The sequence below is a fragment of the Stegodyphus dumicola genome, chromosome 4 (assembly GCF_044657685.1).
Source record: "Stegodyphus dumicola isolate Sdum_Otavi_A_Nest chromosome 4, ASM4465768v1".
Lineage (NCBI taxonomy): Eukaryota > Metazoa > Arthropoda > Arachnida > Araneae > Eresidae > Stegodyphus > Stegodyphus dumicola.
The window spans coordinates 7,640,472-7,784,650 of NC_140771.1; the positions used below are offsets into that span (position 1 = coordinate 7,640,472).

Consider the following 144,179-nt stretch of genomic DNA (forward strand, 5'->3'; position numbering starts at 1 on the left):
TTCAATACATATTACGCTCATTCGGGGACCGGAACAAAATGTCGCCCAATATTGGCCACATTTGGTGGTAAAATATTCTCGCCTCACTTGGCGACAAAATAAGTCGCCAAAAATCGTTATCAGCTTGGCGATATCTAGCAAAATTACCGAGTTACTCGTTTACTTAATGCTAAATGCACTTGCCCCTTTACTTTTACTTTTTTCGCTTAGCTTCTCTAGATTTTTCGTGTTGGAAAAGAAATACAACAATTTTACTTATAATTCTATTAAAATTACCTAGATAAGTACAAATTCGGAACATTCTAATCTTAGTGCGTCTGATTGAATGTGCTCAACCAAAAGCATGATAAAGCTGGTTTCCAATAACTACTGCTAGCTGAAATGATAACTAAATTATTTTCAAATTTAAGCAACATTTTATTTGTTCAGCGAGACATTTAGCACCACTGCTCATTTGACATAAACATAAAAATATGCACATTTGTTCAGCAAAGCATATAAATGTAAGGATATGCTACAATTTAGCTGTATGAGCCTGCTACACAGTTTGACCGTGGTGTAGTAATAACATGTATGCGTATGTGTAATCATTCTTGTTTACATATACATACATAGTTACATACATAATGCTATCGTAGATTACCGTATACATAGTCTATAGGTTCATGCAGAGTCCATACGTTTATGCAGAGTCTTCATTATTTTACTTCTTTAAATGTAATACAGGACGATAATATTTGGTCGCAACAATGTGAAAAGTGACTTCCTTGAATAAAACGGACATCTTAGAGAACCGACGCACAATGCCATTTCTTAGAGAACCGACGCACAATTGCCATTCCAAAATAGCTCTTCTGCTCTAACGTACTGGGCTGATCAGCGATACACAAATCATTTCGAGACAAAATAGCCCTTCTGTGCTTATAAGCAACCCACAAATCAATTTTGTGCAGTTATACAAGCAAGCAAAAAAAGTATTTTTCAAATCATGTGACTTATTTACTAATGTTTCTGATATTGGATAAGAAAGAAATAATTTTATAAAGAAAATGCCTAATTAGGATTCATACTGTGTCTCCAAGTAAATCATATTTCATACTCTGAATCGAGAATATACATTAGAAAAATAATATTTAATTTCTTCCAGAGCAATAATTTCTTAAATTTTGTATAACGAAAAATACAGAGAAATTACGTGTAGTTAACAATTAATTTTTCACTGGAAATTAATTAAATAATTACAAATTCAAAAAATAATTTTTACTTACTTACACATCAATAAAATCAAGAGAAAATGAGTTTGTTTAAGAAATATTTAATTCCCATTAAAATGCTATTCATTTAAGTAAAAACAACTTACACCGTGGAGCGGTAGACACCAAACGAAAATTCATCCTCCAGGACACCATCACAATCTGGCAACGTTCTAAAAAAATTACCCTAAATAGGAAATCACGGAGTTTATACTCCGTGTAGGATATATACGATTGCGTAGATATCGAAAACCTGTTTCTGCGCAACTAATCGGATATCTAGTACTACCGAAGTGGATATTAGCCAACCCAAAGCCCATACAGCTTTGAACCAATCTTCCAGTATCGGACGGGTAGACACTCCGGAGAAATTTCGAAAGAGAGTAGTGTTTATTTTTCTAATGTTTGTGCTGTGAAAGTGATGAATATTGTTTTGACGTAAAAGGTACTTTATTTTCGTAAACCGTTGTAAGCTGTTACATTTAAAAAAACCTTTATTTTTTATAACTCTATTGAATTTAGCACTGCGAAAAGGTGTGTTTCGTTTTCTGAACTTAAATTTCCCTAAAACAAAAATGCTGCCGACTTCTGGCATATTGCACATTTTTTGCAACGTAAATGTGTTAATCCTTCGGATTTTGAACAATGGATAAATTATTGCAATTGATGAGCGTATTATAATGAATTACGACTTAGTTATGTCGTGAAAATTGATTTTTAAACAAATCTGGAAACCGTAAACAAAAATTCTAAACTTTCTCGGTCCTTTATTTACATTATCACGAGCATTGTATTCAATGAAATATCTTCTGCGTTCTACCGATGTATTTGCGAAAAGTGAAATATTGCTTAACAGTACGATTTTAATTCATTCTGTAAGGCCGTTCGTAAACCGAATCAACCCAGTTTTTTCCACAGAAAATAATGTAAAATGGATTGATTTGTTCCTCGACCTTACTTAATTACTTATTTAAACATTGCGGTAGTATTTTGAAGCTGTTGTAAAATAAACTGACCCTTATTATTATCTCTGCGTGGAAGAAACGTGAACGCAATAGTAAACAGATAAAATAGATGAAAATTTGGTTTAATTTTACTGTACCTGTATAAAGGAGAATGCATAGCATAAGTTTAAAATGAGTAAGATGTTATTGTATAGTTGGAAAATGCCGTTCCATAAAAATATTGTGTAACTGTCTTTAGAAGGCATCTTCTTTTAATCATATATTTGTTGCGAAGTGACAATACACTCTGCTTAAGACACACTGTGCCTTTCTTTCACCTGAAATTGGTTGTATGTGATTTATTGTTGCCCACTTTTTAAAATGTTTCTAAAATTAGACATGGCATTGTCATTGAAATGCATATACTTTACCTTGGTATTGCTTTATCGGAGTAACAACGTTGCTTGAAAATTGCATCTGATCCAGTTTAACAGAGACTTTCTAGATTAGAGATCTAGCATTTTCTTTTTTATAATTTCCCACCTACAATCACGTTTTGTTATTGCTTTCTATTATATTAGCTCGTTTTTGCGAACTTTTACTAATTTCTCCACGATTACCTCATTGGATTTGCCTAGAGACACAGTATCATAAGTCTTAAATATCGAAATTTTTAAACTGTCTATTTGCAACCCAATATGGACATAATTTCCCCCATGCTAGATTCAAGGCTATGTTAGTCATTTGCTGCCAGGCTTTCTTAGGGAATGGAAAATATTAAAATGTTCCCAAAAATGCATGAATATCAATTATAATAGTCAGGCTACCTAAAAAAAAGGCATTTGAAAACCATTTGTCATCCAGACATTTGTTTGTTTCCAAATAAATAATTTGTGAAGTAGGTTGTTCGTGATTTGAAGTTCCACTGTACATGGATCTAGATCGCTTTTCGGCCTTTTGGCTAAGATCAAAGTATACATGGATCTAGAACTTTTGTACAATTCCGTATTATAAACAATGTACACCAAAAAGATACCATAAAATTTGTTATTTTTTCAGCTAAATAAGTTAATATTGAAATTATCATTTTTCTAAAACAATTCTCTACAGTTGTTATGTAGAATATATCCTGATGCAAATAACATTAGCTTGAATAGATATTTATAAAATCACTGAAAATGAAAGTGATACGTCCAGATCATTATTGTTGGATTACCACTGTACTAGGTTAAACTATAATTTTATAATACTGGAAGAGGCAGTAATTCATGTAATAAAATAAATCACTAGTCATCTTCACAGCAGCTTTTATCTTTTACAAAAACAAATTACAAGAATGTGAGCATCTGCACACTGTGAGTCTATACCACTGAGATCCATGTATGGTTACCATTAGATACATAAAGTTTCTTTAACAAAGATACAGAAGTTAAAGTTGGAGTTAGAAAGTAAATAGAGTTCATGAATCCTGTTGCAGTTAAACTGCCACAAATCTTTCATTTAAATTGAATTAGATATATTTGATCAAACGCCATTGGATTACAGTGCTTTGTAGAGTTTGTGAATTCTGAAATATTTGCTCATTGTGTTTATGCAGGATTTCTTCGTTTGAATCATAAATTACTTTGCTAAAGGTAAGAAGACAAAATATCTGAAGGTTAAAATATTTTGTTCATTATTTTGGGGTGTCCTGTAAAATATTTAGATGACTGATGTTAAAACCTAGCTAAGTCAAAATGAAATGAAATAATCCTGTCAAGTATCATAAACACTGGGAGTAGATTGGTATTTGGAACTAAAATGAACCAAATGTGCTGAATAATTTTCTCTGGGAAAGCCAAGTGAAATTGTATGGTTTCATAAAAAATTGGCTTATACTTGTTTTGCATATTAAAGCAGACTTTGGTTAAACTATATGATGAAATGAAACAGAACTATGACTGGCCTCAGCCTAAGCAGACTGTATTCATAATTGAAAAATTTATTACTAAATGTTGCATTAATACATGTCTTTCTGAGTTTGTTAATTTATACCAGGTTGTTCAATAAGTTCGCGGAACAGAAATGAAGAAACCAATTTTTATTTGTAAAAATGACTTTATCTTTCAACGTAGTTTTCCTCAACTTCAATACACTTATTCCAACGGCCTTCTAATTTATGGATCCCTTGACTGTAGTGGTTTTTCGGCGGCTCTGCAAAATATCCCTCCACGGCAGCTATTACCTCTTCGTTTGAAGAAAATCGTTTTCCACGGAGATATTGTTTGAGATGTGGAAAGAGCCAGAAGTCGGAGAGAGCTAAATCTGGCGAAAAGGCTGGATGTTGCAACAATTCGTACTTCAATTCAGTTATTTTAGCAATGTTTTTTTTGAGCTGTGTGCGCAGGTGTGTTATCTTGGTGGAAAATGATTTTCTTCTTCTGTAATCCGGGTCTTTTTTCACGAATTTTTTCATCTAATTGATTCAAAAGGTTACAATAATAATCCGAATTAATTGTTTTGCAAGTTTGAAGGTAATCTATAAACAAAATTCCTTTCGCATCCCAAAAAACTGATGCTAACACCTTCTTGGCTGATTTTTGCACACGAACTTGCTTCGGCGCCGAAGAGCCGGGTTCACACCACTCCTTAGCCTCCTGTTTTGATTCAGGATCATGATGGTAGACCCAAGCCTCATCCATTGTGATAAATAGATGGATAAAGCCACTTTTATTCTTCTTAAAACGCTCCAAATGTTGCAAAAGTCTCATCCGAATGTGTTTTTGCTCCATCGTTAGAGAATGCGGCACCCATTTTACACAGAGTTTTTTGAAACCCAAATTAACATTCAAAATATTGCTCACTGTGCCCAATGAAATGCTTAAAGCCTCTGTTAAATCTCTTTCAGTCAATCGCCGGTCTTCCAATACCATATCTTGTATTTTTTCGATTATTTCCGGTGTTGATGCAATTTTTGGACGTCCCTCTCGCGTATCGTCTTCAAGGCTAGTACAACCACTTTTGAATAAACTAGCCCACTTGCAAGCCATTGTTTTCGAAGTAGCAGATTCACCCAACACATTCACCATTTCGGTATGAATTTCCATTGCTTTTAAACCTTTCTTTACAAAGAATTTGATAACTGCATGTTGCTCAATTTTATCCATACCTGAAAAAAGGCACAACACGTTAGATATAAAGGGCGGTTAAACAATGAATAAATTAACAGATCGAAATGAAACTTTTGACATGTTCCTAAGAAGAAACAAATAGGAAAATGGCGTTGAAGTTTTAGGTCTAATATTGATGAATAGATGGCGCTCCGTGAACTTATTGAACAACCTTGTATGCATAAGTTTCTGGATTCTGAAAAGTGCTATTTTCAGTATGCTCTAAGTATCATATCTAGCAAAATGCGAGTATATCGTATTTTTTATTAGGAATATTAGATTTCCTAACAAGAAAATCACCTAGTGATAAAAAATACATAAATCTGCTTAATAATTTATGAATTAGTCTAGTTTAGTAATAGTCTCTTAATTCCTCGGGTATTTCGTCTCTGTATTCTAAAAATAACAACAACATTCAACATACCTAGACTGCACTATTTCTAGATAAATCTATGCCACAGAGCTTGCATAACGCTGTTATGTAGTTAATTTGGTAACTTAAGCTCTTGAGAACTGAAACCTTTCTCATAGCAGACTGCCAATTGGGTAAATGTGCACCTTCCTTCTGCCTTCTGTGGTGCGGTGCTTGGACAGTCTTTCGCTATACTTTTCTTCCTATTGCAATAGTATCAAAAATGTAAATGTTTTAGAAATAGGCATGATTGGAGTGCCAAAGGAATTGTGGGGCCACAAATGTCAATATCAATAAATTGGAATTTTTCCATCTCAACTTCTTCCTCCTCGGTATTGATCTAGGTTTTAAGCTATATGCGTACTTCATCATCAGAATTTCTGTGTTTCTATGTCTCAGTGTTCCTACATCAGTACTTCTAAAACTTGTTTTTATTATATATATAAAATCTTCCCAGAATAAAAATATCAGTCAGTTCATGTTCAGTTCTCTTTTTTTTTTTTTTTTTTTTCTTTTTGTTATATATTACATTATTGTATTTTGAGTAAGGAAAGGTACCAAATTGTGAAATATAATGTCATCATATGCATAATATAATAAGTAAATAAATCCTAGATTGTATTGAAATAATTAAATTTTGCAACAAATTTACTATAAAGGGTTTTGAGTACTTTGCTATTAATGTATTCCTGTAAGTGCTAGATTGCTAGTCTTGTAACTATTGTTTTTATACCAAATAACACCGATGCTTGTGCACACTTTATGTAAAAGGAAAGACTTCTTATGCCAAATAATACTGATACTTGTTCACACTTTATAAATATGTAAAAGGAAAGAGAATGAGATGTATTTATTTTCAGTATATTTTACATATATTTAGCCACACATTCTTTAAATATCAATATGTATTACAGCACTTAATATAATTTGGTAGCTATCTTGTTTAAATCTATGTATGTTGTAAATCATATATTAAACCTTCCAAAATGTACATATCCATCAGTTCAAGATGCGTTCCTTGAATTTTTTAATATGTGTATAATTTTGAAGGCTTGTAACTTTTTATCCGTTTAAACTGATTACATTATTTGTTGACAAGTGAAATCTTTCAGAAAGAATAGTGTTTAAAGTACTACTTAGTGACTTTTGGAATTTTGCTGCCCAAACCTATTTATGATGATATTGCTAATGAGTATATACTCAAAAAATCTGGGTTTAATCGTAGTATCCGATGCACAAGAGATTTGGCTACTTTTGGCGACTTCACGATGAGCAGTAAACGGGACATATACGGTCAAAAGTCGTTAATCCGAACTCATCGGGACTTTGGCGATTCCGGATTATAGATCATCAGTTTAAATCTGGTAACATGGCATGCAGAAATTATAAAATTAAAAATATGAAACCGTAGTGTATGAAATAAAGAACAATTATGATCTAAAGGGTATCAAAATTTACAAAAAAAAAAAAGCTTAATATTTATTTGTTTACTTTAGTAAACATTTCTTTCAATGTAAGTTGTTTACATTGCTTCGTTTTAAGTGATAATACTTTCTCTTTAATTCTATAAACAGACATAATTTCTTGTTCAGTTACAAAGTTTCGCTGTTCAAGTCCTGTAATTGCTGTATCGAGAATACCGACTAATTTGTCAATCAAAATTTTTTCGTTTTCAATAACTTGTGTCAATTTCTTCACTATCGGAAGCAAATTATAATGGCGAGGAATTTGATTTAAATCATATCAAAGACGGAGTACATCAAGATGAAATACTACATTTAGTAAGGAATTATAAGCCAAATAAAATAAAAACATCTGCCCTGAAGATAAGGATAGTGCTGACAAATCAAATTCCAATTCATTGCGTGCCACGGCATCACCCCCCGGCTGCAGAGCAGCATGAAATTGATAAACAGATTTGGAATGGTTGAAAAAAAAAAGGATATCCATTTTTTGCAGCAATTCCACTTTTTGTTTAATGGTCTTCGAAACATACTTTCGCTTTGTAGATCTTTTACATATTAGTAAATATATATCGGAAATTCTATTTGACATAATCGAAAGTTCAAGCTTACTTTTAAAAAATTGCTCTAACAGTCTGCAAAAAATAAGCTGGATCCAATTCGAAGATTAAGGAACAACGCAATCTGCAACATTAACTGAATTAGATAATTTTAGCTTAGCTTATACGGTCCGTTATATATTAAATGCACATGCATAAACGTATTATGCGCATACGCACACACATATTCGCAGCCGTAAAGGTCTTACGCGCATGCGTCAAGGCGACGCATGAGCAGAAAGTTTGTAGCTTTGAGGTCCGGATTATAGATCATTCCGCATTATGGGGGTCCAAATTAACGCCTTTTGACTGTACAATGAGTAGTTAAACGGGTCATTTTGGTGTTGGCGATAATTTTCAAAATCGCGCCAAGGCTGGACTGTACACTAGGATTTTACCAAAATCTATACTTAAATATTAGCCCAACTACCTTAGTAGAAATCACCAAATTTTCAGAAATTGCCAAGCTCTAGCTCTCGTGCACATAGCAATTCTTAAGTTCTCCTGAGCATCACAAATGTGAATACGATCCATACTCGAAACATCTGGGTGGTTTCCACTCCTTAGATTCTTTCAACTTGTCCTGATCATTTAGTTTATGTAGGTTGATAAATAATTTCTTAGGAGATTATTGATTTTCCCCTTTCTTCTCCCACGTTCTGGGTTTGTTGTGTCTCACAACCTGAAAATATCTCATAGTATTGAAATTTTTTTTTTTTTTCTTTGAAATCCTGCCTAAGAGTTTTGAAGTTATGTAACTTTTCTGCTTTTTGAATCGATCAATTAATGTAATGTCTTTATAGTCTGATCTCATTAATGTCAATTAATGTAATTTCTATAAAAGTCTTAAGAATGGAGTTTCTTTCAATTCAACTATCGAATGGAATTTTCGCGACTCCAGAATTTCAGGGTTCGCAACCCCAAATAGTTTAAGAAACACTGATTAACACTTAACCCTTTAACTGTCAAGTTATTTTGATGATTTGGGTACACAAATTGTCAAATTTTTTTATTGGAAAAACCAAATGTAGCCGAAATAAACATCTCCCGATATATATTCGGGTATGACAATACGATGCACTCAAAAAAAAAAAAAAATTACCCCGAGAAATACTCGGGCGTGACATTTTCCAACACCAGTATCTCGGGCATGACAGTTAAAAGGTTAATTAAAGAAACAGCTTTAACACTACCATCAAATTGCATCTCATTGGGAACTCATTTCCACAAGACAATGGTTCTCCAGAAGCGAAAGCCTTTTTTGTTTAGTGTGCGCTTCTTTTTATACTGGTACATAATGAAATGTTTGGCTTTGGCTGGAAGATACATTCCTGAATATTTTTATAAAGTATTTTATTCAGTGTCTAAGTGAATTTTGTTTGATGAGAAGAAAGCATTCCATTCAGAATGTGAAAGGTGAAAAATGCTCTTAAAACTGTGAATCCCCTTTTTTTTTAATTGAAAATTTATTATTTTTCCATATCTTTATTTTCAGACAATTTATTCATCCTCAAATTTCTAGACTTGAGGGTTTGTAATGCTGTTTTGAATGAACGCAAAGTGTTTCTGCTCAAGATTTGCAAAGTTTCTACACAAGATTCATGTAAACTTCTTATCAGAGCTTATGTTTAATACATAGTATGGAATTCTTATTCCCAATAATCATGTTTCTGAGCTACGTAGCTGCTGGTAAGTAGTTATTATTTAATTAAAATGCTATAATAGTTAATGTTATATGTAAAATTAATTTGTAAAATTCAAAATTATCAAAATTCAAAGCCTTTTGGTCTCTAAAGTAGATATCAGAGCATGGCGGCCATGGCTTTCTAAGGGCTAATGCATTTCTAAAAATTTGTATTTAAAGTCCAATTCCCAAGATAATAGTTGATTGCATGAATATTTCATTTCTTTCCAAAGTAATTGCTTTTCCATTGCTAGTTACATAAAATATTTTCAGATTTACTGCAAATTGTTTGAATAGTAAATTTTGATTATTTCTTAAAATAATTCTTTTAAAATATTTTTAGACAAAGTGAGAGTATGGTTTATTATAAATATGTGCATCTGCTCATTTTAGGCTATGTATTTTAAAGTATGAAAAACTTCAGACTAGTTTCACAACAAATAAATTATTTAAGAATATTGGTGCAAAATAAGAATGTGATGTCTAATGAGTTTGTAGCCTTGGCTACTAATGTTCAAAATTAATTTATGATTAGGAACAGCATGAATTGTAAACAAATAGCTAAGTTTATTGCATTTTATTTTCCAGCTATCGAAATACGACACTATTTGAAACCAAAACCTAGCAATCACGAATCAGAACTAGAACTAGTTGCCATTCAGCATAAAAGAAATATAAATATGAATATTAACAAAATATTAAAGTTAATTTTATAAAATAATTAAACACATGAACAAATATATGAAATAAAAAATAATTATTTCTCATGCAATAACTAGGCCACTATAAGTTTAAAAGTTAGTTTTGGTATTGAAAAACACAAAAAGGTTTTCAGATTTATAAACTAGAAAATAATATTTCTGCAAAAATGTGTGTGGACTAACATTCAATTATTGAAAGGCAATGTCTCTATTTTTCTTTTACAGTCAATTATTTAGGTGTAGATTCAAGCATTATATCAGTGACTGTACTTGAAAACTATAAATAATGACATAAAAATTGAAGTATATGAGAAGCTGTGAAGTTTGCATCAGTGTTGCCTCAAAAAAGTTAAGAATTATCCAGAATCTCCAAAATTTTTAGCCCCCCCCTTTTTTATTTAAACTACCATTGATTTTTATTCCACCACTCAATGGAACTTAGTAATTTTTGTTCCGCCACTTAATGGAGCTCATTAATTTTTATTCCACTGCTTAGTAGCGTGGCAGAGTTTTTTCAACATTTCTTATATGAGCTGTTGTTGTTGGATCAACAAAATTAAATTTATGGTTTACTGTCAAGCGTCTCTAACCCCCTTTCCCATTTTCTTATCTTTTATAGCTTGTCAATAGTTTCAATAAATCAACTTTTGTATATGGTCGACGATTTTTTTCCCATGAGTATGGTTATCTCTCTGTTTGGAACCTGAGCAAAAAAGAATTTGCCAGTTTCTTGGCATAAGCTACCAGATATCCAGTATTAGTTTTGGAAGAACCTGCCAGCTTTGTTTCCCTTTCCCGTGCAAAGAGATTTTCTTTTATTAAAGCTACTATTATTTCAGGGCCGCCTATTTGCTTATTTGGTTGTCAGATTAGATGTAGAAAACCTGCCTCTTTTATAAAATTGTTTCTGCAGTCGACAGATTTATTTTCTTTAAAGACTGAGTTGCCTCTTTAGTCACTTAATCCTTTTTAGATCCTCTGTCCAACAGTAAATAAATCACTGCACTGTTATAAACAGTACCCACAAACCATTGAACCAGATGTCAAAATGTGCACTTTACCTTCATTTATTAACTTTTCACATTGCACCTCCAAATCCTTTCATTGATGTGTAGTCTTATTTAATGGCCATTTTCACATATTCAAATGTGAAGTGAATTGCATCTTTCATGGAAGAATGATATTATCAATAAATCAAATATTTGTATCATTTCTTGATAAATCAAATATTTTTAATACTTTTTTTTTAAAAAAAAGAAGCTCTGTTAATATACAGAAAACTTTGAGCTCTTCTTATTCTGAGAGTATTATGAGTGATCATTATCAAATACAACTTTTAGAATTTAGAAATGATGTGAAAGCATAGTGGCTTCACACATGGGGAAGTTTTTAAATTCTAAGCAGGGGCCCTTAACCTTATTCCATTCTTAATATTTCTTTATTTTATTGCAATCATAAGCATCATAAACAATACCCTACATTAAAAAGATAACAAAAATTTCAAAATAGCTGCATTTAATGCGATTTTTGGGCCGCGGGTTCACCACGGTTGATACTAATATAGTATATAGTGGACAGTTGTGGGCGCACAAAAATAGCTTTGCGAGCACGGAGTTAAGAACCCCTGTTCTAAGCCAATCAGAGGACAGACAAAACTATAATAATGAATTTAAAGATTGAAAATGAAGTTGATATCTATAAGCTCGTGTACAATTATGCTGCATTAGTATGAAAAAAAAAATTGCATTTCTTATTAATAACTCTTAGTAATTATAACAATAGCAAAAATGACAATGTAAAATATAGAGGCAATATTCAGATGACAGTTTAGATAATGTATACTTTGGTAAATACAGAACATTCATGCGCAATGAACGTAAATAAATTCTGATTACCTTAAAGGTAATGAACACTTCCAAAATAGCTGTACTTTCCATTCCATAAAAGATCATACCTTTTTCAAGAAATTGTGATGTAATTTTTGTGTGTGTTGCTCTCCTGATGTACATAAGGATTTGTTTTTGCTTAAAAATAAATCTGAAAATTGCACCTATTTGACACTATGCCTACTGTTTTTTTTTTTTTTTTTTTTTTTTTTTCTTGGACTCAATATGTGCTTAACACCAGAGAATTGCTCAAATTCGGCACTGCATTCTGACACTTTGCTTATAATTTTTCACTTCCATTAATACTTTGTTTGCGTTTTTTGCATTTCCATAAAATTTGATTGCTTAAAAGTATGAAGATTTTTTCCATTTTGTACTGTTGGACAAAGTGTTCTGAAGAAATGCTTCTCCCCCCCCCCCATCAGACAAAAAACTTCACAGTCTCTTGATAGTTCATCAGAGGGGGAAAAATTGTAATCAGTGTAAAAAACATTAAACAGAAAAATTACCATCAAATTTGGAGGGCTGCGCATCCTTGCATACTTGGGTTGCCACATAGCTATTTTTTGGATATAATGCATTGTCTTGCAAATACTTTTTGGGCATGCAGATAGTCGGAAAGAACCTACATTTTCTTTATGCATGTTATCTTTGATACTGGCTTAGAACTTTTAAGTGTTTTCTTTGACTACAAATAATCAAGCAATAATAATTTAATACTGTATCAAGAATCTATTCTACTGAGCAGTAAATATATTTCTCAGAGTTTTGATTTACAAAAGCAGAAGATATGAAAAATATCAGGCTGTAAGTATAGTTTATGTAGGCAGCTGACTACCTGAAGGTGTTCTAAAAACTACGATTAAAATACAGATAAATTTGTCTATCCCTTGCATTAAAAAAAATTATCAAATTGTTCTAAAAACTTAGTTATTACTAAGCATTTAAAACTTATAGATGCCAGAACATTAAGTGCATTATTATTTTATTCAACTCAGTATCAGGCATTTTAAATATTTTTATTTTTCCATCTTAGATCCCCATTCCATATATATTTCACCATATGGCACACGCATAGTTTTGGAAGAAGGTGCTGATCTAAACTTAACCTGCAAAGTTAAAACAAAGTTGTGGCAAGATAAAGAGTAAAGTATTATCTATATTATTATTATTTAGTTTTAAATATTATATAGTGTTTTTTAATATATAATATTTTATGCATTATTTGTAATGGTATAAAATTAGAATTTTGCTATATTGTGCATGTTTTTTCAAAAAGAATAAATATATATTGGTACATGAATTCCAGAAATCCACAAAGCTTAGGAACAGAGGTTGTGCAGATTTCAGGACAGAAAAAACAAATCATAATATTCAGACTCAAAGTGCAAAATAAAAATTGTGTATCAGATACATTTAATTAAATTATTATATACATTATTGCAATAATTTATTATATGCGTTAAATTATTATTACGTATATAAATTGATTATATTATTCATTGTATAATATGTACACAGCATCGAGGTTTGCTGATTTTGCCTCATGCAAAGATATCCGGTGTTAGAATCACTGTTGCTGTAAAATTTCAACAGCTTTTCTTTATTTTTCTGTATATCATACACAGTCGTATCGCAATACCATACGATTATGCTATAAACCGAGGAGTAGCACCTGTCTCCATCTTTTGCAGAATTTTCACTTTTTGCATTACTGTCAATGCAACGTGTGTACGTTTTCCAACGTTGCAAGCAGTAAAATCATGAGTGCGTTTCTAATCTGTAATTGTATTAAAAAGGGCTGAAATTAAAAATATTCTTAATTTATCCACAATATATCCAAATTTTTTTTTAAAAAAAGGCAGTACTAAATAATCTTGTGAAATAACAAAGCTCAGAAAATACAACGTGAATCGTGAACTTGAAAGAAGAGTTGAGTGAATCGTCTGCTTTCTCACCTCGATGCAGATTAGAGAAGAAAACACTTTTATCATGATGTCAATAGGGCCCACCAGCGGCCAAGCGGTAAAGTCGCTGAACACTGGTAGTTTGGTCCGAGGTTCGAATCCCGCGAACGGGCTGGCTGCATGGGTGTTTTCGTGGTTTTCCCCATGTGTAACGTGTATATGAGCCAGTTTCCCTTAGAAAGACCTCCACGAAGGCATCCCTCCCCTTAGGCAGATAGCCCTCGAGGCTTTGCCATAATCACACACACACACACACACATGATGTCAATAATCTGCTATTTCCGTTATGACTCATTATTATTCTGTAATTATGACGTCATTATTCGGTAAGTATTTTTTCTTCGATATTCCGTACTCAATGTTGCAGTTTCCTGAACCTATAAACTGAATGTTTATATTTTGAGAGGCAACGCGGATTTCAGGAGTTGGTGGATTTTCGGTATTTGACTGTACTGTATATGTTATGTACCCATGCGAAAATGCTCTATATATTTATTCTTAATCTCTAAAATGCCCACATTCAAAAGTGCTATATATGTTTATTCCTAATCCAAAATCAATCAGACCCCAACAGTTTTCTTTCTTTCCTTCTTCTTCGTCTTTTTTTTTTTTTTTTTTTTTTAAATTTATAAGTTTTTATATTTTATAAAATGTAGGAGAAAATAAGTACTCATACCTGAAACACTTATGATAAAACTCATTTGTAAATTAAAACGAAGTGTAATTCCTTTTTGCTTCTGTTAAACAAACATGAATTATAATTTCTTAGTAATAGTAAAATATATCATGAAAATTTTGCATATGTATGGATATAATAAACTTCGATAAAATAAGAAAATTAAGTTTAAAAACCTAAAGCCAAAATCACCTGCTGTAAACTGCTTTAATTCACTAGTAATAATTAAATTAAGATCAAAACAAAGTGAAAGCAAATTCAAATATCATATTTAGTTCAGTTAAGTAGAAAAATGAAATGGTATATTTTTTGGGGGGGAGTAGAAGTGTAAATAATCATTGTGTCAGGTGACAGCAGTAAAAGCATTTAAAAAATAAAATCCCATAAAAATCCAAACCATATTAAAAAAAAAAAAAAAAAAAAAAAAAAAAAAAAGGCAATTCCGAAATTATTGGATAAACCTAAATAGTGTAGAAATGAAATTCGAACAAAGTAATCTCTTCAGACGCGAAAACTGGAAAAGAATAATTTAAAATATTATATTAATAGATAAATAAAATGTATTTTACATTTCCCAGAACATCGTCGTTGAGGAGGGGGTTGGTGAATCAAGAAATGGAAAAGGGAAAAAAAGCCTCATTTTAAGCTAATAGATGCAGTTTTAAAAATTAAGTGAATGTTAATCAGGAAAAAATTAATTAAACTGTGCATTTAACAGTCCAACCACGATAGGCTTCTAAGTTATTTAAAATGGCAAGCTGCCTAACAGTTGTACACACCGCTATCTGTGTTATTAAAAAAAGAGCATAATTATTTTAGCCTCTGTTTTATGTCCAATAAGCAAAAACTTTGTGGTGTTATTTCCTTTTTTAACTTTAGTTAAAATTTTGAATTTCGCAATTGCCAAAATTTGTTTAATTCCATTTAAAAATTATTATTCTATAATTCTTATTTCGCATTTTTCTTTTTGCTACGGAAATAGCACAGCTACCACTAAACTTTTGCCTTATTCTTTGCAACTTCTCATTTGAGCTGAATTCGTTAAATTACACGCATGAAGAATTAAGTTATATACAGTATTTTCCTATTCCATATAGGATCAGTCTCGTTCTTTTTCAACTGTTTGTTTTGGTTTTTATTTTATGAGGGTTTTTTGTGTGTGTGTGTGTGTGTGTATCTTTTGTGAGGGAGGTTGCTAATCAATGTTCTGATGTTTAAGATATATTTTCAATTTATATTTATCTCTTAAAAAAAAAAAAAAAAAAAAAAAAAAAAAAAAAAAACACTTTTGTTCAAATTTTGGTATTTATCCACATTTTCTGTATTTTTTGTTTAATTAATAAAACACGTTAAAAATTAAGTCTAAATAAATGTATGTGTATTTTTCAAGTCTGTGAAAGGAGGGGGATGCATTTCTAGGTCCTTTCATATTCCTGTTTTCCAAACATTTAATGACTGGCTTATTGCTTAGTTATATTTTAAGCATTTTGCTTTTTGCATTCATTTACAAGAGCAGCGAGGGCTAATAAAGAAGAAACATTTGTAAGAAAATATTGTTTCTTCTTTATTAATCTTTACTGCTTAATTTCAATGACTTACTACAGTCAAAAGTCGTAATTCGGACACCCATAATCCGGATCTCAAAGCTAAAATCTTTCTGCGCATGCGCCGCTTTGACGCACACACATAGGCGTTTTATGCGTGCGCATATGCGTTTGCGCAAGCGCAGAATACATTTTCGCGTGCGCGTTTAATGTATAACGGACGGTATAAGCTCTAATTATCTATTTCAGTTAATGTTGATGATTGCGTTGTTCCTTAATCTTCGAATTGGATCCGGCTTATTATTTTTTGTAGACTGTAAGAGCAATTTTATAAAAGTAAGCTTGAACTTTCGATTATGTCAAATAGAATTTCCGATGCTGGAGCTCCCAAAGGATCTAGAAAACGAAAGTATGTTTCGATGTCCATCAAACAAAAAAAAACGAATTGCTACAAAAAATGGATAAAGCCATAGCCTTTGTTTATCTAACCGTTCCAAAATCTGTTTATCAATTTCACGCTGCTCTGCTGGGGGGGGGGAGACGTTGCGGCGCACAATGAACTGGAAGTTGATCTGTCAGCACTGTCGTTATCTTCAGGGCAGATGTTTTTATTTTATTCGGCTTATAATGCCTTACTAAATGTAGTATTTCATCTCGATGTACTCCGTCTTTGATATGATTTAAATCCAATTCCTCATCATTATAAATATCACGAATACAAATCAAATAGTTTTCTGGTTGCAATTTTCTAATTTCGGCTATGCGTAAGGTATGCTTTACGCATGCGTGTGTTGAAAGAAATGTTTAATATTTAATAAAGTAAACAAATAAATATTAAGCGTCTTTTTTTTTTGTAAATTTTGATACCCTTTAGATCATAATTGCTCATTATTTTATAAATTACAGTTTCATATTTTTAATTTTATAATTTCTGCATGCCATCTTACCAGATTTAAATTGATGATCTATAATCCGGAATCGACGAAGTCCCGACGAGTCCGGATTAAAGACTTTTGACTGTATATGCAACATTTTTTTTTTTTTTTTTTTACTTTAGTCTTTAGTTTATCATAGTTGCTCTATAGTGCATTCTTAAGAGTGTGTGTAATTTATTTATTGTATAAAGATATTTTTTCATATCCTGACAGTTTAAAATGTTTTTAGAGCAAATTAAGCAGTTTTTTTTTTTTTTATGTCATAAATTTTAGTAGCCTTATGTTTTAATTTGCAGTGTGAGGGATCTGGCTTTCTGATGCTATTCTGTCTCTTTTAAAATAGTTTTTATTTTCATAATTTTCATTTGCCTAAATATTTGTTTAAGATTTGACTTGAGTTGGAAACTGCCTACACAATCCAGTGTGAAAGATCGTATTCTTATCAATAAAACAAAGGACCAGTTAGCTATCACCATTCAAAATCTACAGAAGAATGATACTGGTCCATATATTTGTGAGTTGCAAAATGACGGTATCATATCAAGTCGCAAAATTTCTGTGTCTGTCAGATCAAGTAAGTGTCTTATTTTAGCTATTAATACGTCTCAGAAAAAATAATTTTACTTACCATCAAAGCTCCTGATTAACTGGCTTGTATGTTAACTAGGCATTGTACGAATAAAATTTTAAGTTTATTGCTGATTGATAGAAAAATTACTGTCACAAACTGTAAGTTTAAAACATGAAAGGTAAGGGGGGAAGTGAGGTAAATACGTGGGAGACAGTGATAGCAGATAATGTCATAGTTTTTAGGAATAGTTTTGATCCACAGTAGTATGTAATTTAAATATATACATATTCTGGAATATATGTACACTGCGCCCCCCCCCCCCAAAAAAAGAGTTTTATATCTCCCGTTCTACTTGGTCAATTGACAAAATTCAAATTGCGTTTTACATGTCTCGAAAGCACGACTTAGGATATATACTAGATTTATATGTAGCATTATTCTAATATAGGTATTTTAACACAAAATCCAACTTTTTCTGAAATAACATATCAATTTTTTCCTGTATTTGAATTCTAATATTCAGTTTATGCCTAGATATTAAATTTTGTAAAATTTGGTGCAAAATTTATGGAGAAATTCAAAAATTTATCTTGGCACATTTTTTTTTTCAATTTGCTCCCAGAATGCCCTCACTTGGCGAACCTCTTACTATGTGGCAACCAATTTTACTTTCCCTTCCATTGGAGCAGGAAAAAAGGCACCTCGTTCCTACCTTTTTACATTGTGCATTATGCAGAAAAAAAGTCGCATCTTTACTACTTCCAAATAATTTTAGCAAAGTGACACATTTGACCACATTTGATGTTTTATCGCTTACAACAAATATGCCAAATTTCAAAATGCACCAATATATAAATTCACATATATCTTCGGAAATTTTGAATAAAAAAATTGTAATTTTTTGCAGGTATGCTTAGAAATACGTTACTTTAAGATGATAATAAAAATTCTGTAGATTATAACTCCAATTTTTTTTGAAAAATTTCTAAAAATTATTTTTAAATACAAATTTTAAAAATAAATTGTAAAAAATGGGTGAATTTTATTTGGAATGAACTGAAGTTTCGAAATGTGAAAGGAAGAATCAAATAAGTTTAATTAAAAAAAAAGAGAGATTAATAAATATATACCAGACTCAATTAACATTGAGGAGCTAATTTTTAAAAAAACTACTCTTGCGATTTTTACAAAACTTGGTAGTTTGACGTAATTTGAGTCATAAAATGGAAATATGGAAAAAAAAAATTGATATGTTATTTCAGAAAAAGTCAGATTTTGTGTCAAAATACCTATAGTAGAACAATGCTATATATAAATCGGATACATATCCTAAGTCGCGCTTTCGAGACATAAAAACGTAAGTTGAATTTTGTCAATCGGTCCAGTAGAACGGGAGATATGCCCCCCCCTTTTTTTTCACTGTGTACTTAAAATTATCCATTAGAATAAACTGGTAAATCATTAATGCCCACGAGTGAACATGTGATAAATTCAGTGAACACTGGTATTTCGGCCTGAGCTTCAGAAATCCTGGCAAATGACCTGGCTGCATAGGTGTTTTCATGGTTTTTCCCATGTGTAACGTGTATATGAGCTAGTTTCCCTTAGAAAGTACTCCATAAAGACATCCCTTCCCTTATGCAAATAGCCCTTGAGTGCTTTGCCATAACCATCATAACTACACCATAAAAAGTTAATTAAGTGTACTGCCATTAATCTCCTGTTTCCTATTGACTCCAATCAAAATACAAGAATAATGTAAACAGAAACATTGTTCTTTCTGTTTTGGAGTCTGATTTAATTTATGTAATCAATTGAACTTATTGTAATAAAACCATTTAAAAATGGAGTTTAATTCTTAACATTAATTTTCTGTTAAATATAATCCTGTCGCCAATTTTTTTTAAATCTAATTTAAAAAATTTTTTAATGTGATTTTGGGTTAACGTCAGATGTTGCCTGCTGTATTTCCCTAGTTAATCGAGAGTATACTGTATTTCTTTGAGATGTATTGCTTAATTTTAGTACGCATTGTAACCTTTTTAATTCGGTGTTCTGGAAAACTCCATGATCTTTCATATTTTTTATTTGATACCTTTATTTTCTGGTTCATTCAGGGCAATGTTGTTTTTAGCATTCAGTATTCAAAATCTGCTTATGATGCAACATAGAATTTACTTTTAAATTCCTTGCTTTTCATACTGATTTATGTTAATCCTCAAAGGTCAAGAATCTCAGTTAACACATTTGTTGCTGTCTATGAGAATACTCCTAGTTGGCAAACGAGTTTACTTGCCTGGCTGTGGTAACTTGTGATTAATCACCTTATCTAAATGACCAAGTACATGTATTGCCATAATAAATGCATACAATGTTTATATAATAAATACATACAACTGACTAAATATATATAATACATTAGCCACACATGAAAAATCAAAAATTCATTTGGTAGCTATGTTAAAATGTTCAGAGCTTCAAAAAAGACTTTCTGCTGAGCAAAAAATAGATAATGTTCAACAGAAGTTGTTGAACCAAGAAAAAGTTTGTTTGTATAAGATATTTGAAAGATTATTTTCTATAGTTCAGTTTTTAGCTGAACAAAATATCGCGCTTAGAGGATCCATTGAAAACCCAGGCAATGCACGAGATGGAAATTTTCTAGGAATACTTGATTTGGAAAATTTGACCTAGTAATGCAGAATCATATAGAAAGAATCGCCACAAAACAAATACACCAAAGTTACTTAAGCAAAACAATACAAAATGAAATAATAAACTTAATAGCAACAAATTAAAAATAAAATTATTGATAGAATAAAATATGGAAACTATTTTGCTGTGATTCTCACTTGTACTCCAGATGTCAGTCTTCAAGAACAAATGTCTCCTAGCATCAGATATGATTTAGATGGAACATGACCAGGCTCAAATATCGCTATATATGAACAATTTATCAAATTTATACATGTAGAAAGCAGCACAAGAGAAAATCTATTTTTTGTGTTAAGAATTGCAAAGTTTAGGGCTTGACATCAATAAGATAAGAGGGCAAGGATATAACAATGGTTTAAGTATTAAATGATGAAGCTTCTGGTGTTCAAGCTAGATTCTTAAAAGAAAATCCAAGGGCATTTACTCCTTGCGCTTCTTGCATTTATAATCTAGTATTGGGACATGTAGCAAAAATTTGCCCTGAAGCTGTAGCCTTCTTTGCTATTCTCCAATGCCTATATGTTTTGTTTTCGGCATCTTCAAAAAGATGGTTAGTACTTCTCAAATATGTAAAAGAACTTAAGGGAGGAAGCCTCTTTGTTGGATTCAAAGTATAAAAGAAGTAAAATACCAAATAGGTGAATTTTATAATGCTCTTTTCAAAATATCAGAATTTTTTGAAATGTTCAAATTTTTATCGGAAAATGACAGAACAACGGCATTTCCAAGCTTGTTTATTGCTCTCCAAATATATTTAACAATTCTAGTAAGCGTTGCTTCTGGAGAGAGATCATTTTCCTGACTAAAACTAATAAAAAACTATCTGAGATCAGCAATGACTCAGGACAGATTTTAGCAATTATGTCGACTGAAAATAATGAAATAATGAAAGTGAAGAAGCAAGGAAATTGGATTTTCTAACTATTTGAGAAGAATTTACAGAACAAATACTTAGAAATATGTAAATTCATATATTCATATTCAGTGATGTAAATTTATATTCAATAAAATGTAATTGTTTTTGTATTTTGTGCATTTGTGTTTTTTAATGTATGTAGAAGTTTACCTATCTTATGATCTATGACATTTGATTTATATATATATATATATTGAATTTGCATTTTATTTGAATATTTAATATATAGAGGATCCCCGCAAAAAAAAGAATCCAATTGAGCCCCGCACTTATTCGATCCAGGCCTGCATAGGACTAAAATATAAATCTGAAATAAGTTCAAAAATTAGTTTTTTTTCCTCCTTCATCCACCTAATTTTTCATGCTCACCAGTGGCCGAGCAATAAAGTCGCTGAACACTGGTAGTTCGATCTGAGGTTCGAATCCCGGGAATGGGCAGGCTGCATGGGAGTTTTTGTGGGTTTCTCCACCTGTAACATATATACGAGCCAGTTTCCGTTAGAAAGTCCTTCACGAAGGCAAATAGCTCTTGAGTGTTTACCATAATCACACAAACCAAACCACTAATTTTTCCGTGTTGTTTTCCACTGTGGAACAAAGTTGCCAACCCTGCTGGTGAGATGTATGTTTTCTGCAATCTTTATAGAAGATGAAGTAAAAATTTTATTTTTCACAATGTTGATATTTATCAGACTCTATCAATACTAAATGCCTCGGTAAAATGTAACATAGATCTACTGCATTCTTATAGTAAAAATATTCAGTATTGGTTGTATTCAAGTCCTTTTAAGATTATTGGACATCCAGACTTTTTTTATGTATTATTATTAATTAACTGACTATTAGTTACAGCTGTATCAGTTTTACAGATTAAGAACCATGTAAAATCTTTCAAAATTTTTCATTTTCTTGTCATGCAAGTTCCTTTCATTGCAATATACACCAGTACTTTGTTTATTTCATTGAAATTTAAATGTTTGTTACTTTCAAAAGATGAATGGCTTTTAAAATGATTTTTTTTTTTTTTTCTTACATAGCTTCAAAAAAACTTAAGCTTACCCATTATGCCTTTCTAAATTATGAAGTTCGCCATCTTCCTTCAGGAATAAATTTGTTGTGAATTAACTGATTGTGACATTTCCAGTCTTGTAAATAAATAACCAATACAGTCTTTACTCAAAATATTTGAAGCTGCCTTTGAGATCAAATTCTGACATACCAAATTTGATCTTTATGTACTGTGATAAAAGTGTGAAGGGCAAAATGAGAACAAATTTTTCATTGTCCAAGATCTCACAAGAATTTTGTGAGGAGTGGCTTTACTGATGTTAAGATCATCCATCAGCTGTCTTTGTAAGAGTTAGATAAGCAACAGTTATAAAAAAATTTTATTTTCTCATTTGTTTGAGACTGCAAAGGGCAATCATCATTTTTGCATCCATTGTGAAATTGTCTGTACCATCATATTGGATGGTACAGACAATTTCACAATGTATGCAAAATATTGGAATGGTGTTAATGCTAGTTCTTATGTTTGACACCACATTTAAAAATATCCCCACTGCTGATTTTCCCGCTTTACATGAAGACATTTCTATTCTTTGCTCAGTTTTTGAATCTGTGATAGCAAATGTTCTGTCTCAGACTATATAGAATTTTCTCTAAGAAACAAGTTGAGATGTCATAGGAATAAATGCTGTCAGTTAACATTTGTCAGGTTCAATGGAATTTCTTTTTAAAAAAAGTCCTAAAACTTAGTAGATGCATTATGTATTATTCATTTTAAAAAAAAGTTCTGATTTTGATTTTATATCTGGTATAAAATAATTTTATTGCATTAACAGAAAAATGTGTAAAACGATTTTTTGATTGTGGAGGAGGCATATGCATTTCAAAACGTTATGTTTGTGATGGCTATGTGGATTGTTCAAGTGGTTATGATGAATCCGTCAAATTATGTGGTAAGTTCTTTAAAATTATTTTTAATTTAGGAATTGGGTATGTCCTATATTTAACTCATCCACCAAAAAATCTGTAGATGCAATTTAAATTTAATAACTTCATAACTTCTCTAAATAATGATATATAAAAAATAGTATGCATTTTCCTAAATGGGACAAAAAAGAGCTTTTTGAGAAGAGTGAAATTTAAAATTATTACTGCCTTAATATAAAAACTCTTCGTAATTGTGATCACTGAGTGATTACAATTATGGAAAGATTGAATATCTATGAATTTTGCAGTTGAAGCAAATTAGTATACCTACAGTATTAAGGTTCATTACCATTAGAATTTTTAGTTTAAGTTATAAAAGCAGTCCTAGACATGCTTTCTTTGTGCAGTTTCACGGTTAATATAACATATTTGGGCAGGTATTCATTTTCTATCTTGCTAACCAAGATTCATAGTTAAACCGTCTGTGAAGTGAATATTGACTGCTGAAGTGAGATTTGTTAGTTTAGATAAATCACTTGTCAACATTTCAGTTAGGCAAGAAGTAGTGATAGGTTATAGAAGTTTTATGTTGATATCTAACTACTTACTCATGGGAATTATATGCTTTGTATCTGTCAGTAATTATTATGCTGACTTGTTGTAATTAGTATAAAATTTACTCAACGGATCTGCTAATTTACTTTACAGCACTTCATGGATAGATACTATATGGTGTTATGTGGTCTGATGCCTGCTAGGCATTCAAATTGACCCTCTTTCTGATAGAAGTATATGGTGTTATGAATAGCGCTAGTGATTTAGTCCTGCCATGGTAATGATATAAATTGCAAAACTCTTTAAGCAGGAAATATCTAGAAATGCTTTAAGTTGGCAATATTTTTTGTGTAAACCATGCACTAAAGCTCGTTTTGGTGTAATTTTATTTTCTGTCTCCAGTAATTTGTTTCATACACAAGTTATTCCATCTACACAAAGTCAAAAAAATTAGAAGAGTGTCTTGTGAAATTATGAAATTTTATTAAAGCTGTTGATTGAAATTTTTTGTTAAAAAATTCCACTGTGCAATGAAAAGACAGCTGTAAAAATAAATTCAAAATGCAAATTAACACTATTAAAAAAATCGTAAAAAGGGGATATTCTTTTGGAACTGTATTCCTCTTTTCAAGGAAGAAGCAGTTTTTTATGTCTGTCTTGTTTTAGTATGCTGACTTAACACAATTTTTTATGAAGTACCATGTGACAAGCCATAGGAACTGCATGCTTGTGGATTTGTTTCCAAAAGACAAAAAGTATTTATAGAGGTCCTTGTTGAAATTACTGAGTTGAAGAAGTTCTGGTTGCTACCTCTGAATGATGATTATTATTTGTCAATAGCAGTCCTTTGGAACTGGAGTCAATCTACCATCCAGCTGCAGAAACAACTTTGACAGCAATTGGAAAAAGGCATGAGCATAAACAATTCACAGATGCATGTATATGGTAGGCCTATTGTTTGTGTCCCAATGGTTTCCCAATACCATGAGTCTTCAGGAAAATGTACTGAAAAATACTGTAACTGAGAACCTGCTAAGTGCAACCAAGCTGCCTTCTTTGACAAGTCTATGTTCGACAACCAATACAGTGTAGCACAGGTCAAAGGAAGATCAAGTTTTGCTGGAGACAGAATGCTTATTTGGGCAAGGATAAGTTTAGGTGAGTATATTGATTTGCAGATCATTGCAAATGGATCCCTGACTGCTAAAATATATAGGGATGAAATTCTTATATCCTTGGAGCATGTCTAATATTGTGGTTGTAGGGTGATTCAGCTCTTTTTATTATGCATAGTAATCGTAGACTTAATCCAACACACCTTGTAAAATGGATGTTTGAAGGAGAAACAGTGGAGCATATGTAATGTTTGGCATGCTTCTCAGATTTGAATTCCTTAGAATATGCTTGAGACACTGTGGGAAGACATGTTGCTGCTAGACACGGTCTCCATTGATTAGCCTTCAGTTTCCAAAATGGCCATCTTGAAGAGTGAGGGAAAATCACTCAGAACCTCATTAATCCAATGTTAGCTTTGTTGCACATTTGAAGTGGTCACGTACCTTTCTAGACTGTTGATAAATTTCATGACTTTTTTCTCCCCTCCTCCAAGAGTTACAGGTAGAAGTAAATTTTTTATGGCAACATGTGTGTTTCCTGTTAAATTTACTTTTCTTTACATTAAGATATGATTTTACACCTTTTGGATACTTTGTTTTCTTTTCCCATTCAAAAATATTTTTTTTATACTGTGCTGTGTATTTTTCAGCACTTGTCGATTTTTATTAAATCACTTGCTGCTGTAATTTTGTTAAGCAGTGTATTAGTGAAAATTTATATTTTTATATTTAAATTGAGAATATCACATACTATGATACTTTGTCCATCAATTTGCATGCTTGTATGAATTAGAATGTGCTATTATTTTACAGGACCAAATCCTTGTCATGGAAAGATTTTATGTGATGGACGTTGCATCCCTCAGGAATTTTGTTGTGATCCCACTGTGAGCAGTAATTGTTCCATAAGCTATTTGATGCCCTGTTGTCGTGAGGTGCTTGACGAAGGTTATATTATTTATGCTGCTTGTTTAAAATGTATAAAAAGGCATTTATTTTGTTATACATATCTTTTGAAAGGCAGTGATTTCTTATAAACAAAAAGCTATGATTTTGTTTTAAAGTGCCGTAAAAAATTTTCATGTAAATTTACATTTTGGGAAATAATGTTATTTCATAATCAAAACATTGATTTTCAAGCAATAACAACCTAACATCATCCTATTTGTTTTTTAGATTGACATTAATGGAAAACTTTATTTTTTTACTTTCTTTCTTTTTTGATTCCTTGATGAAAATTTTTGTAATTCTATTTATAGGCCAAATTCTGCTTCACTTTTCATCTGCACAAAATATGCTGTTAGAATAAGGGTTGGGCAAACTTTTTTTGGAAATGGTCAGGTCTAAAACATTAGACTCAGCCAGGGAAAAAGGCCGGGAAAAGGTTCAGAAAAGTTTTTATACGAAATGATAGTCTTATGTAATATTTATATACATTTTTCTGACACTTGAGAACAAGGAAATATTTCCCTTTCTTAATAAACATATTCTAGAGCAAGTTAAATTTTGTACAAATACAGTGTTGTAACTGCTTTTTTCCCCTGAGATAATATTTCGTCATACATGAGTTTGAAGTTAGTACTTCCTATTAATGTTGTTTGCAAATAGTCATCTCTTAATAGTGAACTGTACTACGACTCTGCACACTTCATTTTTGAAAACATTCTTTCATGTTGATAACTACATCCAAATACAAATCCCCATATGTATAATTGTAATTGATTGTATTTATGTGCAAAAAGTATAGAATTGGGTGTGATCCATTTCTTTATACATCATTTTATAGATCTGATCACTTCCAGCTGAAGGGCTGTTCATAGGTACATATATATACACACTATTATATTAATGAATAATAGTGTGTATATATATGTACCTATGAACTGATAATCAAGTATTTTTATCACATAATATCTGCATCGTATTTTTTAAAATTTCTGGGATGATGATTAAAAGTTCCATATATATATATGTATATCAAAACAGTTGTTTCAAAAATATATTAAGATAGTATTTTCTTTTGCAAAAATGGTTTATTTGTCAAGGTATCATATTTAAGCATTTTTCTCCCTTTAATTACTCTGACAGGTCTCTATCATTTTGAGGAATACACTGGTAAGCTTAAAATCTAGTTTTTATAGTACAACGTAAACTTTGGAATCTTTTGCATTGTTTTCATTTTTAGTTACTTATTCTTATTTCTGATATGCTTTAATTATTATTTTATGTATCTGTTTTTCTGTTATAACTTAATACCTATATTACAGAACAAAAAGAAAGTCAAGTTAAATTATCTGTTTAATTCTTATAAAAGTGTGATTATCCTTTCAAGAAGTGATGAGATATTCAAAATCTTTAATATGTTAATTCTGATGTTTTATATTCTGGACATCATAAGGTAAAGTACATAATTGTTGGATCATTAGGAAAGTACGTAATTTAGTGAAAGACAAGTTTCGATTTCATGTAAATTTGCCAAGCAATGTAAGCACAGAATAGCTGATATGAAAATAATTATTCATGCATATAGTGAAATCACTTTCAGTATGAATCGGGGGGGGGGAATCTAATATTAAATCAGTACTTGAAATTGAAATCTCATTTATTGTTATGTAAAATTAGAGAATGAAAAAGTTTGTATTGTTACAAGTAAATTTAATCATATTACTGTTAGTGATTGAAAGGTTTTATTGAAAAGAATATGTTAATTACTCTTATCGAGTCATTAAAATTATTTATTAATCCTTTGAAATAAAAGATGATTGAACATGGCTTGTGATTATAAATGGGCTGTTCGGAAAGGTGCTGGAAATCCCAAATCTGTCAATTGTGTTCCTGGGAATTTACCTACTTGTCTGAAAATTCCTTGGTGTACATACTCATTGAATTTCCAGGAGATGCATTCCTTCCTTGTGTAATAACTAGAGATAGAAATCCTCAGATATTACAACCAGCCTTCAGTTATCCAAATTAAAATATCAGTTTTAACTTTTTGAGATGAGGAGCTTACAAGTGCTAGCATATTTTGATGGGTTTCTTATTTTGTCTTAAATTTAAGCTAAATATTCGTGTTTAGTTCTGATTGCTGAATATTGTAATTCAACATGGGTTCAGCCCAGGTAAACAGGCTAACTACAAAGGTGTTTTTCATGGTTTTCTGCCATTGATAACTGAAATACAAGCCAGTTTCTTTCAGAAAGTCTTCCACGATGGTGTCCCTCTCCTTAGGCATTTTGTCCATGTTCATATAACCTAACCTAGCATAATCATGTTAGTTCTGATTATCAAAATTCGTATTACAGACATTCTGTAAATTAAATATATATATATAAATAATGCCAGTAAACTTCATGTGCTTATAGTAAGAAAAAAAATGTTAAAATATTCATTATATAATCAACATTTTAACAATTTATAAAACATAAAAGTTAAGTTCAAAATAAATTTTGGAATTTTAATCCTTTGTTATATCTAGTACCTGGTGCTGAAACAGTTTAGTAGTCAGAAATTGTATCAACCCAATATAATGTCATATTAATAGCTGTTGATTCATCTAAAATTTTTAATTTAAAAAAAAAAATGAAGTAGAATTTCTTTTTCAGTGCTGTTCAATAATTTTTCCTTGAAATATTCTGTAATTTCTTAATACAAAAGTATTCTATTTCTTCACCTGATTTAACTTTTTCTCCTTTTTTAATTAACAGATTCAGTAGCATTGCCATGCCCTCCATCAGTTGATTGTCATATAGTCCCTAATTTTGGAATAGGCTGTTCCATATTGCATGTTGTAGCAATCTGTGCTGCTGTTGTGATTGTGATTTCAACTGCAGCTTTATTTCTGGCATATCGTATTTGTTCAGAACGTACCGAGCAGCTTCATAGGTGGTCTAGGGTTTCTGAAAATGAATTCCGTGCAGCTATCACTTCAAGACATGGGGTAAGATTATTTTGCAGCTATTTTATGTTACATTAAAGATTGCTAAAACCACTGTGTTATTTTACAAAGTATTAAAAACTTTCAAAAATAGCACGTATGACCTTTTACCAGTGTAATGACAAAATGCTCTAACTTAACTTTAAAAAAAAAAGCATTTTAAATTATTAAACTTAAAATTAATAGAATATTTATCAGTTATATTTAAGAAAGTAAAATGCGGCATATTCTAATGTAATATGTGGCATATTGGTTAAGAAATATACATGAAATAAAACCATAACTCAAAAATAAATTGTCACCATATCCATCCTTTTGCTTTACAGTCCCTTTATATGGACATATGATATCAACTTCTTTGAATCCTGATGTTATTAACGATATTTTCAACAAATTCATGCACTTCCTACCCATTTTACAACATCTTCATAAGATGCTCAATGAGTTTTGCTGCTTTTGGTATAAGTGTGTAATCCGTCACTCATCCAATATTCCCACTGCTTTCAAACTTCAGCTTTGAAGAATTTATTAACTGACAAATCTAATGGTTGTAGGCAATTTTTTATATATGTTTTTCACTGAATCAAATAAATGAGAATACATGGAATCCATTATCAACAATCATTTTGGTTGGGAAAAAGATCCTGTGTGACACTACTGAACTTTTTATTGCCATTCATGCTTGTTTTGCACATTCATTTGTTCTCACTTCTGCAAATAATTGTTTTTAGGAAAATCTCCTTTTATAGAATAGTTTTCCATTTAAAAATTTAGAATAGTTTTAGCTTGTCACCATTTGTGACACAAATAACTTCACACATGAAGTTAATTCTCCATCATAAGCATGGATACAGTTTTGCACAAATTTCATCATCAGTTCTGTTTGCAGAAGAATCAAATATTAACGCGTTTACTACTGTGGAAGTCGCCGGTGGCTGGCACTCGGCTACAGCGCCGTCAGGACCACCGGTGACCGGCAAAGTGACCAACAGTAAAATTATATAATTAAGAGCAAGTATCGATACAGATAAATTTTGAAATAATAACCATTGTTACTATAATGTTTTGAAGAGTAATAGATAGCAAAAATTTAAATAATAAATCGCAAAAATGGTCTGCAACCCCTCGGGGGGTGAGCGGTGACTCTCACCAGGAAAAATGCATTAAACACAATTACATAACTCACCTTACCTTCTGTAGATAATATTTCAACATAGAATGCATCGAATAATAAAAAATTGAATTCATGTTGGCGCCATGGGCAAACCACGTAAAATGCGCATGGCATTCAACATGTTAATATTGTTTCATCCATATTTATTATCTGTGATAAAAAAATTTTTTTGCTTGTTGATATTATCTGTCATATACTGGAAAAAAGTTTTTATTATTATTATTGTTATTATTATTAAATTCTACCAGTCCCTTGGTAATTGTTGCCTTATTGTTCTTCTGGTATGCGCAGAATTTTGTTGTTTTTGTTGTAAATCTTCTGCACCAGCAAGGCCTTCCTTTGAAGTTATTTGTACTCATTTTTAGTACCATAAGTTTTGCTTATAAGTGAATTTTTACAGTCGAAATTGTCATTCCCTTTCCTTGTTGTTTCTTTATCTATTTTGTCATATTTGAAAAATTGCTTTCAATAATAAATTAGGAATAAAATAATATTTCACATAAATTGACCATTTAGCGATCTAATTATATTGATTATTTGTGTCAAGCTTCTTCAAGACAAAATTGACTGCTTTATGTAATTTTAATTTGTTAGGCTGGATTGTTGTTAAACAATGGGAACTTTCTGCATCTTCTAGATTTGGCTGAAGTACCACTTCTTTTGGCTCATTTATGTTGTGGCATATTTCCAGTTCTCCAATATCAAGTGCATCGCTTGAGCACTTCATATTCTTGCTCAGTATTGCTCTATTCATATTCAGTTTCAATATCCCTTTATTCATATTCAATTTCAATATTGTTCTATTTGTACTCATATTCAATACTGCTCTATTTCCAGTCTGTCCACCATGGAAAATTACACTAAACATAAAATTAGCAATATAGCTTCTATGTCATTTAGGTGCCATTTTCAAAAAATTTCTGCTTCCTTTTCACTTAAAAACTATTTAACAAGTACTTGTACCTAAGTTGATGAGATCTGTAGCTGGCAGAATGCCAAGAAGAATGAATATGTGCTAAAGGGGGTAGAAAGAATGTGTCAAGTTCATTATTACAATTCAGGTGGGAGTTGCACCCGTGTTTGGAAAGAACCGCAGTAGATTTGCGGTGGAAAGGGAAGGGGAGGAGAGATGATAAGTTTTGGAAGATTCATCAAGAAACAGAGAATATAGGCTAATCAAACCAATGTGAAGACTGATTTGAGTGAGGTCAGAATGTATTTGTTCCGAGATCTTGTTTAGGAGGAATAAGGCACAAAGGACCTTGGGGAAAAAATATAAACACAGTAAAGTTCACACAAAGCAACTGGGTGATCCAAGTGATTTACATCTTATGAAATATTTTTTAGATGCATGTAAGCAGTAGAAATGCTGCACCTCCTGCAAGTTTTAAACACATAAATGCAGCAATGTTTCTTCTGGAAATTATGATAGTCCTGACTTTTTCTAAAAGTAGACAAAATTATATATATATATATATATATATATATTTTTTTTTTAATCTGGGGTCTGAAGAATGTTTAATTATAAGAAAAATTGCTTTCAATAATAAATTAGGAATAAAATAATATTTCACATAAATTGACCATTTAGCGATCTAATTATATTGATTATTTGTGTCAAGCTTCTTCAAGACAAAATTGACTGCTTTATGTAATTTTAATTTGTTAGGCTGGATTGTTGTTAAACAATGGGAACTTTCTGCATCTTCTAGATTTGGCTGAAGTACCACTTCTTTTGGCTCATTTATGTTGTGGCATATTTCCAGTTCTCCAATATCAAGTGCATCGCTTGAGCACTTCATATTCTTGCTCAGTATTGCTCTATTCATATTCAGTTTCAATATCCCTTTATTCATATTCAATTTCAATATTGTTCTATTTGTACTCATATTCAATACTGCTCTATTTCCAGTCTGTCCACCATGGAAAATTACACTAAACATAAAATTAGCAATATAGCTTCTATGTCATTTAGGTGCCATTTTCAAAAAATTTCTGCTTCCTTTTCACTTAAAAACTATTTAACAAGTACTTGTACCTAAGTTGATGAGATCTGTAGCTGGCAGAATGCCAAGAAGAATGAATATGTGCTAAAGGGGGTAGAAAGAATGTGTCAGGTTCATTATTACAATTCAGGTGGGAGTTGCACCCGTGTTTGGAAAGAACCGCAGTAGATTTGCGGTGGAAAGGGAAGGGGAGGAGAGATGATAAGTTTTGGAAGATTCATCAAGAAACAGAGAATATAGGCTAATCAAACCAATGTGAAGACTGATTTGAGTGAGGTCAGAATGTATTTGTTCCGAGATCTTGTTTAGGAGGAATAAGGCACAAAGGACCTTGGGGAAAAAATATAAACACAGTAAAGTTCACACAAAGCAACTGGGTGATCCAAGTGATTTACATCTTATGAAATATTTTTTAGATGCATGTAAGCAGTAGAAATGCTGCACCTCCTGCAAGTTTTAAACACATAAATGCAGCAATGTTTCTTCTGGAAATTATGATAGTCCTGACTTTTTCTAAAAGTAGACAAAATTTTATATATATATATATATATATATATATATATATATTTTTTTTTTTAATCTGGGGTCTGAAGAATGTTTAATTATAAGAAAAATTGCTTTCAATAATAAATTAGGAATAAAATAATATTTCACATAAATTGACCATTTAGCGATCTAATTATATTGATTATTTGTGTCAAGCTTCTTCAAGACAAAATTGACTGCTTTATGTAATTTTAATTTGTTAGGCTGGATTGTTGTTAAACAATGGGAACTTTCTGCATCTTCTAGATTTGGCTGAAGTACCACTTCTTTTGGCTCATTTATGTTGTGGCATATTTCCAGTTCTCCAATATCAAGTGCATCGCTTGAGCACTTCATATTCTTGCTCAGTATTGCTCTATTCATATTCAGTTTCAATATCCCTTTATTCATATTCAATTTCAATATTGTTCTATTTGTACTCATATTCAATACTGCTCTATTTCCAGTCTGTCCACCATGGAAAATTACACTAAACATAAAATTAGCAATATAGCTTCTATGTCATTTAGGTGCCATTTTCAAAAAATTTCTGCTTCCTTTTCACTTAAAAACTATTTAACAAGTACTTGTACCTAAGTTGATGAGATCTGTAGCTGGCAGAATGCCAAGAAGAATGAATATGTGCTAAAGGGGGTAGAAAGAATGTGTCAAGTTCATTATTACAATTCAGGTGGGAGTTGCACCCGTGTTTGGAAAGAACCGCAGTAGATTTGCGGTGGAAAGGGAAGGGGAGGAGAGATGATAAGTTTTGGAAGATTCATCAAGAAACAGAGAATATAGGCTAATCAAACCAATGTGAAGACTGATTTGAGTGAGGTCAGAATGTATTTGTTCCGAGATCTTGTTTAGGAGGAATAAGGCACAAAGGACCTTGGGGAAAAAATATAAACACAGTAAAGTTCACAGAAAGCAACTGGGTGATCCAAGTGATTTACATCTTATGAAATATTTTTTAGATGCATGTAAGCAGTAGAAATGCTGCACCTCCTGCAAGTTTTAAACACATAAATGCAGCAATGTTTCTTCTGGAAATTATGATAGTCCTGACTTTTTCTAAAAGTAGACAAAATTTTATATATATATATATATATATATATATATTTTTTTTTAATCTGGGGTCTGAAGAATGTTTAATTATAAGAAAAATTGCTTTCAATAATAAATTAGGAATAAAATAATATTTCACATAAATTGACCATTTAGCGATCTAATTATATTGATTATTTGTGTCAAGCTTCTTCAAGACAAAATTGACTGCTTTATGTAATTTTAATTTGTTAGGCTGGATTGTTGTTAAACAATGGGAACTTTCTGCATCTTCTAGATTTGGCTGAAGTACCACTTCTTTTGGCTCATTTATGTTGTGGCATATTTCCAGTTCTCCAATATCAAGTGCATCGCTTGAGCACTTCATATTCTTGCTCAGTATTGCTCTATTCATATTCAGTTTCAATATCCCTTTATTCATATTCAATTTCAATATTGTTCTATTTGTACTCATATTCAATACTGCTCTATTTCCAGTCTGTCCACCATGGAAAATTACACTAAACATAAAATTAGCAATATAGCTTCTATGTCATTTAGGTGCCATTTTCAAAAAATTTCTGCTTCCTTTTCACTTAAAAACTATTTAACAAGTACTTGTACCTAAGTTGATGAGATCTGTAGCTGGCAGAATGCCAAGAAGAATGAATATGTGCTAAAGGGGGTAGAAAGAATGTGTCAAGTTCATTATTACAATTCAGGTGGGAGTTGCACCCGTGTTTGGAAAGAACCGCAGTAGATTTGCGGTGGAAAGGGAAGGGGAGGAGAGATGATAAGTTTTGGAAGATTCATCAAGGAACAGAGAATATAGGCTAATCAAACCAATGTGAAGACTGATTTGAGTGAGGTCAGAATGTATTTGTTCCGAGATCTTGTTTAGGAGGAATAAGGCACAAAGGACCTTGGGGAAAAAATATAAACACAGTAAAGTTCACACAAAGCAACTGGGTGATCCAAGTGATTTACATCTTATGAAATATTTTTTAGATGCATGTAAGCAGTAGAAATGCTGCACCTCCTGCAAGTTTTAAACACATAAATGCAGCAATGTTTCTTCTGGAAATTATGATAGTCCTGACTTTTTCTAAAAGTAGACAAAATTTTATATATATATATATATATATATATATATTTTTTTTTTTTTTTAATCTGGGGTCTGAAGAATGTTTAATTATAAGAAAAATTGCTTTCAATAATAAATTAGGAATAAAATAATATTTCACATAAATTGACCATTTAGCGATCTAATTATATTGATTATTTGTGTCAAGCTTCTTCAAGACAAAATTGACTGCTTTATGTAATTTTAATTTGTTAGGCTGGATTGTTGTTAAACAATGGGAACTTTCTGCATCTTCTAGATTTGGCTGAAGTACCACTTCTTTTGGCTCATTTATGTTGTGGCATATTTCCAGTTCTCCAATATCAAGTGCATCGCTTGAGCACTTCATATTCTTGCTCAGTATTGCTCTATTCATATTCAGTTTCAATATCCCTTTATTCATATTCAATTTCAATATTGTTCTATTTGTACTCATATTCAATACTGCTCTATTTCCAGTCTGTCCACCATGGAAAATTACACTAAACATAAAATTAGCAATATAGCTTCTATGTCATTTAGGTGCCATTTTCAAAAAATTTCTGCTTCCTTTTCACTTAAAAACTATTTAACAAGTACTTGTACCTAAGTTGATGAGATCTGTAGCTGGCAGAATGCCAAGAAGAATGAATATGTGCTAAAGGGGGTAGAAAGAATGTGTCAAGTTCATTATTACAATTCAGGTGGGAGTTGCACCCGTGTTTGGAAAGAACCGCAGTAGATTTGCGGTGGAAAGGGAAGGGGAGGAGAGATGATAAGTTTTGGAAGATTCATCAAGAAACAGAGAATATAGGCTAATCAAACCAATGTGAAGACTGATTTGAGTGAGGTCAGAATGTATTTGTTCCGAGATCTTGTTTAGGAGGAATAAGGCACAAAGGACCTTGGGGAAAAAATATAAACACAGTAAAGTTCACAGAAAGCAACTGGGTGATCCAAGTGATTTACATCTTATGAAATATTTTTTAGATGCATGTAAGCAGTAGAAATGCTGCACCTCCTGCAAGTTTTAAACACATAAATGCAGCAATGTTTCTTCTGGAAATTATGATAGTCCTGACTTTTTCTAAAAGTAGACAAAATTTTATATATATATATATATATATATATATATATTTTTTTAATCTGGGGTCTGAAGAATGTTTAATTATAAGAAAAATTGCTTTCAATAATAAATTAGGAATAAAATAATATTTCACATAAATTGACCATTTAGCGATCTAATTATATTGATTATTTGTGTCAAGCTTCTTCAAGACAAAATTGACTGCTTTATGTAATTTTAATTTGTTAGGCTGGATTGTTGTTAAACAATGGGAACTTTCTGCATCTTCTAGATTTGGCTGAAGTACCACTTCTTTTGGCTCATTTATGTTGTGGCATATTTCCAGTTCTCCAATATCAAGTGCATCGCTTGAGCACTTCATATTCTTGCTCAGTATTGCTCTATTCATATTCAGTTTCAATATCCCTTTATTCATATTCAATTTCAATATTGTTCTATTTGTACTCATATTCAATACTGCTCTATTTCCAGTCTGTCCACCATGGAAAATTACACTAAACATAAAATTAGCAATATAGCTTCTATGTCATTTAGGTGCCATTTTCAAAAAATTTCTGCTTCCTTTTCACTTAAAAACTATTTAACAAGTACTTGTACCTAAGTTGATGAGATCTGTAGCTGGCAGAATGCCAAGAAGAATGAATATGTGCTAAAGGGGGTAGAAAGAATGTGTCAAGTTCATTATTACAATTCAGGTGGGAGTTGCACCCGTGTTTGGAAAGAACCGCAGTAGATTTGCGGTGGAAAGGGAAGGGGAGGAGAGATGATAAGTTTTGGAAGATTCATCAAGAAACAGAGAATATAGGCTAATCAAACCAATGTGAAGACTGATTTGAGTGAGGTCAGAATGTATTTGTTCCGAGATCTTGTTTAGGAGGAATAAGGCACAAAGGACCTTGGGGAAAAAATATAAACACAGTAAAGTTCACAGAAAGCAACTGGGTGATCCAAGTGATTTACATCTTATGAAATATTTTTTAGATGCATGTAAGCAGTAGAAATGCTGCACCTCCTGCAAGTTTTAAACACATAAATGCAGCAATGTTTCTTCTGGAAATTATGATAGTCCTGACTTTTTCTAAAAGTAGACAAAATTTTATATATATATATATATATATATATATTTTTTTTTTTAATCTGGGGTCTGAAGAATGTTTAATTATAAGAAAAATTGCTTTCAATAATAAATTAGGAATAAAATAATATTTCACATAAATTGACCATTTAGCGATCTAATTATATTGATTATTTGTGTCAAGCTTCTTCAAGACAAAATTGACTGCTTTATGTAATTTTAATTTGTTAGGCTGGATTGTTGTTAAACAATGGGAACTTTCTGCATCTTCTAGATTTGGCTGAAGTACCACTTCTTTTGGCTCATTTATGTTGTGGCATATTTCCAGTTCTCCAATATCAAGTGCATCGCTTGAGCACTTCATATTCTTGCTCAGTATTGCTCTATTCATATTCAGTTTCAATATCCCTTTATTCATATTCAATTTCAATATTGTTCTATTTGTACTCATATTCAATACTGCTCTATTTCCAGTCTGTCCACCATGGAAAATTACACTAAACATAAAATTAGCAATATAGCTTCTATGTCATTTAGGTGCCATTTTCAAAAAATTTCTGCTTCCTTTTCACTTAAAAACTATTTAACAAGTACTTGTACCTAAGTTGATGAGATCTGTAGCTGGCAGAATGCCAAGAAGAATGAATATGTGCTAAAGGGGGTAGAAAGAATGTGTCAAGTTCATTATTACAATTCAGGTGGGAGTTGCACCCGTGTTTGGAAAGAACCGCAGTAGATTTGCGGTGGAAAGGGAAGGGGAGGAGAGATGATAAGTTTTGGAAGATTCATCAAGAAACAGAGAATATAGGCTAATCAAACCAATGTGAAGACTGATTTGAGTGAGGTCAGAATGTATTTGTTCCGAGATCTTGTTTAGGAGGAATAAGGCACAAAGGACCTTGGGGAAAAAATATAAACACAGTAAAGTTCACACAAAGCAACTGGGTGATCCAAGTGATTTACATCTTATGAAATATTTTTTAGATGCATGTAAGCAGTAGAAATGCTGCACCTCCTGCAAGTTTTAAACACATAAATGCAGCAATGTTTCTTCTGGAAATTATGATAGTCCTGACTTTTTCTAAAAGTAGACAAAATTATATATATATATATATATATATATATATATTTTTTAATCTGGGGTCTGAAGAATGTTTAATTATAAGAAAAATTGCTTTCAATAATAAATTAGGAATAAAATAATATTTCACATAAATTGACCATTTAGCGATCTAATTATATTGATTATTTGTGTCAAGCTTCTTCAAGACAAAATTGACTGCTTTATGTAATTTTAATTTGTTAGGCTGGATTGTTGTTAAACAATGGGAACTTTCTGCATCTTCTAGATTTGGCTGAAGTACCACTTCTTTTGGCTCATTTATGTTGTGGCATATTTCCAGTTCTCCAATATCAAGTGCATCGCTTGAGCACTTCATATTCTTGCTCAGTATTGCTCTATTCATATTCAGTTTCAATATCCCTTTATTCATATTCAATTTCAATATTGTTCTATTTGTACTCATATTCAATACTGCTCTATTTCCAGTCTGTCCACCATGGAAAATTACACTAAACATAAAATTAGCAATATAGCTTCTATGTCATTTAGGTGCCATTTTCAAAAAATTTCTGCTTCCTTTTCACTTAAAAACTATTTAACAAGTACTTGTACCTAAGTTGATGAGATCTGTAGCTGGCAGAATGCCAAGAAGAATGAATATGTGCTAAAGGGGGTAGAAAGAATGTGTCAGGTTCATTATTACAATTCAGGTGGGAGTTGCACCCGTGTTTGGAAAGAACCGCAGTAGATTTGCGGTGGAAAGGGAAGGGGAGGAGAGATGATAAGTTTTGGAAGATTCATCAAGAAACAGAGAATATAGGCTAATCAAACCAATGTGAAGACTGATTTGAGTGAGGTCAGAATGTATTTGTTCCGAGATCTTGTTTAGGAGGAATAAGGCACAAAGGACCTTGGGGAAAAAATATAAACACAGTAAAGTTCACACAAAGCAACTGGGTGATCCAAGTGATTTACATCTTATGAAATATTTTTTAGATGCATGTAAGCAGTAGAAATGCTGCACCTCCTGCAAGTTTTAAACACATAAATGCAGCAATGTTTCTTCTGGAAATTATGATAGTCCTGACTTTTTCTAAAAGTAGACAAAATTTTATATATATATATATATATATATATATATATTTTTTTTTTTAATCTGGGGTCTGAAGAATGTTTAATTATAAGAAAAATTGCTTTCAATAATAAATTAGGAATAAAATAATATTTCACATAAATTGACCATTTAGCGATCTAATTATATTGATTATTTGTGTCAAGCTTCTTCAAGACAAAATTGACTGCTTTATGTAATTTTAATTTGTTAGGCTGGATTGTTGTTAAACAATGGGAACTTTCTGCATCTTCTAGATTTGGCTGAAGTACCACTTCTTTTGGCTCATTTATGTTGTGGCATATTTCCAGTTCTCCAATATCAAGTGCATCGCTTGAGCACTTCATATTCTTGCTCAGTATTGCTCTATTCATATTCAGTTTCAATATCCCTTTATTCATATTCAATTTCAATATTGTTCTATTTGTACTCATATTCAATACTGCTCTATTTCCAGTCTGTCCACCATGGAAAATTACACTAAACATAAAATTAGCAATATAGCTTCTATGTCATTTAGGTGCCATTTTCAAAAAATTTCTGCTTCCTTTTCACTTAAAAACTATTTAACAAGTACTTGTACCTAAGTTGATGAGATCTGTAGCTGGCAGAATGCCAAGAAGAATGAATATGTGCTAAAGGGGGTAGAAAGAATGTGTCAAGTTCATTATTACAATTCAGGTGGGAGTTGCACCCGTGTTTGGAAAGAACCGCAGTAGATTTGCGGTGGAAAGGGAAGGGGAGGAGAGATGATAAGTTTTGGAAGATTCATCAAGAAACAGAGAATATAGGCTAATCAAACCAATGTGAAGACTGATTTGAGTGAGGTCAGAATGTATTTGTTCCGAGATCTTGTTTAGGAGGAATAAGGCACAAAGGACCTTGGGGAAAAAATATAAACACAGTAAAGTTCACAGAAAGCAACTGGGTGATCCAAGTGATTTACATCTTATGAAATATTTTTTAGATGCATGTAAGCAGTAGAAATGCTGCACCTCCTGCAAGTTTTAAACACATAAATGCAGCAATGTTTCTTCTGGAAATTATGATAGTCCTGACTTTTTCTAAAAGTAGACAAAATTTTATATATATATATATATATATATATATTTTTTTTTTTTAATCTGGGGTCTGAAGAATGTTTAATTATAAGAAAAATTGCTTTCAATAATAAATTAGGAATAAAATAATATTTCACATAAATTGACCATTTAGCGATCTAATTATATTGATTATTTGTGTCAAGCTTCTTCAAGACAAAATTGACTGCTTTATGTAATTTTAATTTGTTAGGCTGGATTGTTGTTAAACAATGGGAACTTTCTGCATCTTCTAGATTTGGCTGAAGTACCACTTCTTTTGGCTCATTTATGTTGTGGCATATTTCCAGTTCTCCAATATCAAGTGCATCGCTTGAGCACTTCATATTCTTGCTCAGTATTGCTCTATTCATATTCAGTTTCAATATCCCTTTATTCATATTCAATTTCAATATTGTTCTATTTGTACTCATATTCAATACTGCTCTATTTCCAGTCTGTCCACCATGGAAAATTACACTAAACATAAAATTAGCAATATAGCTTCTATGTCATTTAGGTGCCATTTTCAAAAAATTTCTGCTTCCTTTTCACTTAAAAACTATTTAACAAGTACTTGTACCTAAGTTGATGAGATCTGTAGCTGGCAGAATGCCAAGAAGAATGAATATGTGCTAAAGGGGGTAGAAAGAATGTGTCAAGTTCATTATTACAATTCAGGTGGGAGTTGCACCCGTGTTTGGAAAGAACCGCAGTAGATTTGCGGTGGAAAGGGAAGGGGAGGAGAGATGATAAGTTTTGGAAGATTCATCAAGGAACAGAGAATATAGGCTAATCAAACCAATGTGAAGACTGATTTGAGTGAGGTCAGAATGTATTTGTTCCGAGATCTTGTTTAGGAGGAATAAGGCACAAAGGACCTTGGGGAAAAAATATAAACACAGTAAAGTTCACACAAAGCAACTGGGTGATCCAAGTGATTTACATCTTATGAAATATTTTTTAGATGCATGTAAGCAGTAGAAATGCTGCACCTCCTGCAAGTTTTAAACACATAAATGCAGCAATGTTTCTTCTGGAAATTATGATAGTCCTGACTTTTTCTAAAAGTAGACAAAATTTTATATATATATATATATATATATATATTTTTTTTTTTAATCTGGGGTCTGAAGAATGTTTAATTATAAGAAAAATTGCTTTCAATAATAAATTAGGAATAAAATAATATTTCACATAAATTGACCATTTAGCGATCTAATTATATTGATTATTTGTGTCAAGCTTCTTCAAGACAAAATTGACTGCTTTATGTAATTTTAATTTGTTAGGCTGGATTGTTGTTAAACAATGGGAACTTTCTGCATCTTCTAGATTTGGCTGAAGTACCACTTCTTTTGGCTCATTTATGTTGTGGCATATTTCCAGTTCTCCAATATCAAGTGCATCGCTTGAGCACTTCATATTCTTGCTCAGTATTGCTCTATTCATATTCAGTTTCAATATCCCTTTATTCATATTCAATTTCAATATTGTTCTATTTGTACTCATATTCAATACTGCTCTATTTCCAGTCTGTCCACCATGGAAAATTACACTAAACATAAAATTAGCAATATAGCTTCTATGTCATTTAGGTGCCATTTTCAAAAAATTTCTGCTTCCTTTTCACTTAAAAACTATTTAACAAGTACTTGTACCTAAGTTGATGAGATCTGTAGCTGGCAGAATGCCAAGAAGAATGAATATGTGCTAAAGGGGGTAGAAAGAATGTGTCAAGTTCATTATTACAATTCAGGTGGGAGTTGCACCCGTGTTTGGAAAGAACCGCAGTAGATTTGCGGTGGAAAGGGAAGGGGAGGAGAGATGATAAGTTTTGGAAGATTCATCAAGAAACAGAGAATATAGGCTAATCAAACCAATGTGAAGACTGATTTGAGTGAGGTCAGAATGTATTTGTTCCGAGATCTTGTTTAGGAGGAATAAGGCACAAAGGACCTTGGGGAAAAAATATAAACACAGTAAAGTTCACACAAAGCAACTGGGTGATCCAAGTGATTTACATCTTATGAAATATTTTTTAGATGCATGTAAGCAGTAGAAATGCTGCACCTCCTGCAAGTTTTAAACACATAAATGCAGCAATGTTTCTTCTGGAAATTATGATAGTCCTGACTTTTTCTAAAAGTAGACAAAATTATATATATATATATATATATATATATATATTTTTTAATCTGGGGTCTGAAGAATGTTTAATTATAAGAAAAATTGCTTTCAATAATAAATTAGGAATAAAATAATATTTCACATAAATTGACCATTTAGCGATCTAATTATATTGATTATTTGTGTCAAGCTTCTTCAAGACAAAATTGACTGCTTTATGTAATTTTAATTTGTTAGGCTGGATTGTTGTTAAACAATGGGAACTTTCTGCATCTTCTAGATTTGGCTGAAGTACCACTTCTTTTGGCTCATTTATGTTGTGGCATATTTCCAGTTCTCCAATATCAAGTGCATCGCTTGAGCACTTCATATTCTTGCTCAGTATTGCTCTATTCATATTCAGTTTCAATATCCCTTTATTCATATTCAATTTCAATATTGTTCTATTTGTACTCATATTCAATACTGCTCTATTTCCAGTCTGTCCACCATGGAAAATTACACTAAACATAAAATTAGCAATATAGCTTCTATGTCATTTAGGTGCCATTTTCAAAAAATTTCTGCTTCCTTTTCACTTAAAAACTATTTAACAAGTACTTGTACCTAAGTTGATGAGATCTGTAGCTGGCAGAATGCCAAGAAGAATGAATATGTGCTAAAGGGGGTAGAAAGAATGTGTCAGGTTCATTATTACAATTCAGGTGGGAGTTGCACCCGTGTTTGGAAAGAACCGCAGTAGATTTGCGGTGGAAAGGGAAGGGGAGGAGAGATGATAAGTTTTGGAAGATTCATCAAGAAACAGAGAATATAGGCTAATCAAACCAATGTGAAGACTGATTTGAGTGAGGTCAGAATGTATTTGTTCCGAGATCTTGTTTAGGAGGAATAAGGCACAAAGGACCTTGGGGAAAAAATATAAACACAGTAAAGTTCACACAAAGCAACTGGGTGATCCAAGTGATTTACATCTTATGAAATATTTTTTAGATGCATGTAAGCAGTAGAAATGCTGCACCTCCTGCAAGTTTTAAACACATAAATGCAGCAATGTTTCTTCTGGAAATTATGATAGTCCTGACTTTTTCTAAAAGTAGACAAAATTTTATATATATATATATATATATATATATATATATTTTTTTTTTTTTAATCTGGGGTCTGAAGAATGTTTAATTATAAGAAAAATTGCTTTCAATAATAAATTAGGAATAAAATAATATTTCACATAAATTGACCATTTAGCGATCTAATTATATTGATTATTTGTGTCAAGCTTCTTCAAGACAAAATTGACTGCTTTATGTAATTTTAATTTGTTAGGCTGGATTGTTGTTAAACAATGGGAACTTTCTGCATCTTCTAGATTTGGCTGAAGTACCACTTCTTTTGGCTCATTTATGTTGTGGCATATTTCCAGTTCTCCAATATCAAGTGCATCGCTTGAGCACTTCATATTCTTGCTCAGTATTGCTCTATTCATATTCAGTTTCAATATCCCTTTATTCATATTCAATTTCAATATTGTTCTATTTGTACTCATATTCAATACTGCTCTATTTCCAGTCTGTCCACCATGGAAAATTACACTAAACATAAAATTAGCAATATAGCTTCTATGTCATTTAGGTGCCATTTTCAAAAAATTTCTGCTTCCTTTTCACTTAAAAACTATTTAACAAGTACTTGTACCTAAGTTGATGAGATCTGTAGCTGGCAGAATGCCAAGAAGAATGAATATGTGCTAAAGGGGGTAGAAAGAATGTGTCAAGTTCATTATTACAATTCAGGTGGGAGTTGCACCCGTGTTTGGAAAGAACCGCAGTAGATTTGCGGTGGAAAGGGAAGGGGAGGAGAGATGATAAGTTTTGGAAGATTCATCAAGGAACAGAGAATATAGGCTAATCAAACCAATGTGAAGACTGATTTGAGTGAGGTCAGAATGTATTTGTTCCGAGATCTTGTTTAGGAGGAATAAGGCACAAAGGACCTTGGGGAAAAAATATAAACACAGTAAAGTTCACAGAAAGCAACTGGGTGATCCAAGTGATTTACATCTTATGAAATATTTTTTAGATGCATGTAAGCAGTAGAAATGCTGCACCTCCTGCAAGTTTTAAACACATAAATGCAGCAATGTTTCTTCTGGAAATTATGATAGTCCTGACTTTTTCTAAAAGTAGACAAAATTTTATATATATATATATATATATATATATATATTTTTAATCTGGGGTCTGAAGAATGTTTAATTATAAGAAAAATTGCTTTCAATAATAAATTAGGAATAAAATAATATTTCACATAAATTGACCATTTAGCGATCTAATTATATTGATTATTTGTGTCAAGCTTCTTCAAGACAAAATTGACTGCTTTATGTAATTTTAATTTGTTAGGCTGGATTGTTGTTAAACAATGGGAACTTTCTGCATGAAAGAGAAAATTTCAACTCTGATCAGTATGAGAGAGATTCACAACTACCTGACTATTTGGTACGTGTGAATTATGTCCCTGGCTCTGGATATCAAGTTGCTGATAGTAGACCAAAACCACCTCCTTATACAGAAAATTCCATTGGCATTCCACCACCTCCTTATGAAAGTAACAGTAACATTGCAGATGTAAATAAAGAGGACTGCCAGCTGCAGCGTGCCACTTCAAACAATGAAACAAGTGGATAGTATTGTGAATCATGATTTAGCTTCTTTCACTGAGGGTATTTAGATTTTATTTGAAGACTATAAAAAGCTGTCTTTTTTTTAAAGAGAAAGAATTTTATAATCGCAATACTAGGTAATTCATGTGTAAGAAATTGCGAAGCTTTTTAAAGTTCTGCTTGCTTAAATTTTTCTGTAAGATAATGTTTAAAATCTTAATGCGTATGTACTAATTTACACTTACTTTTTTTTCATAAAAGAAAACTGTGAGCATATGTGAATAAAACTCAATATAACATGGGATAACAGAAGCTTGTTTTAGTAGTATATCATGGAATTATTATTCTTACATGAAGTAAGAATTATAAAGATATGTATCATATGAAGTGTTATAATGTTTAAACATGCTTTATTAGATTATTATTGATTAAAACATTGATTTGGTAGATGCTTTAAATTGATAGTCTTAAAATTTATAAAAAAAAAAAAAAAGAGAAAAAAAAAAAAAAGAGAGAAAAAAGCAGTTTTATGTCAGCCCTAAAGTAGAAGAGGATTTTCATAATCTTAATAACATTGTATTTAATATACTATGTACATCTTTATGGTAGATGATCTGATAATATGTATGTTTATGTATGAGGTACAGGTAATATGCTGAAATTATCTTTATTTTGCATTTATTAGAATATTAATGAGCTGCATTTAAAACTAATATTTTGCTGTTAAAAGCCATATTGAGATGATGATTCAGTAAACATATTCATTTTAGAAGTAGCCTCACACATAAACATGCTTTTTTTTTTTTTAATTTATTTATTTATCTTCCTTTAAAATTTCATTTTACAATCATATTATTACTATACATGCAAAAGACTTTCACCTTTTTCTAACTGAGTAACGTATGCTGCAGTTTTCCTTTATACATGTAAATATTTTATTCTTTCTATTACTATGTGACATGTTTAAATAATTATTATTTTAGTTGTGTAAATTTCATGTTCAAATCTCAGCCACTTGTGAATTCACACAAGAGAATGAGGAATTTGAAACTGACTTAATATTTTTTTTTTTAATAGAAAAAAATAATCTGACATAAAATAGCGTATCTTCCTCTTTAAAGTACTGGTGCATGTTCAAGTAACTTCGCAGCATTTATTAAATGCCGTTCTAAAAGTACTGTCATAATAACTATTTAAATGCTTTTCAAATTTCTTTACCCAGTATTTATTGAAGGTATAGTAAGAAACAACTGAAATGGCAGCTGTTCTTTGATCTGCATTGTATTTGTACCTAAATATAAATTATATTCCACAATATTTAGATATATTTCTGTTTCTATACTTAAAGCAGTCTTTTTATCGAGTGATTTTTATAGGTATCTGCTTAGGAATAAAAGAAAAATATTCATTTAAATTGACTGTTAAAAGTATCAAGTAACATGTTTATTATTCATTAATCTTTAATTTTCTCTAAAATTAATAATAAGATTGTTAAATTTCTTTGTGAATTATGAAAGAAAATTTTTATTTTAATGATCAACTAAATACTATTATTGTCTTAAAAACGTTTCAAAATGTGGCTTTGAAATAAGATGTCAATTTTGAGTTATTTTTTTAAAAGGATATAGTTTGATTTGATACTCTATTTAGTTTTATCAAAGTAAAGAAATTAAAATTAAAGAAATTATTATTGTATGCTAAAATACTTCATAATTTTAAAACAAAATTGCAAGTATATAATGCTTTTAATCTGAATTTTTTATAAATTTTAAGATATCCCAAACCACGAATGCCATAAATAAACTTGGGATTATTATTTTTATAGCATATAGATTTCTAATTCTGTGCTAATATGATATTACATATTTATGTATTTCATTCACTGCATAACATTGTTAACAATAGCAAATACTGTTAGCAATAGCTTATTTTTTCAGCTAAGTGTGCTATTTTTATAAATCAATCATTTCACTTCAAATATATGAAAAAAATTGATAAATGAGTAAATGAAATTATTTTTATCAGTGAAATTTTTTAAAATCTAAATTTGATTACTATTTTGCTTGGATGAATGTTGCTATAAAGCCATGTGCCTAATTTATAGTAAAAATAAACAACACATTGCAATATATGTTTTTTCTCTAAAATCTCATTTCTGCTGATTTTAATGTATGGAAGAGAATATTCTCATCCTTCATAAAACAAAGTGTCTAAGCAGAAAAACTGTCACAGAAGTCTTACTTCTGCTTTCTGCCGATTTTATGTATAGAGGAGAAGTGTTAGACATTTTGTGCTTTATTATATAAAACAGAATACTGACTTTTTACATGCATATGTAAAAAGTGAATAAATATGCATGTAAGGTATAATGCGTATATCTGCATATGTAAAATATATTGTATGTTTGTCATTATGCATGTATTATATTTTGTCTCATTATATTCAAACTTTGACTTTTTAATCTGGTGCTTCTCATTACACTCATTAAAAATGTAAATATGGTTTATCACTTTTATTGTATGAAACTGCAGTATATTTATAAAGTGCCAAATATCTTTTGTTAAAATTAATAAATTTTAGAATAAAAATATTTTAACTGATACTGTATAAATATATTTGATGGTATTACATTTTCCAATTAATTAGCATCATAACTAAATGGGTTATTAAGCAGCAACTTATATGCAACATAACCGCTTTTATTGTTGTTTCCCTTCTTTCCATCAATTAGCTATAAAGTTGCATGTATTTTGCAGAAATTTAACTTTCGGGTCGTTTATTCTCCCATTAATGAAATTCCGAGTTCCAAACTCAAGGACCCCATTCCGGATATGAATTCCTGGGGTATTTACAAGAATCCTTGCCAGTGTGGTTTAATTTACATTGGCCAAACTAAGAGAGCCTTAAAATTTCACATTAAGGAACATGAGGCATATGTTTGAAAAAAGGAAACACAGAAATCTTCCGTTGCCCAACATTGTTGGTCTGAAAATCACACTTTCAATTTTTCTGCTGCCAAAATTATTAAAAAAACATCTTCCATTGATGTACTGGATTTTCTAGAGGTATTTCACATTCAAAAAAATCTTTCTGTTCTAGTTAACGACCCTAATTCCAATCCATCTTTGCCACGTAATGCTTTTCTAGTTCTCATTAGCACCATTGTTATGTAGGTTAATACCTGCACATTAGCATCATTCTTTTATAAGGTATAACTGCAATTCTTAAGTTTAAGCACATTTTGAGAAGGTTAGTAGATAACCCATTCTAAGGAGAAGTTTGAGTGGTTCAGCCATGTAATCTGCTAGAGTCATTAGCCCTGCTGTATACACAGTGTTAGCATAAGGACAAAAAATCAGCTTACCAAGTCAAGTACATCAAGCTTTTTTTTAAAAAAAAAGCTCAGCGTAGGCCAACTACACTGGTTATCATAAATTAAGGAAAAATCACAAAAATGGTGATAACTCCCTCAAAAATAAGCCAAACCGTGTAAAATTTGAATATGTTGCCAAGTAAGAGTAGCTGAGTAAAACTCCAATATGCAAATTAGTGGCGCTGCACTCGGAATACATTAATCTGCGAGGAGCATAAAAGTCCATGTTTGAGAGCAAGCCCACATATTTCACTGTTCATAGTGACATCAGAAATCTGAGATAGCCAATTCGTAACAATGATCTCCAGGTATCATTTACCTGCAGAACTACGATAGAAAGCCATTAGGAGACTAGAGGCAGGACAAAGTCAAACAGAAGTGGCCAGATGGCTAAATGCGAGTCCTTCTGTGGTTCATAGACTTTGGAGGCAATTTCAAATCGCAGATTCAGCACCTAGGAGATTCAGCCAAGGACGGCCAACTGCTACGACGAGCACCGATGACCGATATTTGACATTATGTGCACTCAGGAATAGAACCGCTACTCCGACTCTTAGATCCTCCCTTGCTGTAGCCACCAGAAAGTTGGTATCAACATCAACTCTGTGTAAAAGGCTTAACGAAGGTGGTGTACCATAGTCGTATCGCCATCAATAAACAAGACCTGTTCTAGGCTGAATATTTATCTTTATATACAACTATGTACAGATTACAATTTAGAAATATTTTAAAATACATTTTCACTTCAGTAGAGCGCACAAACAAGCGTCCGCTCTTTTCTCTTTCTCTTTTAGGGTGGGTGACCAAGTGTTCTTTTAGAGAAGGGGAACATTACACTGGTCTGCATGCGAGGCGAACAACCATTTGCGTGCCTCTCAAGTCACGCCATAGGAGAGACCGTTTGCAGTGGGCACAACATATCCACTGGACGCCTGATCAGTGGAGGGCTATTCTCTTTACAAATGAGTCCAGGTTTAGTCTAGAATGCGATAGTAGGCATTATTTGATATGGAGAAAACCTGGAACCCGTTATCATCCGTCAAACATCCGTGAAAGAGATGCATACGGAAGAGTGTCTGTGTTTGGGGTGGCATCTCTTTGGGTAAACGCACAGACCTCCGTGTTTTTCCAAGTGAAACCGTCAATGCTCATGTTTATAGAGATAACATCCTTGATGCTTATGTGCATCAATATGCCGGGGCAATAGGTGATGCTTTCCTGTTACAGGACGACAATGCAAGACCACACAGGGCTCGCATCGTATATGATTATCTTCAACAGGAAACAATTATGCGCATGGAGTGGCCAGCTCGATCCCCAGACTTGAATCCTATCGAGCAGGTTTGGGATGCTTTAGGGAGACATCTAGCTTCTCTCAATTCACTCCCTTAGACCCTTGCCACGCTTGCAACGGCTCTCGCTTCCTATGGAACTGATAGACCACATAATTAAAAGCATCACACATCGCTGAATGTGCTGTATTGCTTTTAGAGGCAATTATATTTCATATTGAAGGTACGTTTACTATAGCACAGTCAAAAGTCTTTAATCTGGACTTCGGCGATTTCGGATTATCGGTTTTTCCAGATTATAGATCATCAATTTAAATCTGATAAGGTGGCATGCAGAAATTATAAAATTAAAAATATGACACTGTAATTTATGAAGTAAAGAGTAATTATGATCTAAAGGGTATCAAAATTTACAAAAAAAAAAGCTTAAAACTATTTGATATGTATTACTGATATTTAAAATGATGAGGAATTTGATTTAAATCATATCAAAGATGGAGTACATCGAGATGAAATACTACATTTAGTAAAGAGTTATAAGCCGAATAAAATAAAAACATCTGCCCTGAAGATAACAACAACAATTTGGGCTGCGCGGCCTCGTGAACTCAATCACATTTCGGGTCCACTCCCCCTTTGGCCACTTTGTCGAGATTCAACCTCCACTATTACCCTTCTGAGGGAGCAGCGTACCACCTGGATAAGACACCAGGCACCACCGGTCGTCAAGTTGCTCCTGCCAGTCGCAGAGGGCCGTTACCCAGCAAACCGAGGGGAACTAGCCCTCCAGCTACGGTTCCACACCGCTCAGGACATGGCAGTCCCCGAGATAAGGATACTGAGAGCCCTGAAGATAAGGATAGTGCTGACAGATCAACTTCCAGTTCATTGCATGCCGCAACGTTAACTGACTAACCATCACACCACCTTTACAATGACTGGCTTATACACCAGATGGAACTGACAATGAACTTTGATCAGTATTGTGCTTTGTTCATTCAAAAAATTACAAGCCAAGCCGCAAGTTGGTGGAGGGTGAAATAAGGGTTGACATCTTCAGCTGTTGCAGTCATGCTACTGTGAGCAATTGGGAAAGCCAACTGGTGCACAGGATGTTACTTTGTTTTCCCTTGTTCTTCATAAACGCAGAATTCAAACAAAGTAAGGGATCACCTGGTGATATCCTGTTTTATCATATCAAAGCTTTTGTGAGCAATCAAACTTTAGAGACCAAATTTGCAAAACAAATTACTCAATCTATTAATGAAAAAAAACAACAAAATTCGTCAGCGAGTTTGAAAAAAGGTTTGGCATTTTTCATAACCATTAGTCTTCAGCTTTACTTTGTAAGCCATTTATTGTCAATGTTGCTGACATATCAGGCTCAGTACAAATGGACTTGTTTGAAATTCAAAATAACTCTTCTATGAGAAAAATTTTTCATAAAAATTACATTTATGGGAACTCATTCTCTAATCTTTAACAGCATGCTTTAAAAAAGAACAGTTTATACAGAAGCGCAAATTTATGTCAGCAATTCTTAGAAAGCATTACCAAGTTTCCCACATAATGTAAAAAAGAAATGTTTTTCTTTATTAAGTTTTTGAAAGCATTCTTTTTATTTATAAACATATAATGCAAAAAAAAAAAAAATTATTTAATCCAATGTTTATACTTAATTTCTGAAAGAGTATGGGTTATGTGTTGAAGACTCTTGTGCTTAATCCATCTATTTCCCAGTCATACAAAATGCAATTTAAATTTTGTCAGTTGATGAGTTAAAAAAGAACATATAGAAAATTCACTTTTTCCCCAGCACTGAACATACTTACCAATAATAGAAAATGACATTTGAATTGCTATGAATTTCTCCCCCCCCCAAAATGATGATCAAAATATTAAACATTTAAAAGGCTGTAACTATATGCCCTTTTTTTTTAATGGATGTGGGGAATGCAGAAAATTCTTGAAAATCACAGCAGTCTGTTAAGAAAAATTCAAATTATATACTGTGCACTATCCAGAGTAAAAAGGAAAGTTCAATTTGGTTTGTTAACCCTTTGATGGGCGGCCCACCTTTTCTATCTCCCAGATAAAAGTTGCAAATTCCATTTAAAATACATACAATTATGCCTTTTAGTTATCTAAATGTATAACAGATGGCAGCACTACTAGTATTCATTCATGGGAATAAGGTAAAATAAAAATTCTCTTAATTTCTAATGCAATTTAAATCATCTGAACAACAACTTTTGGTGTTAGAACGAATATTTTTATGTGAAAGTTTAATACAATTACGCCTTTTACAAAATACATACATTTATGCCTTTTAGTTCTCTAAATGTATAACAGATGGCAGCACTAGTATTCATTCATGGGAATAAGGTAAACTAAAAATTCTCTTTTCTTAATTTCTAATGCAATTTAAATCATCTGAACAACAACTTTTGGTGTTAGAAGGAATATTTTTATGTGAAAGTTTCCTTTTCTAATAAAAATTATTATTTGAATTCATATATTATATTAAGAATGGTTGAAATTATAAGGTAGAACAAATACTTCTCACTGCGCATGTAGGAATTGCTGCTACTAGATGGCAGCACCGTTCAAATACTTTTTAAATTCAAGTATCATGTTCATTTTATATGTTGATAACACAAATTTATATTTCTAAAAAATTGCAATAATGTTAAAACTTGAAAAATATTTAGAATTTTCTCCAAAAGAAATGAAAATATAACTGTAACATGAAATGTCATTGAATACTGAACAGATATGTGAGTGTGATTCACCAAAGAAAAATATCCCAAGCAGAGGCAAGAGAGGTGAAATGTAAATAAACATTATGGCCTTCTAAATATCTTCATTTTCAAACCTATAGTGAAAAATCTTCTCTGTTTGAAATCTATTACGAAATCATTAAAAAATATCTAAAAAGTCGTACAGAGAGCGATTTTTTTTAATGTAATTTTTTTGAAAAAAATATTTTTTATTTTGCGAATATGATCAATATTTTCTAGATAATTATTCAAAAACGTTTTTTAAATATCTTGCATTTTCATTTGGTTGCTAAAACTAGCACTTTAGATAAGCATGTTAGGAGAATTTAAGCTCAGGCAAAGATGCCATTTTACTGCTCTAGATGCGAGGTGGGACAAGCGTATCCCACCATATCATGAATTACCTTAAGGGTTTACCTGTTTTTTTGCATGAAATAACATTTTATTAGAGTCTAATTATCTGTGTGTAAAGTTTTTTCCAAAAAAAATTTTTTTTTTTATCCACCGAACCTCAAAGGGTAAAACTATTTCATTAAATCATATACTGGTAATTTATTTTAAAATGTGGCCTTTATAACAGGGTTGCCACGCTACCTGGAAAACCGGAAAAAGTCAGGGAATTCGAAAATTGACCAAAAAAGTCAGGGAATTTATATATTTTAGTCAAAATCTGGAAAAGTCAGGGAATGTCATATGGCGACCCAAAAAGAGCAAGTTTTGCGCCAAAGTTGAAAGCGATCACTTTGTTGGCAAATTATGTTTCGGATGAGCGTCATTCGGGCAGCTGGCGTAGAGCCAATTTTCGCAGCTCCAATCAGATTGTCTTTTTTAGAAAGGCAAAGCAAGTTTCCGTCAAGTATGATTTCTAGTAATCTTGAGAATCCTAAGACTCGCATGTGCAGTGCATGTTGAACTAAAGAAAATACCTTCCTATTCTCGTATACAACAAAATCGGTTTAATCCTAATATGCAGTACAAAGGAAGTGCCCTCCATGTACTTTGTTATAATGTAAGAACGTCTATGTAAAGAAAGAAAGGTTTCATAGACGTAATGTAAATCAATTTGCTATAGTGCTGCTAAAAAGCAGAGGGAAAAACTCACCAAGGGATCTGAAGAGGGAACCTGACGGTGAGAATTTCCCCCTCTGCAATATGTACAGGAAATTGTGGAGCATGTGTTAAGAAGAAATGTTCTTTGACTTTCACAATAATTTTATACTTGGATTTTCGTACTTTTTTGCTCAAAATGACTAATCTATTAATTAATTTACTCGCGCAAAAAACATTTTCTTTTCCTTTAAAGTTTAAATAAATTTAAAACGATACTCGTTTTATGTATTTTTGATAAACTTGACCTTCGAACTTCGCTAGCTTCGGTGACAGATATTTCGTGCATACGCAGCTGTTTGTTTCCCTCTATGTTGGGACGGAGCCATTCCTGTTACAGACAAGTTTTTTATCTTAACAATACATATTTTTTTATTCTAACCTCCATGTATGGTACACAGGGATTTGGAGACATTATGATGAGGAATAACAACAGTTAAATCCCTCTGTCTCTTAGTTTCTGTTTAAGAAGGTATTGGGCAGTATACCAGTCATTTTGGTATTGGCGGCAGTTTTCAAAATTTTACCAAGGCCGTAGCAAAGACTAGGATTTTACCGCAAAATCTTTTAATCTTTTTTTTCCTTTTAATAAATGCCTTATTTTTCATTTTATGACTATATTTGCCAAAATAGCACTGATTATTATAATTCAATTTTTAAGTAATTAACTTCATTTTAATATTATTTATATCATTTAATGTTCTTCTTTCCTCTAAATTTATTTATTATATTATTTATTAGTTAATAATACTTTCAAATTTCAGGCAATACTCTGGCATAATTCTGAAACTAAATCTAGCAGTATGATGACATACTATCACAAAATATCATGCACATATTTTTGCTTATGTATGCTGCTAAATATATAAAATACCAGAATTTATTTTAAATTATCATTAAATAGATTTCTTTCTTTCGTTTAGCTGCAAAATGTCTGCAAAAAAATTCATTTTTAAATCCAAATTGGGCACATTCTAATCTCAATCTTCAGGGGAGAAAACTCCTATTATAGCTATAATAGTAATGCTTTCGGGATTATATATATATAATAAGTCATATACAATTGGAAAATTTTTGTGTTTTCAAGTGGTATCATAATTAATTTACTTCTCAGCGCAGCCAACACGCACTATGCAGATAGACTGGAATTTTCTCAGAACACACCTGGAAAAGTCGGGGAATTTCATTCTCCTCTTTGAGTGGCAACCCTGTTATAAGAAACTTTAAGAAGATATTTAATAAGAATTATTTTTTACCATATTTCATTGATTGATATTAGAAACAATATCAAAAATCTACAGTCTCTTTTAGAATCGTTTTTTCAATTAATAATAAAATTATACAACAGAGAAAAACGCAATATTATTTCCCTTTTTCAATTTTTTCTGTTAACTAAAATGGAAAAAAAATATGTTAACATTAAAACAGATGCAAAGGAAAATTCTGTTATAAAAATTACAATTAAAGAATTAAGAGAAAAAAAAGAAGACATGTGTGACATACCTTTTATTTCATATATATACATACATAAAACACTTTTGAACATTCATATTACTGCATACAATAAAATGCTGAATTTCACACTACACACAGCATTTTTTTAATAAAATTCTAAAATGTGTCTGCATCATTTTCATGGCACACAGATGCAATTTAGCAAACAAACCCTACAATTGCATAGTATTTTAATTCTGAATACAAAAAAGCTTTTTTATTCATAGAAAAATGTTATGTAATATACATACAAATGTTCTTTTCTAAAATTTTTAATTACTTAAAGAATGAAAATATCCCAATTTGATTTTAAAATGAATTTTTACATAATCATATATATGTACATAAACAATATATTCACAGTTGCTAATATTATTTATTCAGTATTTATAAAATTATGTTTCAAATGTGATGTTTGAAAGTGAGAATTTTACTGTTCATGATAATATTGCTTTATAGCTTCCATAATCTCCGCTTTCTTGGCACCAGAAGGACAGCGAATACCATTTCTTTTACAAAATTCTTTTAATATATTAGCTTTATAGCGAGCCAACTGAAGGAAGAGAAAATCATATTGTCAAAAATAATTCAAACATTAAAGAATATATAATTAAGTTAATTCTGAATTAAACATATCAGTGATAAATGAGTAATTTATATTCACTACATAAAATACTTAGCTTAAATAACAATAATAAAAATATAATAAATTTTCTTGACATGAATGAAAGTGGTGGCTTTAGAAAGATAAAACACTGCTAACAACTTGGTATCATTAACATATATTTTAAATTTTAATAATAATAATAGTACAACACAACAAGCCAATATTCCTTAATAGATTTTTTTATCATCACAAATGGCAGCCAGGTTGTTAATATTATAGCTACAGTTTGAGCAGTATCAGCAGTTCCATTAATATATGCACTGCAATAATTATAGCTCTACAAATGTCTTCATATAAAAATGAATGAAGGCCATGAAATCAGAGGTTGGGAAAAATAAAAACTGCCACAGACTACCAAAGGATACATACATCAAAATAATACCTGTGGCTCTTGTGCTAACAAACTGCTTTATCACAGAATTGAGTAAAACAGTTTTCTACAAAAGCTATTTTGAAAATTGCTGTGAAAATCAAAATTTGATTATTATCAAGCATATTTCTGTGAAGGTTGCAGCTAATATCAAACTTATGAAAACATTATTTAGGTCATTTGTGTGTGAAAACTATTTATGCCTTATTGAGGTTGGTAAACAAATATTTAATAAAACAAATAACAAAAAAGATATTTTATGCTGAATGATTCATTTCATGTTTTGGGGAAGGAAGTGCTAAGCATATTTCTTTTTAACATAAAATTCTAAATGTACTATATTCAATAATCTTACTACTACTGAATAATTTTAAAGATAGTAAAAAAATATTCTATTTAAATATAAAGATGAAATTGTTATAAGTATTTGGAGTTTGTAAAAGGAGGAAAGCACATTAAAAGAGGCAACTGTAAATTATGGTTTGGGAGATATCTGCCTAAGGGAAGGGATGGCTTCGTGGAGGACTGTCTAAAGGAAACTGGCTCGTATACACATTACACATGGGAAAAACCACGAAAATGCCCATGCAGCCAGCTCATTTGCCAGGATTCAAACCCCAGACCGAAGTACCAATGTTCAATAGTTTTACCATTTGGCTACTAGCGGGCCATTTGTATGTTATGAACAATGGTCCTGATATATTCTGAAAACAATTTGCATTCAGGTATTAAACAAAAGAGCTAACCATGGCAGCAAAGGTCACCAAACATCCAATATACATTTTCTCTGCTTTCTAGAAACACACCATTCCATGAAATCTTTCATAAGTTGAAATAAAAGAAAGCAATAATTAATCCTCTGAGTGGCAGAGTTTTTTGGATCTGCTCATAAAGACTGTATTTAAGCACATTATGCATTTGGATGATTTCCTTTTTGAACTGGAAATCATCGTGAGATTGCTAAAATCACTTGAAAGCTAACTAGACTTACACTTGATATATTTTAAAAATAACATTATATATTAACACTAGGTATAATTGATTGATCTATGCTAAAATCACTCATTTGAAGAAAAAAATAATAATAAATAAAACAATTTCAGCACACATTAAAACAGTTCAAAGTTCTCACACCTAAATAAATGAACAATATAAAAAAAAATCATTACAGAAAGAACAACAAAAAAGAACATAAGAAACAATTTCATTTTTGCTTTTACCTGGAGCATCGAGTAGACACAAATTAGCATTTACAACAACCATTTCTCTTTAATTTCATTCATGCCCAAAAGTTGTAGTGTTACTCAAAGAACATTAAAAAGTCGCTATTACACCCTTATGAAAAAGTTGCTATTACACAGAGAATTATGCAGAAATGATATTTACATTTCAATAAGGGACACTTCGACCTCACATACTCTCCAATCCACCTGGCTTATCACAGTTAATGAACATTATGAGAATTTGTATCAATTCAAAAGATAACTAACTGATCAAGGAAAATGGATGCTATCATGACTCTGATTCCTCTTACCTTCATTTGATTGTTAAAATCCTAAAGCCTGGCAGATAGCAGCCATACATGCCATGAACAAACAGATTCTCCCAGTGCTCCACTATTATCATCAATTTACTCATCCAAAACTAAGCCACTTGTAGATAGGATATTTGTTTTCTTAGCACTGTTATTGGAAATAAAAACTGGTGTCTTTACATTAATATGAAGCAGAGGAAAGAATATTTGAGATTTAAGCAAGCAAGATATTGACCAATCACAAAGCTGTATCTATAAGAGAATAAATGTGTTTGGTGGAATGAGGTTGACATAACCCATTAACACGATGCTTAAAACTTCATACTCAGTTCAGAATTTACATTTAGCAAACGCACTGGATCAATAAGGCAATCCAGCAAAAACAGCCTGAACTAGTGACATGATGTGATGATACTACAATGATCAGTTCCTTGTCACTAATCTGATTAAAATTATTATTCAAGAACTCGGTGGGAAAGTTTTATCATATTCACTATGGTTTTCTGATTTAATACCTAAATTATCATCTTTCCTGGTTGCTATTGAAGTGCTTCCTTCAGTAATAATATGGAGTTGAAAATGTGGCTCAATGTATTCTACAAAACATAGTATTTTTTAACACTGAAATTTTGATATTCTAATAAAATGTTGGCAAGCCTTGAAATATGAAGAAAAATTCATTATTGATGAACTTAGTCAAGTGTAGATGATTACAGTAGCTGAGATTTGGGAGGGAGCAGATATGCTTAACTGACAACCCAATGCACATTTTGAGATCTGAAACTGAAATTATATAATATCTAATTCTGTTTTTACAGAATAGATAGATTTTTGAAGGATACATGTAAAAAAGACATAGTATTAGTTGAAGAAAAGAAAGTTGGTTTTGGATCTAAAAAGTCAGCAACAATAATTTAAGAAAAATATGAAAATATTAATTTCAGTTTATTATGTTACAGAGTGTCCATTATTTACAGACCAGATAAAGAACTGCTTTAAATAATACAGAATAAGAGATTAGGGAGAGGGGAAACTAATTGAATATTTAGCACTTCAAGGGATTTTATATTAATATCCTGTAACATGAGAATATCAAGTCTGTTTTCAATTTACCTCCAAATTGTATTAAGAACATTTATGCAGTCTCATTATAGCTGTTTCTGTGGTCATTAAATTTTTTAATTCTTTGATGCTGCAAATCTCTGCAGCATAAACTCAGTTCTTCAGGTATCCCCAGAAAAAGAATTTGAGTGATGTAATGTCCTAAAAATGGGATGGCCATAAAATCAAGCCATCTCTACTAATCCAACGATTCAGAATGTTCCATCAAGGAAATTATGTACATGTATAGCTCAATGACAAGAATCCTATCCTATTGGAGAAAAGGTTTGGCTGCACCTCTAATTGCAGCAGGAAACAACCTCAGCATATCAAAATAAATGCTTGAATTAATTGATGACTACTAGAACAAAAAAAGGATCAATCTGTTATAAGTTAGTTCATACCAAACATTAACTTTAGGGTTACCTTGCTTAATTTCCCTTATGCAATGTAGGTTTTATTCCCCCCCCCCCAATCTTGAAGTGATGTCGATTAACCTCTCCTGAAACAAGAAATGTTACTTCATTGCTAAACAAAATTTTATAAAGAAATCTATCATAATTACTGATACGGTCAAGAATGTCCATACAGAAAATTCCTTACAAATGGCTCGATTATTAGGTTTCATTTGTTGACAAATCTGTCATTTAAACACAGCCAGTTTCAACTCTTCATGAACAACTTTCTGAACAGTTGACATTGCAAATTGATTTACTGGGACTGTACACAAACACATCTTGAATGGTGGAAACAGTTCATCATCAAGGCTTGGCCTTTCCACCCTCCTTTATGCAAAATATGTTCACATCTTTTATTTGATTGTTTCATTGGTAAGGGTTCATTAAATTTATCAGAATTGCATCTGAACAGTTTTCAGAGATTTCATTTCCCATAGCCAGAGAACACACATTGCCTTTTTCACTGCATGACACAATTTTGTACATCAACAAACATCCTTGCTGCCATTCCCAAAATTTAGAACAAATGAAATTCCTAGCTTTGTCAACTAATACCTTTAAACAATAGATCATTGAAACCTTCTCTACCAATTGCATGTATCATTGTAATGATGCTGGGAATCTTAGAACTTCAGCTACCTTAAAACAATTAGCAGTTTTATGTGACATTAGCTACATATGTTCTGCCTGGCATTGACATCTGCATTCCATGTTTCATAAGGTTCCATGTTCATCTGCATTCCATGTTTCATTCCATGTTCATGTATTCTCCATCTTCAATAACTTTAGCAAGTCCTTGCTGGAATACTTGAGCAACTGATTCATCTGCACATGCAGTTTCAATTTTTGTTTCATCTGTACATGCAGAATTTCTATATTATGAAAAGCATGCATTATAGGAAGTCCACACACTTCAGTGTAAATGCTTTCACTTTGAACTTTAAATGCATTCCAAAGCTACAGAATATGGGTTTCAATTCCAAATTTTAAACAGATAGAGTTTAAAAACTGGTGCTTCATTCTCTTCCACTAGTTATTATGCAATCTATTCATGTACACATGTACTACTATGTCACCAAAAAATACAACCAAATTTTTTTTTTAGAATTTGGGGCGGGGTGGGGTGGTTCTTAGAAACTGGCCTGGCCTGCTCATGTTAAATCAAAATGACACGCATAAAAAATGGCATGAATATTTTCAATTTGTGTAAAAACATAATTACATCAACTTTATGATTACCAGACCTTTATAAATCAAATTTACTGTTAACAGATCTTCTATATATGAAGATCATATATTCAGATGTAGCATATCCGGTTTTCTGAATATTCAAAGCATAAGCATTAAAAAGAAGGCTGCATATTTTACCAATCCATTAGTAGCTTCATGCTCTAAACTTAATGGAACAGCATCTTCATCTAGCCTCGGTCTCTTCACAGATGGTGAATATGTAGATGTCTAACAAAGAAAATTAAGTGTAATAATTATTTTCTTGTATAATAAAAGATTTTTTTCCTTTTAATTTGTCATATAAGAAAGTTAAAGCTGTTTCAATTCCAAATTATAAATTACATTCTGCTTTAGAAATTAAAGATGTTAATATAATGGTACATTTAACAAGATTAATACAGAATAATACTGAAAAAAAGTAATAATAACTCAGCTAGTTATCTTGTAAAATAGTTTTCAATATTTATTTTGGAAGCTTTTAGTACTTTTTCTATTAGATATTTATACAAAGCAACAAATGGAATAAACTTTTATCACATGAAATTCAGATTAATTATAAACAACATATCTTGATATATTTGATAGACATATCAACAATACTTATAACACTTTCTGTTAATATATATATATAGCTTCATAAAATCGCACTACGAATTTTTAACAAAACAGAAATTGCAATACGTATATATATATTTATATATATATATATATATATACATATATTTTTCTAATTTCAGTGTCTTTTGGTGCAACAGAAATGTCAACAAATTTTTATCACTTTCAGATGCTAAACAGATGAAATCAGCAGTACGTGCTGAGCAAGGGGGGTTACATGATTAATACACATCAGCAGTACGTGCTGAGCAAGGGGGGTTACATGGCAACACTGCTATATACAGTCAAAAGCCTTTAATCCGGATGTCCATAATCCGGACCTCAAAGCTACAAACTTTCTGCGCATGCGTAAACTCATACTGCGTCTACGTACGTGCATAATACATTTATGCATGCGCATAATACGTTTATGTATGTGCATTTAATGTATAACGGACAGTATAAGCTAAGCTAAAATTATCTAATTATCTACTTTAGTTAATGTTGCAGATTGCGTTATTCCTTAATCTTCTAATTGGATCCGACTTATTATTTTTTGCAGACTGTTAGAGCAATTTTATAAAAGTAAGCTTGAACTTTCGATTATGTCAAAAAGAATTTCCGATTCTGGAGCTGCTAAAGAATCTGCAAAGTGAAAGCATGTTTCGATGTCCATCAAACAAAAAGTGGAATTGCTGCAAAAAAAATGGATAAAGGCGTATCCTTTGTTTCTCTAACCATTCCGAAATCTGTTTATCAACTTCACGCTGCTCTGCCGGGGGGAAAGACGTCGCGGCGCGCAATGAACTGGAAGTTGATCTGTCAGCACTATCCTTATCTTCAGGGCAGATGTTTTTATTTTATTCAGCTTATAATTCCTTACTAAATGTAGTATTTCATATCGATGTACTCCGTCTTTGATATGATTTAAATCAAATTCCTCGTCGTTATAAATATCACTAATACACATCAAATAGTTTTCTGGTTGCAATTTTCTAATTTTGACTATGCGTAATGTATGCTTTACGCATGTGCATTGAAAGAAATGTTTAAGAAAGTAAATAAATAAAGCTTTTTTTTTTTTTTTTTTTTTTTTTTTTTTTTTGTAAATTTTGATACCTTTTAGATCATAATAGACATATCAACAATACTTATAACACTTTCTGTTAATATATATATATATATATATAGCTTCATAAAACTTTCTGTTAATATATATATATATATAGCTTCTGTTAATATATATATATACAGCTTTCATAAATTACCATTTCATATTTTTAATTTTATAATTTCTGCATGCCATCTTACCAGATTTAAACTGATGATCTATACTCCGGAATCGCCGAAGTCCCGACGAGTCCGGATTAAAGATTTTTGACTGTATATTTCACTATATGTCTTATCAGATATGTATTTTTATATGTATGTATGAACATAAAAATAAAAATTACCAGAGACTTTATTTGAAGTCTAATGATAATGTAATTGACAGATACTGTATTTATCAGTTTTTTGCACATTTGTGTTCATTGCTTCTCTGCACATTATCCTGGTTATGGAACACACAGTTGAAAAATAATTGATAATCATATTAACTAAAGTATATACACTTTTTATTTCTGAGATAATACATAATTATATCATCATATGATTTACACGATATGAACATAATTTATGAATGACTGTGAGGATTTAAATATCAGCCATAGAGATTTTTTATCTTAGTCATAAAAGTTCCTTTTCATGCTTTTTTAATTATTATTTATGCACAGAAGAGTATTTATAACCCATAAATTTAGACAAGGAAATGTTTTTACCAACTGAAAGCTTGCAGCAAGAAGGGCCCAGCTCCACATTTTTAAATTTTCGGAAATTTTTTTAAAAAATTCCGTTATTAACTTTTTTTCTAAACATTTGTCCTCATCAAAAGTGCTAGTAAAAATGATTTTTTATGGCTGCTCCAATGCAAAGAACGGCTTCTTTTAAAACAAAAAACCATGAACACAACATCTATCAAAGTGAAGCTGGCTTTTCTTGCTGCAAGCTCTTCAATTCACAGATTCACCAGTGAGCAGGTGACTTTTCATGGGTGTGCAGATATCAGAAAGTACCAGATACACATATATGTAATGTCTGACAGGCAGACTTATACAGACCCATCATACATTTTAAATTGGCAGAATGCAGAATTTGGCCCTTACTGATGATGAACTTGATTGTTATAACCAGAGTTGTATTTATCTGTTAAATGGACATACTCTGAAGGTAAAGAATTAAAGAAGTCTTAAAGTAAAGACTGCATAAATTAATATGGAACACTGACACTAAAGAGCTACATGATTAAAATTAATTACATAACTCTTAACTCTGATTTACATAATATGTACACAGTTCATGAGCAACCTTAATAACTATCACTAATCTCTCTGTATGAGTTATTCAAAGGCTCTCCCCTAAGGTCTCTCAAGTTCTTTGACATAATTAAATAAATAAAAAATAAACCTCTTTAGATGTTTGTTCTCTTTAGTTTTCAGAGTCGCCAGTGTCGAGATCAAAGTGATCAACTTAATGACCACCATCTGCCAAAATAATCAAAAGTTTAAAATGTGATTTCATAAAAATGTTCCTTTTGACATGCTGTCCCACATAGGTATAGAAGATGTGATAGTGGTTTTACTGACAACATCACACCTAACCACGACATTTTCCCATAGCCTGTCCTGTGAACTTACAATGATATTGTGATCTAGCATACATAATTTCAATGGACCAATGCTCATGACCTCGAAGTTGTGTTTCCATTGTATTTAGAAATTAATCTTTAATTGCATCAATCCAACACATTGTGCACACTATAAAAAATGTCCGAACTGCAATGCAATACATAAACTGTATTTCCCTAACAAAAAGGCTTGTCTTTACAATTCACATAATTCATTCCTTAAGGTGGAAACAACAATTTTTTTAAATATGCTGGAGCTGCCAATTTAAATTTATTAATTACATAAATTTTTGCCACAAAGAAAAATTAATCCAACTATAGACTCGACATTTTTTAATAACAGTCACATTTAATTCAATGATACAATACACTACTAATCAGAAGCTATATTATACTTTTCATCAACATATTCTTTTGTATTACAATAAAAAGTCTGAGATCTGAAGCTATTCTGGCCTCGATGACTTTGGAAAATTCTGTATTTCTGATCATCTATTTAAAACTAGAAGAAATTATAAAATTAAAAAATAATTAGAGGTATCTCTAATTAATTAATCTCTCTAAGGTGTCTCTAATAACAAATTAATTAGAGTTGTCTTTAATTAATTTTTAATTTCTCCAACTAACCTCTCTAAGTCTCTAATTAAGTAATCTCTCTAGAGTATCTCTAATAATAAATTAATTAGAGGTATCTCTAATCATTTTTAATTAAAATTACTAGTAGAAATTATAAGAAAAAAAAAAGGTTGTTTGTGAAATAATGAAGCATCTGTGATCTTTTAACAAAAATAACCCCCCTTCCCAAAAGTGCTCAATGTTAACATTTATGAACATTTCTTTCAACATAAGTTGCTCAAGCAATTTAATTTAATATGTGAATACTTTAATTTTATTGACATGCATAACTTGTTCCTTTACAAAGCTCCATTGCTAAAGTCCTATACTTGCTAAGTCAAGAATTCCTAGTTAACTAAAATCTTTTCATTCTCAACAGCCTCTTTATCACTTTATCACTTTATGAGGGTTATGATAAAGAGGCTGTTCATTCTCAACAGCCTCTTTATCATAACCGGTAGATATATTTTCAAGATTTGAAACCCTACTACAAATTTTGTTGTCTGTTAATGAATGGATTACTGTAATTGCACTGAAGCCTTTAGCTATGCATCTTAATTTAACACTTTGCATTTTTTCACATATCCCCTTCATCAGAAAATTTCATGGTTCCTTTCTGTCAAAACCACTTGGTGCTCTTTCCCCCCCCCCCTTGGCCTTTCTTGGTGCCTTTGTTTTGGCTCTTTTCCTAACACAATAACATTTTTCCTCTGAACTTTACTATTAAAATTTTCCTATGTACATGAAATGAGAGTGAAAGGAAATTATCAAATATTATAGTTTCTTGCAGTAAAAAACAGGTTAATATAGCAAAATTGAGATTATATTTATCACTTACACTAGGATCAGGTACGTTGGGACAAAGCAATAATTTAAATTCTGCTATTAACTTCCCAGCTCTTTTCTCAATGACATCTTTAGTTGGCACTAAATACAAAGAAATAATTAATATTAGAATCAATTTTTAAGTTTTTTGAAATAATTTTCTGAACTGACACTTATTTCAGCATTTGATATAAAATTGTGTATAGAAGTACTTATCATAAAGCATTTTCTATACTAAAAAATCTGAATAATCTTCAAAATACTTGGAAAAAAGAATAAAACATAACATCTTTTTTCGGTTTCTGATCTCAAATTTGCCGGGAGAACGAAACACGTTTTCGAAGCATATTATCACTATTTATCGAATCATATTATCATTATTTATCAAAGCATATTATTATACTATTATTTTTGAAGCATATTATCACCTTTTATGAAGCTTCAATTCATTTTCCTCTCATGTGCTCTGAATTAAAGTTTCAATAAAGGGAGATTAATTTTTATAATCTTGTATATATTTCCCTTTTTTGCATTTTTAGTTTTCCAATTTGTACTACTATGATAATTTTAATTTGGAAATGTATTGATTTTATGTATAACCCCTTTACAAGTAAGCAATTATTAATATTGTTGATGAATCGCCATGCTTTGACTACAATTTACTTTGAACTTTAGATGCTTTGAGTTTATTTTACTTCAATTTGCAGCTGTAGCACAGGATGGGTAACAAAAATGTGTGTTTGCATTTTAATTTGCTAATCAAATTTTTATTTTGACTCATGGAATCCTGGGTTTCTGTAGAACAGAAGTTGAAGACCATTAGTCTATAGATACATTGTTCACCATGTCTTCAGTGATGTCTGAACAGATGGAGAAAAGATTCCAGTCCAATATGAAACAGAGAGGCTTATAAATGGGCATTATCTCTTTATTTCTAAATGTTGTAGAGTCAACAGGTTTTCCAATGCAGGAGATATGAAAAATGTGCAGTGCCCTCACTGGAATTTGAACTCTGGGCCTCTTAATTACATGTCAGATGTGCTTTCAGTTACACCCTGAAGGCACATGGAAAGAAAAGCGACAATACTTACATACTTCCTCTTTTAAAGGGAACTAACTGGGATGAGTGGACCCAATCGCTAAAGCCTGGTGGTGACAAATTATCGTCCATCACCTTTTTAAGATAAAATCATCACCTTTTCAGTTTGGCACCACATTAGGTTTTTCAATGCAGGAGACATGAAAAACCTGCAATGCCTTCGATGGGATTCAAACCTAGAATTCCCGATTACATGTCAGACATGCTTCCAGTTGTACCAGAAAGGTATATGTAAAGAAGGGAGAAAATATCTTATAACATAATAAAAATAGGAAAATGATCGCTATTTTCTAGACCATTTTTGGTCTTAAATTTGGAGAATGGAAGCAAAGATGCTGAAACCATAGTGATACCAGTGCTCTGAAAGGTCCTTGTAGACTTAAGGAAGTAAATCTCCTCTCCAGTATTAAGGAAGAAAGAAAGATGATCACTTATCATTTGTTCGATTTGCCTACCATGTGAGTTTTTATCTCTGCTTCCCCAAACTGTGGCCACAGAAATCAACAAGAAAAAATAAAAGATCTAGGCAACTGCGCTATTAAACTTCCAGCTAATAGATGGGAGCAATCATTGGGAGGCAGATATATGGAAAATACTGAAATCACCTTTTGAATATTAAGCTGCACTGCAACAGCTTGGAGGCAAGTGGGCAGATGAGGAATACAATGATCCCTCGTTTTTCGCGGTTAATGGGGGACCAGAATCCTCCTCGAAAGCTGAAAAACCAGGAAGTAGGATTTGCCCCTAGGAATTTTCGTGTATGCAAGCACAAGAATGTTTTAAATATATAAAGAGTATTGATACTTCACGCATTTAAGACAAAAATTACAGTAGTATACGTATTTACTTAAACGTGTCAGTGCTAATTAATAAGGTTAATTACAAAACCTTATGCAATAATAAACAATCAACATTGCTTCCTGAGAGAGGGAAATTCTTGTGTTGGTGGTGAAGGAAAGGCTCTCACTTGACTCTAGAAGCTTTAGGCTCACTCGGAGACTCTTCTGTTCGAGGAGCTGACGGTAGAGCCGGGGGCTTTTACCTTGCAGAGAAACATGGCGATGGGTAGTAGTTGTTTGTTTTTTTTTTTTTCTTGAGATGACAAATTTCTCTGTATTCTGGATTCAAAATTCCTCTGTACAAGGACATAACCCCGTCAACACGACTGCTGAACTCGACAGCTCGAACTATATTGTCGTCAATGTCTTGTGCAAATTGTTGCATCGCTCTTGCCATGTTGCAGATTCTTCAGGGTAAGGCCATGTTTTTCAGTTTCTTCTTCATCTTCATTTTCTTCCTCACTTGCAGACTTTGTCATCTCAAGGAGGTCTTCATTGGTCAGTGGGTCCGAGTGGCAATCGATAAGGGTGTTGATGTCTTCTTTTGTCATGTCGACAAACCCTTCATTCCTTATGATATGAGCCAACCTCACCGCCTTCTCCATCGCTGAGTGATGAACTTCTTCAGGGGTGAAGCCTGGATTGTCATGCACCACATTCAGCCATAATTTCTTCCAGCCAGAATTTATGGCCTTTATGAGAGCTACGAGTCAATTCATCTTTTTCTTTGACATGCAGGGATCCTTCTCTCTCGCACATCAACTTGAAATAACGCTCCTTTCTGCAATGTGGCTGCCGACATGGGTGTATTTTTTTCATTTTTATTTTTTGATGGATACTTTGGAAAAACCTGCAAAGCACTAAAACCGCAAAACATGAAGCGTGAAGTGGCGAGGGAACACTGTACTTCCTGGATAGTCAAGCGATGTGAAGAGACTTAAGCACAGCTGACACAGTCATTACTAACCTATCTTTTCTAAGTAACACCTTCAAAGCTTAAAGTGTTCTCCAGGTTTCAGAAGTGTTTCTTTTCTTGTAAAACAAATAAGATGATTTTCTTGTAAAACAAATAGGATGATGTTGTCAATAAGCTTTTATGTCTGTGAAATTTCACGAACAGCTGTATGACCAACAACCAACAGACTTCACAGGCATCAGTGTGCTTAATTTAATTTTAAAATGTACCAAATACATCATACCATATCCGTGATCTAACTGTTGCTTAATAGTGAGCATGAGTAGATCACCGTAAGCTAAATACTTTGACAGGTACCAATGTCTTCCAATTTAATTTTATATTTAAAACTTACCAAAATTTATTGCATGTCTGCTACAGTAACTTATGGACAGACCGCTAGTGACCAGCAACCAACAGCCTTGACTAGCATGGACTTGTTTTTGATTTAGTTTTAATTTAAAAATCTACTTAATTATGCCAATACATACCAGTCACCTGTTGGTTAACCAACAGTTGCTATCAAACTGCAGGTCACCAGCAACTAAATGCTTTGATGGAAACTAATCTCCTTTGATTTAATTTCCTTTTAAATATTTATCTAATTCAACTGCACTACAGTGGTGATCTATGGGTTCAATGCCAGTAACAGTCAATCTGTACATCAGCTTGACCAACAAAGATCTGTTTCAATTTCATTTGAAAAAACCCCATACTAGTTATATGTGGAATGATACAAAATGACCATTATTCGGTAGTTATCAAAGATCAGCAGCCTCGATGGGTAACAATGTCCTTCGATTTAATTTTGATACTAGATATGTTTTTGGAGTTTTAGCAACACACAGCATGTCACTCATTAGCTCTAGTTGGCTATTAACCATGTACAGGGTACCCGTCTGCTTAACTGGTACACCTCCCTGAAGTGGTGCAGTTAAAGTCTGACTGTTACCACAAAAACCTAGAAGTATTTGTCAAATTCACCACACATTTCAGCCTACTGCACAGTTTATCACAAAGTTTGTATCTCCCAATCTGAACTTTTTAAACTAATGCATACTGGTGTGTTCATTTATATTCCATGCTTGACACATTCAATGAACTGACGTGTTGCTGACAGGCCGATTTTAAATTTATACAGAAAACAACCATGAATGAGCTGCTTTGATACCTCCATTTCTTTTTGACACTGGATAAGCTGTCATTAATGTACACGCACAGTGTGTCTATATTAGCATTAAGAATATGGGACTAAAGGACAGAGCAATGAAGGTTAGTGTTAACATTAAACTAACCTCTATCACATCATAACTTTTCTGAAGTGTGAATCACTGCGTTTCACACTATCAAACATGATGCCAAAAATGGCAAGAACTTTTGTTTCCTTATAATTCCAATGCCAATTCCTTTTCAATAGCTGAATAAAGCTTCAATTCTATATTTTGATGATATAATATATGCTAAAACAATGTGCTAATGATGGTGCTTATATATATCATGTTTTACTTCATTTTATGTGTACTTCATCAAGTTTCTTTAAACTGTTTCCAAGATCTTTCAAACTTTAACAACTTCAGCAATGCTGCAGTTATCCTTCTAGATTTTATCCAAAGCAAATAAAAACTGGTTTCGTGTGAAGTAAGAGATTTCCTACATTTCGTTTGACATAAAAATAATAATAATAACTCTTTCCGTGAGAATTATCAGTAACATTATTAATACTTACAGGTATAATCAATAATTTCTTCTGGTGCATCTCTATTCAAAGCTAATGCTTCTATGTTCCTCCAGTGCTTCTGCAAAACTAAAATAATTCAAATGAAGATGGATTTATTTGCTTTATTTCATTTAATAAACACTTACACAAATGTAAAATAATTTTTAAAAATTAATTAAATTTCAGTAATCTATAAAATTTTATATACATTATAAAACTTTAAGTTACAGTTTAAGGCATTAAATGAAGTTAAATTAATAGCTCTGAGATTACTTGCAAACAGTTCAATTAATAACTGATTAAATAACAAAAGAAAGAATTTATCCTTATGCATATGCAGTCCCAATTACTTAAATCTAATTTGTTTTATGCATGCATTTCTAGTAATCTAGAATCAAAAAGTCAGAGCAATTCACAGCCTCTCTAATTCAAATATTATTATGCCTTTTTTTTTTTTTTTTTTGATAAAATCAACAATTTATATGACATTAATCTTACATAAATCTAAAATAATGCCCATGATTCAAAATTAGTAACATTTAAAATGCCAATCTGCTTCACAACAAATTATTGCATTAAAAGAAGTGCAAATTAATTTTATATAAACAACTGTTACTAAGTTAGGCAAAAGAGCTTATGTTGCAGAAAAAAGCTATGCTGTTATCCTTAAATGCACTGTATTTCATTTTAATGAAATTTAGTAACAAGTTATTTATAATTTTAGCATTTACTATAAATTCTCCTTCTGTTTCATCACCAGTATGTAAATGAGTTAGATAGTTATTTAAATTTAATTTTTGACATTTAAGACAGACAGTGTTTCTAGCCTGCATATGCAAACTACGCTTAATTTCTGCCAGCTCCGATTCCAGCCAGCTGTAATTATTCGGCTTTGTGATATCACTCCTGCACTTGAATTTGATACACTGGTAGAGTTACTGCGCCAGCTTAGGGTAAGATTTATATCTGCATACTTTAACTACTCACGTTTTAATTTGAAATTGCCTGTTTCTACTTAGTTGCATCATTTTCGGCTGTGGTTGATTTTGTTAGCACAAAAATGTGCATTGATATTCTAAAACCTTCACAAGACTTCTTAGTTTCTTTTGACCTAGTAATAATTTGCTTTATGTCTGTTAGGAGTTTTGGACTTATTAACTTTTAAGTAAAACCCCAAAAAACAAAACTGAATTTTGTCAAATTTCAATAGTGTGCACTCTTGCACTGAATGACCCTGTTAAACAGCACAAATGTTTCATAAACAAAAACTACATATATTTTTTACTTCATTATTTAACTTTTTATGCAAAATCTAATTTAAAAATATACAAGCAATTATTTTTACTGGTAAGAAATGACCCTTACATTTCATCTCTCCTTCAGTGCATTTAATATCATTTTTGCATTTTCAGACAAACAAATTAATCTTAATGCCTCTATCATCTAACTCATTTTATTGGCAAATATTTTAAAATATTTCAAATGCTATTTTATACTTGAAGTTACAATAAAGTCTAAACATATTTTAAAGACATTTAATTTATTCTTATTTTTTATTATTATATTTGCACTGTTCAGTGAAAACTAAGAAGATTCCATATCAAAGAACACATACCAGGATTTTCAAAGGATTCTGGATGATATGCAAATTGGAGTTTTTTTATTATTTCTTTTGATTTTTCAACTAAGGCTTCTGATGGATGGTGCTTCTTTTCAATTTTAATGCTGCGAATGTCTTCTGTATATGGAAGATAAATTACATGGAATCCAGGTGGGATAGTCTGCAAACCACGTTCATCTACATGCTCTTCCTGTAAATATAAAGTGAATAACTACTTTAGATGTGCTGGAACTTCTGGAGAGCAAGTGTGAAATATTTTGAGAGCAGATAATCAAATTACTTTTTCAGGGGCACAGAACTGTTCATTAAATGATGTGAAAAGTATTATCTATATACAAGAAGATCCTACTGAAAAATAAACTATGAAAATTTTCTCTGTTTCTTTTATAAGTGCTGCAAACTTTTTAATCTACTAAAATATATTTGTGTACCCAGTTATTTTACTGCAAAATCATCATACAATATTAAAATAAGATAAATTTCAATGAACTAACATCAAAATTATAACATTCTATTCAACCCCCCCCACACACACACACTTTTTTTTAAGTCTTCCTTAATATTTTTCAGAGTTGCAAATAATTTGAGCATGTGATTTATGTAAAGCAGTATATAATGATGCACATTTTTGTGTTGAGATTTTTAATTTCCTTCTCTTTTCAGTACTATCATTCTGTAAACCATCTCCTTACAGAAAAGAGATAATGCACTAGTAGGCAAATGAGTAAAATTACAGAAAACATAGGATGAATGAGTTAAAAATCTTTGTGGTTTCCCCCAAACATATAATTTATCTTGAAGACCTTTAAAAATAAAATCCACTGAAGTGCATGTCTCTCAGAAGAAGTGAATAACTGATAATTCTAAACATTTTTCTTTCTTAACATGCAGTTTAAAAGAGTACCCTCTTTAAAAAAAAAAAAAAAAAAAAATCTTCTAAAAAGAAATTTTCTTAAAATAAAGAGAAATTTCAATACAGCTTCTTTAGTATCCCTGAATAAGTGAGAATTTTTGGAAAAGCTTCAGCAGCATACATTATTTCTTCTATAGTCCCATTACCATTTTCAGAGTAAAAGCACAGAATATCTGCTTAGTAAACATTTTTACTAGCAGCTAGTTTTTTGCACATAATCTGTCTCTTTGACTACAACTATCTTTAGCACAGGATTGGTCTGTTCAAAATAGTTTATAAATCATCATTAACAACCATAATTAAAGACTACACTATGGATTAAAGACCACTTTATTAACTATTAGTGATTAAAAGTTAATTAGGTGAACCTTGCTATTAACTTATTGATTTCCCATTCAAAGTTCCAAACACTTTTATAATAATTTTAAAAGTTATTTTTAAAAATGTTATGAATTGTGTGAACCAAAACTATCAGACAAAAACTATAGATTAAGGACTGAAACAAGGAAAATTCACAAGATATAAAAGCATCTAAATAATATGTAACATAAAATATAAATTTACGTATTTTTGTTTTATTTAGTAAATAAATATCCAAGGCATTGATCAAAGTATGACAGGTACTTAATTTCAGATGCAATATGCAGTCTATTACTAACAGAATAATGGAAGGATAAGTATTTATACTTAAAAAAAATAGGAAATTTCTGAATATTCCTCCATAAGAAATCCATTAAAAGCAACACAAAAGCAGGAAAATTGAATGCTTGCACAGAATCCCAGCTAAAGTACTGAAAAGACTAAGACAATATTAGCAGCTGTAAAATAGTGAGAGACAAGAAAAACTAAGTTTGATGATAAATACAGAAAAAACTTAAGCAAAACAATAAGCAAAAAAAAAAAAAAAAAAATAACAATGATAATAAATCAAATAATAAGAATCACCTATACAGTAAAACAAGAAAAAATACAGAGGAAGGGAAAAGTTAAATTAAAAGGAGAATTAATAAATAAGTGCCATTCACATATTTACATACGACATTCATTTTAAATACCTAGACACAAGAAAAAGATGAAAATTTTTAATCAATAGCTTATCAAGTAAAACTTCAAATAAATCTTAATATAACTAATACCGACAATAAAAAGAGATAATCGATTGATTGGAAATTGAAGTCCCCTTTGCTCAAAGTGATGCAGCGCTCCTATTTAGGGGTTGCCAGACACCACTTTCTCTGCTTCATGTTCTGGTCGTTACTGTCAAATTATGAGTTCTGCTAAACCTTTTTTAGAGCACACATTGCTTGCATTCACTGAAAAGATGAAGAGAGCAACTACCATCTTGTTCCATGTTATCTAGCTCAAGGATGTGTTAAATGACATGGGTACCACATAAATTTGTTAAATCAGTAATGGCAAATTTAAGCACAAAATCTTAAGAAATAAGTTCTTTAGGACATTTCTTAAATCTAGAGAAGAGCTCAGCCCCAGGGCCATTGATTGTTGAGCCCTGCAGAGACATAGTAAAAATTGAAACTCGGGTTATTTGCAGTAAAGCCTCTTGATACCCAAAAAAGGCTCATCTCCTTATGCTGATGCTGTGGAGGATGCAGTGAGTTTTGAACTGCTACCGAAAGCCCAAAATTAGATACCCTGCATTAAACGAAGTAGATGACACCATGATGCTCAGCAATAAGAAATGCCACAATAAGAACTGCAGGGTTTTTCCAGTCTGAAAACAAATGTCTTAATCAACAACAATTTAAAAGGAATGGGATGGTGAAACAGCATATGTTTGCTTGTTTAGGTTAATAAAGAAAAGCACATGATGGTTCCTTCCTTAAGATGAAGGATGCCTTTGAGCAGGACTTTTGAAATCTGTCTCCCAGTCTATTCTCAAGCATATTAAGATTGATATTATTATGAAAATAAAAAAAAATTACAATTTCATACCTGAAAGAGAAAAGGTACATTCTCTCTTTCAGAGCTTGCAAAATGAAAAAAATATGTTTCCAGATGCACAAAATAATTATGATACAGTGCTCAGGATTAGCAGGATGCATGTTTTGCATTTTTGTTTCTAAAGTCTAATGTCTATTCCTTTTCCCCAACAGTTAATAATTTTAATTTAATATACCTATTAAAAAAATCAGTGAAAAATAAAATATATAAAAAACTGAAAAATACTGAAATTGAATTTTATGAAGAAAACTGTAAGAAATTTAGAGTTCAATGACACCATTTTTTTTTCAAACCATTTGCTTTAAATTATTTTACTTTCATTATAACCATACTTCTTTTGTATATCTTTAACACTCTTACACCCCTATTTCTTTCCATTTATTTTTTAAAAGGAAAAAAATAAGTATTAATATATGAGCTATCGACAATTTACTTTTCATAATTTTAAATTAGTTTTAAGGCTTGGTAGTTCTTCAATTATGAATTAGTTTTTGACTGTCAATAAGTGCAAAATCACAAAAGCATATGAAGAACAATGTTGCATACTATTCAGCTTTAACTGCTTTAATGAAAACAGAAAAACTTACATAAACGAATTTTTAAATACCTGAGGCAAAAGAGCTACAAATCTTGGTGGATCATTCTGTCTGGCAATCATACGGCAAATAGGCACATATTCTCTTTTCAGGCATTGGATAAGAAGTGCAAGACATAACCGTATACTTCCTTGAATGGATTTTTCATCAGGGTATAAAAATAGAGATGGCTTTAAATGGTAATGTGGCTTGAGGTATAACTTTGGCTTAAATCCCATAAGTAATAAACCTAATAAATGAAAAAATATCCGTTTTAACTAATGTTCAATGAATTATTTAAACTATTTTAATAATTCTATTTTAATAATTTTAATAAACTATTTTAATAATTCACACTGATTCACACACAATTAGTAATTCACACTGATGTATTTAATATAAATTTTTTTAAAAACCATTAGCATAAAGGATATAAAAATGATGCATAAGTAAATTCAAAGATTATGCTATTCAGCAACAGTTAAACATTAACATGAATCATAGAATATTTAAGAAAACTTATGCTAAATATAAGGTTGATTACTCACTTCAGCATTGTAAAATACTTAGCCTAAAAGATGAGATCTACCTTCATGAACAATTTTTTACAGTCCACTGGCTGGAAATCCTACAATGCTAGGCCTTTTAGCTGCATATTTTATAACCAGTATTCCACAGTTTTAATAATTTATTTTCAATCTGAATTAAAGGAACTTACAGCACACTAGCAAATCTTGCTATATATGCTATTGCTCCATCAAAGGAGAATAATTATTTATCACCTAATTCTAAAGTACTACGCAATATAAGAACGAATGCAAAGTTTTTCAGCTCTTTACATTTTATGACTTACTTTAAAGGGAAAATAAATGAATTTTACTCATTATTTAACACTACAAAAATATGGGGCTACATTTGAAATTTTTAAAAGAGAAAATTGTTAAGATCGCAATCATATAAATACACAAATTGCCTATAAGCAACTATTTAGAATATTATCAGTCACAATCAGGAATATACAGTAAATTAGACAAGATCAATATTTAGACAAATTAACTAATTTTATGCTCTATGAAAGGAATAATGATAGTGGTGAATGAGATATCATGAAACTATCTCCCTGAGTGGCATGACTGATTTTAGATGGTCGTCAGATTTTGTGTCACTTGGTATACATTAGATTACAATATAAAGTATTTTGCTTTTTTACTTTCCTTAATGATGTAAATATCATTTTAATGAATGGAAGTTCAAGAAAGCATAGACTAAAATAAATAATTATACAAATTTAGTTAGTGAATTCTATATAATACAAGCAAAAAGCCATGCCACTCAGAGTCAGTCAAAAGTCGTTAATTCGGACACCCATAATCCGGACCTCAAAGCTAAAAACTTTCTGCGCATGCGCGTAAGACCTTTACAACTGCGTATATGCGTGTGCGCAAGCGCAGAATACGTTTTCGCGTGCGCGTTTAACCACTTAACAGTCTCTTTTTTTCTGATAGATTGTGCCAAAAAATATGCATATTTTTCAAAAATAATTTTATTTTAAAATCGATTATAGAAACTCAAATCAAGAGTCAAAACTATTATAAGTGTTGAATTTATGAAGTTATGATAATTTTTATTTACAACGAAAAATTACATTTTTACTTAAAATTGGCTTTTTTCCGGTGAAATAAGCAATCTGGGAAAACACTTTACAGAAATGGATATTAGAAAAGAGAATTTATTATTATACTTACATCTAATATCTTTTAAAATTCAGCTTTTGTATGAAAAATTTTAAAACACGGTGACAAGCATAGTCCAACATCACAGTCGGGACAAAAATATCTAGTTTCTTTTCTCACTCTTTTTCTGAAATCGTTTCTTTTAGAGCAGCACACAAAGCACTGCCTCGTTGGTCTCAGTTTTTTGTCGCTGGGAGCAATCACTTCTAAAAAGTGTCTTTCAGTCAATCGTAAGGGGATTGAGCAAAATTCCTGGTCGTCCTTTTTTTTCATTTACAACGCCGTGTCTTTCAATCAGGTGATCAATTATATCAAGTCTGAAATTCAAATGCAAATATTTTCCTCCATGCTTCTGGTATAAAACAAATGCATTCCACAGCAATACATCTAAAAGGTGGAAGAATATTTTTTTGTAATATTTCTTTCCTCTCTTCTTTGTGACTGGATAATTGGTGAGATGCTGATCCATTCTATCAACACCTCCCATGGTATTATTATATTCCATCACTACCTTTGGTTTCTTTCTAACTTCATCCTTATAAGATGGGACTTCAATCATTATAGGGTTGTGTATTGTGGATAATAGAGATACAGCTTTCTTATCCATCCATTTCATTAGACAGACTTTCCCTCTTTGGTACACACAGATTTCTCCTAATTCTAATTTTTTCTTCTGTAATTCTTTTGGGACGTCCTTTTTGGCAAGTCTGAGGGTTCCATATATATCTGTTTGATGGTTGATAAGGGTATCTGCAAGTTCTGGTGATGTGTAATAATTGTCTGTCGTTAGGCAGTATCTTTATTCAATACTGGCTGCATAAGTGGCATCACTACTTGAGAGAACTTGCACAAATGCTGGTAATTATCATCAAAAAGTGTATCTTTCCCAGTGTATATAATAAGTTGATACACATAACCTGACTTCGATTCACATAAAATAAAACTTTTTATGCCGAAACGTGATCTCTTTAGAGGTATATACTGTTTCCAGCGTAATCTTCCCTTGTACAGCATCAAACTCTCGTCGATTGTAACATCTCTTTCAGGTGTGATAGTTTCTCGGTAACGAGTATTCAAATGCTTGATGATCGGCCACAGTTTCTGCAGTTTGGGACACTCATGTGCTTTAGCATCAAATTCGGTATCATCAGAAAAATGTAAATACCGGTGAATAAGATAAAAGCGTCGGTAACACATTATTGTGGAAAAAAATGGAGTTGATGTTGAATGTCTCTTACTCCAGTATTGCTCAAGATCAGGCCTTTTTCACAATTCCTTGTAAAATATTCAAAGCAAGCAACACTTGAATTTCGTGCTTTGTTGTTGGTTCCCATTTTTTTTTGCTCTGTTTTTCCTTCGTAGATTACTACTCCGAATGGTCCGATCTGCATATTTATTGGTTTCAGAAACTATAATTTCAAGAAGATTATCATCAAAGAAAATATCAAGAAATTGTAGAGTTCCATTACTTAGATCAATATTTACATAAACAGCTGGATTTGCTGTGAATGGAAATCGAGGTGGAGGTGAAGGAGGATTTGTTATATCTAGTTCACAAAAGTTTCGAACTTGAGTTAGGTCATCCGAACTTTCCGTTTCCTCATCACTTGAAAAGTCCGAAAACGAACTTTCATTACTTCCGGAATCATTTATAGAAATTTCAGATTCACTGTCTGATCCACTGTAAGAGTTATCATCTGTTATGAGATGTTCATTATCACTCATTCTTCTACTTTTCAGCTTCAAAAGAAATAGAATTTGCAGCGAAGTAAGCAGATTGAGTCAAAACAAAATTCGCAACTTTTCCGCGTAAAAGAAAAACAATAAAAGATAAACTAGAAACCGGATTTGCAATCAGACCTTTACTGGACTACTAGAGCCATCTGTTAGAAGCATTGCAAACTAATCAAGCATAAAATTCGGGCAAATCATTGCAATAGAGGAAAAAAATCAGTCGCACGAGCGGCGCTCGGGCAAAACAGGGAAGGCCCCTTTTCAAGTACCCGAACGAGGGAAGTGGTTAACGTATAACGGACGGTATAAGCTAAAATTATCTAATTATCTATTTCAGTTAATGTTGATGATTGCGTTGTTCCTTAATCTTTGAATTGGATCCGGCTTATTATTTTTTGCAGACTGTAAGAGCAATTTTATAAAAGTAAGCTTGAACTTTCGATTATGTCAAATAGAATTTCCAATGCTGGAGCTCCCAAAGGATCTACAAAACGAAAGTATGTTTTGATGTCCATCAAACAAAAAGTGGAATTGCTGCAAAAAATGGATAAAGGCATATCCTTTGTTTATCTAACCATTCTGAAATCTGTTTATTAATTTAACGCTGCTCTGCGCGTTGGGGGGGGGGACGTCGCGACGCGCAATGAACTGGAAGTTGATCTGTCAGCACTATCCTTATCTTCAGGGCAGATGTTTTTATTTTATTCGGCTTATAATTCCTTACTAAGTGTAGTATTTCATATCAATGTACTCCGTCTTTGATATGATTTAAATCAAATTCCTCCTCATTATAAATATCACGAATACAAATCAAATAGTTTTCTGGTTGCAATTTTCTAATTTCAGCTATGCGTAATATATGCTTTACGCATGCGCGCGTTGAAAGAAATGTTTAATAAAGTAAACAAACAAATATTAAGCTTTTTTTTTTTTTGGTAAATTTTGATACCCTTTAGATCATAATTGCTCATTATTTTATAAATTACGGTTTCATATTTTTAATTTTATAATTTCTTCATGCCATCTTACCAGATTTAAACTGATGATCTATAATCCGGAAAAATCGACAATCCGGAATCGCCGAAGTCCCGACGAGTCCGGATTAAAGACTTTTGACTGTACTACCATATGCTAATAAAAAAAAAAATGTCAAACAATAAAAATTTTGATGTTTTAGATATTTTTTAAAGATCATTAAATTGAAATATAGCAAAAAAAAAAAAAAAAAAAATTGAAAACTAATTAGCTAAAGTGATTATTTGTCCACTTTAGTGGTAACACATACGTTAAATAAGTTCAGTTGAATTATACTCATATTTTAAATGAAATGCTGACAAAATTGTATTAACTATTATAATAAATATAAATTTATATTAAATTTCTTCTATATATAGTTGTATGCTGCATAGATATTGAATGAATTGCCATTTTATCATCAACCTGTCAGTTTCATTTCCGTGGATGTTATAACATCCGGTAACAATTCACTCTTCTTAAGCCTGAATTGGGCCAACACAGCTATAGAAGATAGCTACATTTTTTTTTTTTTTTTTTTTTTTTTTTTTTTTTTTTGGTTTATTTCGCTATGGCAAAACATGCGAGAGCTATATGTCTAAGGGAAGAATCATATCCTTGTTACACATGGGGAAAACCATAAAAATACCCATGCAACCTATTCGTCGGGAATCAAACTAAGGTTGAACTGCTCCATTTTTTGAGTGAAACAGACACACAGACCTAAAGATAGAGACCTAAAGAAACTGCATAGATGTCAACTATGATATGAAAACCTGGAGAGATTCTCTTTTGAAAGTTGGGAGTTTCTGTGAGATCTTCACACTGCATGGCAACTTTATTTCAAGATTTCCAAATCCGATTCAGGCTATGGAATTATCCGCCATATGATTCTGATATAGAATATATTAATATTTAATTAAATATTCTAAATTTTATGTTCTTTGGCTAATTTTATTTTGTACTTTCCTTACAATTTTACATTCAGAAAAACCTGAAAAGAGAAGCAGACCTTTTATTTATCAAAGTACTCTTAAATACAATGAAAATAAAATTAATAATTAATGTAACTATTATTGTGTAGAAAAATTTGGTAATGTATCAAATATTGTTGTAAAATATAATTAAATAGAAATATTAGCTGATAAATACTAGCTGAATCTTCATAAAAAGTTGGATAACTGTTTAGAGTAAATTAATACAGTTCAAATAAAATAAAATTTAATAAGAAAAAATATACTAAGGGTGGGAGAATGTAATCTGGACAATTTAAGCTTAATTATTACTGGAATATATTTTCTCTCGTAAAGATAACAAATTAAAAATTAGAAGATTTCATGATTTTCTAATAGATAGAGAGATGTGATGAAAAACCCACAGTCTCCCAGTTTTACCAGGATTAGCAGCTATGGAATTGAAAGTTTTGAGTCCTCAGAAAGCATCCCTCCAGATTAAATTGAATTTAATGAAAATCTTTGTGAAGGTAACTTTCTTTGTAATCTGACCTGAAAAAATGAGAATGAGAAAAATGACAAATGAAGAAAATGAGAGAAGAATGCAAAGATAATGAGAGAATTTTCATTCTAAAACACGAAGTTCTCCAAAATTAATAACCTAAAATTAATAAAAGCATCTTTGTAGATCCTTAGTTATGGAGCCAACGAGTGATACTGCACTTGAAGATACACTGAATAAACCTGAATTTAACATTTGACTACTTCAAATGGAGAGTAACCATTCCCCCTCCATACAGTGTTGCCATTACTTGCTTTGAAATTGTCGAGCTGCATAATCGAAAACTTATACATGCTTTACAAAATATGAAATAGATAATAAAACAAACTCCAGCTTCCAGATGCCCATATCGAATGGGGTCATACATTATTCAAAATTTGATGGCTCTGGGTACCGTTTTTATCACAACGCAAGTAAGATATATACATTTATACAGATTCTTCATTATTTAATTTCTTTAAATATAATACAGAGCTCTTATATTTGGTGGGAATTTTAAAAGTGATATGCCATTTATAGCGAATCAATGCAAAATGCCAAAACTAAATTAATATCCCTTATGGACAAATTGCCCTTTTGGACTAATAACTTGAGGTAACTTGAGTAAAAGTAAATAACCTCTTTGGAGAAAGTAACCAAACAGTAAATACTACACAGAAATCATTTTAAAAATAACATGAAATGCTGAAGTTGACATTTTGCATAAATTCCTTTTCCAGATTTCAATAATGGATTTTCCAGGTAAATCAATAGCCATAAGTAATAAAATATGCAAAAAATGTCCGTTGGGATATACATTGTTAATCAAAATGTGAACTTAAAATCAAACTATGTTTTTTAAAAAATAATAGTAATAAACCATCTTTCTGAAAAATAGCATTTTAATTTTATTAAATAATTACACTAAAGACCATTAGTTTGTTAATATAAATTAAAATCTCCTTTTTTAAGCACATGGAATGACACAGCATTCACCTTTTTTTTTTTTTTTTAATGACTCTATTTCCTTTATCCAGGTAACGTGTTGCTATGTTAATCAGCTGGAATTTCAAAATTAAAAAGTGATTTAGTGTTCTATCCATGCTTGTAATTTTGATCAATGAATCTGATAACAATTTTAAGATATTTAATACTAACCAGGTTCACCAAAATTTCTTATCTGTTTAGCTTCATAATCAGCCACATAAATTTTCTTTCCAGCATATTCTTGGTACTTTTTAATATCAGAAGGTAAAAGAAGTTCTCCTGTATCCTAAAGATAAAAGTAGATGAACTAAAATCAAAACGTTATGCAAAAGATTAACAAATTAAAAATAACTCATATGTAAAACATAGTATTAAAAAATTTTTCTTTCAGTTATTTCTGATAAAAAAATAGCTCATGAGGAGATGAAATTTTCTCAAAATTGAAATGGACACTATTTTAAAATAAACACATGTATCTTTTCTATATCACAATAGATAGGTCCCTAAAAATACTATGTTGTGTGAAACCACGTTATATGAAACTAAGAACCAGTACAAAACAGAGGAATGTGTTCTAAATTTTTAAAAAACTAAACACATAGTACATAACTTAATTTTGTAAATGTTCAGAGTAAAAGTCATCAAAGTATGTGCATACATAAAGTGTTATAAGAGTGTTTACCTATATTCATTAACGTGCTAAAATGACAATGGGTGGATTTCTACAACTTTCCTATCATGCAAGAGCGAAACCATGTTATAATAAGGATGGATACCTATATATCACTATTCACACATTTACTTCCCACTGAACTATTTTTTAATGGTTCTCCCTTATTTAAATTTAGATGCTTTGCAATGTCTGATGTTTTTTCTCTTTTTAATAAAGAATTCAAATTTTGTATTTTCATCTCAAAAGTAATAAATTTCCTTTTCAAAGTTATTTTCATATACAGCTTGGAACTGAAACATAATTTTGAAATAATTACTCCTAAAAACAACAAAACTAATTAATAACACATACCCATTAAGTAAATAATGGGCACAACTCAATTTCAAAAGAATCTGAATGTGAGGGAATGAGGGTATTCCCAGAATTTATTTTATATTTGTGTTGTTATTGTATACTGCACACAATGTCATAGTACATAACTTAATTTTGTAAATGTTTAGAGTAAAAACTGTGTCATCAAAGTATGTGCATACATACTATAAGTGTTATAAGAGGGTTTACACATATTCATTAACGTGCTAAAATGAAACCGTTTTGCCATGCAATGCGTGGATTTCTGCAACTTTCTTATCATGCAAGAGTGATACTGATATATTAAAAATTAAAAGATAATTTTTAAAATTATAAAATACAAATAAAATAACTAAATAAATGGTGGATTTCGTAAAATTAATACTGTATATATAGAAAAAGAATTTACATTAAATGTTACAGAAATATAATTAACCACAATGAAAACACATACACTTAAATATGTACTGCTAACAGTTATGAGTTCTTGATTAGTTTCTTTTGCTAATTTAACTGTAGCTGGTTTAGAAGTAGGAACAACAAGTTTGTACATTTTAAATGCTATTTTGATGCCTTCACCTATGGTAAACTGCAACTTTCCCAAAGGCCTCTTTCTGTGGTCTTTGCATCGAACTCTGCAACGAAAGGTAAATGCTTTAGATAAAACATATTTTCAATATTTCTTTAAAAGTGAAATGGTAATAAACCTATTTTTATGAACACGATTCATATCCCATTTAATAAAAATACCAAAATTCAAGAATGATATGAATTTCAAAATAAATTCATAAAATTTTATCGAAACATTTTATAAAAAGTTTCGATAAAATTCTATAATATTTTTTAAACTTCATTTTTTTATATAAGCTTATAATTGAAAAAGTTAAAAATTCAGAAAACTATACTGCATTTTATTTTAAAAACCTAAAGGTAGCCTATTTAACATAATATCACATTTTTTAAGATTATTTTGATAACTCAAAAACTTAAAAAAGAATTTCAAAAACTATCTATTAAAGAATCTTTTCCAGTACTGATGAAATAATGAACAATAAAGAAAAAATTTATTGACTGAATCAAAATTATTTTTTCCCAAATAGTTTATCTCTGTTATTACTATTTATTATAATGTCTTAAATTTCAATAAATTTCAGAAATTTAGAACAGTAGATAAATAAAATTTCTAGGTAAAATTCCTATTTGAGAACAATTACTTTCTAAACAGCAGCTTCTATTCTTTTTCAAGCACTTACACATACCTTATTTAGGACATTCTTTTGCAGGCACATGTGTCATTTACTTAAGATTTCAGTTGCAAAATTCACATTTTTAACTAGGGTTAACAAGCATCCAAAGTTGGCCCAGACAGTCAAGATTCATGACTATATTTGGGGTTGTGTACAGATTTTTAAATGAATGAATGCCTATGTAATTAATAAGCTTTACTAGAAAGGATTTTTTCAATTATGAATAATAGTCTCCAGAAAGAGATCAATTACATGTGTCAAAAGTAAAGGAGCTTTTAAACTTGAAAATGAATTCCATATATTCAAGTTCCATATTTCATGAACACATAAAATACATATAATACATATCAAAAAATTTCTAAGAATATGTAATGAAAATATGCAAGAATGAAATAGAAACAATTTCAGCCATCTACATTACTTCAAAGTAGATATGCTTCTAAAGGCATAAAAGGTTACTTTTCAACATCTTGAAACTTTTGGCTATTTTCAAAAGAACTGACTTAAATTCACTGTATAATGAATGCATGACTGCTACAGTGAGAACTGCTTGCCAGTTTTCTAACAATCTTCAAAGATTTTCTTTGTCTTCTTGCATAAATCTCAGAAATATTCTTCAGAACAGGGGTGGAGAAAATTTGATTAAAAAATTTCCAAAAGATAATTACAATGGAAGACAAAAATTTTACATAATATTAAATATCCATTAGTAATTCTCAAAGACATTTTGAAAAATCATTTTCCAATAAAGATTCAATAACAGAGAAAAATTTTTTCTCAATTTAAGATCCTCTAATTAAAATGTATTGTAAAAATAATTAAGTTGGAAAGTTACCATTGAAATTCGAAAGTTTCAAAATGTATTAAACTCTACTCTTGAAATACCATAAGGGGCTAAACATAAAACAATGTCTTATTTCTTAAAATGCCTTTCTGGTTAAAAAAAATACCCATCTTACATGTGCAGCCTAATAATTAAAAAACATACTTAGATAAATCTTAAAATACTTTATCTCCTGTCCCTTAACTTCCGCATTAAAACAAAATTTATTTACTTTGTTTTACTTCCTAGTATGATTAAGACCATTATACTTTTTCTTAGGCTACTTGAAAGTTAGGCTCAAATATGCAAGACCACTTTATATGCAATTTACCTAAAACCCTCTAAGGGAAGAATTGTCTTACATGTGAAGCTATATTGAATAAGGGTGATAATTTAACCATAAAGAATTGCATTCTCAAAGCATCAAAACTATACTGAAAATGGGAAGAAAGGTTTGTGTATTTAATTATGGCAAAGCACACTAGGGCTATCTGCCTAAGACGAGGGATGCCTTCGTGGAGGACTTTCTAAGGGAAACTGGCTCGTATACACGTTACACATGGGGAAAACCACGAAAACACCCAATCAGCCAGCCCGTTCGCGGGATTCGAACCTCGGACTGAACTACCAGTGTTCAGCGACTTTACCGCTCGCCGAGAAAGAAAGGAAAATAACTAGATAAACAACACTTTATAAATTGAAGCATTACACAAACATTTACCTTGTTAAAAGATCATCAAATCTCTCAGCTGCATTAGGCATCTGATAAACTTCATCGTCAGGTATCATCACTATATCCTGACAAATACAAAAAGCATATCTAGTTAATAAGAAAAGTATATCTTTACTTAGGATCTTTCAAAGAAGTAATTTTTTTGTAATTTGTAAGTAAAAATTAGAAAACACAAATTTATATTAGCACAGCTAGTAAAAAAATTCTACATCTATACAAATCAATCAATCATGTTGAAATATGATCATCTATGAAATGGCATAGATGAAAAACTAGCGAAAACTGGATAGCAATCAATGCATTATTCAGCAAACACACGTTTATTATACATCATGCCCCTAAAAGTCCTTATGAGGCTTTTTACAACTGTTGGTCATAAGCATACACTTCTACTACAAAATGTTTAAAATGATGCAAATATTCAAGCTTGGGGATTTTTAAACATAAAAAAATCAATTCTGTGAAGAATTTATGAAATCTAACTTTTCATAAGCCCTCTTGGTCCCTACAGTTATATCTACGAAAATCTTGTTATATATATATAAAATAAATAAATAAACAAGAAATATAATAACATGAATATCATTCCTGTATGACAAAAACTAATCACAATATTTAATTTCAATATCTGGGATTTTTTTATCTCATTTTGACTTACCTTGACAGATCAGTTGATAAATAAGCTAGAAATAATTCAAATTTGAATTTTTCTCCTTAAATGTAATTCTTTTTATTTACTTGTTTATTTTCTAGTTTTTAACATTTTTGAATTCATAAGTTTTTAAATGTTACCAAACAATTTTCAATACTCAATGCAGTTTTATTACTTTAGAATCATTTTAATTTAATTTTAATTAATTTAATAATTACATAAAATATTCATTAACCTAGAAATATTTTAATCTTAATTTATGCAATTCTTAAGTATGTTTATGAGTTAGCTATAAGCCAACAATAAATCCCGTCAGTGCTTTCTTAAACACAAATTCTATAAAATTCTGTGGATAAAATCTTTTCGAAAAAATTTATATTTCAATACATTTCATGAAGTTGCTAGAATGTTTATATCAAAAATCATTATCTTTTAAAAAAGATTACATGACTCAAGCATAAATAATTACCATAACCTTTCAACAGTTGGTCCTTTCAACAGTTGGTTCATGGTTTTTCAGTTTACGTAACGAGTCAAATAAAGTATGACTATGGAAATGTTGAGCCGTATTACATTGAATATTTGGAAAAAACCCATATAAAATTTAAGACTTTATAAAAGTTTTTTTCAAGTAAAGTTCTAATTTGTAAAATATTCCTTATCTTACTAAACATTTCCAGCAGGGAACTGGCTTTTGTATCATGCAAAATTGGCCCTAAAAACTCAAAATATTGATTAAAGTCAATTTTATTTGATGAAACTATGTGGAAAAGTACAAACGTGGCATCATATAGGAACACTTTGATACAAAATTTTGAATTTTAACAATTTTACACGCAGAATTAATGCTCTTATGTTTTTCTAACATAAAATGCATATTTTAAAAAGCAGCATTCAACTTCATACACATTGTAAATTTTAGCAATGCATTTGTACAAGATCTCCAAGATTTGAACTGATGATCTTTCACATTATTCTGATAAATTGAGAGAATTTTCTCTCTCTTCTGTGATTCATCCAAATATGAAATAATGTTTTCCTTTTCCCCTCTCTTTTCTTTTTTTTAACCAGGGTTATACATAAAAATTGAAGCTTCATATATTTTTATTAAGATATCACCAAAACTGCTAAAAGTCTATAATATTTGATTAATTTCTTTGGGTAGGATTTATTTCTTAAAATGTTTCAGTCATTAATTTTCCAAAAGATATTTAATCTTGAGATCTTTTCAAAACACCTTATACAGATCTACATTTTAAAGGTTTAAGCTTGACAGGAAAATATTTAATTTAAACAGCTTTAGAACTCAACTCTTCCTTTTATGAAAAAGAAAAAATGGCATTCATTAATCACTAATAATAGTAATTTTTCATAAATGAACAATGCACAAAAATATTTTTTAAGAATCAAAATTACTATACCTTGTAAAATTTTGAACAGTCAAAACTGGAATTTGGTTTATGAATATGCATTAAATCAATATCTATGTCACTCTCATGTAAATCTCTGGCCTTTGTCTGTGCTTGAATTTGCAGCTGTGGATTTCCCTCATGTGGATTATCATTTGCAGTAAAAAGCAGTATCCTTTTATGAGCCAAACTGAACTTGCTTAATGAAATATAAAGTATAAAAATAATTTTAATTATATACATACAACAAAACATTTAATTCATAAATTTTGTTTCCTATTTTAAATTTAAAAGATTTTTACATCAAGAGTTATTGATCCAAACTACTAAAACAGAATATATATATGCGTGTGTAATGAAGAAATAGACAGGGTTCGTAGCCACATTTTAGTTAAAAAAATAAGCACCTATAAGCACTTTTCAAGCACATTTTAAGGAAAAATATAAGCACCTGTCTAATTACATTATACACAACTGCAAAACCTTAAAAGAAAAATTACACTTGTAATTTAAAATATGAGCAATGCCATATTTATTAAGAAAATGAGCATTACCTCAACCATGGAAAACAATTAACTTTTTTTTTTTTAATTTTAAATGACAGTTCAATTTACAGAATTAGTTTACAATGAGAGGGGGGGAAAACTATGCAGAACTAAACTATATTACAAGATTTAATGATGAAATTTCAGTTCAAAATATAGAAAATAAATAATAATAAGCCATATTAATTGTATTTGTATGGCACCTAATAATACATATAATTTATTTTTCCACTCATATTAATATTTAAATAATTTAACTTAAATCAAAATTCTGAACATTTTCTAAATTTTCATTGCATAACAGTTTTCCCTTAACATACATTCCAAGCAAAGTAATTTAAGTAAAAAAGAGGCACACTTCTGAAATCAGAAGATGGGAAATTGCTTCATGCAGTCTCCTTTAACAGTAAAAGCTTAACTAACCTGCATACTCGGAAATTGCCGAATATTCCGGATAGTTACTCGAAAAAGAGGAGTGGGGGAGATTGCAGCCGTTCTTTAGATTTCTCAGCTAAATAAATGATTTTGACATTTCGATATATGCATCATATAAAAATAGACCAGATGAACTATTCGGCTTAGAAAGCACAGTAAAACTCTTTTAAGTGTTCATACTCCGACTGAACATCAAAATTAATTATCTCTGCAAAATACCGCAAACGTTATTGCGCAATACGTGCGGCGCAATACGTACATGTGATATTACGCAATCGAAATCAACAGCTGCCGGTATTCGGAGAATAAAGAACCAAATAAAGGAAAAGAAAGAGACTTACTAATCTGGGGTGTTTCTGATTCTAATTTTCAACTGACTGCGTTAAATTTCCGGAACTGATCTAATCTTCACTTAGGTTGGGTAAACCGCAAAAACATTTAGTCCTATTCAATCCAGATTGGAGAGTGACACAAAAAAAAAAAAAAAAAAAATCCGCTGCTTCAATATTAGAGATTTTGCGCAGAAAGGGGAGAACCTCCCAACTTCCGTACTGTATAATGTATTGGCAAAAAAAAAAAAGAGAGAGAAATTATTTTGCCTATTCGATTACTTTTCTTTTATTTAAGCATTCCGAATATTATTCCCTAGAAAGCTAATCTGTGTAAAAACACGCCCATTTTTGGAAGTTTATCTATACTTCAGCAGTTACTGCAACTATATTATTATAAATATTCATGCATATACTCATAATATAAGCATAACGATCATAATAAACATGAATATGAACTGACTACGCGGAACGAGAATGCAAATTATTAAGATCTTGATAGAAATTCAAACTTGATAGAAATAGTGTGTAGTATTTGGGTGGGAGGAAAAGAATGCCGAATGTACCGGAATTTTCTACAATTTTCGCAACCAATAGAACGACGTGCACCTGTCTGTACTCTCGCGCGCACCATAGGTTACGGTAATGCAGAGAAAGGGTGGAAAGCAATTTCCGGGAGTATGATTCACCATCTGACGTTGCATATAAGGAAGAAAAGTTGTTTATTTAGTTTCGGCTTTGGTACGGGAAAAAAATGTGCGTTCATTAAAAAAAAAGGATTAAAAAAAAGCACTAAAAGCAAAAAATAAGCACTAAAAACAAAAAAATAAAGGTTTTAAAGAAAAAGTAAGCACCTATAAGGGCCTTTATATTTTATTTTCAAATATAAGGACCTATAAGCACTTGTAAGGACCGCTACGAACCCTGATAGATGTAATGATGATGTAGAAATACTGATAGCATAGAACGTAGAATGTTGAATATGTAATGAACAGCAAGAATTTTCACTGCATACAATGCTGAAATGGTGATGTAATGAATAGGAAAATGCAGCCGAGACTGATTCCATATTCATCTTTATTTTAGTTGACATCCGAGGTAAATTAAATATTCATCTTTATTTCAATTGACATTTGTAGGCACAATTCACTAAACACTCTAATCATGTCTATTCATTAACATTTACAATTTTTATGTACATCCAATAGGAAGAGAACAGCAATACACCATCTTAGGGAGAGCAGAGGTTGAAGTAAAAATGACCATTACGAAATTATTAAGAAAAAATTTCGGTTCAAGTTCCGAATTAGCTATGGCATCAATGTTATGGAAATCATATCATATGGAGTGATCTAGAAGTGACACAGTTCAGACAAACACATTACTATTTTTAGAATAGAGAGGAGGAATTAAGAGGTTATTGTTAGTTTTAATCATAATTTTGATTTACAAATTTTTTATCTTTTATACATATAACAATATACATAAGCCCTGTGGTCTGCTACATCAAATTTACTATGATCTATAAATAATTTCCTATAATTTTGTTTCTAAATTTTGTGTGATTTTATCTTAATAACCTTTCAAAAATTTACAAGCATCTAATTTGTAAAAAAGTATAAATCATTTATACTGCATAAATAAAATGCTTATTTACAAGAAATTTTAATAATTAAACTAGTGCAAAAAGAATTGACAGTTTCAGAGCTGAGAATGTGCAGCAAGGTATCTACTTAGACTACCACTTAAATAAAATTTCAAATCTCTGTAGTTATGTATGCTACAAATAACAAATGAAATAAAACTTCTTGACAGAATTAACTATATATTGACAGTTATGTATAGTAAACAATAAAAATACAGATTACATCAAATGAGAATGATTTCTTGCCAAATACTTGACTTACATATAATTACCAGATATAGTAAAACCATATAACAAATGTTAAAATTTTTGTTCGTAGATATGGAGGGAGGGAATGATGGAATTAAAGCAAAAGCTATTACTGAAATTAAAAATGTGTGACTTCTCTCACTTGTCTGAGAGTAACACCAGAACCAGCCCTCAACATTCACTGTGGCAAGGAGAGCAAGACTGCACCTGTCATTGGCAAGAGCCTTAAGCAACATACATATGACAGTAAGAATTTGCTCAGTTGCGTCCCCAATTTTCATGGAAAGCACACTGAGAGGAGGAGACAGGTCCCTCTTCACCTATCACCAACCTCTCGAGAGCACTTTCAGATCGCCATATATTTAGAGTGCCACCATGCCTCCCGGACACTATGCATTTATTAACATCTGTGCCTTCTCCAGGATTCAAACACGGGCCCTCTGACAACGCAGTATGCTCTCCTAACCACTACAGCATGTGATAAATGATAAATTGGCAAGGTCATTCAATATCTAAACAAGTTATTTCATATAAAAAAATTAACCCTTTAGGTACATTTATTTGAATTTTTTTTTTTTTCACTTGGAGCATATTTAACCCTTTGGCTACACTTGGCATATCAGTATATCATGCATTTGCTTGGGCAGAGACGCACATAACATTCTGATACGCCATTGAAACTGAGATGAGATTTAGCTAGCTCAGTCTGATTTATTTTGTGGTGTTGCGTGGCCCCAACTTGCCCGCAACAATAGTAGTGACTGCTATGAACTGGAAAGTACACAAACTCTTAAGAAGGGTTTAACTCCCTTTTTATTCCACTTTAGAAGTTACAGATGCGTTCACTTGACGCTCACAAACTACGCCGACCCGGCAGTTAAATAAAAATAAGAAAGTACAATTAAAAATGAATAATAACAAGTCACTACCTACGAGGCTCTCTGAACGTGACTAACTTAACCGCGTTCTAAGATACAGCTGAGATTTCAGCAAACTTTCTGAATAAAAAGTTGAAAGATTCAACTAACTGCCAAAGCAAGCACACAGGCTGACCCGCGCGGTTCTTAAATTTCTACCTAGCAACCTTCACGCTCGTGAATCAAGAAAGCACACCTACAAACTCGTTTTCAATCTATTTAACTCAAAAATACTTCCACTGAAAATTTTAATACTTTGAGCGTTCTACTAAAATTTACATACTCTGGCATTGGCAATTCCAGGGGAAAGTAAGGCTTGACAGGAAAGATAGCTTAAACTTAAAATAAATGTTTGTTAAAATAAATATAAACTCTACATTTGCCGCTGCCAGAATTTGTAAACTTGGAAGCAGGTGCTAGAAACGACCTGTTGAAAAGTTTCCACATTCTGAACTAAAATTCAAGAGCCTCGTTTACATAAACCAAACTGTTTCCTCACAAATTAGAATAAATTTCTGTAGATAATCATTTTACTATCTCTTCTTACAGCAACCTTTCCTGGACTTCAGCAATCAATCTGTTCTCTTCCTTCCAGGATCTGGAAGGAATAAGTATCAGTATCTTCTAAATACATTATAATTTAAACTTTCTTAACACTGGATAAAGTTTTTGTTTTTGATCGTTTTATTTTCCTTAATTGGTTCTCCACCACGTGTGGTGTCAAACAGGAATATTCATGTTTTAGTATTACAACACTTCCCCTAACCCACAATGATTTGTTAGAATTCAACGACCAAATAGACACACCTTAATCAACATACTAAAACTCGATGAGCTATGTTTAACATTCTTAAAATTCAAGTGTAGGTGGAGAACCCTACAAAACATATTCATTCTAATTTCCCCTCATTCATCTTTAGACATGCAGGCTTTCGCTCTAAAGCATGATTTTATCTACAGTTTAATACTTAAATTTGAATTCATTTCTTTTGAGTATTTACTTTTAGCGTCTAAAATTTTATGCTTCTAGACTAAATTCTACTTTTACATAACTTTCAAGTATTTACGTATATTTACAAAATTCTAATACATATGATTTTTTACACTTTACCATAAAATGAATAAGATAAAAATAAAGTTTTACTTCACGCATTCTTCGCCAAGCTGGCGGCACTGAAACTAAATTTCTCATTAATACAAGAATACGAAGTTATTTTACTTTTGGCCAAATTTTGGCTTTAACATAACAGAATTAGTCTTTCGACCAACAGGAACTGCTTGTTCTTAGATTTTATACTTAAAGAAAATAATACTTTTGCCTTAGCTAAATAAAGTAAAACAAAACTAAGTCTCAATCGAGACAAATTGACTTCCGTCAAAACATAGAACTTCGTATTTACGCATAAGATTTCAGAACAAAAGAAAAAAATGTATAGAAGATTTTAACTTATCTTTGAGTTTTCGATGATTGGAACTCCGACATCCTCTTCCGGCAGAACTGCTCCCACGTTATGGAGGTCATAGAAGTCAGTCGTCTCCTTTGTCTTCTTCGAGTTTCGTCCATGGTGATTTTTCTTTTTCGCCCTCTGTATGCCGGCCTCTTGGAGTGGTAGTCGTCGGGTTCCTGTCTTTTCCGTTTTGCCCCTGGACGGCTGATCTTGACGGCCTCCGGTCTGGAATCGTGCTTGAATTTCTTCTGTTGGTGGTGGTCTTTTCGTTCCTCCTGCTGTCTTTTTGTTCTCGTGAACGGCGGCCTTGTTTGCTCCTGACTATCTGACCCTGGAAGTGGTTTCCTCGACGCAGAATTTCTACTGCGGTGCATTGTAACTGGTCTTTTCCTCTTTACCAAAGATTCTTTACACGGCGGCGTTGCTTTCTTGTATTTCTTAAATGCTGGAGTCTGAACATTTTCCCTTCTTCTTTTCGGGACCGTAGCATGACTTGTAGAAGGGCTAGGTTCCTGAGCGGTTGAAGTTACTTCTGGACCTTCCACTTCTTTTGCGCTTGAGTACTGCAAGAAACTTTTAAGGATTTCAAAATCATTTTGATTATAATATTTTTTCACCTGGTCAGGACTTGCTTTACAGATTTCCCCTCTCTCGTTCTTAAGGTACAATACGACTCCCTTGATTTCCTGAATTACATAGGCGCCTTCAAATTTTGGAGCCAACTTTGCAGTAAAATTGTCTGGGGCACTTGATAAAGAAAATTTCCGCTTCAACACTTTATGCCAAACTTTAAAATCTGCTTCACGGCGTTTTCTATCATAGTACAATTTCTGTCTATTTCTTGCCATATCCGAACTTTTAACTGCCTGATCAACGAGTTTTTGTACATCTTTTTATTTAAATTCTTGCTCTCTTTGTTGCACAAAAAATAATTTATCTAGTGGCGTAATTAACTTCCGTCCTAAAAATAATTCTGCTGGAGTTTTCCCCGTAGTATCGTGATTTGCTGTTCTTAAAGCATAAGCTAACTCATTTATGTAGCCCTCCCAGTGCTTGTGATGTGTGCTAACATAACTTCGAATTATTTTTTCAATATTTTTATTAACTCTTTCTGCTGTGTTTGCCTGTGGTCTATACAGAACCATTTTGATATGGCATATGCCAAGTCCAGTTCAAATGTTTTCAAATATTTGGCTAACGAATTGTTTACCGTTATCGCTAATGACTTTTATCGGTGCACCGTATTTTAAAATGTATCTGTGTAAGAATGCATCTGCGACTGTTTTGGCTGACGCGCGTTTAAGTGGAACAATTTCTGTCCATTTTGAAAAATGATCTACAATTACTAAAAGAAAACAATTTTTATTTAACTCACTCTGGGGGAAAGGGCCAAGAAGATCTATGCCTAAAATTTCATTCGAAAATGTAGCGCAAATGCTATTTAAGTACCCGGCCGGGCTGTAATTAATATCATTTATTAACTGACATTGATTGCAGGACCTGACATACGCAGTTACTATTTTGTATAATTGCGGGAAATATACCGCCTCGCGTACCCTTTTTAAAATCTTTCTGACCCCTAAATGACCCGCTGTTTTCGCGTTGTGTAATTCCTTCAAAATGCTTAATCGAAGTGAGGCTGGGATGACTGGTTTGTATTCGAAATTTTTGTTTGTTGTTTTCGTATAAAATAATAAATTATCTATTATTTCATAGTTTTCTGCTCTATTTCTTATTGAATCGATATCTGTGTGTTCAAAGCTTTCGGGGTCTTTCAAATACGCATAGATACTTCCAAATTCAGGATCAGCTTTCAATTCAGCAATAATTGTTTCTCTAGAATCTAAAATTTTTGAAGTGAACACAGCGCATTTGAGTTCATTGCCTTCATCGTCCAGTTTTATACGAGATAGTGCGTCAGCTACATTGTTTTCCTTACCCGGTTTATATTTAATTATGAGGTTATACTCTTGAAGTTTTAAAGCCCATCTTATTAACCTGGGCGTTAGGTTTTTCCCCGAGTAAAGTCTACCAACAGCCGCATGATCCGAAAAGACTGTTACTGGCGCTTTGCCAAAATAAACCCGAAATTTGTATACAGCCATTAATACGGCTGTTTCTCTCTCTGTAGCTGTATAATTCCTTTGCGTAGAGTTCAAAGTTTTAATAAAAAAATGCCAAAGGATGGCCATTTTGCTTGAGAACAGCACCTACAGCATAGTCCGACGTATCTGCTGCAATTTCCAGGTTTTCGTCCCCTTCCGGGAATTTCAAAACAGGGGCATTGATGAGCGCTTCTTTTAACCTTTCAAATACAGTATTTGCTTCTGCTGTCCACATGAATTTACTTTTCTTTCTTTTAATTACTAACAAGGGTTCAACAATATTCGCAAAATCTTTTATGAACGACTGATAATAAGAACATAACCCAAGGAAAGAAGAAAGTTTCTTTGCGGTGTTGGGAGGTGGGAAATTCTTGATGGCTTTTATTTTTGAATCCTGAGTTTCTATACCCTTTTGCGAAGTTTTATAACCCAGATATTTAAGTTCTTTAGTTGCAAACTTGCATTTTGATGCATTAATTGTAAGACCGGCCTCTTTTAATAATTTAGAAACTTCTTCTAAGTCTTTAATATGTTGTTCCAACGTACTACTCGTTATAATTATATCATCTAGATAGATTAAAGTCGATTTACCTAGGACAGGCTTTAGAACAATGTCCAATGTTCTCTCTGGAATGTTGACGGGGCCCCACACAACCCAAAGGGCATGCGTAAAAATGCATAAGTGCCCGATTTTGTTATAAACGCGGTTTTATGTATGTCTTCGGGTCTCATAGCTATTTGATAGTAGCCAGACGTTAAGTCCAAAGTAGTCATGTATCTCGTAGACTTAATCTTTCTAATAATTTCCTCTATAACTGGCAAAGGGTAAACTGGGAACTTAGTAACACTATTAAGCTTTCTGTAATCGATAGCAAACCTCCAAGCCCTTTTATCCAAAGGAGGAAACTCGTTCTTTTTCCTACATAGTACGACTGGACTCGCATACTCACTATTTATGGGCGTTATTATTTTGTTCTTTAACATTTCCTGAATGTGTTTTTCAATGATTTGCTCTTTCTGCTTATCATACCGGTAAGGTTTAGTCCTACAGGGTTTGTCGGCAGTTAACTGTATATAATGCGTAACAATTTGACAGTTACCAGGCCGTTTCGAAAAAGTACTCACCACTTGCTGGATGGCTTGGCTTCATTCAAATGGCTAAGGTCGACTTGCGGTTGTTCTACTGGCTCCACCACCCTCCGGTCCATTTCCAGCATAATTGAATTTTCCTGAAAATTCAGTTTGGCCTTCGCGGCTTTTAAAAACTCCATACCTAAAATAAGTGGACTTTGCAAATTTTTTACCACAAAAATTAATACTTTAAGGCTTTCATTTTTAACCTGTATTTGTAATGATAATTTGCCAATACACTGACAAGTTTGTCCTTGCGCTGCTATGATTTCTGTGTTTTTATTTTTAAATAATCGTAACCTATTAAAATTCTTCTTAAAAAAGTATCACTCATAAAATTACCTTCTGCCCCTGTATCGATGAGGGCTTCTACTGGTACATCGCCACCAGGACTTGTATAATCGGTAATTGTGAGTTCTTTACGACGACCGTATTTAGGTATCTTCTTGAGAGTTTTTTTGAAAATTCCGGGGTTTGGATTCTTGCTTTTACAGGCCCCTCTACTCGTTTAAAGCTTTCCTTTCAACTTCTGCCTTCTGGGTACGCAGACGGTTGTTTTCAAATTTCCTTTTTGGGCCTTGACCTTCGAGTTTCGATGAGTTAGCTAGATAGCTCTTTCCCACATAAGAGCAATTTGTGTTTCTGGTCTGTTCATTTGAGGATTGCCTTTGGAGACTTTGAGAATATGATGCCCTTTTAGCTTTTTCCGCTATTCTGCGATTTTCGAACTTGACCGCCAACTCGAAGAATTCCTACAATGTGCTTGGGTTTCGAATTTCGAAGTAATCTTGAACAGCAGGTAGCAATCTTGGTAAGATTATTTCAATAATCTCCGCATCGGGTTTCTTCCCATACAGCATATCCGTCAGTTTAATTTTTCACAGAATAAAGTCCGTCAACTCTTCTATATTCCGTTGATAAAAACTATATAGTTCGGCTTCTAGCTTTGCTCGGTCTTTCACTATGAAGGCCTTTAATAATGATTTTTTGAAATTTTCAAAGGTATATGTTTGGCCTCCGAATTCCCCTAATAAAAATTTACCTATATTCTTCCACCATAGTGAGGCCTGTCCTCTTAGTGCAGATGTGGCAATGGCAACATTTTGTCTTTCAGGCACAGGATAGAGCTGGAAATGATTTTCGAGACCTTCTAAGAATATCGCCACCGAATTTTTTCCGTCGAAATTGACGTTTGGCTTGATTGATGCTCTCATCATCTGGACCAGGTATCCAAATCCTTCCAATTGGCTCGCCATTTCTTGTTGTTGGACTTGTCCAGGAGCTTCCATCCAGTTTTCGGCCATTTCAGTTCGAAAAGTGTTCGGGCGCCAATGTGGTGTTGCGTGGCCCCAACTTGCCCGCAACAATAGTAGTGACTGCTACGAACTGGAAAGTACACAAACTCTTAAGAAGGGTTTAACTCCCTTTTTATTCCACTTTAGAAGTTACAGATGCGTTCACTTGACGCTCACAAACTACGCCGACCCGGCGGTTAAATAAAAATAAGAAAGTACAACTAAAAATGAATAATAACAAGTCCACTACCTACGAGGCTCTCTAAACGTAACTAACTTAACCGCGTTCTAAGATACAGCTTTGATTTCAGCAAACTTGCTGAATAAAAAGTTGAAAGATTCAACTAACTGCCGAAGCAAGCACACAGGCCGAAACGCGCGGTTCTTAAATTTCTACCTAGCAACCTTCACGCTCGTGAATCAAGAAAGCACACCTACAAACTCGTTTTCCATTTAACTCAAAAATACTTCCGCTGAAAATTTGAATACTTTGCGCGTTCTACTAAAATTTACATACTCTGGCATTGGCAATTCCAGGGGAAAGTAAGGTTTGACAGGAAAGATAGCTTAAAATAAATGTTAGTTAAAATAAATATAAACCCTACAATTTAACAGTAATGTGTATCTGCTGAAACAGAACAAATAATTTCAGTAGTTTGGTGAACCTTGTTTGGGATACACAACCACACAATGACAGAAATAGAAAATATATTTTATCAAACTGATAACGACAGTTTAACGAAACTAGTGATCTTGAATCTAATGAAGAATTTTATAATGATATTTTAAGCGATAAAGGGGAATTTCAAAATGAAAATGCTGAATGAATATCAAACTACAAAGTGATAATGATAGTGAAGTTATTCCAAGACGTACAAGGTGCTTATCAAGCAGTAATAGTGAATCTTCTCATGAAAAATTAAATGAATGGATTTGGGAAGAAAATGTACCTGATGTAAAAGGGATTTCTGAAGTATCTGGAATCAATTCTTTGTGCCTGTGAAGGTTAGGTGATAATCCTAAAGCTAATTTAAACCTCACAATTGTACTAATCATTTATATGGAGTCAGAAGTGCTACCTGCTGCCGGTACCCTCAATAACAATGCTAATTAGTGATCTGACCATACTACATGATTTGAATCTGTTTTCATCAAAACAGTTAAAACCATCCTAAAAAATTACAATCATATAAAAGAGATAGAAAGGTCAGATGAGTAAAATTAGGGATTCTTTGGCAGCTGTGACGCAAACTAAGGACTTTTAAAGAATAAAAATCTTTTCAAAAAAACAGGTCCCCCATCAGTGTCTGAGAAGTTAAGACAGCTGAATACCAGGAGTGTAACCCAAGTTTGATCCCAGAAAAACCAGTTGACTACATACCCTAAAAAACCAGTTGACTACATAACAAAAAATAAACACAAAAACATATAATTTAGTACCAGAAATTTAAAGAACACAGGATAACTTTATTTAAACTCAATATAATAAAAATATGTCTAATATCTTACCAATTAGAAAACATGATACCACAAACCCAAAGAGCATCAGCTAAGGAAAAGTCAACAGAATGTCCGTATTTCTCACAAAAAGAAAGACCATCCACTAGCATACAAGAACACAGCAAGATTAATAAAAAAAAAATTAATTACATAAAGTTCTCTCAAGTTATAACAAACATGAACTTTAAGAAAAAATAATTATTTAATAAATTAATAAATTACAGTAATAATTGAATAAATTTTAATATATTTAAGAAATCTTTGTAAAATAATGTTACTCATTTTAATTATCTTACATGAACTAAATTTAATTAAAATATTTTAAATTATTTAAATTAAAGCTATAAATAATTATGAAATTTCAATAAATTTACTGACTATTTATGAAATGTAACCATTTAATGACAAACCCTTTTTTTTTTTTTTTTTTTGTAACTTTACATGAATTATGTCTGTGGCTAATAATAAGAAGAAACAAGGAAAAAATATTTCAAAAATTATACTTTAAACATCAGATGACAAAATTTTAGTTGCTGAAACAAAACCAGTGTCAAAGGATAATGCTCATAGAGAATCTAAGCTACATCGCAAATACAGCGAAAGCCCAACTATCCAGCATTCATCTAACCGAAAAGTCTCAAATAACCAGAATATTTTAGAATTTTAGAAAAATTTAGTAAATGAGAGATTTGTAACTCCATTATTGAGCTCATGATGCTATTAACACATATATATTGTTACCAAACAGTACGATTTAGTGGCAATAATGGATAAGCATAGCATTACAACACAATCATAAGAAATTCTTTTCAGTTTAAATGTAAACTTCATTAATTCTCGATAAATCAGTTTAACTTTTATAAAGAAAGGTACAAATTCCCTCTCTGAAAACAAAAAAAGAATGATGATGTAACATGAGAAATTATGATAATCGATTTACGTTCTTTATATACTATATCAGTAATTTGTATCTCTTCATTATCTAACTAAATAGTTATCTTCTTTTAAACTTCCTGGCAGACATGATTGGCAACATGTCTGCTAAATTTCATATTCAGTGGGAGTCCACATCAATCAAAATATGTCACCTTTTACTATTGAAATGTCTGCCCCTCTTCTGAAACTGTAGCTAATTTTAAATGTAGGATCTTGATCTTCAAGTCGCTAATAAATAGGATGACTGTTTTTATAATTTTAGAGAAATTTTCCCCATTGATTTAGCTTTTCTAACATGATTTTTGATTTTTATGCGGAATTTGTCATTTCCTGAACTTTTCAGATAGTCGAGCTTTTCTGTACCTAAGATGTCAACATGGAACAGCATGTTCACGCTTTTTTCACATCTGGAGAAGTAACAAAAAATATTCAGTACTTTCTGATTATCTTAACCCCCTTCCAAAAGATCACCAACGTTGGTAACTAATTTTTTGCCAAGTTAATACATGAAAGGCAACAGCCATTTAAAAAAAGGTAGTATATTTAAGAATTCCATAAAAGAGGAACAAAAAAAATGAATAAAATTAGAAAGGCAAGAAAAATTCATAACACACACTTTTTTCAAAAAACTCCTATAGAAATCTTTTGCATTGTTGTTTTTCCCATGTATACAATGATCTATTTTTGCTTTAAAAAATTACAGAATTGTAAATTTTGCATGCTGTTGTTCTCCCCATGTGCAGAGTGATCTTTCACTTATATAAGGAAATAGTACAGTGATCTGTTTTCACTTATTAAAAAATATAACCGAACAGCACAACTCCAATCCATAAAATCCAATCATTCAAGAAATACAGCTTCATGAAATGCAAATTTTTGTATTCTATACTCTTGAACAAAACACCGTATTTCTGAAGAAATGTGATGCTTTCTCATCAGCTGGCGAACTCAACAGACAATTCGTTACAACGGGGTAGGGAAAATCTTACTCAATGAACAAGAAAAATGAAAGTCAAATTTGACGGTGGTATTGCAATCTTGTCTACTGCATACACATGCATACTCAACTACATAAATACATTTTGATAATTTCATGAGTTACCTATTTAGGCAACATAGTGTATTGCCTCAATATTTTCAGGGTGCGTGCAGGTAATCAGAAAGAACCAAATATTCTTATTCATATATAACTAACTAGCTAAAACTACTCAGATATATACAGGGTGATTCTAAATTGCTTTTATAAATTAAGAGGGGTGATAGTAACCATCCAGATGAGGAATAATTATCATAGAACATATAGGCCCATTTCACTCTGACAGGCAGAAAAGAGGATATGAGAATTCCAACCCGAACTTACAACAGTGTTGAGAGAGGGAATGAACGAGACCAAAAGTAGAGCAATCAGTTTAGTGAAAAACTCAAAAGAGAGTGCACAAAAACAGATAAAACCAAAAACTTGGCATTTGAATGTTAATTCGAGCTCAGACTTTGATGGCAAACATTCAAATGCATATCTTTGGTTTGCAAAGTCTCAATCTCGCAAATGATTGCTCTAATCATATTACCAACTAACTCCCACTCAAGGTAGGTTTAATGCTATTGAGGTAGCAGTTTTTTCTCCTTAGCCATGTTCTATCCTGTCCTCCTGGACTGTGCTCATTTTACTTTAAGTGTTCTTCTATGGAATACGAAGTTTTGACAGCCGGAACACATCATGAACTTTTCATTCTAATCTTGGCATATAGCGGAAGTTGGAGTTAGTTGATAATATTGACCTTGATTAGATAATTAACCTGCTGCAATCCTCTGCAAGGTTGAGACCTTGTGAACCAAAAATGTGCATTTGAGTGTTTGCCATCAAAGTCCGAGCTCGAATTAACACTCGAACACCAAGTTCTCTGGTTTTATCCGTTTTGTGCACTCTCTGAGAACTTTTACTAAACTGATTGCCTAACTTTTCGTCTCATTCATTAGCTCACCCAACACTGTTGTAAGTTCAGGTTGGAATTCTAATATTCCTCTTTTCTGCCTCTCAGAGTGAAATGCAAGCCTAAGTTCTATGGTAATTATTGCTCATCTGGATGAGTACTATCACCCCTCTTAATTTATAAAAGTAATTTAGAATCTCGCTGAATACACAGACAATATTTGAGATGCAATCTCTGGCTCTGTTATGCTAAATAGCTAACAGGAAAAATGCTAGTTAAAATTTCTGATTTAACAAATTCTGAATTAACAGTGGAAACATATACATAATATTTACTTTGAATATTAGAAAGCTGTATCAAGCCATGCACTCAATCATTTTCACTGGATTCTGAGTTCAAAAATTAAAATATTTAACTACAAAAATTTACCCTTGGATATTTAATTCTTTCAATTGTTTTTCATGAAAAATTAAGTAACAAAACTTTTGGTGCTAAATAAATAATATTAACACCTCCTTTATACATCAATTTTAAAAAAAAGCCAATTTGCATCTGATACAAGTTTAAACAAGGCACATATCAAAAGATTTTGGAAATGCATAATTTAAATCAGAAATTTAATTGTAAATTTACTTAAATAAATACTTGGTGTAAAATTAATTTTATAAATATATCAAGGCTTTTTACTGTAACTCTATTACATGCTAAACTAATTCAAATTTAGAAGTGCAGTTTGGATTGTCAACTTGAATGTAATCTTACAGCTCATTAATTCTTCTGTCTCGAGTACTTTTTCAGCTCCAGGTTCACTAAGGTCTTGAAACATATAAATATGTTGGAAATCTGTATTATTTCGTGTGTTTCTTGTTTGTTCCTGCAAAATGTCAACATATCACCATAACATCATTAACTTTAATTTCTAATTTTAAGACATAGAACAATGTGAAAGTATTAAATAAGTAACAGACGAAATGACAGCATCATGTGCAAAGCAAGTAAAATGAATGTTTGTATTATAAAAAGAATGCATCGAAATGTTTTAGTTTTTCTTTGTCTGTATTGTCTTGTCTTTATTTATTTTCAGATACATTGTGTAAAAATATTTGGTAGTTGTAAAATTATTATATAATAAGAAATATCAAAACCGCTAACATTTTTGGTGACCTCCTGCTGCAGGTGCTGCGACTCCCATTAGTGGTCACTACTCACAGTTTAAGAAACTCTGCTATAAATTACTTCATAATATAACCCTAACTTGTAACATCAGTATCCTACATCATGAGTGCTACAGTACATTACGAGAACAGCAGCAGTATGTAGTAGCAATTCATATGATGCAAAAGCAAATATGTAAAAAACTATGTGATACTTTAAATTTGATGTTCTATATCATCTCTTATTATATATATATATTTAATAAAGAATATGAAATGTCGGAAACCATATTATTATCATGAAAACCAACAGATTAACATGCCTAACCCTATATCATATATGACTACTTGGTGCATTAATTAAATCTCACTTTAAAAGCTGTAGGTTATTTTATAAATTGGTACTTTTCCGTTTTGCCAGCACAAACGAAAAAGTCGCCAATAATGGTACAGCTGATGCCAAACAGAATATCTTGGCTGGTAACCTTTTACGCCTCATTTTCAAAACAAGTCTCAGCCATTTCTTACCAGATTGATTGTTTCTTTCAATACTGGCATACAATTACATAGAATATTTACAAAGATAATTAAATTTGGTACTATTCGGTTTCGAGGGCCGTAAAAAATCGCCAAACTATTGTTGATGCCAATACTGCCAAAAATAATTGCGGCAACCCTAATAATTGAGGCAAGAAAGGAAGTACAATAGTAAATAACTATCTAAGAATGATGTTTTAATTTAGATGAAAGGTTAATTTCATATGATACTTTTTTATTATTATAATTTATATGAAAAAGGCTAAACATAACTGAACAGAAGCATAAGAGTAAATAACTATTTCAGATCATTATTATAATTTATATAAAAATTGCTAAACATAACTGAATGGATGCCTGCATCGCTATTTCGCTACCAACTTATCGCTAAAGCATAATTTCATCTCGTTGGTTGTTCAAACACAATTTTCTATAATGAATGATGTCTTTTCTTTGAAAATATTCAGAATCGGAATTCAGAAGTGCAGAATCACTCACTTATTTGTTTGCCGCTTTTTACAAGGGTAAAAACAATTGGATTTTTGTCAATTTTATTTTACTTTTTAAATGAAAATAGGTCGATGTGTACGTAGGTAAAGTTAAGGGGGTGCGCAGTGCCATTTTTGTACAATTCTGGGATTTTTTTTTTTTTAAAGTGAAAATAGGTTGATGTGCACATGGACACAGAGTATGTGCAATTCTTAAAAACGCGTCAAGCAGTGAGTAATTCTGCACTTTACCCAAAATTCTATTGCCGACTTTTCATCATGGGCAATTCCCAAATTGTTAAATCCATAGGATATCAAAAAAGGATTTAAAAATTAAACTAGTATTTCAATGGCATCTTAAGAAATATAAAACTATATAAACTTACGCAATCTGAAACCAGCATGTACACTAGATTTGGTGCGCTGTTTTAAATGGGTGCGTTTGCTAGATTTGCCGCTTTTGCACATACATTTTCGCTGCAATTTTTTTACCCCCCTCAAAACAGAAGAGTACCTTAAATTTTAAGCCCTAAGACTATTCGCGGTAATTAAGTCAATTAGGATGCAATCACACCGCTCACCCGAAGACGAAAATATAGAAAAGGCAAAATCAAGGATTAAATTCATCAATTCTAATGAGAATGCACTAGCGAAATAAAGCACTGCGGTTTTACATAATGAGTAAGCTATTCATACAAATTGAAATAATTCTTGCAGTTAAACTTGTATGAAATTAATGTAGATAATTACTGAGAGAATTATATTTTTGTAGCGTAGTTTACGTGATATGAGATCACTTGGGGGTCACATGACACGAACCGGCGAATCAGGATGTTGAACCATGACAGCATAGTAAATTCTTAAATTCATGTCTTTTTACAGATTTAATGTCTTTATTTATTGGCTTTTTACAAAATTTTAATGTTTATTCTTCAAAATAAAAAATTCTTAGAACTAACATTTGTTAACAATTTTTATGTGTATATTGTATGTTGTCGCCAACAAAGTCTGCTTAGCGAGATTTGCGCCGGTGAAACGGAAAAGTACCTATAAATCAAATAAAACATATCGAATAAAAGAATGAAAAAGATTTTACAAAAGAATACTTACGGTACCAAATAAAACTATTCCTATTAAATCTTTACTGCTGGATATGATTTTATTCGTCAAAGTAGTACGTGCACACTAACAAAAATAAGAAAAGATTATCACTACACTTAATATAAATATGCTATTCAAATAGATTAACTATAAATATTTTAAACTACTTAAAGCAAAGATAACTCAAGCACATTTGAATTTTATAACCATAATAATCCAGTAAGCTGACATTTAACTTTTTGCTGCATCGCTTTATAGCATTCAATCTTATATCAGTTAGCGACTTTTGTTCCAATTTTAAATTCATTACTTTGAACTATGACTCCCATTTTAAATAAATGATCTACAAAACATTTATTTTATGATTTCAATATCAGTCTTATAAACTGTAGATTATGTAAAACAATATATCAAATAACATAATAGATACTCTAGTTATTGACTGATTGTAATTTATGGATAGACTGCTATAAATACCCTACGAAATACATATTTTTATTTATGTACAAAATATGCTACTTTCCAAAAGTTAAGCCTGCAACAGTGAGTTTTACATAATGCAAAAAATGCTTTTGATTAACTTCAAATTTCAAGAGGCAGTCAATCAAGTTACTCATTAATACAAAATAAGCAAAGCATATTTAGGCTTATTTTTAGTGCTGAGTAATAATATGTTAAATGGGTTAACCCATTTATGCCTAATTAATAATGGGTTCATAAATAGGCCAAATTCTTACTTCCTTTTTGGCATATTCAAGAAAAAGTTTTGCGCACAAACAAGTTTCATATGAACTGCAACATTCTCCAACACAAGCTTCACAGAAATGTTTTATTCCTTCTGCAGTGGATTCAGAAAAACAGAGAGTAATCCAAGAATTACAGACAAACTGCCATTTTTCGGTGCATGTTCCTTGCTCTCTCCATACCTTTATAAATTTAATTCGCAGTAAACCTTGACTCAGCCATACAGAACAGTTTAAACCGCTAAACTCCTGTTCACATAGCATCCTGCTGATATCTCTTTAAATATACCCATTAGCCTTAGTGATGATGGGAACACAAATTTAATAGTGGCACACAGTTATATGCTAATTAACCTTTAGCTAGAATACACTGAAAAATTAACTGGCATACACAATTAAGATGAAGTTAAAAAGCAAGATATAATATTCTAACATAGTAAAACTCTGTTCAAACATAAATAAACGTACATGAACTTTTGCAGATGACCTATCCACTTTGTTAGCTGGAGCTAAAGTTGATTGTTTGATACGTTTACTGTCTTTTGTTATTCTATTCAGGGTTGCTGTCAAGTGGTTGGTGGTAGGGAAATAGGGGTAGGAGACCAGGGTATTCTCTCTTAAAATTGAGACACAGCTACTCGGTCAATGCAGTGAAACTGTACCTGTGTATTCTATGGTGAAATTCTGGTATCCTGCCCACTTATATCTGTATCTGTACTCAATAAATATCCAGATGTGCAAATAGCTGATAAGAAGGCATATGTTGCAATATGGCTTTATATTTATTCGGTTTGTTTTGGAGAAAGAAACACAAAAAATTTGCAATGCTCTCACCAGGATTCGAAATTTGGACCTTCTGATACCTAGTTAAGCATTCTTTCCAATTACACCAAAAAGGCACTTGGGGAGAAAATGCCTTATGTACTCCTCCTCTTAACTCTTTCAGGATGTGCACGTCATATACGCATCGACTGTCAACTGTATCTCAGAGTTAGGTGTGTCATATATGAATGGTCATTTAAATTGACTCTTACAATGAGTGTACCACATATGAATTTTTAGACAGAATATTTAATTAGTATTTTTTTCTTGTGATGGATTACTAGCCTTTATACTGTCTATCATTCAGCTATGACTCAGAAGTTGAAAGCTGGAATCTATTCGTGAAATCTAACACAATTATACCAAGGTATAATGTTCTATGTTATGAACAGCTTCCCACATTGCCTCAAGCAATGAAACTGCATGAGCAAACAATATTTATCAGGTATTATTCATCAAGATGAACTGGCATACATGTGAAATAAAGTTTTAAAGTAAAATTGCTACAATTTTTATGTCTTTTATTTGTCACCAGAAATTAGTAAATACACAATACATATCTCCTTTTATTTATAAAAGCATGACATACACTACCCAAACAATAAACATGCAAACTGAAGTTTTAAGTAAACTACACATTTATTTACGTTCGATATTCTTCATAAGCCACAGTGGTGTAGACAAGAATAGTCAGTTTGAATCGTATTATTGGTCTAAATTTTAGTGGCATAAAATTTCTCTGAATTGGTTTTTATTTGTTTGAATAAAGATAATATCAAAATATATGAAACATAACTTTATAAACATAACTATATGAAACATAACTTTAAAAAAAATAAAATATAATTATTTCAAATATTCATTATAGTTTATATTCTGCACCGAATTCTTTACAAAAACATTTTCAAAACTATTCAATTAACGTAATTATAATTAAATATGTTTATGAAATTACCTTTAAACTCAGCTGAAATGGAGTTTCTTCTTCATTAACTTGAAACATTTCCCATGTTGCATCAACTAAAAAGATTACTGCATCTCGTCCGTGATTAAATCCTTTCTAAAATTTTCAAATTAGAAAATCAGAAACTAGAACTAAACATAGCTAAACCAGATGTACAGAATAATAATAAAATAAAAATGAGACTTATTTTATAAAGATTTTGTTTAGCACAGTAAACGGTTTGATAGTTAATAAAACAAGAATAAATAAATAAATAAAAAAGATGGCTAATCTTTGGAATATGGTAACAGGTAGTTTGGCCACATTTTGGAGTCGATAAAGGTTACTACCTAGGACTTTGGGAATAATGTGAGAAGTACTCAGTTCCGATTACGCATTATTTTGTGTGAGGGAAATGAGAGATCATGAGATATGTCATGTGACATTAATGGACGAATTACAGTTCTTTAATCGGAAAAGGGGGGAAATCTGGAAAAAATCTGGCAATTTTGTATTTAGCTTTATTCTGTGTTGTGTGAAACAGTGTTGGTTAATTTTTGGATCCCATGGCCCTATCTAAAGTGAATTCGAAATGGGTATTTAGTGGGATTGAAAGGGGTAGTAATAAGTGTTTTTTTAAGGTTGTGCGAGATAGAAGTAAAGATTGCTTATTAAGTTTTATTAAAACTGTTTGGAGGATGAAGGTTTTCAACATCTTGCTGTGAATTATAAGTATGATTTTAAAGATCCTGAAACAGGCGCACATACGATTGCTTTTTATTTAGCGGAGGAAATAAGAAAAGTTTATCCGCCAGGTAATCAAGATTTTGAAGAAGATTAGGTAAGTTAGTATTTTTAATTATTTGAGGATATTATTTTTATGCATTGTTCTAAATGTAAGGAGTAAATAAAGTAATATGGTATTATTGGAAAATTGTTATTAGCAATGATTTAGTTTAAAGTAATTAGGATTGTAAGCTAATTTTCATTAATTTAATGTATGTGCTTATTTATATTTTAAGTAGTGTTTTTTAATTTAATTATATTTTAATTAAATGATAGTTATTTTGTGAATTATATGTTTGTAGGAATTTGGTATACATTTCAGTGGAAGTAAACGTGCATGGCAATAATTTAAGTATTTGCAACTATTTTTAATGTTTGCGTTATGAATTTGTTGGTGACGTTTATAATAGATAATTTAGAGGTAAAAGCTTTTGGATATTTTATTTATTTTATACATGCAAATGTTCATCCTTGGAAAGCGTATATACTTTTTCATGATCAGGTAATTTCATATATGTCCTTTTTACCGGATTTAAAGATTCACAAAATTTTCATGCATTTTCGTGAAATTTTTCTAATTTATGAGAAAAAAAGCAGTGTACATGGATATAGTGAAGAGTGTGTGCAATGCCATTTTTGTGCAATTCTGGGATGTTTTTTTTAAGTAAAAATAAATCGACGTGTACATGGTTTAGTTACATTTTAATTAAATGATAGTTATTTTGTGAATTTTATGTTTGTAGCAATTTGGTATATGTTTCAGTTGAAGTAAACGTGCAAGGAAATAATTTAAATATTTGACACTAAGTATTTGTAACCATTTTTAATGTTTTTGGTATAAATTCGTTGGTGACGTTTATAATATAATAGATAATTTAGAAGTTTTTGGATATTTTATTTATTTTATAGATGGAAATCTTCATCCTTGGAAAGGGTATATACTTTTTCGGGATCAAGTAATTTCATATATGTGCTTTTTACCGAGTTTAAAGATTCACAAAATTTTCCTGCATTTTCGTGCAAATTTTTGTAATTTATGAGAAAATAGCAGTGTAGATGGATAAAGTTAAGAGTGGGTGCAATGCCATTTTTTGTGCAATTCTGGGATTTTTTTTTTAATAAAAATAAGTTGACGTGTACATGGTTTACGTGTATGTGCGATTTTGAAAAACGCGGCAAGGAGTTTGCGATTCTGCACTTTTTCCCAATTTTGCAGTTAATATTTATCATGATTAAGCAGTTTTGTTCCATATAATTTCTAGCATAAGTGTAATTCGGATAGCAGATTGTTGGAAAAAGTGTTCAGTAAATAAAAAGAAACATGTCTTTACTTCGTGAAGACAAAATGGTGGCGAAAAAAAAATAGAGGGTTGCTGTAGCAGAGTTGGTCGCCAAATTTTCGCCAAAAAATCGCCAAGTTACCATAATCCAAAGATTAACCAAAAAGACTAATATCTCATTTGTAACACTACCTCAGAAATGTGCAGTTATACAGCTTATCTGTAACCATTATTTAACACTGAAAATCTTCAAAATTGTATCTGGTAACTTTTCATTTTAATTGGTAATCATATTTAGCAATGTTTCTTAGTTTGGCATCAAAGCCTTTGTAAAATGCTATTGCTAATGGAAAAATACTTTTCTGATTATCCTCACCTCTGCCGAAAAGTCAGAAAACAATATTCATGAGGCAAAAGTCACTAAAATAGTCATGTGGCAATCCACCATGGCATCCAAAAGTATTTATACAGCAAACCATGTCTCTCTTGGCTGGTGTGCAATGTCAAATGGCATGGATGCCGAGTTTGTGCAGTCTCTGATTTTTTTAAATGAAAACAGATCACTGTTGTACAGAAAGAGCAGCAGTGCAAAAAAGAAAGATTTCTATAAAAAGTAGCTGTTATATTACCAATGTTTCTTCCTATTTTAATTTAATTGCTCATGTGGAATTCTTAGTGTGTCACCATTTTGAAAACGGCAGTTGCTTTTGTGTTTTATCTTTGTGAAAAATTAGTATTCATCAATGAGGTCATGAATGCCATTCAAAGTCAACAATAAGTGTGCAACTTTTCAATGGGTAATGTGGATAAACAGAAGGTAGAAAAAATTTTAGTATTATCTATTTTATACCTTGACCAGAGTTGGATTAACCATTAAGCAATATAAGCATGTACTTAAAGGCATCAAGGAAAGGGAACACCACAAACAGATGCTAAGTATTCACGAAAGAGGCACCAAAAATTTTCCCACTACCGATTTTACATGGGATGCATGATGAAGCTAAATCAAAAAACAGAAGGAACAAATTTTAAAAATGCTTAAGTATATCTAGGGGCATCAAAATCTTTTAATTGCTTAGGGCTTCTAAAAATTCTTGGGTAAAGTTTACAATTGGGTGCCCCATGTTTTTTGGCGATTCTTTTTTGACGCCAAGATCGGCGCCAGGAAGACACAATTTCAAGATGGCCGCTACACAAAACCAAAATAAGAAGTCAAAGAATTGCATAAACTCTGTGTCCATGTACACATCGATCTGTTTTCACTTAAAAAACATCCCAGAATAGCACAAACTAGGCATTGTGCACTGCTTTAAATTTGACCATGTACACATCAATCTATTTTTATTTAAAAATAATCAGGAGGCTAAAGCAAAGTTAAACTATCATGGTAACCAGAAATGAGATTTCATAGCCAAAATTTTACAAAAAATTGTCGCTAATCGAAGGGGCACCCAATTCTACACTAGAGCTAATTCTTGATCCAAGCTTGATCTTGACACGCTGTAAAAGTAAAGATCATAAACTTTGAAGAAAAATTAAGGGTTGATCTTTACAATATGGTAACTGGTAGTTTGGCGACATTTTGGAGGCGATAAAGGTTACTACCGGGGACTTTGGTAATAATGTGAGCAGTACTCAGTTCCGATTACGCATTATTTTGTGTGGGGGAAATGAGAGATCATGGGATATGTCGTGATATTAATGGACGAATTACGGTTCTTTAATCGGAAAAGGGGGGAATTTGGACAAGTATCTGTGGATGTATATTATTTTGTATTAAGCTTCATTGTGTGTTGTGTGAAGTAGGGTTGAATAATTTTGGGATTGTATGGCTCTGTCTAAAGTGAATTGTAGATGCGATAAAGAGAATTTTTTTTTTATCAAATTCTATCAAATTCGGAAAAAAAAATCGTTCAGTAATTTTATTGAATCCATAATAAAAGTGTATCCACCATGTAAGGAAGATTCGGAAGAAGATTAGGTTAGACTTTGTTAAGAATGTGAGTAGTATTCAATTCTGATTACGCATTATTTTGTGTGAGGGAAATGAGAGATCATGGGATATGTCATGTGATATTAATGGACGAATTACTGTTCTTTAATCGGGAAAAAATCTGGCAATTTTGTATTTGGCTTTATTCTGTGTTGTGTGAAATAGTGTTTGTGAATTTTTGGATCCCATGGCCGTAACTAAAGTGAATTCGAAATGGGTATTTAGTGGTATTGAAAAGGATAGTAATAAATGTTTTTTAAGGTTGTGCAAGAGAGAAATAAAGATGTTTTATTATGTTATTTATTTTACCTGGTATCTTGCTTTGAAAGATAAGTATGATTTTAAAGATTCTGAAACAGAAGGAAGAAAAGTGTATCCGCCACGTAATCAAGATTCTGAAGAAGATTAGGTAAGTTAGTATTTTTAATTATTTGAGGATATTATTTTTATGCATTGTTGTAAATGTAAGGTGGAAAGGAATTTGGTATTATTGGGAAAATTGTTATTAGCAATGATTTAGTTTAAAGTAATTACGATTGTAAGGTAATTTTTATTAATTTAATGTATGTGCTCATTTATATTTTAAGTAGTGTTTTTGAATTTAATTATATTTTAATGAAATGATAGTTATTTTGTGAATTTTATGTTTGTAGGAATTTGGTATACGTTTAAGTTGAAATAAACGTGCATGGAAATAATTTAAATATTTGATATTAAGTATTTGTAATACTTGAGGTATGAATTCGTTGGTGACGTGTATAATGTCATAGATGATTTAGAGGTAAAAGTTTTTGGATATTCTATTTATTTTATATGTGGAAATGTTGATATTTGTAAAGGGTAAATACTTTTTCGCGATCATGTAATTTCATATATGTTCTTTTTACCGGGTTTAAAGATTGAGAAAATTGTCATGTATTTTCGTGAAATTTTTTTAATTTATGAGAAAAAAGCAGTGTACATGGATATAGTGAAGAGTGTGCGCAATGCCATTTTTGTGCAATTCTGGGATGTTTTTTTAAGTAAAAATAATTCGGCGTGTACATGGTTTATGTGTATGTGTTATTTTGAAAAATGCGTAAGGAGGATGGTATTGTGCAGTTTTTCCTAATTTTGCAGTGAATATTTGTCATGATTAAGCAGTTTTGTTTGATAAAATTTCTAGCATAAGTGTAATTCGGCTAGTAGATTGTTGGAAGAAGTGTTCAGGAGATAAAAAGAAAAGAAACATATCTTTACTTCGTGAAGACAAAATAGCGGCGGGGAAAAAAAAATAGAGGGTTGCTGTAGGAGAGTTGGTCGCCAAATTTTCACCAAAAAATCGCCAAGTTACCATAATGTAAAGATCAACCAAATTAAGTACTAGGATTCCTTCTTAAGTTATTACACACTTTTTTAGCTTTGTATAAGGTATTCCAAAAGCTGCCAAAACAGAATATGCTAATATATAAATGACTATTTATTAAATATAATTTGTTACAAAAGTATGCAGTTCTTTTAATAATGAATTAAAGAAGTTAGTTTGTTTTAATCATAAAAATAAACTAATAATTTTTCGGTTAATCTTCGGATTATGGTAACTTGGCGATTTTTTGGCGAACATTTTGCGATCAACAGAACTACAGCAACCTGCTAGTTTTGTTTTGGACTCCATTTTGTTTTCACAAAGTAAAGGCATGTTTTTTTTTTTTTTTTTTTTAACTCAACATTTTTTTCCAACAATCTGCTAGCCGAATTACGCCTATGCTAGAACTTTTATGGAACAAACATGCTTAATCATGACGAAGATTATGTGCAAAATTATGAGAAAGTGCAGAATCGGTCACTGCTTGCCGCGTTTTTAAGAATTGCACATACACGGTATCATCCATGTACACGTCGACCTATTTTCACTTTAAAAAAAAAATCCCAGAATTGCACAAAAATGGCATTGCGCACACTCTTGACTTTATCCATGTACACTGCTAAAGTCCTAGCTAGTAACCTTTATCGCCTTACCAAAATGTCGCCAAACTACCTGTTACCATATTCCAAAGATTAGCCTGTACCTTGCTAAAGTCCTAGCTAGTAACCTTTATCGCCTTACCAAAATGTCGCCAAACTACCTGTTACCATATTCCAAAGATTAGCCAATTTTTCAATTGCAAAGCTTTAGAAAACACACACATGAAAATATATAATTTTTTTTTAACAAGAGAAGGAACAGAATTTGAAAATAACATGCACACTCACTGTAAAAAAACTGCGCAAGAAAAAGTGGTAAAATGAGTAGGTTAAATTATAATTGTTTACAATAGATACCATTCAAACTGGTTACTATCAGTTCCAATTTATATTTGTACTGTTAGCAATTTCTACAGTTTACTACCAGATGGCGTCATAACCATTCAAAAGCAATTGCAATGATGCAAACATGAGAGATTAGATGTAACCATGGCAACAGACAATTTTAATTACTCATGCACTTTTTAAAAATCAATAAAATAGAGTATTTTAATGTTGTTGGTTGTGAATTTCTGTCCTGATTAATAATTAAAAAATGATACACACACTGGCTAAAAATATAAGAGAAAAGTAAAAAACACTAACAATATTTCGGACAAAACATATTCTTTTCGAGATATAGTAACATGTAACGAGGTTACATGAGGAGCCTACTTTTACGGAAAGAAGTAACAAAAGTCTCAGAAATATGGTTAAGTTTGTAAAAAAAACTGTAGGAAGAAATAATTTAAACTTACATCATATGTATTTTCATCATCATCCTCATCTGGAATAGGATCTTCCCATGTTGGATTCATTATAAACCCTATTAAAGAAATTAATTTGCTTATATATAATAATAATGAAGCACAATTATTATGAAAGAACTTTACTAACACATCATTTGGGTTTTCATCTGCAGAGAACCCGTTGGCGCCATTGCATTCTTACTCGCCAAGCTCGCGGTTCATCGACGATGAGCCAAGCTGTAAACGTGATATTTTGTAAACGTGATTTTTAGTGCATGTAAATTCAAGTTAGCAGATAAAACAATATATTAAGCATATGGTAGTAAAAATTCACAGATAATATGCATGTAAATGTAAAACTAAATGGTTAAACGTGATATACGAAAATAAATTTGTATTAAATTCAAGTTAGCACAGAAAAGAATATATTATTAAGCATAAGACAATATATCAGCATTTATAATGAAAATAAAAATTCATTTAAAAAATATAAATTAATATTAATATACTGAAATTAACCGGTTAAACATGATGTACGAAAAAAAATTTGTCTTAAATTCCAGTTAACACAGAAAACAATATATTCCTTACACCAGCAGTGGTTTGCTAATTTTGATGACCATGGTGATGCATCAAACTATTCTGTCATCGTAGATAATCAATATTTTTTTATTTCAATTTAATCATCTATTTATGCCACACCTGCCATCCTCTGAAAGGTTATTGTTAGAAAAGCATTAACAATATATTATCTTGTTAAAATTTTACGCCATAAAAATTGATTTTTTCTCATAATTTTAGATGACAATAATAAAAATAAAAGCATTATTTAATTATTTAAAATGCACATGCACATTTTTGCGGTCTACAAAAACAAATTATTTTAGACTTACAGCTGTTAATAATTAAGAACACAACGTGAACAGCCGTGTTACAAATTAGCATTCACCCCTCCTTTCATCCCGAACCGAAAACCGGCATCTATCTACGAAAATATTTCTATCTATTCATTGTTAAGAAACTCAGAAAAAATAATAATAAATAAGAGAATAATAATATAAATCTGCAAATGCGAACAACGAAACAAGCGAATGGGATAAATCCGATGGGTTACCAAGTTTGAACTATTATCGCCAAAGTTGTCAATGTTTACATTTACCGGGTTCTCTGCGGAAGTGCTTCCCATCATTTTATATAAACATATATATATATATATATTAAAAAGCTAGAAGAAAGTGCCCACATAATTCTAATAAATTGAATAACACTATCTAATGTTATTGAATCTAATGTTACTGTCACCAGTGGTGACAGTAACATTAGATAAAAATATTCAAGAAGCTATATAGTGGTTTGAATTAAATATATTGGCAGTTTCTTCATTGAAAAGATTGGAAAAACACAGTTTCAAGACCATTTAGGGTTTAATCCTCTTATCCGGTGCACACGGGATTTGGCTACTTTTGGCGACTTTCCAATTTAGAGTTGCATCTACTGAAAGGAAAGAATGAAACTAATCTCTCAGCTTTCATGTCATGGCCATATAAGATGAAGCATCAATGTATTTTTCGCAATTTTAAATCATGTCGGTTGTAGGAAATACTTCAAAATGTAAATATGATTAACTGCTATATTACACTGAAAAGAATGACATACTGATTTTCAATTATTTCGCCAGATTCTCATAGCAAAGCACTATAATTAAATACATAACAATGCATCGAAAGAAGTCATATATTGAAGAAGTAATTCGGCACTCTTAACAAACAGTACACTTTTAAGGCAGTTATAAGAAATACGCAATTCAACTCAACACAAAAGAAAGAAGTGCATGGCACACATCATACTTCATTTCAAATACATGAATTCAAAACGCAAAGCGAAACTTACTTTTTTTGTTTTAGATAAATTATATAAATAAAAATTAATGCACAGAAATTACAGTGCGTAACCAGAAATACATGTTACCGATGAAAATTATGAAATAATAGTAATATACAGAATAAAGCAACTCTCTTTCACTTCAGATAACACAATTAATGCTAAAAAAACTAAACAACCCTGCATTTACCTCATATACGGCGGTAAACTTAATATCGGTGTTGCCAACTTCAGAAATGTAATTTTATACATTTGGTCAATGTTTAAAGAAAGTGGTTAGGACAAAGAATATGTATAACCAGCTTCTTATTATAAGAAGAAAAAAGAAAATGTCAAAGTAAAGAAAAGTCTGGTGCTATTTAATCAGCCAGTGCCGATTGTGAAGCAAGGCCTCTATCCAGGAGTAATTATGAACAACAAACTCACTTGGACACAACACACACAGTATGTACGTGACACGGCTGTCAAAATTAAGACACAATAACACGCCGAATAAATACTAATTCACAAGTTAAACAACAAAAATCAGCGTTATATTTACAAAATTTACAGCGGCTGATAAAGTTATGAAATGTCTATACCCTCTAATTGAAAAACACTCAGAATTGGACCTCTCGAGAAGGAGACTTTCGCCGTACCTTTTTAATATTTATACACAACACATCCCTAAAGACCCTTCTGTTCATCTTGCACTCTTTGCCGATGACACCGCCATACTTACTAGAGCCTGCACAGTTATTGCTGTAAGAAACCAACTCCAAAACTATCTCATAAAACTGGAAAAATGGCTGGGCCGCCGCCACTTACTCAGATGTAAAGAAAGTGCAGGTAGTGCAAGATAGGTTCCTTTGTACGATTACAAATTCGCATTTCAATCTGAGTAACAAGTTACTACATGATAATCTGAAAATCGAACCGTTAGATAGGTTCTGACACAAGACAAATGCAAAATTTTTCAACGCTGCCATTGACAGTGAGCATTTGAAATTGTTCAACATTTTTCACTATGTAATCCTTAGCGAAGACAAACTCCTGCAGCCTGTATTATCCTTATCTCAAGCAGCACTCATCCTAGTCAGTAAATAAGTGGGTAACCACCTTACATGACCTGCAAAATCAGAGTTGTGAGCTGACGTAAAATTTTCCACTTACTTCAACATTATGTACATATTTTCTGCCTTGGATGCGTCTCAACGAATCCGATATTTGCTGTTCACGTGACAACTTGTCACCGCTTTCGAAGCAGTACCAACAATAATTCGTTGGTATAGCGTTGAAGCCAGTTTGTTTTACTTGAAATTGTTTGTTTCCTGTGCCGTTGCTGGAAAATGGTCTTATTTTCTGTTCCCTGGAATGTTCCGTAATTTCTTCGTATATTGCTTTCAACACCGCAGATCCAACAGTTTAGGGTTCGTTTCCTGTCACTTCTATTCCGTCTCAAGCACTAACTTGTTAAATCATCTGTTTCATTTTCTTTGCCCTGGAATGTTCTGTAGTTCAGTCGTATACGGCCTTCATTACCACATTTTCAACACTTTACCGTCAGTTTGTTCTCACTTCTGTTCCGTATCAAAGCCTTGACTTGTCTGCATAAATCATCGAAACGAGCCATCACTTGATCCGCTGGCTCGTGAACTTGAGCACTCTTGATTGGATGGCTGTCTCTACGAGTTGCTTGCTGGGCAGCCTCGAATTTCATGACATACACCAGAGTCCTTTTTAAGTCCTTGACATCCACCATTTGTAGAACCTTCTGTATTTCAGGATTCTAGATGCCATCGATAAAGGTACTGTAGGGACAGAATGCCCCTTGTTTTTGTCAATCATTCCAAAAAGGCGAGATCAGACAGCCTTTCAACATCCGTGGTGAATTCCTGGAGTATTTCCGTGGGGTTCGGTTGACGCGATTTTAATTGAAGCCTGCTGTAATCTTTTAAACACATTTTGCTTGCTGTAATCTTTTAAACATATCTCGCCAAAGCGCAGCTCCAACGAGCCGGACAGAGCTTCGAAATCTAGACTTTTCTGGGGGAGTTTGAAGGATATTCTTTGAGTCTGCCCTCAGAGAAGCGGCGAGATGACAAACTAAGGGCTTGTGAATCCCATCCGTTCGCTTCTGCCACTATAGAAAAGTGTGTCTTATATTCTTGCCAAGAAGTCTTCACATCATATGTGGATAACCTGAGAGAGGGATGAGCAGGCATGGGTAAAACTTTAAACCATTATAATTGCTTCCTGCTGTCGCTATGCAGCTCTTTAATGTGTCAAATTCTTTGGCGATGACAACAGAAACCCTGTCTTCAATTTGTTGTTGGATTTGTCTTTGACGGCAGAAACTCTTTCTTCAATTTGTTATTCGATTTTTTGTTGGACGGCCGAAACTCTTCCTTCGGTTTGTTCTTTCACAGAAGAAACTCTTTCTTCAATATGTCCAACTTTATTTTCAACAGCGTCTATTCTGCTTTCCATAGCTATAAAATTTGTTTTCTATTATTCAGGTATCTTCTTTTGTATTTTCTCTTGACCTGCTTCAGTCTTCCTTGAACGGCTTTTTTGAACGGCGTCCATTTCTTCTTTAACTAATTTTTGACCAGCTTCCATCTTTTGTCGAACGGCTTCCACCTCTTCAACTGATTCTTGATCAGCTTCCATCATTTCTTGAAACGCAGCAAAGGCTGCCACAACTGCCTTAATTGCTCTTCCATCGTTCTTGTCAATGGCATTCAACCCCAGTCCTGACACCAAAAAGTGTTGCGTGCGTATGGATTTGTAATACTAGATTGAATGCTTAAGTCCAATAAAATGTTAATAAAATTTATCCTTATCAAAAATCGCTGGAATTTTCCTCAGAGATATTCGTACAAGTGGTCAAAATATCAGGCAGTAATAATCAGTAGAGCGCAAATCACAGCGCATATAAAGAGAAAGCTAATCTGATCTCACCGTGAATTCGCAACCATAACAACAGCAGCTAAACAACTGAGCTGAGAAAAGGCCAATGATTAATTCTAAACGATGCACCTCCACATCATAAAAATATATAAGTAGTGAGCAGAAATAGGAAAATTACATAACGAAAAATTACATAAGTTTGATGCAAGCTAGAGGGAGCCACATTTTTTCCTATACCTAAACTCAGGAAAAAATCATTTAGTCAAAAGTTTTGATTTTCTTTCGTATTTTTAATTTTTAATTTTTTTATTTCATTTTATATTTTTATGGCATAGATAAAACACAAAAGCAAAAAGCGAAGAGGAAAGGTTTCAGAAATTAAGAGGCACGTTAGCATGTAGCGCTAAAACATAATGTAATAAAGTTTGTCAAAACGCGAGGAAATATCCAAAGCAGAAAATAATTCTGCGGGCCTGATATGATTTTTAAAGGAACAGATTGATAACAGTGTGAAGAAGGCCACTTTTCAGTTGAAATTGAGTAGAAGAGAGCAATTTGGCATAGTCAGTGAGGAATAGCAATTTTAGAAGATAGAGACGTCCGCCCTTCACGGCGCGGGGGCTGGAACTGAAAAGGCGGGATCGTGTCTACGCCCTTTAACAGGAGGATAGATCTCGGCCGATGTTTTTGTGAACTTGGAATACCAGGATCGTACTGAGCTGAACTGTCTTTCTCCGGCTTTAAATAGTTTTTAACAGGGCGCGCGAGATAGTTCTAGCATTTTTTGCTTCTCGAGATTTCTGGAAACCAAGAACAGGATGGAATTACGGTCACAGCTAACATAGTGGTCAATTGCATTTATTCAATTTCAATTCAAATTACTGAGATATCCATTTATTAAATGTTAAATGCACGAATGCACGTACTCCTGTATTTTTATTTTTCCAGCATAGCTTTCTCCTGATATTTGTCTCGCGCATTTAATCGTCTAATATATATAACAATTTTAATTCTAATTCTACTAAAAATGTCTAACTAAATACAAAATTCGTAACAGTATAAAAACAATTTATATGTTATTATATTCATGTTCAAATATTCATGCTCTTGGAGAATTAAGAATTTGAATTAGGGAATGTCTTAGAAAGTTGTTATGTGCTCACAACCTTCTAAGACACTCCCTAATGATATCCCCCTTTCAACAAATGATATATAATTATTAATTGTAATACACCTTAATTTTTAATTATTTATGTTTATTGTATCAAATTTTTAATTCTTTGTTATTACATTTTTAGTATATTAAAAAATATATTTTCAGTTTTAAACATTTTTTGGCCTTTTGGGGTGCTTAGTATTTGTTATTATATGCTTCGTCTGTTATTGCTTAAAGTCATATTTCTGAAAATTCTTGATTACTTTAATAATTTCCAGTTTCAACGAGCTCATTTAGAAATTCTATCACAAAATTATTTAAAGGCCCATATTACCCACTTACCTTGTTTTTATGAAGGAGAATCAAGGTTATGAGGAATTACAAAGTGATATTGAGTCCCCTAAAATGTGGGATTTTAGTGAAATGTGGAAACAGATTTCCAAACAGTTTCTCAGATCAAATTATCAATACATTTTTGCAGTGAAATGTAAAATATATAGAAATAGTACTTACGTATTACTCCATTTGTCGAAAGTCTCGGAACTCAGCATAAATTATTCAATTGACTAGCGATATTTCGTAACTCTCTGTGCAGATAAATTGCATCGTGAAATAGATTTGGAGCTACTCAATACGCTCAGAGTTTGAAGCAAAAATGCATAATAATATTTATTACATTCCTTTTTCTAATGTGTGACTGTATTTTTTGCCATATCTTTGCGAACAGATTCAATTTATTGTTTATATTTATCCATTTACTCTGTAATTCTATCGTTATAGTTTATTTCATGAGGATAAAGAAATAGATTAAATGAATACTAAATTTATAATATGAAAAACGATTGCAAATACACTTGTTCCTTTTAAAATATACTTAATTTTTGAAAAAATAAAGCAATTTATTGATTTGGCGTACACAGATTTTACAAAATGAAAATAATGTAGCTGAGTTTGAGAAAATGAAACAGAAAGGGAAAATTCAAAGAAGGTAATATTTCATAGATTCATGAGTTTTAATTTTTCGAATAAAGCTACCGCTTCTTTGCACTCTTCATCATATACTCGACCCACTAAAAACTTCTTTCGGGGCACATATCCAGTGTAACCTGGAACCATGTTTCTGCAATACCTGTTATTTTCAGCTGTTACTTCATGTTTCCAAGTCATGGCTTCTTCCTCCAGTTTCCTTTGCAGTTCTAGGCTGTTATCGAGCAAATTCCCTAGTCGTAGACCTGCTACAGGATGTTCTTTCATAAGCTCATGGGTCATCATTCCGTAAGTTTTCGCAAACTGAAAAAGTCGTTTCGGACCATACCCAGGCAAGAAACCGGTGTATCCAGGTCTGCATGATGGTTCTGGAGTTTGAAACCAATATTTAGTTTTGTATTTTTCCGGGACAGGCATATTAATAAAAAATATCAAACAAGTAATTTAAAATAATGTTCCATCAAATAATTAAAACTGATCTCTTTGAAGCTAACGCCGCACGTAATTCGTGGCACATAATGTTTTACAACACGTAGCAAAAAAGAGTAATAAGAATTAAAAAAATGCGTGAGATATACTGAAAGCTGAGTAAGAGAAAGTTATAAAAACGGAACTGTAGCTTCGGTCTATTTTTAGACAGTCTCCAGAAATATTTACTTACTTAAATATTTCCTCGATTTCTTAAACTGTATCCAAAACAATACATTTGTTATTAATAAATTTAAGTTTGTAGATGACCCTGCTATTACGAAAGCAGATTTATTAGTTCAATCACGTGACTACTCGTTCCTTGGAATCGAGAGTTGATGTTCTATTTATGTTTTAGCTGGATTCGCAACGCAACTTTTTTTTTTTTTTTTTTTCTTTTTGGCCTGAAAATAAAATCGCATTTCAATACAGTCCATTGCTTGTTATTAATCCGCATCGTATTGCCATATTTAACACTATACTGGTATGGGAAAAATGCGAATTAAATGCAAGAAACTCTCAGCACTAGGAGATAGTTAAAATACATGAAACTGGTAACATACACTTCAGTTTTAATGTTAATATGAGAAATGTGAAGAGGTTCGTTTGTTTTCGGTCATACTTTAAACAGAGTACAATAACTTAAACAAAGTACAATAACTAGTGTATTTGTTGATTGGGCTACTCAAATACTACTTGCCTAACAATTATTTTTTTTTTTATTTCAAAAATTTAAACTTGTATTCCTTGCAGAACATTATTGCAATTAAACATGAAAACTGCGTATAATATACAAGTTAATTAACTTTGGGGCATATTAATTTGTTGAATAATTTGAAATTTGTTGAATAGTTTTTCGTGTGTGTGTGATTATGGCAAAGTCTCGAGGGCTATCTTCCTAACGGGATGGATGCCTTCGTGGAGGACTTTCTAAGGAAAACTGGCTCGTATACACGTTACACATAGGGAAAACCACGAAAACGCCCATGCAGCCAGTCCGTTCGCGGGATTCGAACCTCGGACCGAACTACCAGTGTTCAGCGACTTTACCGCTCGGCCGTTGGTGGGTTTATAGTTCTTCGATTTTTAATATTCCCTGATGGATTCTTAACAGATGATTCATTAAAATGAATTCATTACTCATACCGAAATGCTTTAATTTTTCAAAATTAAACCATCAGTTACGCAAATAAAAACAGGTACTTTTTTTTAAAAAACCTCAAATTCTAAAAACTCAGAAGAGTAGAATACTCGAAAATTAGATCAAGAAATCGCAGCTGGAGATGTCATTACTATTATTTTCGCTTGGTTGTCAATTTTTTTTTTTAACGTTTCAGATCTTTACTGTCACTTCTCCATTCCGTTTTCCTACCAGAATGCAAATCAGGTGTATTGAAGGTGTGGCTCTTGAACTGTAAGACAGAGCGTGTTTCTGCCTCTCGAGGCCACATTACTAGGTTTCGCTAGCTCAGATTAGATTTATTTCTTCGGCTTTGCATTATAGTTGCCGATATTTAAATTGATACGGCGGTGAGAAGTTTGAGCCAAGTTCGCCTTAAATCAATTGTGCAGCCTTTGTCTACTAGACTTGGTTTCAAGTCTTGAAATTGTTATTTTAAGTTACATTGTCTTGAGTGGTTGGCTGATTTATTAAGCACGAGACGTGCATTTATGTTCCAATTCCGATTTAATAAAAAAGTTGGTTTTAAAACCTTTTTAAGACATTCGTAGTTGTTTTCAGACTAAACGATAATTCGCTCTAAGTCTATTAGCAGTTTGGACTTTGTTATGTTACCAATAAACACTCAACTCTATATTGGCGCCAGAGCAAAATCTGGCCTAAATCTCGGAAGATAACTCAATTTTTAATTCACCTCCTCCCTCAAGATCACAGGCTTAACGGGCACCAGCAAATCCCATGGGAAGTTTTGGGTGCATCATAGACTCAATAAAACCCACAGTAACTTTTAATGGCAGATGTTTTAGAAGTGAACTTTTTGTAACAAGCTGATGCTCATTTGATAGACAAATACTGAGGTTGTTTTTGGATTGAGAGGCCAAAAGTTAATCGAAAACAAGTGACAGATCTAAGGCAACAAATTGCTGTTCCCCAGTGTAATAGTTGAAGTGTAATTTAAAATAGAATAATGAACTGATAATGGATTCACTTTTATTTCTATTGAAAAGAGTGTGGAAGCAAGGGTCCCAAGAAAATGTTTAATCTCATTCTTGTCTCGCTTCTCAAAATTTTCAATTTGGAGAGTCAGTTCTTTTGGTACATATAGTTCAGTTTCTGTTCTTTTGAATATTAGAAGATAACGTGAGAAACTAATTTACTCTATTTATTTCGGTGCAGTACTTTGCATAGTGCTCTGCTGTTTTTCAAAATTCATTTTACAAATTCACTAGTTACTTCTATGCGTGGTACCTAGTGTTACATTACAATTAATGCCGTACTTTCATTTCCTAAAACCAGGTTCTAGTTTGTAAGATCCTCTACTGTGTACTTCTAAGTTACAGTTGAATGTGAAGAATCTGAAGAATTAGTATACTTCTAAGTTACAGTTGAATGTGAAGAATCTGAAGAATTAGTAAGCGAATAATCGCTTGAGTTCGTGGGGTAGAAAACGACAAGTGAGAAGGGTGAAATAACCCTTTATTATTCCAACTAAAGTTTAACAGAACTCCGTCTTGGAGTTGTACAATAAAGCCGACCCTCAGGCTTGAACTTAGGAAACTAAGAATTAAAACTTAACTAATCTTAACTAAAAATATTTAGCCGAAGCTATCAAAATTCTAAGGGAATTGGCCCCTTAACTCTAATTGACTGCGAAGCTATTAAGGGCCTGAAGCACGGCCGTAATAATAGCTTAAGAGAGAGTAGCCTAAAGAGGCGGCCGCGTGCTAGCCAGAATCTCTGGTTCTCTCTGAATAAGACAGTAGAAATTCGCGGTTAAATACCGCTCTTTCTCAATTTGCATTCGAACGTGATTCTAAAACTACGATCTGGCCGGAAGTGATAAGTTGAAATTAAGAAGCAATAGGGCAGGAATTTTAACTCAAAATTTAGCTGTTAGCTAAATAAATATAATCCTTACAGGTTATATAAAATATGTTTTGAATGAAGTTTTATAATTAAAATAAAATAATTTAAATATAAATTAAAATAAATTTGCAAATGACATATTACTTTTTAATGCTGAACTTTTACATATGCTTCCTTTATGTTAATTCCTGAGATTATTTCGAAATGTTATTTATTGTATTAGTTCTTTTATTGCAGTAAATTAGGTCATGTTTTTACAGTAAGATACGTTTTCTCAAAGTAAACCATTTTTTTTAGCTACAGAAAAATAATTTTTAATTCAGGTTAGGTTAACAGAATATGGCAAAGCCTAGAATGACTGTCTGTCTAAGAGAAGAGATTTTTGGAGGGCCTTTTTTAAAGGAAAAGTACTCGTATTCATGTTCCACATTAAAGAAATCAGGAAAATCAACTATAAATGTATATTTTTATTTCAAGGATTAAGGGAATATAATTATGGTATTATAAGTTTAAATGGATACAAGAATTATTTAAGCCATAATAATATAAAAATGAAAATAAGAAAATAATTTTTTATCCGTACTTATATATGAAGAAATTTAAAATCTCACCTCCGACATAAGATTGCAAATTAATATTAATTCGTGTTTAAAAATACAAGCTACTTCATTTTAAAATAAATTGAACTTCAAACTGTATTTTAACAGGATTTAACTCATTGTAGAAAATTTTATAAATGTAATGAAAATTACAGTAAATCGAAAAATATATTTAAATCACGCCACCAAACTTTATTAGAAGTAATATTTTTATTTTAAATGAATTTATTTCACTTCTGAAAACAAGCTGCTTTATTTATTAAAAATTACATCTAACCAATACTTTTTGCTTTAATGCATCATTTTCAGCAATGGGTAATGAAATAATATTATTTTTTCAGTCGTATTTAAAGAGCTTAGGAAAATTAAGAAAAAGTTCTTTCATAAGGGAATTTAAAATTTTCTCTTTGATAACTTGCGAATTTGCCCATTATGAAACACTGTTTCTTTAAAGAAGTCCTTGCAATCATCTATAGTAGACAAACGGATTTTAAGGGAAAAGACAACTTAGTGGAATCCTTTCTATTGGGATACATCTCGTGTTTTTTTCCCTTTTTAGACACCCCCCGGGGGTCGACGTAGAGAACTCTGCGAAGCTACTGGCTAGGAATATGTACCTAGGCAGTCTCGGCCACGAGAATAAAAAAAATTATGAACTTGGTGGTTTTGAAGGTCCCGGAAAGGTCACTTATTGGCCGGCCCGGTGGTCTGTCCCGTCCTAGCGCGAAGTGGTTCTAGTCATGGAGGTAGGAAGTAAAATGGAGTTGCCTTAAACAAGTTTTCCCTGTACCCTGCTCTGAAGCACCGGCGATCCCTACGTGGTGACCAAAACATTGGGTCATTTACCATTGAGTTCAATGGGATTTTACGCGTTCGGATGTAAATATTTTGTAATTACGTCGTAAATATACATATAACAAATTTGAAAATCTAAACGCGAGCAGTAGCAACACTGTACAGAATAAAACATTATTATCGGTACCACACGAATCGTCAATCGGAAATTCTAAAGATATGCTGTTTTAAAACATTTTGTGATTTTGCTGTTGAAGAATTACACTCTGTCTAAAAAGTTTATAGACTCAACCATATTATGTATTTTTGAAAAATGGAAAGGAACACCAACAGCAAATAAAAAAATGTTTATTTACATCATATGCGTCTTGCATTCCAGTAAGTAATTCAACTAAAATAGCAATTTGTATTTTAGAAAAAATAAAAACACAGAAGAATATACCTTCCAAAGGTTTATAGAACAGTAGCATTTTAACAACTTGTGATCAATTTCAAATTACTTAATACTTTAAAGTCGCCTCATTATTCTGTATGAAGTCCAATTCACGTTTCTCCATCGAGAGAACTAAATTTTGTAATAACTCTGGTTCCACTTTTTCGTGAATCATGTAACCAGATTCCTTGATTCACCTGTAAACAATGTTTTTGGATTGTAATTTGTCGCATAGACTTTTTTTGTGTCAAAGCCATTCTCTGTATTCGACTATTGCTGTGACTATCCATCAGTTCGGGGGTCTTCCTGAACGTGGTTTTGGCTGACGTGGTGTCTACGAGACATTACACGGTAAATCATGCTTACATACAGTTGCTACAGATAGAATATAGATAGATTCAGAAGTTTCAAAAATTTTTAACCGATCTACCGTGCAATTTACAGTTCAGGATCTACTTCATTAGGCAGTTATTCATTTAAAAGAAGTTTAAATGTTTTTTTCGTACTTTTCCATTTTGCCGGCGCAAGCGATAAAGTCGCCAAAAATGGTGCCACTTTTTCCTCCTGGTAACCTTTTGCGCTTCATTTTCAAAACAAATCGCAGCTATTTCTTCTCAGATTGATTATTTCTTTCAATACTGGCATACAATTACATAGGATTTTTACCAGATAGTTCAATTTTATCCCCTAAGGCCATTCTCGGTAATTAAGTCAATTAGGATGCAATCACACCGCTCACCCGAAGGCGAAAAAATAGAAAAGACAAAGTCAAGGGTTAAATTCATCAATTCTAATGAAAATGCACTAGCGAAGTAAAACACTGCGGTTTCACATAATTTCTGAGTAAGCGGTTCGGACGAATTGAAATAATTCTGGCATTTAAACTTGTATTCCAAATTAAGATTTAATTTGAAATTAATGTAGATAATTACTGAGAGAATTAGATTTTTGTAGCGTAGTTTATGCGAGATGAGATTACTTGGCGTCACGTGATATGAAACGGCGAATCAAGATGTTGAACCATGACAGCATAGTAAATTCTTAAATTAATCTCTTTCTACAAATTTATTGCCTTTATTTATTTTCTTTTTGCAAAATTTTAAACGATATTAAAATGTTTATGCCTTCAAAATAAAAAATTCTTAGAACTAACATTTCTTAACACTTTTTATGTGTATACTGTGTGTTGTCGCCAATAAAGTCTGCTTGGCGAGATTTGCGCCGGCGAAACGGAAAAGTACCGATTTTTTTAAATTGAGTTTGAATGCGGGCATTATCTTATAAGGTATTTCTCCCACTTTCTTGGCGTGTATTTGTGTTGTAGTGGTTCTGCACACTGGGCCGGTATTCCAGAGGCCCGTGGTTCGATTCCCCGCGAAGGCATTGCTAATTTTTCATCTCGTCTGCTTCCAAAAAATAACTAATGTCTCTACAATCTTATAAAGGTTCAAGCTCCCCATTATGATTGTTGCTAACAAATTTGCACGAAATTGCATTTGTCTATAAATTTTTGGGACACACATTTTTTTTCTATTTTTATTTTTTCTAAAAGAAAAGTTGATATTTTTGTTAAATATTTGTTCGAATGCAAGGCACATGTGTTTTAAAGAAACATATTTTAATTGGGTAATTTTATACATTTCTTTTTTCTTAAGCATGTAATTTACTTAAGTCTATAAATTTGGGGGACAGAATCTATATGTGGCGAAGTGCAAAGAACGTGATATTTAACAAATAAAGTTAGCGTACAAATAATAAAAACAAGTAATAAAAAGACAAAATGAATGGATACTTCCATATTATAGCGGCCCCCAAAATTTAATCTGTAATCGACCGAAATGTATCATATAGCGATGAGGTATAAGAACATGCGGCTAGATTTCGGAGAGATATCTCGATTGAGTAGCTATTCAATCTTAGAGCCGCTATAATAAGGAAGAATTACAAAGAACAGTTTTGTAAACCATTTTACCGACCCCCCACACTGAATATTGATGTAATAAATGAGAAAAGACTAAAAAAAAGTAGAAAATATGTACACCAACACTTATCACTGCATTGGGCATGCTAAACATATGCTGCTATGCTGCATTTGAAATTTTTGTGATTTTGCTGTTGAATTGCATATGGCGTAAGTGTGAAAAAAAAACGATGCTTAATAATAAAGCTAAAAAGAAAAAAAAAATATTTAGAAGGAGTGAGTGCGACAGCAGACTAGTAGATTGTGAGGCCAAAGAGAGCCTGAAAACCTTAACAAACGCTTCTGAGCAACCGTTAAACGCTGAAACCTTTCAGACTTTTTTTTTTTTTTTTTTTAACAAAAGATGCAAATTTATACGGTTGAAAAATGAAATACTTTTTTTTTGCCGTAAAAAATTATAAAATACGCTTTCTTTTGCCCTTTTTTTTTTTTTTTTTTTTTGACGAAATTAAGTAGTGGAATTACTTTGATTTTCATGGATGTAACCCATTTCTCTTTGAACTAAAATAAATTAATTAAATTAAGCTTTAATTTTGTAGATTCTAAAATAAAAGACATATGAGCGAGTCAATCACTTACTGGAAAGTCACTGAATCAAAACAGATACGGTTCTGTGTTGATACTTATCCCTATAAAATACTATCAGTCCAAATGGGCTTTGTCCCTGAAGGACTATTGTTTTCCTTTTGCGATTTTGCGTTGGTTCACTATAAATGTCCGTTTCCCTTTTCAAACTGTTGCCACCAAATGTTAGAGTCTTGCATTATATTTGAAGAAATTAAATAATGAAAAATCTGCATAAATGTATGTCTATTTCTCGCATTGCAATAAAACAACAGTACATAGAGCCATCGAATTTTGAATAACGTAATCCTACTGCGAATATGGGCATGTGGAAGCCCAAACTTGAAATTTGGAATTTGTTTTATGATCGATTTCATATTTTGTAAAATTTTAACGAATTTTCGATTAACAAACTGAAGGATTTCAAAGCGAGCAATGGCAACGTTTTACAGAAAAAAACATTTTTATCTCCAGCGCGCGAGATTCTATATCACAAATTCTAAAGATAGGCTCAATTTAAATGCTCTTGATCTGAATTTTATGGTTTAAGTGTGTGGAACGTGATATTTAATAAATAAAGGTAACAGACAAAATGTTAAAAAAACGCCCCTTTGGACGTACTTTAAAATCTAAAACTGTTCAGATTTTTTTTTTTTTTTTTTTTTTTTTTTAGATTTTCATTTTATTCTAAACAAAGCAAAAAGTTAAATCATATAAAAAATTGATTTCGGATAACATAGAAATAACAAGTATTCAATGTAACTAACTATATATCAGATATTTCTGGTAGATGGAACTTTTGTCTGTTTTCATACTTATGTTAAAAGAGAAGAATAGCATGAATGGGTATATGTCATGTAGCCATTTGTTTTTCGAAATACATTTTCGGAATCATCTGTAAAAATCACATTAAAATAATTTTAAATCTCCAAGTTAAAAATTCGTTGCGATTTCATTCTATATTTGGAGAAGTTTGCATATAGCAAAGAATTTATCTCCCTTGATTCTCTAGCACATTTACAAAAGGCATGTATCTCTGGTATCTTTAATGACGCTAATTACTTCATTCTTAACGCCTTCTTAAGAATATTTTTTTAATTTACAGCTTTAATTATAACATATTCATTATTACTATTATTATAAACAGTGCTTCCTTCCCGGTATGTGTTCATTAAAATATGGAACTTACGAACAGGTATGGTAAACATTTTGAAATAGCTATCACATAAACAGCTATTTCAAAATATTTACCGTAGGCTTGGTTTGGTTTATTTGATTACGATAAAGCACTCAAGAGCTATCTGTCTAAGAAATGCCTTCGTGGAAGACTTTCTAAGGCAAACTGGCTCGTATAAACGTTTCACATGAGGGAAAACCACGAAAATGCTCGTGACAGCCCGTTTGCGGATACAGCCCGTTCGCGGATAAGACAGCCCGTTCGCGGATTTCGACCATCAAACCGAATTACCAGTATTCAGCGGTTTTACTGCTCGACCGCTGGTAGGGCTTTGCTGTAATAACTGCTATTATACATTTATATACTGCTTGAAGGCAATAGTAAAGTGTATATCCTCAAAAGTGAGTAATCCAGATTCTCCGTTACTGAGCCTTGGTGGCAATAATTGTTTTATGAGCTGGAATTATCAATTCATGCAAATTTATTATGTTTTACATTACAAACTATATAAAACTGCTCCAAATTTAAAATTTAACTATTAAGAGGACAGTAAAATGTATTTAGTCAATGCAGAAATATTTATGTAAGGGATTCAAAATAAGTAGCTAAATTAATGGAAAGGATTATAAGACATTTTAATACTACAGCTCTTAAATGCATTAAAATTTTGCAATATAGGATTTGCAAGATAAGAATATAAGTATTTTAAATGTATAATTTAGATAGCGCATAAAATTGTAATTTTTGTAAAGAAGAAATAGTTGTGAAAGCCAACATACATTTATGTAACTAAATATAAATTTCCCGTCATTTATATATATATATATATATTTAAATTTCCGTATTTTCTAAAGCCACCTTTCGATCGACGTATTTTTGTACCCGTAACTATCCGTTTAGTTCTGAAGATTAAACAATAAATGGAAAATTTGAAAATTAATATTTGATTTTAGTGAAAGATTGTGTTGATTTACAAAATGTATTTATTCAGTACATAAATATATAGTAATATAGTAATATTTTAATAGACAATAAAAATGTTCAAATAGGTATATCCTGTATATATTGTTACGAATTTGGTATTTATTTAGCTATTTTAGTAGAATTTGTATTTAAAATTGTTTTATACCCCCTGCAATGCAGCACGAGACTTATTTGAAGAGAAAGCTATGCTGGAAAAATTAAAATACTAGAGCACGCATATTTAACATTTTAATAAATAGATATCTCGTAATTGTACTCTTTTGCTATCCATAAAAATCGAGAAAATACCAGAATATTCTCGTCCTCGATTAAAAAGCTTATAAAAGCCTAAGGAAAATATCTCAATTCAGTTGCTTACAAAGTTGTTTACTTATTGCTGTTATTGATTGTAGCGAATTCGCCGTGAGATCGGATTAGCTTCCTCTGTGTTTTTGAATCTGAATTCTATTTTAGTAGTTTAAAATATAACTACTGTGAGATATTGCGACATTGTACGAATATCTCTGAGTAAATTTCAGCATTTTGTTATATTTGTTGGGATAAGAATAAACTTTATTCACTTTTTATCGGATTGTGCATTCAATTTATTACGAACTTGTACGTATGCAACAATATTATAAAAACAGTTTTCTTCCATCTAAGTTCTAATGTCGTACATCTCTAAAACAAGAAAACAAAATTATGTTTCGTTTGAGCAGGTAATTCTTAAAAATACATGCAGTGGAATATGCTTAGATAATGGCCACACGATCATTTTTGGGTCATATATAATATGTCGTGCATTTGCATGTATATGAAAGTGGACTGTTAGTCTGAAGTACTTTACCTGGAAGTATAATAAAATCACAAACACATGACAATTATATAACCTTACATGATGAAATTTAATTTTAGTACAATGAAAAAAAATTAAATGATCTTGTGGAATATTTTCAATAATTTAAAATTTTCGAAATTTCTGAAAATATTTAAACACCTTGAGGAGTATAACTTCTTATTGGACAAATAAAGATTGATAAATGTTCTTCATTTTACTAAAGGAACTCTCTAAAACTAGTACTGCTATACTATTAATAGAAGGCTAACAGTCCAGTTAACTAACTAACAGTCTAATGAACTAGTTTGACTAAAGTCCTTCCCTTACCATACAGTCACAATTTTGCCTGTTCTTTTATATATACTTCTGTTATTGCTGTTTATCTTTTTTTATATTTACTTCTGCGTATTTTCGTTTCATTATGCCTTCATTCTACTGGACAAAGATCTTGTCCTGTGACTGATATAGAGTTAATTATTTTGAGATAGTTTTAACTGATGCTTTCTTTTTTACAATAAATCTGTGGCATTACTTCATATTGCAGGACGGTTGACGTAGATGGAAGACAGCTGTGAGCTTGGTAACAGAAAACATAATGGTCGGGTGTGTCTTCTAATCCGCAAGCACGTGTACTTCTATTTAAGATGAGAAAAAGATAAAAATAGTTTGGTAAGGAGCCATACCTCGTAATAAAATTAGTTAGTTGTAAGATGTCTATGTGTATATTTGTGCTTACTTCAGGAATAAAACTATATGTGCACCTCCCAAATCATTCTGAGTCCCATTCTATTTGCCACTGTTGTAATGGTTTGTTTTTATGATTTTCTTCAGATGATATGAAGGTGTTGGTATATCAAGTTCTTCTGCTTCATGATTAATGCTTATTTAGCTAACTTATCAGCGGTTTCGTTAACTTTAAAACTTATATGGACTTTAATCCATGTCAGTGTTATATGAACTTGACTGTTACATTTTAGAAGATGCCGGTATTTGCTATCAAAGGGAATGTATGTTTATGACTTAATACTGCAAATAACAAACTATACACATACCAATACTGTACATACTGTAGGCATGTGCGCATTAATCGCAGTATTAAGCGGATAGTGGCGCAATTACATATTGAATAGCTCTTACTACAGCAATGAAAAATGCTTGAAAAATTCTGTTGTTGCGAAATGCCCAGCGGCTGCGTGGTTTGAGCTTCCCCGCAAAGCTGTCGAAGACGAAGCTCCTCCAGCGGAGCGAGAAAGAAGTCTGCGGTTGAGAAGTGTGAGTCAACGGAGCGCTTAAAATTGCCAGAAAGTGGCAGGAAAAGTTATGATTACCAGATTTGGCGCGAAATCGCCCGTTTAAGAAAAAAATCGGCGATAAGTCATAGATATAGTGAGAATATTCTAGGACACATTTTTAGCGGTTTTCTCGAGAACACTGCCGAATACTCCCTGTTCGAGGAAAAAGCAGTACGTTGAGCTCAGAGATTAGTTAAGAGCGATCGACCGATTAGGGAGCTGTACAGTCGGTCACAAAAGTATTCGAACACCGGTACCCTATCAGAAAACGACAAGATGGCGTTTTTTTTTCTCTTTCTCTCTGTGTGTCGTGTTATTCCATCCTAGGTTTTCTTCTCCCCCCCATCTTGGAAAAAACTGGAAAAAATTGGTTACGATCTCTTTTTGAATGGGGAGATGCTATTTTGAGAAAAAGCTGACGACCCTATCTTGGAGAATGAACATGACCGCTCTACACACCCTTTTACTCTCTCTCTCTCTCTTTAGATTGGGAAGCCATTTTGGGAAAAAGCAGACGACCCTATCTTGGAGAATGGAAATGAACGCCTCTCCCTCCATCTTTGAAATGGGAAGCCATTTTGGGACCCTCTATTCTTGGGGAGGGAGAAAACTGAAGTCTGCATTTCGCTGTCTCTGAATGCGGAAAGCCCTTTTGGGAAAAGCGGACCCTCTTCTTCTGATCTTGGAGAACTGGAAATGAACGCTCTACACGATCTCTCTTTGAATTCAGAAGGTATTTTGGGACCTTCTAATGTTGGGAAACTGAAATGAACGCTCTACACCTTCTCTCTCTCTCTCTCTTTCTCTGAAATGGGTAGCCATTTGAAAACTCCCTAACTTTGGAAAAAACCAGAAATGAACGCTCTACACTATCTCTCTTTGAAAATGGGGGTGTCATTTTGAGACCTCTCTCCCCTAAACTTGGAAAAAAAAACTGAAATGAACGCTCTACACTTTCTCTCTTTGGACATGGGTAACCCTTTGGGGACCCTCTCCTCTTGGTAGGAAAAAAAAAGAACTGAAGTGAAGGCTCTACACAATCTCTCTTGGAATGGGATCCATATTTCGGGAAACGTGGATCACCTCATGCTGGAAAACTGAAGTGAACCAACAAGATTGGACTCTATATAATATTTTTTTTTAAATTGACATCATGACCCTCCTCCCATTTGTTATTAAAAAAATTGTTTTTTTTTTTTGTTTTGGTTTTTATCCCATTTCCGATGTGATTTCAGAAACGCAATTCCATAACAGTTCAATTTCATTCGAGGTTAAATGATCTAAACAGTCTTTGACCCACCCATCCGTATGATTATTTTCTTCTCCTTCCTGTTGCACCAAATTTTGTAAGTCCATATAATCTTTCCATACGGGAAGGGCTGGATCCTCACAAGGCTGTCTTGAAACACTTGGAGTCTCTTTGGGATGAGTGGAGGGATCTCGGATGTCTGGACCCGGCTGCAATTCTACCTCCATGATTTCTGGACCCGTTGGAACTTGTTTACCCGGCTGAAATTCTACCTCCATAATTTCTGGACCCGTTGGAACTTGTGAACCCGGCTGTGATTCTGCCTCCATGATTTCTGGACCTGTTGGAACTTGTGGACCCGGCTGACATTCTACCTCTACGATGTCGGGACTTTTTGAAGCTTGTGGACCCGTCTGACATTCTACCTCTACGATGTCGGGACAGGTTGGAGGAGAAGAAGAGGATACTGGAAGAGGTTCTGTCTGTGAGGAGTCCGAAAGAGGTTGCCTGTTTGAACAAGTCGGGGAAGAAGAAGAAGAAGAAGAAGAAGAAGCTTCTGGATTCTGAAGCGGATCTTGCACGCCAGGTAGGTTCCGGTAAGTCGACCGTTTTTTAAGAGGTAATTTTTTTTCTTCCTCCTCATCTTCAATTGTGATGACTTCAATTTCATTCCGTTGCCGGGTCGATTTTGTTTCGGGCCATGACGACGGTTTGGTCCAGCTCCTCTTATCATCTAAGTAAGGGATGGGTAAAGGTGGCGGAGGGTTTTCTTCTTCTTTTTCTTGAAACATCATCGGCGATTGGAAAGAAATCTCCTCTTTCAATTGTTTCCAAAGCGAGTACGAGCACCGATCGACGAGAAAGAGACTCTTCTGGGTTGTGACGACGAGATATTGCGTTTTCGGGGGAACGACATAGTTTTGAAAAGGTCTTAGAATATATTTCTTATATTTCATCCTGTCGCTGACTTTAAAACTTCTTTCCTTCAGATTGGGGGACGATGATTCGTAATAGGCGAGAGGAGCGGCTGTGGTTTGAACAATATGAACTTCGTCCTCAGCCGTCGTTCTCACTCCAAACGTAAAATATCGTTTCGCGAGAAAAATATTCTTCCACCGAAAACTCGTGCGCGGATCTGTATATCGCCGGTCTGTTTGAATGGGCCGTCTCAAAGCTCGATCCATCCGATTCCAAGAGAAGGGAGATTTCTCTTTCGTTTGTTGCGATTCGAATAAATTTCTGTATATATTCTGAACGAGCAGGTTGGAGGATTCGACATCTTGGTTGAAAGAAACGATCGCTTGATGAGGTGGTAAATGCGGAATAAATGTCGCACAATGACACGCCAAAAAAATTTTCAAGTTGGAGATTTGCTTTAGCGTCTTCAAATCCTCCCCGTTCGAAATCCGTTGAGTTGGAAAAACGTCTAATAGCGACATGGCTCCCAATGGAAAAGAAATGATCTCGCCCAGTACTCTCGTCTTTTTATATATCTATATAGACACACACAGACACACATAGAGGCTCTATGACGTCCGTTTTATTTGTTTTTTTTGTTTCTCTCTCTCTTCTTTCCAAGAAATCTTATCTCCATGACCTCTTTTTCTTTTCTTAAAAAGATGAATGTGTGTGGGAATGAGGAAGTGAAAGTAATAATTTAATAAACAAAAAATTATCCAACCATGACCTTCTTTTTTTTTCAAAGTCAACCTTTCCAATCCAAGGACGTCCAGAGATAGAGGAAGCAGGGAGAGAGGAGGAAGAGGGAAGGGAAGGTCACACTTTCTTTCTCTCTATAAATAAAAGGGGAGAGCCCCAAAGTCGTATTTTTGTCCAAGTGGATCATGAGGAGGCATCCCCAGCTCACTACGTGTATTCCTTTCAAATATAAATATGTTGATCTTTCCTTTTATATCATCCAAGGAGTCGTTTACCTGAAAGCCTCCGATTTTTCAAAATGTGCGGGTTATTATACCGTGGGGAGTTATCAAAAGATGCGGGACGAATTTTTGTCCGACGAAAACGTGTTGATGGCTCGTGACATTCCACCTTTGGATGCACAAATTTTGTTAATGAAACGAGCCAAATATTTTTACACGTCCCACTTTCTAACCGTCTCGCAAATGAATAGGATTATGGATCGTCTTGAGAAGACAAAAGGGATTCTCGTTCATTTTAGTGAATGGTTGCATAAATGTTTGCACGAACCTCTCTCGATAGAGAAGACTGGGAAGAATACCTATTATATTCTTCTCGAGGACTCTCCTCCTTCGTCTCATCATAGAGAGGCCACGACTTTTGAAAAAATCCTCGAGCAAGAAAAAATAGAATGGTGGAACAACTACCCCATCCCTCTCCCCGAGCATCAAGAGGAGCCTGTTCAGAAGAAAAAGAAAAAACCTTTCCAAAAGCCTATCCTCATCCTCCTCGATAATGATGGGGATGAGGAGAAGCCTGTTCAGATTCCTCTCAGTTTGTCAAAACCCGTCGAGGATGAAAAACCTCTCCCTTCCTCAAAACCCCTTGAGGAAGAGAGACCCCTCGAGAAGGAGAAATCTCTCCCATTGTCAAACCTCCTCGAAGATGAAAAACCTCTCCATTTATCAAGACCCCTCGAGAAGGAGGGACCTCTTCCTTTATCAAACCCCCTCGAAGATGAAAAACCTCTCCATTTATCAAGACCCCTCGAAAATGAGGGACCTCTCGATTTGTCAAAACCCCTCGAGGATAAGGGAACCAAAACTTCTCTCTCTTTCGAAGAGGAGGGACCTCTCAATTTTTCAAGACCACTCAAGAATAAGGGAACCGAAAATCCTCTCCCTTTCTCAAGACTTCTCGAGAAGGAGGAGGAGGAGAGACCGCTCCATGTCTCAAGACAGGACCCCCCTCTATCTCTTGAGGATCCGAGGGAAACGATTCCTATTGAAAAACCATCTATCGACGATCCCCAGAAAAGGTCTTCGGAGGAGATTAGACTTCCATGTAGAAAACGAATCTGCCACAATCATCATCATCATCATAATAATAATATACCCCCTTCTCAACAACAGAATCCTACAACATTTGCAGATAAATGCATTCAAACCAATCCCTTTATAGTAACCCTTTTGATTGGAGAATCCGTGCATTAGCCTCGAAAAATAAAATGAGATTCTAGACTGTTTCTATGACCAGAATGTTAAGCCAATAGATAGGTCTAGCTCAGAATTTTTCTTTTTAAAAGAAAATAAATAAATAATCCAAAGACTATTCGTAAATATAAATGGTAAAGTCTCGAGTCGGCTGGAAAAAAATTTTCAGAGCTGAGAAAAATTTTCCAACTCAAAAAAAAAAAAAAAAACTTTTTGTTAATTTTTATCATGTCTTAGACATGATAAAAATTAACGACCCCCTTCCCTTTTCGTCTGGGAATGTTGTCTCACTCTTTTGAAAAACAAATCGTGATTCATTCATGGAATGATTGCCATTAGAGAAAGGATGAGTCATGGTCTATTTTTAGAAAGGGTGAGACATCCTTCCCACACAAAAAGGGAGGGTCATTAATTTTTATCATGTCTAAAGACATGATAAAAATTAACCAAAAGTTTTTTTTTTTTTTTTTTTTTTCAGCTCTGAGAAATTTTTTTTCTCCCAGCCGATTCGAGACTTTACCATTTGTTTTTAAGAATGATTTCTCTCTGATCTATTATTTCAAAATTCCAAGTTTCGCTTCAGAACCATCTATGCTGTTGAAGAAGTAACGTGATATATGTTTTTTTTTTTTTTTTTTTTTTTTTTTTTTTTTTTTTTTTTTTTTTTTAATGAGTTCTGTCAAGATTGAATTGTGCAGGATCGACCTTGCGAATTTCTTCTCTGTGTCTTTAAATAATAATGATACCGAACTGCTTTTTGTAGAGCGCAATGGAAAAAACCTTTTGTATGGTTAGGACAATTCATGTGTTCGATCCCATTGTATTTGAGAATCTCTTGCGTCGATCCCGAAATGCAATAAATGGATCTTTGCAACCATTTCTCTAAAAACCGCCGTTTCATTTCTCCTCGCACCCCCAAATCATGGAAAAAGGTTCCGTCAACATCGTTAACACCCATGGAAAATAACTGTGCGGAATTTCTCCTTCGTACCACGACAAGCCGTGATAATAATTACTCGCCCACACAGCGGTTCGTTTTTCTTTCTCGGTGAGCATTTGCCATGGAAACGGGGATTTAAAAACAAATACCCCTCGAGAAGTACCGTCCAATGTGACGTAAGCCAATTCTTTCACAATAAAGGCTCCTTGAGAATCGTAGAAACCTTCAAAGTCGAGCACGAGTTCCATGTTTTTTATTTCTTTTTATTTCCAAGGTGACCTTTATTATTATGATGATGGATGTGTATTGAGATACGCACGATATTATTCAAAAAACAAATATATATATACGAATGTGACCTTTCCCAGAATTCATACGACCTGTCACGTGCAACCTTCTCTCTATATATATATAAAAGAGGAGACGGCGAGAGAACGCTATCCATTTTTTCCTTCAGGACACAGAGCGAGAGAGAGAGAGAGAATTTTGTTTTCTTTTTTTCCTCAATTGAAGAAGATGGACATTTTGAGTGCCAAACCTCTCAAAGATTCCTACATTGTTCTGGACATGGAATACTTTCACTGTTATGATCCAAAGACGGGAGATATATGTTTCATCTTGAAAGAACTGGGCTACATCACTTGCGATTTAACCTTATGCGGATCCATGATTTTTCTCCCTCCTGTCCATTACGATGACTTATCGTCCCGCAATCAAGCTGTGGTCAACCAGACTACAAATAACCGACACGGCCTGCAATGGACCGAGGGTCGTCTTTCCTACGAGCATCTTCCTACGATCCTGAAAATACTGACCGAAAATGTGGAGGTGATCTACGTCAATGGATACGATAAAGCCGAATTTTTCAGCAAGCTCTGCCAGCGATCCGTTTAGAAGTTTTATATCCCAGGGAAAACCGAGTGGCGGAACAAGTCGAAATGCACGCGACACCAATATTTTCAAAAGATGATTCATTGTGCCGAGAATAAGGTGAGAAATTTTCGATACCATTTGATGGAGGGTAGTTACGTTTTCCGGAAATTACATTGTTACCCCTCCGAAAGCAAAGCTGTCGAAGACGAAGAGGAGGCGGAAGAATCTCCCCGGGAGAACTCGTGCGACGATGAGGAGGAGGAGGAGGAGGAACTTTCTAATAATAATAATAAAAATAATAATAATAAATGTCTAAGTTGGGATGCTTTAGAGACCCAAGAATATTGGTCTCAACCCTTATCTCACCTAGACCTGAAAGAGGATCCTCAAGTGTACTCTTTGTGGTCCTCTTCTAAAATTTGGTCTTGGAGAGAACCCTTGAATGTTCATGAATGAAATGGTATGTAAATCCCTAGAGAAAAAAAAAATAGAAAAAAAAAGTTCCTTTTTTTTGTAATATGTTGATTTCTTTCCAATCCCATTTCTTTTCTATAACTCCAGCCCAATCGACGAGAAGACGAATTTTCCAAGTTACACAAGACGAATCTTCCAAGTTACACAAGACGTAGAAAGATTTCACAAGGATTTATAAATCACACGCTCCCACATGATATATGTATAGAGAGAAAAAGACCCTCTGTTCTCTAGCCAATACGTCAAGACTTCCCTAAACTAAGAGAGATCATGAGCACCGAGGACACCTTAGCAGAGCAAGTGGAAAGACTTTCAAAGAGATTAGAAGAGTTAAGACGGGATAGATTTACAGTTCCGCCGACTAAAGAGGAAACTATCATCGATTTCAACAAACCGCTGTACTTTCATCCCCTACCCCAAAGAATGAGACGAATGGACTCGCCGTTGAACAGTTCCAATGAGAAACAAAATTTCACTTATTTGAATAGTCAATTTCAACACATGAATATTTCATAAGTATTTTTTTCCCTAAAGCGTAGGGAGATCGGATCAGTAGTTTTTCCCTTTTCATCGTCGAAAAAGATTGGGAGGAAAAATCTTTCTCAGCTCTCTCAGAAAAATTTTTCAGCCTTTAAAAAAAAAAAAAAAAAAAAAAAAAAAACTTTTTGTTAATTTTTATCATGTCTTAGACATGATAAAAATTAACTCTACCCCCCTTTTGTCTGGGAATGTTGTCTCACACTTTCTAAAAATAGACCATCACTCCTCCTTTCCTAAAGAATAGAATTCCAAGAATGGGATTTGGTCTATTTTTAGAAACGGTGAGACCCTATTCCCAGACAAAAGGCGGGTAGAGTTAATTTTTATCATGTCTAAAGTTCAGGGTCCATCCATCTTCTTATGTGAAACGGTGACCCTGACAAGATCGAGATAAACAAGTCCTGTGAGTTGTTTTGTAATCTTGACGCGATCCAAGAAAGACTTTTTATTATTTTTTTTTGAAATAGGCGGGGGGTGGGGAGAGAAAATATTCTCACGACCCTCAGATATCTTTTCATAAATATATTTTTTATCAAAGTGTTTCTTTCATTCCGATCCTTTTAAGAGGTTGGAATGACCCTGACATTTAGATGGGGTCGCGATCCCGACAGATGTCGCGCGAGTATAAAAGTGTGTATCCTCCGCGAGATTTCTTCAGAGAACAGAAGAAGACGTGAACTGAGCTGGTAAGTCCCTTTGGTCCTATGAATATGGTTTAATCATAACTTCATTTAAAAGACCTTTGAAACTTTGAAACTTCTTAACCCTTTGAAAAGAAAAATGTCTCTTTCCAGACGACGACTCTAAAACGTTTTATTGTTTTTTTCCCTTTCTAGATCTTCCCTGTTATACATATATACCTTTTCGATTCTTTTTTTTGCTCCTGTTTGTGGAAGACATCACCGTATTCATCGCCATGGCGTGTTCAGAAAACTTTATCGTGCTCGATCTAGAGGGTTTCCAGTCCTACAACCACAAGAAGGGTGAATTTACCTACGTTTTAGAAGAATTGGGCTATGCGACAAAAGATTTTTTGACCGTGGGATCGTTGACGTTTGCTCCTCCTCACCCCTTCCACCAACTGAATGAAAAAAACCAAAAGACGAATGCCTGGCTGACGAGAAACCGGCACGGACTTCGTTGGAACGAGGGTCATATTCCTTACAACCATTTAGGACACATTCTCCAATCGCTCACTCACAGCTTCTCCACGATTTATGTGGTGGGATGTCAGAAAGCTAAATTCTTTGCTAAAGCCTTGGATTATCAAAAACCCGTGACGGAAATTTATGTGCCAGATGGAATCATTTGGAAGTATCGGGAAAAATGTGCCCGACATCATCAAAGGATGAAATATTTCCATTGTGCCGAAAACAAACTGCGCAACTATCGATGGCATATTACGGAAGGAGATTTTCATATCAATCACGTCTATCCAGACGGAACGGAGAAAGAGGAGAGGATTCAGGAGGAAGCAGACAATCCTCTGCAAGCTTTTGATAAGGCCTACGATCAGTTAGAGAAGGATCCGTCCCCAAAAGCGTACGATAACCTCATCCAGAAATGGGATAATCTGTCCTGTTTCCAACTGATGGAACATCCGGATGAGCATACGCCTTTAAACTTGATGGACTCTTCTACTTCTTCTTCTTCTTTGTCATCAACTTCCTCCAATAACTCGAGGAAGACGGAGGGTTGGGGAGACATACCCGAAAATATTCCCCATTACGATCCAGCAGCCTGTTGGGACGAACCTTCCAAAGAATCTCATGAGACCCCCAAAATATCTTCAGAGGATCCAAAGACAAAATCCACTGAGTGTTGGGACAATGAACGGACGACTCATGCTCCAAAATCCACTGAGACTATATCCACTGAGTGTTGGGACAATGAACGGACGACTCATGCTCCAAAATCTACTGAGACTATGTCCACTGAATGTTGGGACAATGAACGGACGACCCATGCTCCAAAATCGACTGAAGCTATGTCCACTGAGTGTTGGGACGATGAAACCGAAAAGACGGCAGAGAATTGGGACGACCGTTCTCAAAAGTATTTGAATTGATATATACATAAACTCAGGAGAAAAAAAATAAAGAAAAGATTTTTTAGAAATAAGTAGAGAAAGGTTCTCCGCTTTCCCTATATTTATGGAAATGGACTGAGAAGAGGGAGAGAGAGACGAATCAGGAGACCAAAAAAAATGGGTCTTGGAAGGAATGAGTGCAAATGCATTCGATTCCTTCCGAGACCCATTTTTTTTGGGTCCCTCTCTCATCCAATCTTGGAAAAGAACTTTGTCCTATTTTTCTAGGTCCATTCAAAAAGAAATGAATCTATCCATAAATTTTCTTAAAAGAAAAAAAAACAAAAAGATCCTTTACCTCATGACGGTACAAAGTCGAGAATCTTGGAAAAAGTTATCCACTCTCCATCCAGTCAAGCTTCTCTGTAGAAAATCTAGTAGGTGCATCTGCATTCTTGAACACCCGGCAGTTATTATTGGACGCGAAACGTCGAATGCTGAAATAGTTAACAGTGAGCCCATTCTTAAAGAAACGGGGATGTTTTATTCATCTAGTCGAGTGCGGAAAAATTTCTGAGAGCCGGAGAAAAATTTCTCTGGTTGAAAAAAAAAAAAAAAAAAAAAAAATACCCCCCTTTTAGTCTGAAAATTTTCAGACTAAAAAGAGGGGTAATTTATTTTTCAGAAACTTTTCCCAGCCGACTCGATGTGAATAAAACTTTACTGTTTGTTAAGAATGTTATTTAATGGATCGATTTCAACCTATCGAGTTTCGCTTGAGTTCCGGCCGTGCTGTGGGCCCACCTGGATACAAGTTTTCCCCTTTTGGAATAGAATAAAACTTTACTGTTTTTTAAGAATGTTATTTAATGGATCGATTTCAACCTATCGAGTTTCGCTTGAGTTCCGGCCGTGCTGTGGGCAAACCTGGATACAAGTTTTCCCCTTTTGGAATAGAATTTCCGTCAAGGTAGGCTACTTTTCCTCTTTTTGCATTTTTCATGTCATTTCATTTGTATTACGATATACTGAATACGGGCGTTCGAACTGATTTCTAGGCTATTTCTATACAAATGGAGCTCGATCCAAGAAAGAAATGATGTCTTTTTTTTTATTTT

At 32.4% G+C, this 144,179-nt stretch overlaps 2 protein-coding genes across 8 annotated transcripts; one reads left to right on the forward strand and one right to left on the reverse strand.

Annotated features, from left to right (window-relative positions):
• Positions 1-1,542: 1,542 nt before the first annotated feature.
• On the forward strand, positions 1,543-47,612 carry LOC118185446 (uncharacterized). 5 transcript variants are annotated; one of them, XM_085814509.1, is made up of 9 exons: positions 1,543-1,698; positions 9,316-9,509; positions 13,128-13,236; positions 17,600-17,787; positions 23,260-23,376; positions 25,834-25,968; positions 27,109-27,135; positions 28,725-28,957; positions 44,753-47,612. In XM_085814509.1, the coding sequence occupies exons 2-9, from the start codon at positions 9,461-9,463 to the stop codon at positions 45,035-45,037; spliced, it is 1,143 nt and encodes a 380-aa protein (XP_085670635.1). In that variant the 5' UTR covers positions 1,543-1,698; positions 9,316-9,460; the 3' UTR covers positions 45,038-47,612. The 5 variants fall into 5 exon arrangements, with proteins under 5 accessions (XP_085670635.1, XP_085670638.1, XP_085670639.1 ...); XM_085814512.1 differs by lacking the exon at positions 44,753-47,612 and adding an exon at positions 30,723-31,509; XM_085814510.1 differs by having other exon boundaries at positions 1,634-1,787.
• Positions 47,613-55,051: 7,439 nt separating this feature from the next.
• On the reverse strand, positions 55,052-116,881 carry Irbp (Inverted repeat-binding protein). Of its 3 annotated transcripts, XM_085814507.1 has the most exons (17): positions 116,644-116,818; positions 114,902-114,990; positions 114,763-114,830; positions 107,975-108,079; positions 105,464-105,538; positions 102,937-103,048; positions 99,317-99,410; positions 87,721-87,907; positions 85,636-85,712; positions 83,299-83,479; positions 81,992-82,106; positions 74,891-75,108; positions 71,403-71,598; positions 69,797-69,874; positions 65,191-65,279; positions 60,557-60,646; positions 55,052-55,611 (listed from the first exon to the last, which is right to left on the reverse strand). In XM_085814507.1, exons 2-17 carry the CDS (start codon positions 114,942-114,944, stop codon positions 55,489-55,491), a joined length of 1,851 nt encoding a protein of 616 aa, XP_085670633.1. In that variant the 5' UTR covers positions 114,945-114,990; positions 116,644-116,818; the 3' UTR covers positions 55,052-55,488. The 3 variants fall into 3 exon arrangements, with proteins under 3 accessions (XP_085670633.1, XP_035204793.1, XP_035204792.1); XM_035348902.2 differs by lacking the exons at positions 114,902-114,990; positions 116,644-116,818 and adding an exon at positions 116,825-116,881; XM_035348901.2 differs by lacking the exon at positions 114,902-114,990.
• Positions 116,882-144,179: the final 27,298 nt, after the last annotated feature.

Bases quoted from the DNA above. Each gene is read 5' to 3' on its own strand.
- LOC118185446 (XM_085814509.1), top strand. From the start codon at position 9,461: ATGGAATTCTTATTCCCAATAATCATGTTTCTGAGCTACGTAGCTGCT. The intron at 9,510-13,127 runs GTAAGTAGTTAT...TTTCCATCTTAG, and splicing joins TCTGAGCTACGTAGCTGCTG to ATCCCCATTCCATATATATT. The intron at 28,958-44,752 runs GTAAGATTATTT...TTAATTTGTTAG, and splicing joins CTATCACTTCAAGACATGGG to GCTGGATTGTTGTTAAACAA.
- Irbp (XM_085814507.1), bottom strand. From the start codon at position 114,944: ATGGCGCCAACGGGTTCTCTGCAGATGAAAACCCAAATGATGT. The intron at 108,080-114,762 runs GTAAGTTTAAAT...TGAAAATTTTAG, and splicing joins ATGATGAAAATACATATGAT to AAAGGATTTAATCACGGACG. The intron at 105,539-107,974 runs GTAATTTCATAA...TATTTTTGTTAG, and splicing joins CATTTCAGCTGAGTTTAAAG to TGTGCACGTACTACTTTGAC.